At 31.8% G+C, this 128001-nt stretch overlaps 3 protein-coding genes and 1 long non-coding RNA gene across 6 annotated transcripts; 2 read left to right on the top strand and 2 right to left on the bottom strand.

Annotated features, from left to right (window-relative positions):
- Positions 1-22157: 22157 nt before the first annotated feature.
- LOC134711504 (uncharacterized) lies at positions 22158-60303 on the bottom strand. The gene is made up of 30 exons (XM_063572131.1): positions 60117-60303; positions 59426-59661; positions 59135-59210; positions 58306-58402; positions 57782-57873; positions 52832-52991; positions 51818-51917; positions 51024-51112; positions 50442-50541; positions 50032-50130; positions 47556-47659; positions 46526-46714; positions 41699-41858; positions 40841-40949; positions 40132-40271; positions 39549-39705; positions 38892-38980; positions 38148-38279; positions 37332-37489; positions 35393-35492; positions 32993-33068; positions 32586-32659; positions 32142-32264; positions 31486-31576; positions 30786-30913; positions 28427-28556; positions 27914-28020; positions 27403-27488; positions 24835-25075; positions 22158-22831 (listed from the first exon to the last, which is right to left on the bottom strand). The coding sequence occupies exons 2-30, from the start codon at positions 59624-59626 to the stop codon at positions 22808-22810; spliced, it is 3432 nt and encodes a 1143-aa protein (XP_063428201.1). The 5' UTR covers positions 59627-59661; positions 60117-60303; the 3' UTR covers positions 22158-22807.
- A 1152-nt stretch (positions 60304-61455) lies between these two features.
- LOC134710792 (collagen alpha-1(XII) chain-like) lies at positions 61456-86249 on the top strand. Its single transcript, XM_063571190.1, has 6 exons — positions 61456-61562; positions 61694-62257; positions 62675-62734; positions 81470-81568; positions 82901-83470; positions 86061-86249. Exons 1-6 carry the CDS (start codon positions 61496-61498, stop codon positions 86096-86098), a joined length of 1398 nt encoding a protein of 465 aa, XP_063427260.1. The 5' UTR covers positions 61456-61495; the 3' UTR covers positions 86099-86249.
- Positions 86250-89420: 3171 nt separating this feature from the next.
- LOC134709440 (E3 ubiquitin-protein ligase RNF13-like) lies at positions 89421-103372 on the top strand. Of its 3 annotated transcripts, XM_063569598.1 has the most exons (10): positions 89421-89511; positions 92045-92166; positions 93560-93640; positions 94831-94959; positions 96306-96399; positions 96735-96828; positions 99409-99565; positions 100280-100415; positions 100799-100879; positions 101846-103372. In XM_063569598.1, the coding sequence occupies exons 2-10, from the start codon at positions 92098-92100 to the stop codon at positions 101935-101937; spliced, it is 933 nt and encodes a 310-aa protein (XP_063425668.1). In that variant the 5' UTR covers positions 89421-89511; positions 92045-92097; the 3' UTR covers positions 101938-103372. The 3 variants fall into 3 exon arrangements, with proteins under 3 accessions (XP_063425668.1, XP_063425669.1, XP_063425670.1); XM_063569599.1 differs by lacking the exon at positions 93560-93640; XM_063569600.1 differs by lacking the exon at positions 94831-94959.
- Positions 103373-111281: 7909 nt separating this feature from the next.
- LOC134711501 (uncharacterized) lies at positions 111282-114711 on the bottom strand. Its single transcript, XR_010106192.1, has 2 exons — positions 114614-114711; positions 111282-111555 (listed from the first exon to the last, which is right to left on the bottom strand). It is a non-coding gene; the product is annotated as an uncharacterized LOC134711501 (long non-coding RNA).
- Between the last annotated feature and the right edge of the window lie 13290 nt (positions 114712-128001).

The following is a 128001-nucleotide window of genomic DNA, read 5'->3' as shown; positions in this document are numbered from 1 at the left end:
TGTGCAATTAGATATTTCTTGCTATTGTGCAATACAATGCAATTAAAAATTTCTTGCTATTGCACAATACTGTGCAATTGGAGATTTCATGCTATTGTGCAATACTGTGCAATTGAACATTTCTTGCTATTGAACAATACTGTGCAATTAAAGATTTCTTGCTATTGCAGAATACTGTGCAATTGAAAATTTCTTGCTATTGCACAATACTTGGTATAATAATTTTTGACCCCGATTGGGACCAACTTGAAAACTGGGCCCATAATAAAAAATCTAAGTACATGTTAAGACTCACCATATCAAAGAACCCCAAAAATTCAATTTTTGTTAAAATCAAACTAAGTTTAATTTTGGACCCTTTGGACCTTAATGTAGATCAATTTAAAATCAGGACAAAAAATTAAGAATCTTAACACGGTTAGATTTGGCATATCAAAGAAGCACAATAATTCTTTTTTTTGATGAAAGCAAACAAAGTTTAATTTTGGCCCCTTATTCCTTGGGACCAAAACTCCCAAAAATAATCCAAACCTTCCTTTTGTGGTCATAAACCTTTAAAGATTTCTATTAACTTATGCTAAAGGTATTGTTAAAAAAACCAAGAAAAATGCTTATTTGGGACCTGTTTTTGGTTCCTAAATCCTATACTGTTGGGACTAAAACTACCAAAATAGAGTTATAGAGCAAAAACCATGAACAATGCTAATTTGGGCCCTTATTCCTAAACTGTTGGGACCAAAAAACCCAAAATCGATCCCAGCCTTCCTTTCATGGTCATAAACCTTGTGTCTAAATTTCATATATTTCTATTGACTTTTACTTAAGTTAGAGTGCGAAAACCAATTGTCTTTGGATGAAGACGATGACGCCAACGTGATACCAATGTACAACCAAAAAGTTTTCAATTTTTGCGGTCGTATAAAAATGATCTCAAATCAAATTTCTAATGGAGTTTGCAACAATAATTATTCAACTACTCATTTTAATAAAACATAAAGTATTAAAATATAAATGTCATACAGTCATGGTGATGATGCCCCCGCTAGCATATAACGTTAAATAGGTACATAAAGTGAAGCTGCCAAAAATTGAACTTAAACTGAGTTTAGAGGTAATAAGCATTATATACATATTTCACTTAATTTAGTTGAGACAAACTTGAGAAATTTTTCCATTTGGGAAAGGGCATAACCCTAGAATGATAATCAAAGTGCTTGTAATGACTGAATGGCTATTAAAGACTGCTTAAATTTATCAGTTGGTAGTAAAGTGAATTTTGCATTGTATATTGTATATACTGTGAAAGTACTTTTATTCGTGGGGTACCAATTTTCGTGGTTTTCGTGGATGACTTTATCCACGAATTTAAGTGTCCAACGAAATAAAACAACCATTGACTAAATCAAGACATGGAAAGATCCCCATCGGTAGGTTTGACCACTGATATGATCTAGAGAATATATTGAATAACGCCAAATCTGAGAATACTTTTTAATAGCAGTCACAGAAACTACAACCGCATGCAGGATTATACCCATTTTATCTTTAATAACTTAAACTGTGAAAGTCAGATTGCCGGTAATGATATGCTAGTATGATAAAGTGTTCATTTTATATTCTCATAGTTCTCGTACATTTAGAAAACAATAATTTCATGCTGGGCTTGGTTTTTATAAGAATTATTTGACAATTCAAGATACGTTTATAGCAATTGTTTATGTTACTATTTTCAATAGGTGACATGTTTATGGCCTAATTGACACCTTTGATGGTTTTTAATCTGTTGATCACTTTATCATGGGTTAATTAGTGTTATCACTACGATTTACAGGGTCAATGTTTACTTTGCAATTTCCTTCAATCCAGACTATTTGAAACCTTCGTTTCTAAAGGCTTTAATTTTTCAATTTTTTTTTTAGAAAATTAAAATCCACGAATTTAAAAATCCACGAACATGTAAATATTGCTCAATCCACGAAAATTGATACCCACGAATTAAAGTACTTTCACAGTACATGTATAGCATTATTTTAAGTTGATGCAACTACTATTCTGGACAGAGAAATCTAAACTCCAATTTTTAAAGAAGATTTCATAAAGCATTGGTTTTAGGTAATTCAACAACTATTCTGGACAAAGAAATAACTCCAATTTTTAAAGAAGATTTCATAAAGCATTGGTTTTAGGTAATTCAACAACCATTCTGGACAAAGAAATAACTCCAATTTATTGTCTGGAATTTACAAAAATGTTTGTTTTTGGCCCTTAATTTCTAGACTGTTTGCCCCATAACCCACAAAATAGACCTCAACCTTCTACTTATGGTATTCAATATTATGGTACAATTTCAGAACAATTGAAATACTAATACACGACTTTTTGTACGGACACTAGAGTAATGCTTGTTTTGGTCACCTTTGGAACCCTTATTCCTAAACCTTAGGGACTATATATATATATAACCCCCCCCCCAAAACAATCCTAAGCTTCCTTTTATGATTATAAATATTACTGTGGATTCATAATTATTCTTTGGATACCAATTTTCGTGGCTTTCGTGGGTCGAGTCTAACCACGAAATTAAATGTTCAACGATTAACAAATTTTCTATAGGCTTGTATGCAGACTTCGGCAAAACCACAAAATTAAATATCCACGAAAATGCAAATTTTCTTTAATCCACGAAAATTGGTACCCAAAATAAATGAATCCACAGTATGTTATAATTTTAAGGCTTCCCTTTTACAGGATACCTACATGTATTTCAACTGCAATAATTTCTGTGGTTGATTAAAAATTTCAAACATGTACAATGAAATATTGTTTTAGAAATTGATAAGCCTAGATATGCCTTATAATTTTCCCCCGCATAGTTGAAGGACCATTTACACTCAGAACCTAGTCTTCAGTAGGCAGCTAGTACAGATGTATTAAAACAACCTAGCATCATATTGCTAGTAGTGGTAGTAGCATTCTCGGGTAAATTTGTTCTTTTTTTTATAATATGTTTGGTTCAAATCAAAATAGAATGCTATTATCTCCCTAATACTTACATTGTAAATAGAGGTGATACTACTTTGACAAATCCTTGTACATGAGAGTTTTCTGTCAAATCTTTATTTCACAAAGAATGATTTGCATAACAATGAACTGAGCTCAAAGCAAAGTATTCAATAATACACTTAGACAAAGAGCTAAATTCAGTGATATACTTTGTACTACAGGTCCTTCATAAACATCCATCGACCAAACCCACATCTCAAAAACATTCCATACTACATGGTTGGATTCAGAAGTCCTGAAAAAGACATGATTTTTTTTATCATATTTTAACAACATGGTTGGATTCAGAAGTCCTGAAAAAGACATGATTTTTTTTATCATATTTTAAGTATATATGCACAGGTTAAAACTTTTTTGTGGTATAATCATTCTGTATCTAGCAACTATCAATTTGCTTCATGCACATATTGATATGTGTTGAGTTTACCTCTGTTGGAAATAAGAACACACAAACCTCCACCTAATTTTAGTCAACGGACAAAACATTCAAAACTATAAAATATTATCTGAGACTTGTCAGTGTCTATTTACCATTGCCACTGAATCAGTGATATATGTACACATAATTATGTACATGCAAGACTAAAATTATAAAGTACATATATAAGACTTAAACTGACATTCAGTCTTTACGATATCTTCATTCCCAAAGTCATTTTCAAATCTGACTTCATGGTAAAATAAGATTCCATATCTACAACCAATGAAAAGGAAATATCCCTCTAATAGACTAGCATTTAAATCACAGTTTTCGAAAATGGAAGCTAGGTCACCGTGGAACCTAGAACTAAAAAAAACGAAACAATATATCTTAAATATTTCAAATGCATGTACATGAAATAATATTAATCTCTTAAATTCACCATATTGTTCCCTTTTTTATCTTCGGTTCGATATTGTATATCCAGTGGCAGATCCAGAAATTTTCTAAAGTGGGGGCCCACTGACTGACCTAAGTGGGGGCTCGCTCCAGTCACGATTCAGTGATTCCCTATATACATAAGCAACCAAATTTTTTCTCAAATAGCAGGGGCCCGCCCCCCCCTAAATCCGTCTCTGATATCAACCTCTAGATGTCTTTCAATTACATTCAGTTTATAGTGGGTTGATGTTTGATTGTTGTACATGTTACAATAAGCAAAGCCCATACCGCAGTCAGCTATAAAAGGCCCTGATAAGACAATGTAAAACAATTCAAACGAGAAAACTAACATGTCTGTTTAAGGTTACATCATCAAAATATGTAGGGTAGGTAGGTAGGTCGGTATTTTCTTTTTATTATTTTTTTGTGCCATGATTTTGAATTGTGTGGTACGTCTTGCATGGTCCGAGTTGTCCATGGGGCGAGAGTTCCCCTATTTATAATGATTGGATTATTTCTTACGACGGCAATAAAATGGCTTAGGGTGGGTTCTCAAAATAGGATTGGTCAGGTACCCGTAAACAAACATATACTTTTTTGGCCTTACCGAGAGCACCATTGAAATATATACAAATCACAGATCGGATACGCATCAACTATGTAAGACCTAATTTCAACACCCCTAAACAGTGAATATTTTTATCGCAAACAGTAGAATTTTATTACATAATCTGAAAGATGAAACCTTGAACTTCACAGGAAAAATACTCCCATTGCTGGGAAAAATCATTTAAAAAAGTATCAGTTCAATATGTAAAGCCATTATTATAACATTTTTTCAACTAAAATAGAATTTTCAGCTAAATGATAGCATCAAAGGCATACACCTTGATCTTAAAAGTAGCAAAAAGTTTTTTTTTTTAAATGTACATGTACTAAATAAAAGATATCATTTAAATCTATTTGTTTTAAGTTTTGAAAACCTACAAAATCCTAATTTGTGACTAAACCTTGCAAACTGAATTTTCTACTAAAAAAAGTGATTTAAAAATCACTTATTTCAGTAAGTCCCCTGCATGACTGAACATGGCAATTTATGAGCTGCCATTTTATCACACCAAAACAGACAGATAAACAAAAAAAATGACAATTGTAGGATACGTTTCTGTAAAATATGATAAAATCATGTTTTTAAATAAATGAATAATACCAAATAGATACACCAAAATTTAAAGCACATTGAAAGGAGGGATATACACAATCATTGCTAAACTATACATTTCATACTCTTTGCATTTCAGAGGCGGATTAAGATGGGACCAGGGCCCCCCCTTTTTGGGAAAAAAATTGGTTGCTTATATAGGGAATTACTGAAGCGTGACTGGAGCGGGCCCCCTCTTATGTCAGTCAGTGGGCCCCCACTTATGGAAATTCCTGGATCCGCCACTGCATTTATAAATAAATATTGGTTTAAAAAAAGAAATATTGATGTGTATGACAGTATGACTATCATGCTTATTCCAAATTGATGGTAAATTCCATGTCAGCATTGTATTTTGGGAATTCCCAGGTAAATGCCAAGTCTAAATACAGCTGCTTCATCTATACTATAGCTGTCTGTAAATATATTCTTCCAATCAAGGCAAACCCAGTTGAGTATGGTGTATAAAAATACACTGAATATCCTCCACCAGTATTTACATGCGTACAGTAAATCCGTTAAAGAGTAAACCCCTCCTATCCCCCCTCATTAAATGCACCAAGAATTTCAGGGCTGTAATGTAGGTCATTTAACGTGACGGTACCCAAATTGCACCTATTTTGACAGTTTTTTCACCTACGTTTTTTTATGATCAAGAAAAAAATGACCATACTGTGTTTATTTTGTAGCCCTATCCTTCTTTATTGTATAGGTACAGCAGTTTTATTTTTAATCCATATTGAGTCATGAAAAAATGGGTTTGAACCAACCTCCAAACTATCCACGATTCTGTAATGAGGAGTACCCAAATTGCATCCATGCTTAAATTCACATCGTCAAAAGTCTAATAACCGAGCTTCTGTTTAGTTTTTTCAAATATGTTGAACAATTGGATATTAGTCCATGCTTACTCTTCATATTTTACGAAATGGAAACTTAAAATATATTGTATTTGCTAATTTTAAAAAGATGACGTTTTGATGACGTCGCATGGTGACGTTTTCGTACATTTTGCTTTTTCAGTAAACAGTCCAGCTGTTGATAAATACTGTGAACGTTTTATGTATATTTAAATATGTTTACCTATGTTGAAAGACGTGCATAGTATCAAATCATAAAAAATACAAATTGTTTAGTCTCTAGGAAATCTTGTAAAATTTTCGTTGCTATCTTTTCTCAATAGGTGCAATTTGGGTACATGGTGCAATTTGGGTACCCTTACGTTATACACACCAAAATTGTACAAAAAAATTATGTCATGTTTCTGTATACCAAATTATCATGAAATTGAGCTGTTTCCTTCAACTTATACAAATATGTAGAAATTATGTACATCGTTTTCATTGAGATACCAGATACGTTTTCATTTAGATACCAGATACGACTAAACATGTAAACAACCCCTGAACTACAATGTTATATGGAATCGTCCATAATGTAAACCCCTAATATACAATGTTGTATGGAATCGTCCAGGCGAAAGACAGAATTCGCGAATACACGGTTTCCGCTGTTAATGCCAGTGTAATCATCACTGACATGACTGAAATTAGGGGATGAAATGCATATAGATGACTATAAACAGCTGATAAAGTCTATTCAATAGTAACTTTTTTGTTCGTTGAAATGTGTGGGATTGTGCAGCACGTGTCATCATGACATGTGTCCCTTCGCGGCCTTCAGTTTAGATTATAGACTAGAGAAGAGACTAAATGCGTACAAACCTGATGTCAAATGAAGATATACGGAATTTAAATAACGTTGATCCTTTAAATGTACGAAACACAAACACATATGACAATTGTTCACATAAAATAGATAGTAAAATTTTCCAAATGAACGTCCATTAAAATTAAGTCTCTGATGAATATTTCCCGCGCTAATGTCATGGATTAGACCAAAACGAATTTTCGGTGTGTGTTGTCATTAAAACATTCGGGTCAATGAACACAGTTAGATTAAATATATAAATATGTTAACTATATTTATATTGGTTTTTCAAAAAAGTGACTTTACCAGATTTTTTTTTGTGGCAAACAACGGTAAATAGCCTATATCATCTTGACATGACATATGAAAACCCCTTAAGCATAATGGTGTGTGTATGGAATAGTCCATGGAATTGTCCAAACCGATACAGGTGAAATACGTAGAATAATATTGCTGTGTCTATTGTGGACACAGCAATAAAATCAGATTTAAGATCCTTATGAGCCCGTAGTAAAGTAAAAAAAACTGTGAAAAGCCTTATTTAATAAAATTTGCTCGATTAACCTTGAAGTGAAGACTAATAAAAATTTGCGTGTATAGTGAACCCCCTAAATAAAATAATACTGTGTTCTAGACCACTTCCCCTTTCGGTGATCTACAGAAATGATTTTTTACTATATAAAAATTTTCCAAATGAACGTCCATTAAAATTAAGTCTCTGATGAATATTTCCCGCGCTAATGTCATGGATTAGACCAAAACGAATTTTCGGTGTGTGTTGTCATTAAAACATTCGGGTCAATGAACACAGTTAGATTAAATATATAAATATGTTAACTATATTTATATTGGTTTTTCAAAAAAGTGACTTTACCAGATTTTTTTTTGTGGCAAACAACGGTAAATAGCCTATATCATCTTGACATGACATATGAAAACCCCTTAAGCATAATGGTGTGTGTATGGAATAGTCCATGGAATTGTCCAAACCGATACAGGTGAAATACGTAGAATAATATTGCTGTGTCTATTGTGGACACAGCAATAAAATCAGATTTAAGATCCTTATGAGCCCGTAGTAAAGTAAAAAAAACTGTGAAAAGCCTTATTTAATAAAATTTGCTCGATTAACCTTGAAGTGAAGACTAATAAAAATTTGCGTGTATAGTGAACCCCCTAAATAAAATAATACTGTGTTCTAGACCACTTCCCCTTTCGGTGATCTACAGAAATGATTTTTTACTATATAGTATGTTAATAAGCTTAAAAGTAAATAATATATTCCGGTTTTTTTCACTATGGAACAATACCATTAAAAAGTCTATTGGAGTATATCTAGAGATATGAAAATACGAAAGAATTATTCATCTTGATTTTTGAATTAAGAATATAACTAACACTTTTCAGTATTGATTTTTCTTTTTATAAAATTCGAAAATCTGTACAAAGAAAATGTTTACGATATATTTTTATCTATTAAGTTAATATACCTTTCTCAATCTCTGGAAACACTCCTCGTAGTTGAAACGGGGTTTTGATCCCCAAAGACGCCACATTTTGCAATAAATTTTATCTATATTTTTGAACGTTTTCAAATGAGACGAATTGAATGAAAAATTCCCAACTTTATGTAGATTTCTCTTATTTCTCAACTGGCTTCAATTATAACAAACAAAACAATATATCTTCTTTTATATTTTTCAAAAGACGTCTTGGTTTTGCTTGTTTGCCAAGCTGACATGTATGAGGTTAGATCCATCACTGACTAATCACATCTAATTATTAAAGATCAAACGACCTAATCAACATGATAATTGGTATTCAATATAATCATCGGTCATGCCTGACATATTTCATAAAAATGGCGCGTGCCGATGAAAACTCAAATAACTTCTTAAATATAAAATTGATTTTATCGAAACCAAAACTATAAGATGAAGAATAAAATTATCTATCGAATGCATACCTTCACCGCCCACTAAAACATAGATTGCATGTCCTGAGTGCACTTTGTATGCCCTGAGTGCACTCAGGAGGTCCTGAGCGGTGTTTAGACGTACCGGAGTGAAATATTGAAATACTAATTCGACTTTTGCAGCTTGTATGGTTCAATTTTGTAAAAAAAAGCTAAGAAACATTGATGATGAATTATTCACTTGCAAGTGCATAATTCGACCATATTGAAACCGTATTCATGAGAACATTCATCTTTATTACCCCGTAGCTAGAGATAGACAACACCTCAATTTTGCATATTCAGTTATTCAAAGGAAAAAATGTCAACATTGAAACGTTAAAACAAAGGTAAATCATTTGATTGACTGATTCGACCCACAAAAAAAATCATACATATACAGGTAAAAACGATGATTTAAATATTAATAGACAAAGAAAAATCTAATTGCACAATTTCGCTTTCTATTACTATCTATATGTTCGTTGACTATTTACTCAGTCATTTAATATTTTTACCTTTTTGGTAGTCTGCATCGAGTGTGTTCACCCGATCCGATTTTCTTACTGCATATTCCATCATGCATTTTCAATTTTATTTTAAGAAATTAAGATCTTCTACTATCAAAATTATCAAAACAGAACATCACATTTCACATTTAGAAACCTACATTAACCAAGGAATTATTCCGAAAGGACTTATTTTAAAGGCCTCCCCACTTACAACAGGAGAAAAGTCGAACAGATTTTTTCACAGATGGAACAACATTTTATACAACAGTTCTTTTCGTCTGATGGATCTCTTACGCCAAGAAGCAATTTATCAAGTTAATTATTTTTATAAACTACGAAGAAGAACTTGAATAACAATAACATTAAAAATTTGGTGCACACGTACTGAATAACATGCATGTCGAAAATACAGAAAAAAATACCAGTATGTACAGTCATTCCGTAATGTAATTCTGAATTCTATTTTAAGCCAGATTAAATCATGAACACGGTCACATGACAAAATTATGTCTATATGAGGTGATGGACAAAACACTGTCAGCCAATCAGAAGACATATTATATTCAAAATTAAATTATAACATATTGATAAGTTTTAATAAAAATAAACTATTGCGTTTAACAAAAAGTAATTTAAGAAAAACACGGACCTTAATCGGAAAATTGAAAACGATGAGTTCCTTAATTATCAAATGAGATCAAATGACGAAATCAAAACTCTAAACAGTAAATAAAACACATGAAATGAACGAAAAACAACCGTTATACATGTTGTATATTTCTGATTTGTTGGACACATTTTCGACTGAATAATATGCATAGATTAACTTAGCTGTATTTGGCAAAACCTATAGGAATTTTGGTTCTCATTGCTCTTCAACTTCGCACTTTATTTGGCATTTTAAACCTTTTTGGATTCGAGCTCCACTGATGAGTCTTTAGTAGACGAAACGCGCGTCTGGCGTATATTTTAAATTTAGTCCTGGTATATATGTAGAGTTTATATGCAGTTACTTTCCCTTAAATCGGATCTCAATCGTATTCTTAAAATTTAATGTTAATATGATTTAACTTTATAAATTAACTATTTAACAACGTAGCAGTAATAAATGTAATCTAAGATAAATATTCATTTGAAGAAATTATTCAATTATGTTTGCATTTATTCAAATACAAATTCGATATATATACCTTTTTGTCAATTATAATTGTACCTTATATAATTCAAAGAAACTCTTTCAATCATCGGACGAACGTACGGACGGATGAGTATGACGTTAAATACACGTGATACCTCCATTTCGCATTATCTTAAAAGATAAATTTGTGTAGGCCTTAATACAAGGTTAATCAAACCCAATTAGTATATGCAATTACATCTGCTAGAATGTTCCTCATTCCAATTATATGCACTGAATTACATCTGCTAGAATGTTCCTCATTCCAATTATATGCACTGAATTACATCTGCTAGAATGTTCCTCATTCCAATTATATGCACTGAATTACATCTGCTAGAATGTTCCTCATTCCAATTATATGCACTGGATTACATCTGCTAGAATGTTCCTCATTCCAATTATATGCACTGAATTACATCTGCTAGAATGTTCCTCATTCCAATTATATGCACTGAATTACATCTGCTAGAATGTTCCTCATTCCAATTATATGCACTGAATGACATCTGCTAGAATGTTCCTCATTCCAATTATATGCACTGAATGACATCTGCTAGAATGTTCCTCATTCCAATTGTATGCACTGAATTACATCTGCTAGAATGTTCCTCATTCCAATTATATATGCACTGAATGACATCTGCTAGAATGTTCCTCATTCCAATTATATGCACTGAATGACATCTGCTAGAATGTCCCTCATTCCAATTATATGCACTGAATGACATCTGCTAGAATGTTCCTCATTCCAATTATATGCACTGAATGACATCTGCTAGAATGTTCCTCATTCCAATTATATGCACTGAATGACATCTGCTAGAATGTTCCTCATTCCAATTATATGCACTGAATGACATCTGCTAGAATGTTCCTCATTCCAATTATATGCACTGAATGACATCTGCTAGAATGTTCCTCATTCCAATTATATGCACTGAATGACATCTGCTAGAATGTTCCTCATTCCAATTATATGCACTGAATGACATCTGCTAGAATGTTCCTCATTCCAATTATATGCACTGAATGACATCTGCTAGAATGTTCCTCATTCCAATTATATGCACTGAATGACATCTGCTAGAATGTCCCTCTTTCCAATTATATGCACTGAATGACATCTGCTAGAATGTTCCTCATTCCAATTATTTGCACTGAATTACATCTGCTAGAATGTTCCTCATTCCAATTATTTGCACTGAATTACATCTGCTAGAATGTTCCTCATTCCAATTATATGCACTGAATTACATCTGCTAGAATGTTCCTCATTCCAATTATATGCACTGAATTACATCTGCTAGAATGTTCCTCATTCCAATTATATGCACTGAATTACATCTGCTAGAATGTTCCTCATTCCAATTATATGCACTGAATTACATCTGCTAGAATGTTCCTCATTCCAATTATATGCACTGAATTACATCTGCTAGAATGTTCCTCATTCCAATTATATGCACTGAATTACATCTGCTAGAATGTTCCTCATTCCATTTATATGCACTGAATTACATCTACTAGAATGTTCCTCATTCCAATTATATGCACTGAATGACATCTGCTAGAATGTTCCTCATTCCAATTATATGCACTGAATTACATCTGCTAGAATGTTCCTCATTCAAATTATATGCATTGACATCTGCTAGAATGTTCCTCATTCCAATTATATGCACTGAATTACATCTGCTAGAATGTTCCTCATTCCAATTATATGCACTGAATTACATCTGCTAGAATGTTCCTCATTCCAATTATATGCACTGAATTACATCTGCTAGAATGTTCCTCATTCCATTTATATGCACTGAATTACATCTACTAGAATGTTCCTCATTCCAATTATATGCACTGAATGACATCTGCTAGAATGTTCCTCATTCCAATTATATGCACTGAATTACATCTGCTAGAATGTTCCTCATTCCAATTATATGCATTGACATCTGCTAGAATGTTCCTCATTCCAATTATATGCACTGAATTACATCTGCTAGAATGTTCCTCATTCCAATTATATGCACTGAATGACATCTGCTAGAATGTTCCTCATTCCAATTATATGCACTGAATGACATCTGCTAGAATGTTCCTCATTCCAATTGTATGCACTGAATGACATCTGCTAGAATGTTCCTCATTCCAATTATATGCACTGAATGACATCTGCTAGAATGTTCCTCATTCCAATTATATGCACTGAATGACATCTGCTAGAATGTTCCTCATTCCAATTATATGCACTGAATGACATCTGCTAGAATGTTCCTCATTCCAATTATATGCACTGAAAGACATCTTCTAGAATGTTCCTCATTCCAATTATATGCACTGAATGACATCTGCTAGAATGTTCCTCATTCCAATTATATGCACTGAATGACATCTGCTAGAATGTTCCTCATTCCAATTATATGCACTGAATGACATCTGCTAGAATGTCCCTCTTTCCAATTATATGCACTGAATGACATCTGCTAGAATGTTCCTCATTCCAATTATTTGCACTGAATTACATCTGCTAGAATGTTCCTCATTCCAATTATTTGCACTGAATTACATCTGCTAGAATGTTCCTCATTCCAATTATATGCACTGAATTACATCTGCTAGAATGTTCCTCATTCCAATTATATGCACTGAATTACATCTGCTAGAATGTTCCTCATTCCAATTATATGCACTGAATTACATCTGCTAGAATGTTCCTCATTCCAATTATATGCACTGAATTACATCTGCTAGAATGTTCCTCATTCCAATTATATGCACTGAATTACATCTGCTAGAATGTTCCTCATTCCAATTATATGCACTGAATTACATCTGCTAGAATGTTCCTCATTCCATTTATATGCACTGAATTACATCTACTAGAATGTTCCTCATTCCAATTATATGCACTGAATGACATCTGCTAGAATGTTCCTCATTCCAATTATATGCACTGAATTACATCTGCTAGAATGTTCCTCATTCAAATTATATGCATTGACATCTGCTAGAATGTTCCTCATTCCAATTATATGCACTGAATTACATCTGCTAGAATGTTCCTCATTCCAATTATATGCACTGAATTACATCTGCTAGAATGTTCCTCATTCCAATTATATGCACTGAATTACATCTGCTAGAATGTTCCTCATTCCATTTATATGCACTGAATTACATCTACTAGAATGTTCCTCATTCCAATTATATGCACTGAATGACATCTGCTAGAATGTTCCTCATTCCAATTATATGCACTGAATTACATCTGCTAGAATGTTCCTCATTCCAATTATATGCATTGACATCTGCTAGAATGTTCCTCATTCCAATTATATGCACTGAATGACATCTGCTAGAATGTTCCTCATTCCAATTGTATGCACTGAATGACATCTGCTAGAATGTTCCTCATTCCAATTGTATGCACTGAATTACATCTGCTAGAATGTTCCTCATTCCAATTATATGCACTGAATGACATCTGCTAGAATGTTCCTCATTCCAATTATATGCACTGAATGACATCTGCTAGAATGTTCCTCATTCCAATTGTATGCACTGAATTACATCTGCTAGAATGTTCCTCATTCCAATTATATGCACTGAATGACATCTGCTAGAATGTTCCTCATTCCAATTATATGCACTGAATGACATCTGCTAGAATGTTCCTCATTCCAATTGTATGCACTGAATTACATCTGCTAGAATGTTCCTCATTCCAATTATATGCACTGAATGACATCTGCTAGAATGTTCCTCATTCCAATTATATGCACTGAATGACATCTGCTAGAATGTTCCTCATTCCAATTGTATGCACTGAATTACATCTGCTAGAATGTTCCTCATTCCAATTATATGCACTGAATGACATCTGCTAGAATGTTCCTCATTCCAATTATATGCACTGAATGACATCTGCTAGAATGTTCCTCATTCCAATTATATGCACTGAATGACATCTGCTAGAATGTTCCTCATTCCAATTGTATGCACTGAATTACATCTGCTAGAATGTTCCTCATTCCAATTATATGCACTGAATGACATCTGCTAGAATGTTCCTCATTCCAATTATATGCACTGAATGACATCTGCTAGAATGTTCCTCATTCCAATTATATGCACTGAATGACATCTGCTAGAATGTTCCTCATTCCAATTATATGCACTGAAAGACATCTTCTAGAATGTTCCTCATTCCAATTATATGCACTGAATGACATCTGCTAGAATGTTCCTCATTCCAATTATATGCATTGACATCTGCTAGAATGTTCCTCATTCCAATTATATGCACTGAATTACATCTGCTAGAATGTTCCTCATTCCAATTATATGCACTGAATGACATCTGCTAGAATGTTCCTCATTCCAATTATATGCACTGAATGACATCTGCTAGAATGTTCCTCATTCCAATTATATGCACTGAATTACATCTGCTAGAATGTTCCTCATTCCAATTATATGCAATGAATTACATCTGCTAGAATGTTCCTCATTCCAATTATATGCACTGAATGACATCTGCTAGAATGTTCCTCATTCCAATTATATGCACTGAATGACATCTGCTAGAATGTTCCTCATTCCAATTATATGCACTGAATGACATCTGCTAGAATGTTCCTCATTCCAATTATATGCACTGAATTACATCTGCTAGAATGTTCCTCATTCCAATAACATGCACTGAATTACATCTGCTAGAATGTTCCTCATTCCAATTATATGCACTGAATGACATCTGCTAGAATGTTCCTCATTCCAATTATATGCACTGAATTACATCTGCTAGAATGTTCCTCATTCCAATTATATGCACTGAATTACATCTGCTAGAATGTTCCTCATTCCAATTATATGCATTGCCATCTGCTAGAATGTTCCTTATTCCAATTATATGCACTGAATTACATCTGCTAGAATGTTCCTCATTCCAATTATATGCACTGAATTACATCTGCTAGAATGTTCCTCATTCCAATTATATGCATTGCCATCTGCTAGAATGTTCCTCATTCCAATTATATGCACTGAATTACATCTGCTAGAATGTTCCTCATTCCAATTATATGCACTGAATTACATCTGCTAGAATGTTCCTCATTCCAATTATATGCACTGAATTACATCTGCTAGAATGTTCCTCATTCCAATTATATGCACTGAATTACATCTGCTAGAATGTTCCTCATTCCATTTATATGCACTGAATTACATCTACTAGAATGTTCCTCATTCCAATTATATGCACTGAATGACATCTGCTAGAATGTTCCTCATTCCAATTATATGCACTGAATTACATCTGCTAGAATGTTCCTCATTCCAATTACATGCACTGAATTACATCTGCTAGAATGTTCCTCATTCAACACTTTTGTACTAACTTCAACTTTAAGGAGTAATGAGCCGGACAAACTCCTGGATCACTTCATTCGAATCTAAATTTTAATCTTTATGTAGTTATGTAGTATAACGAAATCAGAGATCTATATTTTAATTTTTATATAGTAACATAGTATAACGAAATCGGAGATCTATATTTTAATTAGATTGAGTTCATTCCTATCAAACAAGAAACAACATGTAGTTTTGGAAGGGCCTAGATGTTCTGTCAGGAATACCACAGAGCACAGTGCTGGGATAGGTCCTTTATTTTCCCTAACATACATCAATGACATGCCCGGTTATACCCACTCAGACGTCCGTCTCTTTGCTGATGACAGTCTAATGTACAGGGATATGAGTAATGTCAAAGATACAGACCAACTGCAGAAGGTCCTTGAAGTGTTAGAAAATTGTGAAAACACATGGTTCCAACAAAATGCAAGTCTATCAGCCGAATACAACTAAAGAACAAAGAACCTGTGCAATACCCATACAGTTAACACGAACACACACTCGAACCAGTAGATAGTTCCAAGTACTTGGGAGTTTCATTATCAAATAATCTCTCATGGAACAAACATATCCAGAACGTTACAGCAAAGGGTAACCGAACATTCGGGTTTGTTAAACGAAATATTAAAGAATGTCCAAGGAAAATAAAGACTGCCGGCTATACAACTCTCGTGCGACCTGTCATAGAGTATGTTCTTCTCATATATGTTATGATGGTATGATACTAAACCCCTAACGGGAATGATTGTGCCTGATGTTCATATGATGAAATCATAATCTTTCAGTCAGTTTAATTGAAGTCTGGAGCTGGCATGTCAGTTTACTGCTAGTACTCTGTTGTTATTTATGTATTATTGTCATTTTGTTTATTTTCTTTGGTTACATCTTCTGACATCAGATTCGGACTTCTCTTGAACTGAATTTTAAAGTGCGTATTGTTATGCGTTTACTTTTCTACATTGGTTAGAGGTATAGGGGGAGGGTTGAGATCTCACAAACAGGTTTAACCCCGCCGCATTTTTGCGCCTGTCCCAAGTCAGGAGTCTCTGGCCTTTGTTAGTCATGTATTATTTTAATTTTAGTTTCTTGTGTACAATTTTGAAATTAGTATGGCGTTCATTATCACTGAACTAGTATATATTTGTTTAGGGGCCAGCTGAAGGACGCCTCCGGTTGCGGGAATTTCTCGCTACATTGAAGACCTGTTGGTGACCTTCTGCTGTTGTTTTTTTATTTGGTCGGGTTGTTGTCTCTTTGACACATTCCCCATTTCCATTCTCAATTTTATTCTACCATATGGGACCCAACCAACCAACCAAGCATCAACACACTAGAACCCATACAGAGGAGAGCTTGATGTGTCTATGATGACTACACATCACGCACACCAGGGTGTGTCAAACAAAGAACAAAGATGTTAGAAGATCTAAAATGGGACGCATTACAAACAAGACACCGTAACAAAAGGCTATGCATGCTCTATTGTACTAATAATAAGCTAATATAAAACATCATGATCAACAAGAGTATACACATATATATATAGGGTGCTACTACAAGGCAGCTTAACTGCATAAAACCACTAACATCTCTATGTCCAGCATACCTTCCAAGAGAAACTTTTAAGGAAATTGTACAGATTAAAAAAAAGTTGTTGGAACCTTATTCACCGCGTAAGAAACCTTGGCATTGAATGATTTGTGCAGTTTAGTCAAAAGTTACTCAAGTAAAGACCAGCCATATGGCTGTGTATGATCGATGGGAGGCCATTCTAACCCCCAGTGTAGCATAAATGTTCAGCTTGCCACAAGTTTTGAAATGAAAAGAATCTTGGTAATTAGAAGTTTTACAAAATGAAAAACAAACCACCCATATAAAAAGGTATGCAGATGCCTCTTTGAGAGAAAAACTGAGTACCATATGCATTGGCTGAAGGTATAATCTGTCCCGTTTGAGAGAAAAACTGAGTACCATTGGCTGAAGGTATAGTCTGTTCCGTTTGAGAAAAAAATTGAGTACCATTGGCTGAAGGTAATCTGTCCTGTTTGAGTGGAAAACTGATAGTACCATTGGCTGAAGGTAATCTGTCCGTGTGAGAGGAAAACTGAGAGTACCATTGGCTGAAGGTAATCTGCTCCTTTGAGAGAAAAACTGAGTGCCATTGGCTGAAGGTAATCTGCCCCTTTGAGAGAAATAATGAGTGCCATTGACTGAAGGTAATTTTGCCCCTTTGAGAGACAGACTGAGTACCATTGGCTAAAGATAATCTGTCCCGTTTGAGAGGAATACTGAGGCTGAAAGTAGACATTCATGGAGAAGACTGAATAAGGAAACAAAATGTGTTTGACTTTTCCTTTTATCAACATATATGTATCTTGTGAAAGCTAGGCCAGTCGTTATAAGTACTGATGCAGATTACAAAAACGAAAACATGCATGGCCCCAGATGCAACTTTGTTTTGCAGTTTGAACAAACATTGGAATAATAGACAGTCATTTATTTTATAATTAGATAGATCAAAAGGAAGGGATCGGTGTGTAATCAACGATGTCGGGTTGTTGTCTCTTTAGTAGATGTTTTTGTGTCCTGTTAAATTGTTCCTTTTAAAATTGTTATACGATGATGACTGATGTACCCATATTTTGAATATTTTATTAATTGTGACTGTTTATTTAACGCATCATGTAAATGTAGCGGAATTTGATGAGACTGTTATTAAAGTGAGAGGGTTAGCGCTATAGAACCAGGTTTAATCCACCATTTTCTACATTTGAAAATGCCTGTACCAAGTCAGGAATATGACAGTTCTTGTCCATTCGTTTTTGATGCGTTTTGTTTTTTGATTTTGCCATGTGATTATGGACTGTCCAAATTGATTTTCCTCTGAGTTCAGTATTTTTGTGATTTTACTTTTTTTTGACACATTCCCCATTTCCATTCTCAATTTTAATGATATGACATGCATCCAAATGATTATTGACACTGAACACTTATGTGTTCAAAACAAGTCGTTTAATATGAAGAAATCAATGTCGTTTTCAGACAAATTTCTTATACTTTTAGCATCCAGGAAACAATCTTGAAATACAATTTTGAGTCATCACATCCACCAGAAAGCAAATTCATATATCTTCAAATTCAAGCAATATAGTAACAAATTACCATGGCACCGAAAGACCACGTGAAAGGAAAACACGGTCTCCTTTGAAGTGACATAATAGTCTATTACAAGAGAAATTCAAGTCCACATTGACATAATATTGAAAATTATGGAATACATTGCCCTCACGCACAGCTGTTATATTCCTTGCTCAGGTTTAGCTTATCCTTTTATCCTTTAAATGGCTTATAAGCTCCATGTTTTTAATAAGTTTTGAGATTTTCGAGTATTTCAGCCTCACTAAAGAGACACTATGTATAGTTGTCTCATTGGCACTCACACCACATCTTCCTGTATCTACATCTAGAACAGAAAATAGTACCATTAATATTATTACTACCACTGAGTTAATACCTCTACTTGTGGACTGTTAGTCCCAAAGGAATTACCCGTTTTGTGTCCATGGCAAGAAAATGGAAATATTGTGTCATTCAAATGTGCTGTTTCAAAGTTTCGGAAATTGTTTCAAACAAAGGAATATATCTCTCTTATTCAAAGCTCTGATTCCTTGTCTGGCTTTGACTATACCTTTTTGATTTTTAAGTTTTTGGATTATCAAATGTTTTCAGATCAAACATTCCAGAAGAGTGAAGAGACATTACTTTTCAATTTGAGCATTTGGCAAAGAAAAATTGGTACTCTTAATATTATTACATGCCTAACTTTTAGAGGAATTATTTATAATAGATTTAAAATTTTAACTCATGCAAATTCCTTTGTGTTCAACATTCTCTAGCATAAGAAAACAAGAGTGCACACACTGAAATGTCTCACTTTCTTTACTAATCATTGATATTATTTTGATAGTCCTAATAATAGTGCTTTATTACAACTGTCACATAAACTTAACATAAACCAAGAAAACTTAACATTGACCTTTGAACCATGAAAATGAGGTCAAGGTCAGATGAACCATGCCAGGTAGGCATGTATAGCTAACAATTCTCCCATACAACAAATAAAAATGACTTATTGCTTATAGTTTAAGAAAAACTGACCAAAACACCAAAGATTAACACTGAGCAATGAACCGTAAAAAATGAGGTTAAGGTCAAATAAAACCTGCGCGACTGATATGTAGATCATAAAATATTTCTATACACCAAATATAGTTGACCTATTGCATATATAGTATTAGAAAAAAAGGCCAAAACTAAAAAAAAACTTTGACCACTGAGCACTGAAAATGAGGTCAAGGTCATACGACACCTGCCAGGTAGACCCATACACCTTACAACCATTCCATACACAAAATGTAGAAGACATATTGCATACAGTATAAGAAAAACAGACCAAAACACAAAAACTTAACTATAACCACTGAACCATGAAAATGAGGTCAAGGTCAGATGACACCTGCCAGTTGGACATGTACACCTTACAGTGCTTCCATACACCGAATATACTAGACCTATTGCTTATAGTATCTTAGATATGGACTTGACCACCAAAACTTAACCTTGTTCACTGATCCATGAAATGCGGTCGAGGTCAAGTGAAAACTGTCTGACAGGCAAGAGGACCTTACAAGGTACGCACATAACAAATATAGTTATCCTATTACTTATAATAAGAGAGAATTTAACATTACAAATTACAAAAAATCATAACTTTTTTTTCAAGTTGGCACTGAACCATGAAAATGAGGTCAAGGACATTTGACAGGTGACTGACGGAAACTTCGTAACATGAGGCATCCATATACAAAGTATGAAGTATCCAGGTCTCCCACCTTCTAAAATATAAAGCTCTTAAGAAGTGAGCTAACACCGCCACCGCCACATCACTATCCCTATGTCGAGCTTTCTGCGACAAAAGTTGCAGGCTTGACAAAAACCTTAAGATATTTTCGGTGAATATCATTTTTAGCACAGGGAAAGTGACGGGGTCTAGTATTGCAGTTCTATTATGTAACCTCCCCTTTGAAGATGAATACTAGTAATAGTATATGTAAATATATATCGATATCATCTGCATCTGTGTGAAAGAATTCATACTTTGTAGTGGGAATTTGAGATAAAAATTCTTAACACTATCTTACGACTGCAGTAGTCAGCACTTTGATGTTGACACGAATATATTAATTATATGGTCATTTTATAAATTTTCTGTTAACAACTTTGAATTTTTTGAAAAACTAATGATTTTCTTACCCCAGGAATAGCTTGCCTTAAGCCTATTTGGCACAACTTTTCAGAATTTTGGGTCCTGCTTTTCAACCTTAAACTTGTTTAGCTTTATAACTATTTTGATCTGAGCATCACTGATGAGTCTTGTGTAGACAAACGTGTGTCTGTCGTATTAAATTATGATCCTGGTACCTTTGATAACTTTTATACTGGTTTTGCAGTTAAAAGATTCTAGCCATGAAGATTTTTGGACTCTGGCAATACATTTTTTGTACAGGGATAATAAAAACAAATCTTGATTGTACTGACACCACCTTAAATCATTTTAAGAAGAATTAAAAACTAACTCATAATTCATATTTTATTTAAAAATACATAACAAAGTATCAAATATATAAAATTTGTATTTAAATATAAATAATTCATCACAGTTTTACAAATAACATGATTATAATGGAATGATAATGCTAAAATATTTATTGTTTTAAGTCCCCTGAAGTCAAATATGAAAAGAGTCACAATATAAAACAAAATTTATGGTTAATATTCAATGAAATATAATATAATATGACATTATAAATTAATGGCACAATATGATTAATCTATAATAACATTCAAAACAATAAAATGCAACAGGTTTATTCCATGAAATACGTTAAAAATATTTTCTCCTTTAAAACTGCTACATCCCTTAGGAAGGGAATATAAATATATATGTTACATAAATTAAATGTTGAATCTCAACAAATCTCATAAGTGATCATAGATCCTGCACTTTTCTGTGACATATACAATGTCTGAACACATTGAGGCAGGGTTGGAAGAAAAATGATTCGTTATATTACATTTTACACATACAACGGGAATAACAACAATTGTGAAATATGTAAAATTCAAACTTGGTCTGTGATGAATGGTGCCTAATCACTTTTTCAATTATCATTGATTTTTATTTTTTTCATCAACCTATTTCAATCTAGTTAAATAATAGACATCATAACAATGTAGACATATTGACACATTGATAAGGGTAAAGCATAAGGCCATATTGAGTTGAAACAAAATCAATATTTGAAAAAAAATCTTTGAAATAAAATGAGACAAACATATTACTAATGGGAAGGACAGGTAATTGTTGACTTTTAAGTAGGCATCTTTTGTTACAGCACTATAACATTTAAGCCTTCCTTGAATGAAATAGCACTTGTAACAATAAAAAAAAAATAGCACTTAAATGTAATTATTAAGAATTCAAATTAAGCAAAGCAACAAGAATCTTTGGCACCTGAATCTCAGTCTCATACATTAACAGCAATGGTTTTGTATATTCTACCATCTTTAAAAATTTCCATGATTTGATCATCACTATCCTACAACAGAGTGTCAGATCTAATGTAATCTCCCACTGACAGTATTGAACACTGTCCAGCTGACCTACAAAATCACCTACTGATGTCAAGAAATATTTAAGCAAAAGATTGTGAAAATGGATGCCAGACAACTGATTTTGGCTTGGTGGTATAGATATGCGATCATTTATAGTTGTTTTTAACTCATAACACTCCACTGTTCATGTTTGATATATAGTAAACGACACACACAATTGTATCTGTATGAATCTCTACAGGAGCTTCTCATCTTCAACCTGAAAATAAATAAAAATCTATTAATACTTTTTACTTCTTAACAGACAGGAAAATAATGTATTTTAAATAATTCTTCAACTTTCATGATGTTTGATTTTGATGAAATATGTTGGGATAAATATTCAGTCAATACATTGAATAATTTCAAACATGAATAAAATGAGATGTTTAGCAGTGCCTGAAATGAGGGCCAGCCAAAGGCTGGCCCGAAAATTTTTTTTTGGGCAAGTAAAATTTCAGGATTACTGGCCCTAATGATATAGTGCCAGCCCAAATATTTTTGACAAATTTTATAGTAAAAACCAAAGAAAAAACACAAAGAAGTACTTGTTTGGTGCTTCGTGTAAATCTGTACACTAGGTACAGGTCATTGCCTCAGCAGATACCTGCAGCCAAGGTCTGCATGTCTTCCAAGGGCAAAACTCTTGAAAATGTCTTTTTCTTCTATTTTGTTCATACATGTATCTTTCAAGAAAAATGCAAAGAAATTGTAAGACTACTTACCTCTGATCAGGAAAAGAAGCCTTAGAAAATTCATTTTTTTTATATATATAATTAACTTAATTATACAAGTCTATAAGAATAACCAAGTAGTTCTGAAAGATGAGCTACATGACATATAGTATTCATGTTATTGAAGGTTACCTTACTTAAAATCATTCAAATTGTTACAAAAAAGTATTAAGAAGTGTACACCAAAGTGCTCCTTAGTAGGGAGTTTTATAAATATAACAGGTGATACAAGAGATTACCATATTATATTGATGCAACAATACATTGCATATGTTATAGAAGGTATAAGCAGTTATTTTTTTCTCCATTATGGTTAAAAAAATAAAAACATTTGATAAGTGCTCCTATGTAAGGAGGATTATTAATACAAGAAATAAAACAGGAAGTGGTGTAATCTTGTTATGATCAAATTCAAATGACTTTGGTTCTTCTTTAAATTCCATACTCATGGTTATAAAACAAAACGTTTAACTTGTTTACTAATTTAGTCAAACTATGTATGCCTTTTAAATTGTTTAAAATTTAATTTTAATATATTTTTTGTTTATTTTTATTTGAATTTGAATTTGCTATGATACGTAAACACATGCATTATCTTTTGAAAAGTAAGAGGGGGCCATTATTTTGCCATGGACGGCAGAAAGGCGGGGGTTAATGCACCAAGGGCAGGCGGGATCACTGGCTTCTACTATTCTCCTCCACTTCTTTTCAAAAACGACCAGCAGATTTTCAACTGGGTCATATTTATTTTAGTTGTGCCGTATTACGACCTCGGCTATATTTTCTAACTTCATTATCATTGGTCGAGTATATTCACTTTGACCAATCAGTACGTCCGTTACAAATACGTTTCGGTAAAGTTTTAGACAACTCGACCTTGAACAACACGGACCAGATTATAGGACGATAACTAGCCAAGTAATCATAATTTACTGTCCAGGACCGAGTTTACGATGGGCCGAGTTGTCACAAATGTCTAGTTAATCAAGAGTTGTCTTCCATTGTTTTTTTTACGGGAGAGCAGCTCAGGAAAACCTTCAATTCTTTACATGATTAAAGTAATGATTTTTGTTTTTTTAAATTACGATAATTTGAATTTTAGAGGAAGTGTAGGGCAGTCGCCCAGACGTTTTATTTTGGGCCAGTAATTACTTGTCTTTTGAGAACTTCTGATCGCCCTGACATAAAAGTGGTCGCCTGAGGCGAGTGGGCGACCGGCCATTTCAGGCACTGTTTAGTATAGGTCAATTAAACAGCAACCTAACACATCCTAGCCTCCACCAAAACAATAAACATCAACATCAAAATGTAAGCAAACAGTCATTATGGTCTGGAACATTTGACATGCTTTAGTTAACATGTATTTCTGGGTTTCTGTCTCCTTAGAAGGACCCCCACATAAGATTTCATTCATATTAATGGTAAGGATATCACCCTTGATTTGCTGCTAAAATCAAATTCTTCAACTACCGCTATCTTTAAAACATACCAGAGTCTCTAGCATTTCGTAGTTTAAAATCTTGTCATAGATTTGTAGTCCTTCTTTCATCTTTGGGCTATACTTCTTTTTAACAGAAGCCTGTAAAGCATTATCCATAGTTTCCAGTATGATTGAACGCAGCATGACAGCTGGGTGCTGTATATCGTCACTTTCATCTTCCCCGTGATGTAAGCCTTTGTGTCTATATGTGTCAACACGTAGTTCTACTGGCACTGTTCTGTGTCTTACTCTAAAAATGTAAATAAATTGATGTTGTGTAATTCCTCCAATGTTTAAATAAGACATGCATTTCTAAATTTTACATTTTTACGGACTTCATATTCACTTAAAACTGATTTGTATAATGTTGGAATTTTGATAACCTCTGTACTCGTATACAATTAATTTATGTTCTAACAAATTAGTGCCATCTATAAATTCATGTCATACTTCAAAACAGTTCTATAAAAATTAAATCGTGTAACAAAGTGGTCTTCAATATACTAAAATCTAAGCCTAACTTTCCAATTATTAAACTATGAAAATAAGTTGAAGATTATGTAACAAAAATACTGTTAAGGGAACAACATTTAGTTTACATATACAATGTATCAGAAAATAAATGCATTTCACCTTTAAAGTTTTCACCTGTCATAGCTAAAATAAACTAGAGGCTCTAAAGAGCCTGTGTCGCTCACCTTGGTCTATGTGAATATTAAACAAAGGACACAGATGGATTCATGACAAAATTGTGTTTTGGTGATAGTGATGTGTTTGTAGATCTTACTTTACTAAACATTCTTGCTGCTTACAATTATCTGTATCTATAATGAACTTGGTCCAGTTAGTTTCAGTGGAAAATGATAGTGAAAATTTACAAATTTTATGAAAATTGTTAAAATTTGACTATACAGGGCAATAACTCCTTAGGAGGTCAATTGACCATTTTGGTCATATTGACTTGTTTGTAAATCTAACTCAGCTGAATAATATTGCTGTTTACAGTTTATCTCTATCTGTAATAATATTCAAGATATTAACCAAAAACAGCAAAATTTCCTTAAAATTACCAATTCAAGGGCAGCAACCTAACAAGGGGTTGTCTGATTCATCTGAAAAATTTAAAGCAAATAGATCTTGACCTGAAAAACAATTTTTACCCCCCGTCAGATTTGCTCTAAATGCTTTGTTTTTTGAGTTATAAGCCAAAAACTGCATCTTACCCCTATGTTCTATTTTTAGCTATGGCGGCCATCTTGGATGGTTGGCCGGTTGTCGGACACATTTTTTAAACTAGATACCCCAATGATGATTGTGGCCAAGTTTGATTAAATTTGGCCCAGTAGTTTCAGAGGAGAAGATTTTTGTAAAAGTTAACGACGACAGACGACGGACGACGACAACGGACGCCAAGTGATGAGAAAAGCTCACTTGGCCCTTCGGGCCAGGTGATCTAATGACAATATTTCCAATTCTTTTTCAAAGCGATATTCAAACCAAGGCTTCCAAAATGGTCATATATTCCGGTCATTTGTATAATGTCCAGTAAAAGTCCAGCTGGGCAAAGCATGAAACGGTCATCTACTTTTTAGTTTCAAAGACTTTTTCGGTCATTTTAACATATAAATTCACGATCTTTTTGACCCAACCTTTTGCCATTAACAGCCATACATTTCCAGTCATAAAAGTGACATGATGATTAATGACTATCAAAACAACCCCTACTTCAATACTTTCTAATTTTAATCAAGGCTAATGAGTTATTGGACAGTGAAAACTACCTGTGCAGGTGACAGGTATATTTTCAGTACCGGACATCGTATAAATTAATTGTTCCATTCACAATCATTTTCGTACATTTCAGCAGTTTGTATGTTACTGATTTAAAATTTATAATAAAAACATTTATAAACATGATTTGATAAAACATTTAAAAAGGTTTTAAATGAATTGTCAGAACTACGTTGTATGAACAAGAACACGTGTGCGCATGTGCACAGGTGGGAAATTCAATTATGCATCCTACATTTCTTCAAAAATGCTAAAACTATCATTGATACCTGTATCTAACGTTCATTCCAAGTATTTTCTTGAAGAAATAACGTGGAAAGATCTTATTAGCTCAGTCGTGCTATGTAAACGTACACAGATTTTACGTAGCCGTTTATGGTCCATGTTTTACCAATGTCAAGTCAACATCCGGTTTTGAAAAATGTGACTTTAAAAAAACGAAAAATAAAGTTCTAGACAACGTCATTTTGCACAAAAAAAGAGTCTAATGCAGATATGAGCACATTGATGTGCACACTTTGAATGATGCAATGCCAATTTTAACAGTTTATGTCAGAACATCAAATTCATATCAAAGTAAAGTTTAATATCGTTTTTAATCTAATGTCAATCATTGGGATGGCAATCTGATTACCATAATTGCCTTTTGTGACTTTGTCTTAGGGATTGAAATTCTGATCAGATATAAAATGTCCAGCTGGCTCAGAAAAATTTTGGAAGCCCTGATTCAAACTGTCGTCAATTAATCGCTGTTCAGATAATGTTGCCTCCTTTTCAACTACTCACATTTTAGAGTAAGTTTCCCACATGTCTCTTCTATCTTCATCTGTATTCTCATCTTCAAACTTTACAATGTGATAAGTTGTAGTTTTCTGAAACAGAACGTTCTTTGAAATAATGCAGTTGTCCGTAAAAATTATGGATATTTCATATTCTGAGCTTTTAAAGAGTGCAACAAGCATAGATTTTGGTTGCCTATAAATAACTTTAAGTTTAGTAAAAAGACTCCAATTCTATATTTTTTTCACTTATACAATGCACTTAAGTAAATGAAAGGTGAAAGAGGTGATGGTGCAACATATTCAGTATGGATTCCAAAGAAACTAAAGGCTGACTGATATGTTACACTCTTAATTCTGGAAATAAAATTAATTATCTAAAATCTGCATGGAGTTGAGGGTCTCTAAAATTGCAGCAAGTCAAAAAGTATTACAGGAATATTTGGAACTGATGGCTTGCTATAGTTGTAACCATATGAGGTGAATATTTCTCTGACAATATGATTGAAAATACCTACATCATCATAAAAAACAGCAAACAAATGATTAGCCGTGCTGACAGCTGTAACTTCTGCATTAGTGGGTAACTCTAAGTGTTCAAAGTCTATCACACAACCCTGAAAATCTGTAAATTAAATATGAGGTGTTATCATTCAGTTTTACCAGTGAATATTTAAAATATAAACGTTAGAGACTATATTGTAATCAATCATCATTTATGTGTTATAGAAATATCAATTTTGACTTCCTTACTGTATTGAATGCCAAATAAGGGCAACTGATGTCATACTAATAAGGTTCAATAACTTAACTGGTAAACCATTTAACTATAAAAAGTTAGATACATTTGATCAACAAAATTAAATAATTTGATAAATTCAAGGGGACATAACTCTAAAATGGAAGACCTGAAATTGCAGTTATCAATCCAAAACAGTTTTAATCCATTTAAGGTCAGGAAGAATGGAATAAAGAATGTTTATTAAAAGATGGGGTTTTAAACAGCTGCCTTAATAATAAAATAAAAGTACTTGTAAATCTTCCAGTAACTTCTTCCTGTTTTACCATTTGTCTTCCAGTGGTAAGGGAGATAACTCTCAGAACACCTCTTACTAGAAGGAATAAATGCTCTGAACCTGTTGGACCAAATACTCTTGAAACCTGGAAATTAACATATGTGTGTGTAAAATACAAACACAGTTTCCTGGGATTCCAATTAAAATAAAACACTTGATTTTTTTTTTTTAAATGTTCCAAAATAAACTAGAGGCTCTAAAGAGCCTGTGTTGCTCACCTTGGTCTATGTGAATATTAAACAAAGGAAGCAGATTGAAATTTGACTACAAAGGTCAATAACTCCTACAGGGGTCAATTGACCATTTCGTTCATGTTGACTTATTTGTAGATCTTACTTTGCTGAACATTATTGCTGTTTACAGTTTACCTATATCTATAATAATATTCAATAGAAAACAGCAAAATTTCCTTAAAATTACCAATTCAGGGGCCGCAACCCAAAAACAGGTTGTCCAATTCATCTGAAAATTTCAGGGCAGATAGATCTTGACCTGATTAACAATTTTACTTCATGTCAGATTTTCTCTAAATTATTTGGTTTTTGAGTTATAAGCCAAAAACTGCATTTTACCCCTATGTTCTATTTTTAGCCGTGGCGGCCATCTTGGTTTGATGGCCAGGTCACCGGACACATTTTTTAAACAAGAAACCCCAAAGATGATTGTGGCCAAGTTTGGATCAATTTGGCACAGCAGTTTCAGAGAAGAAGATTTTAGTAAAAGATATATAAAATTTACGAAAAATGGTTAAAAATTGACTTTAAAGGGCAATAACTCCTAAAGAGGTCAACTGACCATTTTGGTCATGTTGACTTATTTGTAAATCTGACCTTGCTGAACATTATTGCTGTTTACAGTTTACCTATATCTATAATAATATTCAATATAATAACCAAAAACAGCAAAATTTCCTTAAAATTACCAATTCAGGGGCCGCAACCCAAAAACAGGTTGTCCAATTCATCTGAAAATTTCAGGGCAGATAGATCTTCACCTGATTAACAATTTTACCCAATTTCAGATTTGCTCTAAATGCTTTGGTTTTTGAGTTATAAGCCAAAAACTGCATTTTACCCCTATGTTCTATTTATAGCCATGGCGGTCATCTTGGTTAGTTGGCGGGGTCACCGGACACAATTTTTAAACTAGATACCCCAATGATGATTGTGGCCAAGTTTCAAATAATTTGGCTCAGCAGTTTCAGAGGAGAAGATTTTTCTAAAAGATTACTAAGATTTACGAAAAATGGTTAAAAATTGACTATAAAGGGCAATAACTCCTAAAGTGGTCAACTGATCATTTTGGTCATGTTGACTTATTTGTAGATCTTACTTTGCTGAACATAATTGCTTTCCACAGTTTATCTCTATCTGAAATAATATTCAAGATAATAACCAAAAACAACAAAATTTCCTTAAAATTACCAATTCAGGGGCAGCAACCTAACAACGGAATGTCAGATTCATCTGAAAATTTCAGGGCAGATAGATCTTAACCTGATTAACAATATTTCACCATGTCAGATTTGCCCTAAATGCTTTGGTTGATGAGTTATAAGCCAAAAACTGCATTTTACCCCTATGTTCTATTTATAGCCATGGCGGCCATCTTGGTTAGTTGGCGGGGTCACCGGACACAATTTTTAAACTAGATACCCCAATGATGATTGTGGCCAAGTTTGGTTAAATTTGGCCCAGTAGTTTCAGAGGAGAAGATTTTTGTAAAAGTTAACGCAGGACGACGCCGGACGCCGGACGCCAAGTGATGAGAAAAGCTCACTTGGCCCTTCGGGCCAGGTGAGCTAAAAATATGTATTAAACAATGTTGTCCACTCTGGATCAAAAATTTAATTGGCAAACATTTTAAACCTGAAAGGTAAATGAACATGTAAACTAATTTTCTATTATAGTGACCATGGCTTATGGGTAAAACCACCTCACAGTTAATCTTAATTCTTGAGAATGTGATGATTTAATTTTATCACAATTCCATGTTCAGCAAACCTCCAAATCTAGATAAAATTCCTAATACGGCATATGTTTTAAAAAATTCTCATCATAAATGCATATTTGTAAAATGTTTCAAGCTGAATTGACCACAACTCCACTGTTTATAATCATAACTAAAAACTTTAACATGACTACTAAACAAACACACTGCCACATATATAGAACACAATATGCCCCTTTCTATCCTAGGTGGATCATTCAAAAATTTGAAAGAAATGTTTTTCATTGACTAAGTATTTTCTATAAAAAGTTGTTCACAACTGTGTACCATTACAGAAGCACAGGCCCATTTGTTATATACTTACATCAAAGGACACTTTGTTATCATCTTTTAAAAGTTCTGAATATTCTCCTTCTGACAAATATACATCTCTTCTAAAATCTCTTAGCTCCATGGTGTTGTAATCAAATATAACAAGGGTTAAATGTGGCTCTACAATATTAAACATAGTGCAGTATTCTTGAAAAAAATGCAAGACAAAATTTCAAGTCTTACAATTTTTGTTTATTGTTTGTTTAACATAAAATAGTTATGAAAAGAACTCACTATATACAGTTCAGTAATACAAAGGCAATTCTCAAACATATTCAAGGTTCTGAAACCATGGCAATATACAAGATTTGTTTACCAATTAATAATTAACATAGTGAACATCCTTATTAAAGCCAAGTTGCTGTCTTGTCTATCTTTGATTAATTGGTATTAATTTCAACGTTCTGACTTTTCTATGAAACGTAGGTTAAGGAGATTTTTTTACAGAGTACTATAAAACTTTCTGTGAAATACATATTCTGGAGATTTAATAAAAATATATACTTTTTTCCTGTTTGAATGGTTTAACATTAGTCATTTTTTTAGCCCTTAGTGGCTTGCTGTTTGGTGTGAGCCAAGGCTTCATGCTAAAGACTGTACTTTGACATATAACTGTTTTCTTTCACAAATCTTGATATGGATGGAGAGTTGTCTCATTTGCACTCATACCACATCTTCTTATATATACAAACCTTTAGGAGGATAAGATTTGAACAGCATTCCTATAACCATAGCATCACCTTTGACAGTTTGCTTAGCACCAATTAATTTAGTATATTCCAACTGAAAAATGAGTATAAATAGTTTACAAAATATTTTATAACCAAAACCTTACAAAGAAATACAGAACCTTAGTCCCAAATGGAAGAGCTTAAGTCGTTGGTAGTTTGGAAAGTCTACAAACATAATGCTGTATGATTAAACTTCTGCATCTGTTTCTGAGAAGCAACGTCATGCATCTCTTACTTCAATGTAGAAGTGTAGAGGTTAGTGTACCCAAATTCTGTAGAACTGTGTTGTTGAAAGGAGTTATACTGGTTTATTGACACAAAACTAGATTGAAATCAAGGTTTTTACCCTTCTTGATGTCAAACAAAATTTTAAGATATTTCAGTTATTTACAGTATTGTTTGACAATAGACAGAACTTTCGAAAATCGGGACAGAATTGAAGTTGTTAAAAAACTATGAACAAAAAGTCACATTCCTCAATTTTGGAAACTTTAACATTTAAATTCAGTAATATCTTTATAATGGTAAGCATTATCAGCTTATCAACAAAACAACTAATAGACTACCTATTTACAATACGATTTAATAAAAAGAGTCATGACATTTACACATCTTACCTCAAGAGGTTTATATGCTCTTGTTACATAAGAAGAGAGTGTGTTATCCTCCACATGTCTCATTACAATGTGAAATATAGCACCAGATTCCTTTATTTTACCAGACGGTATATAAGTACTGGACTGAAAAAGAAGAAAAACATAAATAAGACTTTTTTATGCAGTCTTATGTTATTTTACATTTAAATCCAAGTTATATAATACATTTTATAGGGTAACCTGTATGCCTACAAGATGATCTGACTTTTAACACACAATATGCATCAATCTTAGTTTACTGAAATAAAAAATCTTCTTGTTTAAATAAATAGTTAATACTTTTACAAAAAACAACATTTATAGCTTCAACTTAAACTTTTGAAATGCTTCACAACCAAATGGTGTCATTTCAAAAAAATACTATATTTCTTTTTCTCATTTTATTGCATTATTTATTATACTTACCCTGATAGTTCTGTTTTCCAGTAATTCTATATCCCATGGGTCTCCCAACATCATATTGTCTATTGTATTTGCCACTAAAATTAGATCACAAATAAGAAAGCATTGGATAAAAGTTTTAACATAACAAAAATGGATTAGACACAAGTCAAATAGACATATGAAGTCTTTTCCATCAGATAATATGAAATGGCTACCGTAAATTGGAATGTTAAAAAATTGACAATATGCTGTTTAAAAGTAAAACAAGAAAAGAAGAAGTTTTTTTTCTGATAAATGTTGAACAGAAAGTAAATAGAAGCTTTTGGGTAAACAGAGCTGAATGTGGTTTATGCTTTTTGTGGTTTACCCTTATAACTGTATTATTTCTAACAAAATATGTTTTTAGAAAGTAACTTCATAATACCTACTCATTTCTCTTTGTTGTGCAATCTCTTGTCTGGTTCTAGGTCTTTGCCCAGGTACAGTTTTATCAGTGAATACAAGCTGAAATGTATATAGACATGTGTAAATGCAAAGCAATTCTTATTAGTTTAAACATTTTAATCAATTGCACAACATACAATTGTTTTATATAATTGTGACATGCTAGAAATTTCTTATAATGTAGTACATACAGTAACCAACATTAATTTCAGAGTCCTTAACAATATTTCAAGTAGTCATTTAGGAGAGAAGTTCTAAGTTGTATTAATGGCATGATGTTGAGCATGTTCTTTTGCCAATTGATAGTGAATTTCTTCAAAAAATCAAAAGAAAACTGAAAACAAAACTAGAACTAATTCTAGAAAGCTACTTCTACACAAGTGTTCACAACTTGCTCATTCCATTGTGTAAGTATGGCATGGAAGATGTTTTGCTACGGAAAATCCTCTTGATCACATTATAAAACTGTTTATGTGAATTATGGTGAAAAGCAGTTTCCATGGCAATAATACCACAGATACATATTTTTTTATTATATATAATGTATTTATGTACTGATTTTTTTTTATTGAAATCTACTGCAATATCTACAATAAAATGTGGACATAAGAAATAAACAGGTCAATTATCAAAAACACAATGACAACACACATTTTTGCTTCACCAATCTAGACTGAAATAACTATTTATAGATTATTACATGGCATTTTCCATATGGCCCTGGTATCAGCCCTAGACTCCCATATCAAGCCAGAGGGCTTGATATGGGTCGTGGGCTGATACCATTGACCATATGAAAAATGACATGTAATAATCTATTTATCACATATTTTTAAGCAAGAGAAAACAAATAGCTTACATCAAATTATGTTTGATATTTCTTCAAAAATCAAAAAGATGTTTACGAAAAAAATAATGAATCACTGTGAGTTAAAAAAAAGGTCGTATCACAGTAGGTAAACAACGTTTTGTGAAAAGTTTCAGAAATAATCTACAATAAAAATATAAATTCTAAGAATTGCAAATATTAAACAACTTTAAAGTGTTACATTACAAATGTTAAAAAATGCTTAAGAAGAATCCTATATCGCTACTCATTCCAGTGTGGCTTCATATATTTTCTAAATTCTTTATGACGTCAAAATTTTACTAACACTTTTGTGATTTCCCCTTTGATTTTTACTTCTACAGCAGATTCGTAACTTTCTCAATTTCTTTTCATTGTGTTCAACTTGTTTACAAATAGTCTTTGATTGACAGGTTACCGGAAGTAAAACTCTGGGGCTTGATATGGATTTCGAGGGCTGATATCGATATCGGCCCGAGGGCTGATAATTAACCTTGACTATGGCTATTATTGGCCATGCATAAACGCACATATCAGTACAAAATATGTGATAAACTATTTTTAATCTTTATATAGATATAGGAAGATGTGGTGTGAGTGCCAATGAGACAACTCTCCATCCAAATAACAATTTAAAAATTAAACCATTATAGGTTAAAGTACGGCCTTCAACACGGAGCCTTGGCTCACACCGAACAACAAGCTATAAAGGGCCCCAAAATTACTAGTGTAAAACCATTCAAACGGGAAAACCAACGGTCTAATCTATATAAACAAAACGAGAAACGAGAAACAGGTATATATTACATAAACAAACGACAACTACTGTACATCAGATTCCTGACTTAGGACAGGTGCAAACATTTGCAGCGGGATTAAACGTTTTAATGGGCCCAAACCTTCTCCCTTTTTCTGAAACAATAGCATAACATCACAACATATAAAAACATACGATAAAATATCAATTAGCAGACTTAACTCAATCAAAAAACGTATGATTACACAAAGAACGAATAAATTTGATCTGCGATATCTGAATACAAATGCACAGTTAATTAAATATTAGAGACAAACAGTCATGACCAAAAGGCTATCAAATAAATTCAAACACACTGAGAAATATTTAACCAATCAATGTACACTTTAGAAAAAAACCGGTTTTTTATAATCTTGAAGTTTATACAAATGTTGTAAGAATAAGTGAAAAATTGAAGATATTACAAATAATCAAAGCTGGTATACAGCCAAGATCCATATAAATAAAAAAAATGACAAAAAAGCATTATAAACAGTATCAACAGGTCGAATTAACAAGAAAATACGATTTGAGAGTACTCGCAGTTACTGACAGCTAGTTAAAAGCCAAAACCAATTAATAGTAAAAAATCATGCATCAGAGACTAAAATCGACTAAAACACATCACAGGGATTTAGTATTTTAACGTCATTAATAGTCAAAGAATCTTCGAAAATTTATTTGTAAAGATAAATTATCATTCTTGGCAGAAAGTTACATGACATTGCAAGGATTTCAAACCTTTGGTTGTTTATCATCAACAGGATCATACAGTAGTTTATATGGTGATAACTGATACTTTTTATATGGTATTATCCAGCCTACACCTTCTATCTGTTTTCTGAAAAACAAATATTAATGGTCTTAAAATCATCTTGAAAGTATAAAAATAAAGGATAACAAGAATATTTCCATAGTACATGGATCCAAACTCTCACTATCGTTTTCTATATATGTTCAGTGGACCATGAAATTAGGGTCAAAACTCTAATTTAGCTTTAAAATTAGAAAGATAAAATCATAGGAAACATGTGTACTCAGTTCAAGTTGATTGGACTTCAACTTCATCAAAAACTACATTGACCAAAATCTTTAATGTAAAACATGACAGACTCATTTTATATGTTCCGTGGTCTGTGAAATTGAGGTCAAAACAATTTTTTTGGCATCAAATTAGGAAGATCAAATCATAGGAAACATGTGTACACAGTTTCAAGTTGATTGGACTTTATATTTATCATAAACTACCGTGGCCAAAAACTTTAACCTGAAGTGGGACAGACTCATTTTCTATGTATGGACTGTGGGGTCAAAACTCTTTAATTTTGTATTGAAATTAGAAGTATCACATCATAGGGAACATGTGTACTGAGTTTAAAGTTGATTGGACTTCAACTTCATCAAGAACTACCTTGACAAAAAACTTTAACCTGAAGCAGAAAAGACTAATTTTATATGTTCAGTACCAGTGGACTGTGACATTGGGGTCAAACCTCTTATTTGGCATTAAAATAAGAAAGATCATATGATAGGAAACATGTGTACTCAGTTTCAAGTTGATTGGACCTAACTTCATCAAAAACTACTTTGACCAAAATCTTTAAAACTGAAGTGGAATAGATGGACAAAGGGATGGATGAAAGAATGAATAAATGCACAGAACGAAAACATTATGCCTAGATGGGGCATCACAAATTTTGTAAAGTCATTATGATCACAATTTTTTTTTGCAATTCTTAGTTGGATCATTTTATGTTAAACTTCTCAAAATAATCACAGGCCACATGTATTGACTCTTTCATAAAAAAATCTAAATAAAATACTGCACAGAAGATAATCATATAGTATCAAAGATGTTCTCAAAATTACTTCAACTTTTGTTTAACTCAATTTAATAATTCATTCTCAATTCAGTACCAGTCACATACATTGAGATCCAAATGTCTTTTGTTTTTTTGTGTGCCTTTAAGGTTGCTGTCTCTTAAGTGTATACCCCACATGTTCTTTTATACAAATATGCTGTATATCTCTTTTAAAAAATCTTCAAAGAATACAATGTAACCTTTCACTTTCTACTCAGCCATTCAAATTTTATTCAGTCTCTAAAACACATTAAAATAAACTGATAATAAACACGTGAAACTGCGAGCTAATGCTCACTGATGATACCCCCGCCGCAAGTGGATAATATTAATAGTGTAAAAATATGCAAGTGTTCGGTAAACCGGAAGTTGACGAGTGATGAATCTGAAAACGCATCACACAGTATAGCTGACTTATATAAATCCTGAAACCAAATTTCAGAAATCCTTGTATTGTAGTTCCTGAGAAAAATGTGACGAAAATTTTCAACTTGGCTATCATGTGTAAAATCATACAAGTGTTCGGGTAACAGGAAGTCGATGAATGATGAATCTGAAAACGCATCACACGGTATGGCTGACATATATAAATGTTGATACCAAATTACAGAAAGGGTGGATGTGTAGTTCCTGAGAAAAATGTGACGAAAGTTTCATGGGATAGACGGACGGACTGACGGACGGACTGACGGACAGACGGACGGACTGACGGACAGATGGACTGACTGACGGACTGACAGACAGAGGTAAAACAGTATACCCCCCTTTTTTGAAAGCGGGGGTATAAATATCTCCTCTAACAACTTAAGTTGACTTACACATCATATTTCCATATAGCAATATATCCCTTATCATCCATTGTAATTAAATCATTAATATTGTTAGAAAATCCAAGAAATATGACTTTGGTTTGATGGTATCGTAACAATTCAGCATCAAGTCCATTTCCTATCCTATTCCCTTTTGTGTTGCTATCCTGTAAATTAAAACTTTGTTGAATAACTGATGCGATAACTATAGATATTCAACAACACAATAATATTATAAAGTAGAAGATTGTTCTTTTAGATTGGCTGGTTTTGAATCTAAATGTGTTCAACAGTAGCATAGAATTTTAATATCTGAGGAAATATGATGGAAACATACATACATGATGATAAGGGGCTCATTTCCATTAATAATGTGCTTAAATGCATGTTTTTTTATTAGTTGTTATTGGCTTTGAACTAGCTGTCAATCTTAACCTGTGAGAACTCTCAGACCTGTACCTCAGTACCTGGCCATGTCTGATGTCAACTGCTAACATGGTGAACCCTGCCACATTCTGTATGTATGTGTCTGTACCAAGTCAATAACCTGTTATTCAGTGGTTGTCGTTTGTTGCTGTGTTACTTATTTTTTATTCATTGTTTTGTACATTATTAGGCCTTTAGTTTTCTCATTTGAATTGGTTTACATATGTGATGTTAAGGCCTTTTATAGCTGACTATGTGGTATGGACTTTTGCTCATTGTTGAATGTTATACTATGGCCTATAGCTGTTAATTTCTGTGTCATTTGGTCTCTTGTAGAGAGTTGTCTTGTTTGCAACTAATTCTCTAAATCTGATATCTAAATATAAAAAAAAATCTCACCTTTATAATAGGATTAAGTATGACAGGTGCTGGTTCGTATTCGTAATCTGCTTTATCAGGTGGAGCATTGAGAGGAACATCAAAGTCACTCTTTAATATATCTCCATTACCTATTGCAATACAAGTCTGACTCTACAAAGATAAGAAAATATCACGAATAAAATCAAGAATCATGTTATATAGTTGTAAGTAAAAGTGTTTTTGTAAGGATTTTTTAAACAAGTTCAATTGAACTGGAAATTATTAATAAATGAACATGCTTCATTTAAATCATACAAGTACTGAAGTTCTGGTTAATGTGTGGCTGGTAACATCAAAGACTTTTAAAATTAGTCAATCAGGAGCGATACCCATAAAGTTGAAGTACAAAAAATAATGTTCCTGATTTCTGTGTTCCTGAAATAACCTTATATATATTCATTTTATAATCAAAGAACTGAAACTTCATAGCTTTTATTCAAAGGATAACAAAATTACAATAAACCTCTATCTATCAAGTTACAGGAACAATTTGTAAATCCTTAAAATAATTGAATGTTTAGTCTGAAAATAATAATAAAGGGGTTGGAAGTGACCAGTTTTCATTTAATTTTATTTAGAAATTTATTGTGTGATAATGATATTTGGCCTGCATACCATCCATTACAATAACTCTGGAAAAGCTGTTACATTTATTTGTTTTTAAGGGGTTTCTAACATTATTATTCAAAGTGAGATTTTGCTGTTAAATATGTTTTCACTTACTTGATCTCCAAAAAATGTAAAGGTAGGAAAAAAGGTTGCCATGGCAGGACCATAGTTACCATCTATTGTCTGTTGTTTAGCATGAGGACCTGTATAAAGGATAATAAATGCTCATTCAATTCTTGCTGCATTCCATCTTAAATCACATGTAACAAGTTAGCACAGGCTTTCAAGGCATTCATAAAGATTGGGTCAGAACATATAAAGTTCTCAATTTTTTTCATTGTTTGCAATTGGTCCATTATCTAAAACTCTACAATATTGTTGGCAGCTGAAATCAGAACTTATCATGTGAAATGACTTGATTCAGGAAACACTACTTTAAGTTTACTTAGAGTCACATGTTAATATTTACGATTTCAGCATCTATCCCTGTTAGAAAAAAACCAAGAATGTCTTCACAGTACAGGGATGCCCCACTCGCACTGTCATTTTTTATGTGCAGTGGACAGTGAAATTGGGATAAAAAGTCTAATTTGCCATTAAAATTAGAAAGATGATATTGTAGGGAACATGTGTACTACGTTTCAAGTTGTTTGGACTTCAACTTCATCAAAAACTACCTTGACCAAAAACTTTTATCTGAAGCGGGACAGATGGATGGACAAAGGAACGGTAGAATGAACGAACGCCAAAAAATTAATAACTATTACATACCTTGTTGAAATACAAAGTCACCATGTCCCATATCCATGCCTATGAGAATATCTAGATGTGGAGGGGCTACATTATTTTCATCTGATGATATCCCTATTTTTTTAGCATCTGATTGCACAGTGTCTGCACCAGAGTATGCCCAAACTTGAAGCGAACCCTAAAATATATCATACAAGATTATAACTATACAAATAGATTCTGGTTCATTCATTTTTGTTATTTCATATTTAAACCTGGCTGGCTGATTAACAATTGAAGTCAGAAAAAAATACTCAATGAACAAAAAGCTACTGCTAACAATGTATAAGAAATCAAAAATTGAAATAAATTTGTAATGGTTTTCTTAAGATGGGTTTATCATTACAAAATTGCAGTCTGTACAAAAGACGATTCTTAATATCACAACTAAATAACTTTCATAAAAGGTATTTAGGAGAAAAGATTTACCCCCTACAGACTTCTAAATGAATTTGAATTTAATTGAAGATGTCACTTTCAAAAAACAAATTATCACATTAAAATGGTGAATCAAAACCAAAAACAAAATTGAACAAATTCACTTAGAAATCAAGTAATAACTTACAGATCTATTGATTGTGATGAGACGTGAACTATCTAATGACCATGATATATTGACTATTGGATCGTCTTTTGAAGAATCGTTGACAATAACCCTGACAGGTCGCCAAGGATTAGACTGAGTGAAAAATATTATACAATCACCTGTCAAAACAAAATACATTTCATATTATATTCCAAAATATGTGCAAAAATTATATTATCAATCGAAACAAATAATGAGCCCTCAGCTCTACTGACATTTTTAATATGTGGCATGTTCAATTTTAGGGTCCCATGTTTTACAATTTCCTAAAAGAAATATCCCAATACATAATGATTGCATTTTTCTTTTCATTTCAATAGAAAGAAGCACTACTGTACAACAGATTGTATAAACAAGAATGTGTCCCCAGTACACAAATGATCCATCCGCACTATCATTTTATTTGTTCAGTGGACCGTGAAAATTGGGTAAAATCTCTAATTTGGCATTTAAATTAGAAAAATCATATCACAGGGCACATGTGCACTTAGTTTCGTTGATTGGATTTCAACTACATCAAAAACTACATCGACCAAAAACTTTAACCTGAAAACTTTATCCTGAAGCGAGACAGTCCGATGAGTGAACGCTTCGACAGACATACAGACACACAGACAAGGAAACATAATGTTCATAAATGGGGCATAAAAAACAATAATCTTTTTATTTTAATGAAAAATGCACTTACCATGGACTGTACCAAAAACAATGAACTTTCCATTAGGTGAGGCTGAACAACAAGAGATACCTTTACAACGTTTTGCTAAACTCTTTTCTGAAATAACTGGAATCATTTTCTGAAATAAGTAGAAAGTCAGTTTTGAATAATTTAACATAATGCAATAATAACAACCACTATAACTATAACTGTGACCTATAGTTGTTAATTTCTGTGTGATATGGTCTCTTGTGGAGAGTTGTCTCATTGGCAATCATACCACATCTTTAATTATTAAGGATTCTGATTTACAAAAAGATTACTCAAAAACAATTTAAACTCATACCTCATTTCAATATTTTATATAAATTAGTTTGCACAGGTGAGTTTCAAATGCAGTTTGCAGTACACATATTTAATAACTTATTTGAGAAAAAAGTTGTATCATTTTTACAGTTAAACAATGATTTAAAAAAAAACACTTTGCTTTACAGTGTGTTGCTCATACAAGTTATGAAGCATACATGAAACAACATATCTTTTGCTTAGATGTTCAGTCATAAAATATAATTTTAAATTTTTTCAATATAAATTGTACTTTTCCAGATGGCTAGCCTTGTAACCTCAAATTCATTTACACTAGTTGTGTCCATCAACAACCAAGAAATCATCTAAAAATCCAAGTTAGCTCTTATAACATTTTAACATGCCAAAAGGAAATATATTTTACTTTGAAGTCATTTTCACATCACAGTGGTGTAGCTGCTTCTCCAAATTTCTTATGATTAAAATTGATAGTAAACTATATTGAAATATTCAAGACTAGAAGAACCTTTATCTTTTTTCCAGTAAAAAATGTTGCTGATCTGACATAACATTTTATCTTACCTGCCAGTATGTCATCTCTCTCTTCATATATTTTATATATTTAGTTTTTTCATATTTGACTTCAGGAACATCCGTTCTAAGGACATGATAATTTCTAATATCTACAGGGGTGATGTGATGATAATGTAATATTGGTGTGGTCGGATCTGCAGGCAGCGAACTGAAAAAAAATATCACTTTGCTGTTTAAAGTCATATATTCTCTTTTGCATTGATATATAGTGAACATTGACAAAAAGATATGTTGATGTGAATACTCAATAATAAAATTGACGAAAAAGAATTAAAAAATATAAAAAATCTTTTGCTAGTTTTGATTTTTTAGGTGTCAATACTTAGATCATTAGACAATACAAATAGGAGTACACCAAATGATTGTGAAAATATGTTTGATCGTGTATAGTTATTTGGCTTATGCAGACATAACACTACTAGCCTTGATTTTTTTTGTCTAATGCAAGTGTTTGGATCTATTTTCTTTACAATCCATAAAAACAAAATTCATGATGGCTTCTGCAGAACCCATTGTTTTGCCTAGGATTGCTGCAAACATTTGTAAAATTACCTGCCAAACACTAAAGCAAACACCATTTATCAGACAGTAAAACATGGTATTTTTATAATGAAAAAGCTGTTTTAAAAGTTTTGATTTACAGTCTCTCATAGTTCTTTTAAGAATGAATTTTATATTGTGCATTAAATGTCATATTGTGTCTATATACTTGTTTGTATGTGGTGAGACTCTAATAAACTATTGACCTTGAACTTACACAGAAATTTGAATTTAAGATCTACTGTGCCTTGGAAGCAGGCGAGACATAATTAAAAACATGATAGAGTAAAACTAATAACAAAATTTTTTTCAAAGTAAAGTAATAAATCTGATCCATTGTGAATAAAATATAAAGTGTGTATATGGTGTGCCTTCACATTTCTGTGGGTAATTCTAGCGTGTACTGCTATCACAATAAAACTAATATATAGATTTCAAGCTTAACAAACTCACTCGAAATAAAAAGCTTATTTCACATAACTATATAAAAATAATGAAGCCACCAAAATGTATACATTTGATATCTCTAAATTGAGTTCATGTGAATGCCTATGAGCTCTTCAAAATGAAACCAACTCTTGGTAATTAAATGAACAATTAGGTACCTAAAGGATCAAGGAATTTGTCTTAAAGCAAGAGTAAGAAGATGAATGGTACATGATTTGTTTTTCAGAAAACTGTTGTAATTATGTTTAGTCACAGTTTTAAACTGTTTCATGATGTCTAGTATATTAATATAGAATGTTTGTACAAAATGTATGCCTATTTGAAAAGTACATGTATTAAAAAAAAGAAGAATTCGTCTTAGGACATGAATGCCCTCGACCAAGCTTGCTTATAAAGTGTGAAAATACTTTTGGGATGAACGGAAGGAAGGACAGTTAAGGGTAACACTGAATTATCCTTTTATCAAGCGGAAGAACTGAAAAAAAAGACACTAAAGAGAAGCAAGTAAAAATAACATAAGGTGATTTGACATTCCCAAGTGCAGGAAACAACAATATTCCAGTAATTCTTAATGATAATTTTCATTGATTTGGACTTCTTCTCGAATTAATTCATGGTTATTATAGAAAATTGAGTCAGGGAAAAGCTGTTTGAAGTAAATCTGTACATTCCTCTAACTCTTTCGTTACACTTACTATCTTTTTCAAGCAATAAAATATATCATTTTACAAATTTGAGTTGATTAGTGATTCTATTTTATAATAATTCTACTCTTTTATTTTCATGGAAAAGAAAATTATAGAGAATTTGGTTAAAAAGGAAATAATATATGTATATGCATTTTTTTTAAATGTAGGACATGCATAAAAACAATTCCAAAATGGGAAAATGACATTAAGAAAATAATTATACTACAGAAATATTTAGTCCTTGTTAATAAAGGTGGACATTTTGTAAGATTTTTGCTTGTCTGTATACCTGCAATGAATGTGATTATTTTCCTAAAACTGAAACAAAGCCTTTACTTGTTGTTTGTTTTTGTTAATCAGTGGTTCATGATCATGAGAATGCCAAAAAGTAAATGCAGTTTTTTCATTTATAAAAAATAATAAAACATGTAAGATATCTAAATTTAATCTAAAATCTTCAACAATAGATAAGTTTCTATTTTATTCAAAGTTGCTGTTTATTGTTTCAGAAAAAAAAAAGATTTTGAGAATCTATGAACCAAAAAATGATTGACAAAAATATTTACAACAAATAAAATGCTTTGAGAGAATAAAATAGACCTATAGATATTGCCATTTTACTACATTGGACTGAAGGCAGAAAGTCTAGTACTGTATTTGCTCTTTGATTTGAAATCAAAATGACTTTGAGTGACAGAGACTGAGAGAGAGAGAAAAATATTCAAATACTGGCCTAGCCTTTCTACCACCAGTGCTGACAACATTGTACAATATAAGCAGTATAAAGTGTATTTTTCTATGCATATTACAGCTTAATAAAGTGTTGGTAGCTACAACCAATATTCTTACCTTTATGCTACCTACGGCTGCACCAAAAATATAAACAGTCAGATTTATAATACTAGGAAAAATTTGGTCATATTAAAATGCTTAAAGACAGAATAGAACAGCACACATCACTGTAAACATGGAAATTTCGGCTTGGATTATTCTTGCTTATATCTCCGTCAATTATTGCACCAAAATATTCCCAGTATGAATAGTTTGTGGAAATTAATTTTATTGATGTGAAGGGTAAACTTGTTGTTGATGCTTAAATTTAACCTTCCATTGAAAAAAAATGCATTAAAAAGCGAAAATAGCCATGTTTACAGCATTAAGTTTCAAGTAATATAAACAAAGACAGAAATTTATATATATCATAAATCAATTGAAAATACTGTAAAAGAATTTTTCGATATATATATTAACAAATCTCTTTTAAATTATTTTGAATATATAAAATGAAAAGATATAATTCAGGCCACCTAGTTGGATTTAGTCATAACATGTACAGTAAAACCTGTATAAACCGGCCGGCTACGGGACTACTAAAAAGGGCCGGTTTGGGCAGTGAGCCGGTTTATTCAGGTTTCCGTATCGACCGGAAGTTAATGACTTGTGACGTCCGATAGTTTGCATATAAAAGTTCGCTTTAATAGTAAAGAATATTTACCGACCGTGCAAGGGCTGTATAGCCAGTCAAGGTCGTTAAAAACTTCCATTTGTTGTAAGAATATCTGATCAATTAAAATACTTTCACTTCGTTTTCCATTGTTTACATTTGCATCCTAATGCTCGCGTTGTTTGGATTGTGAGACGAGAGTTTTGATTTACTTCCATGATCATTTATTTGAAATGTTGGAATGGCCGATCAAAAAGCCAGAATATTATCAAACGTAAATTCATCACTATTGAAACGTTGTCGTACAGTGTACTATACCCATTGATTGTTGTCATCCAGGTGGTTTTCATTATCAAGGTCATTTGTTTAGGGGTTCACAGCAGGGAACCCAGGGTTTCGACACCACGTTGTAAATTTCTTATGCTGCGATTTAAATTTGTTTATCCAAGTTACAAAACGTAAGTTTAATCCGAGATATATTCGGTGTGTCTTGTCGTTTAATTGACACGTTTATAATGTTTAAATAAATAAAACAGCTCACTACTGTACGATTGTCAGTTCACTTCACAGTTTGACACCTGACTAATTGATTATCCTGTAAAGTTATATTGTATAAACAATTATGTTTTGATTGCATATCAATCAGTGAAATTAATTAGACAAACCGGTTTTGACAGGTAATAATTAATGTAATTAAGGGTATTGGGACTTCATAATTAGACCGGAATTCAGAAAACACAGGGTCTGGTTTACAAAGGGTATTTTAACAAAGACTTTGAAGGGAAAAAAACGGGACTTTCATTTTCGGCCGGAATGTACAGGAAGCCGGTTTATTCAGGGTCCGGTTTAATCAGGTTTGACTGTAATAGAGATAAATGTTTATCAGTAACTGTTTTTTTTTATATAATCTGAAGATTTTTTCAAAGTCATCAGTTTCAAATACAGTTTTTAACTTTCTGATTTTTCAGTATTATTCAGGTAAAAACTACATCATTATTACAAAATTTCTTGAAGATACATTATAATGTCTGAATATCATACAGGTACATGTACAAGTTAATGAATAAAAGAAATATTAATAAAAGCAAAGTCTTAGATATTTGTTCTGCCTGAAGTAAAACTCGTTATCTCCCTTTATTACACAAATCACCTAATTTTAGTATCTTCTCTGGCTTTCTCCAGCAAACTTTTATCTATAATTTCTCAAAATTTAAGATAGAATGAATGAAAATAGCTTTAATGAAAGTCTCTCATCAATTAGTAGTCTTTTTCAACTTGTTTTATTAGTATTAGTTTTTGGAATTTTTATGTGTGATGTACCTTTAGAAAATATTGTGATTTATGATAAAACAAACTTAAATGCTAGATTAGTAAAGATGATTAAGGAAAAACCTAATAAAAAGGAAGCAAAACCAGCTACATTTTTCCTTTAAAACATTTTTAAAATGACGTTATCATGGGTATCACACCTTTTTTTTTTAAAGACCATCAAAGTTTATCTAATAGAATAAAAAAATTAAACAGTAATTGGATTAAATTAAATTGTATCGTAATTGTTTCCTGTCTCCATTACAAGAGCTAATAAAATATAATAAATCATGCATTCCTGATATTGTAATAATTATATCGTCACATATGATATTTTTACGGTTTTGATAATGAATGCATTTATTTACTTGAATAAGTTTGACCAACCTGACTGCAGTTCCTGGAACAGTTTGGCGAGTGGGAGGTTTACTTCTTTCACGACTCTTCGGAGGAAGTGATGGAGTCTTCTGTTTTGATTTTTTATCTTTTCCTTTGGGAGGAGGAGGTTTCACTTTTCTTGGTGTAGAAGGCTTTTCAGCTAAACCTAACATCTGAGTATGACCCCAAATATCTGGTCTGAAATAAATAAGAAATATAATAAAATCCTGTATTTCTGGATAATGTGTTTTTTTAATTCTATTAAAGTTAAACTTCCTTTCAAATAAAATTTGTAAAGCATTCCTCAAAACCCTGTCTTGTGTCAATTGGTGCTGTCAATGTTATATTTATTGTTAATACTATTTCCATTTATCAGTTTACTGTAAATTTAGAAATTATTGCATTCATTTATTATTGAGATTTTTAAAGAATGGACAAAAATAAGAGTCTATTTATTTTGATTTCTGGAAAATATGCATATTTATGTAGGCATTTGATATCTGAGCACATGTTCTTAATATTGTGATACGTATAGGTTATCGTTTTCTACACATTGATATCGTAAAATATCAGCCGCGAGCCACAATCTGAACCTTTTTGGCGAGTGAGCGTAGCGAACGAGCTAAAAAGTTTCACATTGTGTCGAGCGGCTGATATTTTACGATATCTATACGTAGAAAACACGATTATCTGTTTATCGTTCTATTAATGGTCGTTTTTTCTCTCCCTAAGACAGTTTTACGCTTGACGAAAGCAAGCTTGATAACTTCTCCTCTCGCATTGTGACGTCGCTGATAACTTCTCCTCTCACATTGTGACGTCGCTGATAATGCCTGGTCTCGTTTTGAAGTCTTGGTACGTGAATTACTGAGCGACAGAGCAGGGTGATATAGGCGTAGGGAAGGACGATAAACATTTTTAATTGATGGTAACTGTTTTTGGTCACTTATCTTCTATATAATATTATAAACTGGAAGTTAATCCTCAAACTATCAAGCAATTTTTCATTGCAGAAACAGTAAAATTGTGTGAAACTTACCTTGTTTCATCCCTTCTGTGTTTAACACTGAAGAACAATTTAGTGACAGAATTATAAGCTGGGTCTGACTCTGTCCTACCTTCTTCATTGTCTAATGCTCCAGACTATAATAAAAGGAAATGAAGTAAAACAAACTTTAACATTCTATCATACATGCAAATATGCAAGTATGCACAGAAACTCTGCCAAAGTCAGATCTTCTGGTCATATAGCAAACCCACTGAATATAAAAATGAGAAACATGAAAAACCATATTTAAGAATTGAATGCTTCTTTTTGTAAATTTATTGGGGTGTAAAAGCGTTGACCGAAGTACATTTTGTATGAAGCGCTTCATTCTAAAAAATGTACGCACGGTCAACGCTTTTACAACCCTAGAAAGTTACAAAAAGAAGCATTCAATACTTATAATTACATTTTTTAGCTAGGATTATAAAAACACGATTTTCATGAAGTTTTAATTTTCAAATTCACCTGTGCACTTTATTGTGGGACCTCGTGTCATCATGAATGAAATGTTATTGTCTCATGCAATTGCTTACGGAATAACATGTGATGTGCAATAAGCCTATCATAATCAGAATAACGTATTATAATGAAACATACATCTAATGTAATTATTATCATTTAAGAAAATCATATTCTGTTGAGTTTCAGAATTCAAATATTAGCTTTAATCTATCGCTTATGATTTTGATGATGTCTTCTGGCCTAACATGAGATATTTAAAAAGTCACTGTTGTTTGTTGCATCTACTGACATGGTTAAATTAACCTCTGAAACAAGAGTAACATGACAGATGTCATTGTTAGAATATGAATAAATTGTCCTTCTTTATAAGAGACTGAGTTCATCCAGGGATCTCCATGGATGAATATTGAACGATGGAGGAACTTTCACCATCATAAACCCTATCTACGCCGTACAGTGTAGCGCGATCGAAAGTATTTCATCCCTCCACATAAGGATAGGTGAACATATGCATACTAATTCATTGCTTATTTCATTTACATTTATTTGAATTTTCATTATAAATACTATATAAAAGTATATATTTTTTCAATAACTGCCGTTTGTAACCCTTCAAAGGCCAAGCCCTCATGCCCCCTCCCTTTCCCTTAGTTAAGAATGACCAAAAGCTATCACAAAGGTCCCAATGTAGTTTTCTTGCTATTTTTGGTAATTGTTATGGGGGGATAAAAATCATGTGGAGCTTATTTTTCACGGACACTGTTAAATTCAGAAGTCATGAACCCATTACCGTATGGCTGGTTTGCAGCAACGACAGAACAAGTAGTACGGGTAATGTAAAAGGTTAAAAAGATTTGTAAAGCAAACGTTGTCAAATGAAAAGGTTTTTAATGACTTTATCTAGCAAATAGATGCTATGCAACATGCATCTTTCCAGTCTGAATAGAAACCGGAAACGCTGATGTATTAATTTGATTGTAAACTACGAAATGAATTCAGATTTACGATACGATATTTCTTTTCAGGAAATATTAAAAGTTTTTACTTTTTAACTTTTAAAGTAATTCTATATTATCGTTACAATACAGCAGTACAAGAGTTATTTCAATGAAATAATAATTACTGTTTTACGTCTTATTTTGTACTTCTTAAAAAGGGGATGCTGAGTGCGTAAGTCAAAATAAAAGCATGTGTTCGACTTGTTAAACTTTGTAACTGGATTATTAATTTATTTATTTAATCTGAATTAGCAAAAGCATTTGCGGAAACTTAGTTCAATAATTCGATAAATAAATCGTCTATCGTCAGATAATATTCTGTCTGGTTTGTTTATCTACCTTTACAAATGTACAAGCTCAGGTACAAGTGATTAGCGATCTTTATCCAGAATAACACTCGGGCGTTAGAATTGTGGTGGATTATACTATAAAAAAGCCTGAGGGTTATGCTATTGCATGCATTTGATTATAATTGATAAAAAAATAGCGTCAGGCTATAAAAACGATCATAGTTTTGAATGATGGTGGAAGACAATTGAACGATGGCGCAAGTCATTTGATGATGGCGCAAGACATTTAAATGATGGCGCAAGACATTTGAACGATGGCGGGGCACCATCGTTAAACAGGCCATGGAGATCCCTGGTTCATCCTTGGATTTGGTGGTGCTTGCTAAATATTTGTTTTGTGTAGTGCTTTGTGGACTTGTCTTTTTGTTGTATACTTTTGAGAAGGTGTTTTCTTATTTTTCTTCTTTACCTCTTGTTTTTATTTTGCTTCTTTAACTCCTATACTTTTTGAAAGAAAAATAATTATGCTGTAAAGTTCCATTTTCTCTATTAAATTAAGTTTGCAACATAATGGTACCATTACCAAACTTTTTTTAAACTGAATAAGTCTTTATAAAGCTTAAATTCTACTATAACCTAGCATAACAAATATACAAAGAAAAAAAAAAGATGTTCCCTTTCTTTCCTGTTATAATAGTTGTAATAATTTTTTTTAACCTCAGCTCTGTTCATAGCCATTTCATCTGCCCAGTTTCTAACAGTTCCTTTGGTATGAACATGTTCCTGTACAATTTCCTCCAGTATGTCACCTGTCTCCTGAAAATGTAAGATGGTTGTAAGAATATTTCATAGGAAACTAGAGATATATCTATGTAACCTAATGAAAGGATATACCCAAGGTTTATCATAAGTTTTTCTCTGTAAGTATAAAGAAATGATTCCTCACTACAGTGCAAAATTTTTCATTCAACTGAATCTTACAATATATAAGGTGTAACAAATTTAAAGTTTTACAACAAGACTGAAAAAGAACATTCATCTCTCACAATTAAAATTCAAAAAAAATTATCAATATACATGATAAATATCTAGAGCCATTTATATTTTTTGAAAACCATAAAACTTACATCAAGAATAATTTCTTCCATAATCAGCTGAATAGCTTTCTTTTCAGATAAAGTTTCAGCCATAATCTCTGTTTCATGGATCTTCTGTCTTCTAGAGGCACTGAAAGTTTCACAAAAAGATAACATATATAAAGAACTATTATAAACTCTATGCTTTAGAAACAGCCTGATAAAGGTTATAAATTTTAGAACGATGTTGTGCCCATACAGTTTGGTCTTTTTTGAATGATTTTCTGGTGAAATACTATAATCCAGGTATAATCACGATTAAAATATAACTTTTTTCTTTAAGGTTTACAACAAGCACAATATTAAGCCTGCAAGAATTGAAAAAATTAATATACTTCTTTTATTTTTCTTGTGTCCTTTAAAAGAGAGAGGTTTAAAAGGAATCAATCAATCATAAACTGTTGACACAGATAAATTCGTGCCTGTCAAAACAAAAATAAAAAATAGACAATTTGAGGGACAGCAACATTGCTTATCAATTCAAAATCATTTGACAATGAACTAGGGGACAGGGCCTCCAAATGATTGCCCAACTGAAATGTACCAATAGACAAGATCGAAATATTGACTTACTAGTAAGTTTCTTGTTCTACCATTGGTTGTGATGGGGCAACATGTCTATCCAGAAAGTCATTAACAACATCATCTACTATACTTCTCACCTGTAAAATATACAACATATTATCTATTTAAAAAACTAGTTTTATAATAATCAAATGCTTGCTGTGATTAATGTTGATAAGAATTTTAAATCACTGTATTAAGCATAATGAAAAATCAAACATGTTCTTAGTGAGGAACCTGTTGTTCAGTTTGTTGATGTGGTTCATAAGTGTTTCTCGTTTTTTCATATAGATTAGACTGTTGTTTTGCACTACGGTAGTCCTTAATTGGGCCCTTTATAGTTTGCTTTTTCAGTGTGAGCCAAGGCTCTGTGTTGAAGGATGTACTTTGAGTTATGATGGTTTACTTTTATACTAATTAAGGCTTGGATGGAGAATTGTCTCATTGGCATTCAAACCACATATTCTTATATCTAATTCCTTATAATTCTGAGAAAAAGTTATGATCTCCCTTACAAGGATGTGTTTTCTCGCTTAAAAAGGATGTATTTGTCAACAATACTTTGAAATAAAAGTTATAGGACTGTCACAAGACATCAACATTTCATGACTACCCTAGCTGTACTACCAGTTTCTGGGGTATTCTCAAACCCTCGAAAAACTCTAAGATGTAGGTTTTTGAAATTTTCTTTAGTAGTTCTTCCTATTCTTTTCACACATCTTTGTATCTTTTGAAAAATATATTTTTTCTCTTTATATAAACATGCAATAAAAGCTCCTTTTTTTTAAACGTTTTAAACATACAGCAAAATATCCTTGCATCTGAAAAGGTTGGTAAGTATGTATTCCCATTTCTCCTTTGTATGGCTTTTTATACTTGTTATAATGTTTCTGTACATCTTCTCTGTAAATATATTGTAATTAAAGTGACTATTATAATCTCATTCATACAATATATTTGAATCAATGTAACATTATAAATCAAGAACAAACTCCTTTTAAAAGTAATCAGTCTTGCATCAATAATGAATCATAGGTCAAGGTCAGAGGCTCTTTTACCAAAAAAAACTTACAATTTACATTGATCACATGTTAACTAAAATGTGTATGACTTGTACTTTTACTCTTAAGACTTTTTTATGAAAAGAGCTGCTGGTTCCTATAGTCAAGCCCACATGTACATTCACCTTCCAATTATTCTAAAATTCAATCATAGGTAACAATAACGTATTGTAAATGAGAAGTTGGACTTATAACTTATGTTTATAAGCATTCCATAAAAATTCTTCCAAGATGAGGACACATGCCAGACAGACACGTACACCTTACAATTCTGTAGACTATTTTTATTTGAGCTTTTGCTCAAAGGATCACCAAACCATGAGAATAAGGTCAAGATAAGGTGACCTCTGTCCTACATTATACATATAACGATTCTCTGCAATAAATTTATTTCTTGTAATATAATTATGAAACTGATCGCAGTCTGAAAATTTATAAAGGCAAATAATGTGGCCCCTATCTGATGTATATGTATATCTTTCATTTCATTGAATATTAAAGCTAGTTCACTCATCTTAGTGATGTCACAAAGTGAATGTAAGTATGAGCTCTTTATAGCATTTCTTCAGTGTGACACAAAGCTCTGTGTTGAACACCCTACTTTGACCTATAATGTTTTTTTTACAACCTGTGACTTGGATAGAGACCGAGTTGTCTCATTGGCACTCATACCACATCTTCTCATATGAGAAAAACATGTTTATATCCTCTTCTGTTTGGTTATGATTTGTAATAGAAATATTTGTTATCCTTTACCTCAACCTAGTTATCCTGTCCATCGTCTGAGGTAGAGTATTTACAGTATTTTTAATATATGTATCAATGTTAAATGTAGGTGTATGTAGACTTAGCCTAGATGTATCTTGGACCTCTGGTTCAGTTCTATGCATGTTGTCAGGCTCGCTCATCACACTAACTGGAATACAGATTATTATATATTAATTTATGAGTATGAGACTAATACAACTATAATGTTGCCCATCAGACAATTAATAATCATATTTTGAAACTAGTTCTTTTCTTAAGACTGTTTGTGGCCCCAATAACGTATGCTTCACAAATAAGATACATGACAACTCTTAATATGTGAAGGTATATAATTACTTTTGAGTGGATAATATATATACTGCAAGCATTATTTACAAGATCAATTAGTGACTATAGAAGGAAGTAAATGCATGGCATACAGCAATTAAATTACATTTAAAATAGAATTAAATCAAAATATACTGATTCTAAAACAAAGTTTAAAAAAAATAATTATTAACTTGATCTTTAATGGAAATGTCAGTCTTAAAGAGTAAGGGCTTACTGTATGGAAAATGTTTTAAGGCATGGACATCCCATTTAATTAGTTGAATATCTTTATCACCTACATGTATTACTTTGATGAAGTTAAATAAATGATAAAACATTCTCTGCTTTACTGTAATTAAAATAAAAATACAGGCCAAAAAATTGCTCACTCTAAAATTCAGTCTTTTTAACTTGATTTTATAGAACACATAAATCAATGAAGACAGTTTATGCTATGTAGAAGTATTTGTTGGTTGGCCTCAAAATGACAGCAATGAAACAACTCAAAACAAAATTACACAACGATACTGATTTCAAAATAAATTAAAACATTTAGAAAGAGCAATGAATTAGCGATGAAATTACTGAAAGCCGCATTGAAATAAACCTTTCTATAGTTTATCATTACAGTTAATATTGTGTAAAAACCTACAAGTTATGATCATGACTTAACGTCATTGAACATAATACTTTTGATGAGTAAGTCTTTGGCAAGGTTACAAATAATTTCAATATAAAATAGAAATCATAAATCTTTTCAGTTACTGAAATATCATTAGTTGAGTTCCATAACCTGTTCATTTTTTTCATAATGTAATGGAAATGAAACTGACAAATGGATAGTCAAAGTATGCCTTTGTTTGTAGGGTCTAAAGTTTAATATAAATGATAGTCATATTTTGATATACTAAAGGAAAATGTAGACCAAATAATCTCAATTCTCTATGAGAACAGTTCAAATATTTGGAAAAAAAATATGAGTTATGACTTAACATATTAGTCTTGTTGAGTAAATATTTGGCAAGGTTACAAATATTTTCAATATAAAATAGAAATCATTTTTTTTGGAATTACTGAATGATCATTAGTTGAGTTCCATAACCTGTTCGATTTTTTTCCATAATAAAACTGACAAATGAATAATGGAATATGCCTGTTTGTAGATCTATACTAAAGTATAACATAAATGATAGTCAAAATTTAATAAATACTAAAGTACAAAGTAGGACAAATAATCTTCCAATTACACACTATAATAAATCATGGACTAACTTTTATGTATTGATTAATATCATAAAGGTATTAGATATGTAAAGCCTTTTATCAACTTTCAAAACATGTCATTTAATTCATCTCTTTCAATAAACTGATCTACAGTAAACATCTTAACAATTTAAAAACATCAACAAATTTCATTTCATGCATGATTGGAAATGACATATTATTTTTATTGATTTCTAATGTTACCTTAAATGATATGCTCAAAAGACGATCAATTTTATATTCAAAACTTAATACATCCTTTGAAAAGAGTGGTTATTAAATACAGTCAATGAATGTTTTAAGAGTATTATATCATTTTAGTACTTTATGAGAATGACATCTATATTTAATGTTGATAATTATGCCCCTTCCTCTAGACCCTCAAAGTAGTGTCCCCATGAGACTAATTTTACATGTAAAAGATTAAAATATGTACAAAACTAAGATATTTTTTGTTCATTGGAATTTTATCATATCAAAATTCCCAAACATTGCATGATTTCTTAATGACCTTGAATAACCATACCCTTTATTTTTTTTTATCCTGTTCAAATTTAAACTCTGTGGTAAAAAAAAATATTGACGATTTTGTTATGTGAATTTCTATTTCAATCATTATTGGGATAACAAGAGTGAATCATGTAATACTTCAAAATATATCAAAAGGGGCTCATAAAAAAGAATTAATTTCAACAAATTTGACAACCAAATATTTTAAGAAGATTCAAAGAGACACAGACTCACCATTTTAATATAACTAATGAATCATAGTACACATATAATGTAATTCCTTTTGTAATTTTGTTACAATATCAATGTTCTGCTCAACCCACCTAACAGTTTTCGCAGGATATTTTTCTGTTCTTAGCTTTGGCGCATTCTATTTAATGTGCATTTAACATGCTTAAGACTTATTTATATTGTAATTTTTTGTTAGCCAATTTAAAATTTATCTGAAAATAACATATTTCTGTTGAAGGTGCAATGTTTGTAGCTTCAATATTAAACTGTAATTAATAAAAAATTTCAGAACTAAATTACACAACTCATGCTTTGTCCTAAACCAACAGTTAATTATAATCAGTAAAATACTGCTGTACAATGTATAATATATTAGTGAAAAAGAGATGATTGACAAGATTTCCATCTTTTTGGATTAAAGTTTTCTTTTTTCCTCTTTTCTAAATTGACAATTGTTTTCTCTGATTTCAAATTTCAAATTCTTGAATTTGGACCCAGACTGTACAAATGCAAGCTTTATGCTATGAAAATTACTACTATTATTCAATTAGTTAGACTTTATTCCTATATATATTAAAACATAAGCAAAGACATTCACTATTTGAAAGAGTGAACAAAGAAAAAAGTTTAATGCAACAGTTTATTTCAAATTAACAATGTAACAAGCAAATAACAATAAGTTAACATTTTGTAAACTTTTTTTTATATTATTCTTTCATACCTTAAATGCATAGGTAAATAAATAAACTAACATATAATAAATAAACTAACATGTTATTATCAAACATTGAATTTATAATTGGCCATAACTTAAGAGTTTGTTTGCAGTACAATGCCCAACTCATAAATATATCAGATATATGCATAACCTTTATAATAATTTTTTTATAAAGATATCTTCTTTCCACATCATGAGAAATTTTCAGCAGATAATTAGGTCTGTTCCATAAAATCATACATGGAACTCAGCTGGAAAGGCACATAAAATCACATCTAGAGGTGGATGTTTTTGAGCAGTTATTGTGTAGCTTTAAAGACAGCTACACAATTTTCATTGTGCATTCCCTGGGTTCCATGTATGTTTTAATGAAGCAGACAGAGTAAGATGCTTATGTTTCAATAATGATAATATTTAACTTTTATTTCGAGTCTAATATATGTGCTTGATATATTGATCTTACAAATGTCTTAAATATTTGTATGATTCACAGGCATCAGTATTCTCTCTCAACAAATCAATCAGTTTTTCCTAATTCACATTTATATTGAGAAAGTAGTCACAATACTGCAAACAAACATTCTTCCAAAGGTTTCTGGCCTTACCAAACACACCACTTACTTTCAAGATGAACATCGTCAAAAATAAAAGCTTTGCAAATAAACATACAAAATATGATTATCCTTGTGAAGGAAAGTATAAGCTTGCTTAAATTTGTCAATAATATTGCTAAATAAGAGTGATCAGGCATTCCACAAAATATATTGTGATAACATCAGTATTGCACTGCTAAAAAAAGGTTTGTGTTATGAATACACTTTAAATATTTATCCATTTCGATACAAAATGCTAAGATCTATTGATTCCGAGCATTTCACTTAAAATCTGCATACCGTGTTCATCCCCATCAATCTGAGTCATACTAAATTTAATCCAATAATGCTTGATAAAAATATGACTACTAGCACAATAAACATGATAAAGCTGTGCATTTGGAAATATGGTTACCTATTTTGGAATTAAAAAAAGCATTAATTCATTCTTTTTTTGTAGCTGCCTGTTCCTATATGTAATGGATTACTTCAGTTGACTTGTTTGATATCTTTTACATTTATCATTTCTGGGCCTTTTAGGGCTAAATAATATGAGTAATGAGTTTTCCTCATTTTTAAAGCTGTACAAAACCTATTGTTGTTTATTTCTACAATCTCTTTCATAATGCCCAGAGAACTGGGAAATCTGAGTTAATATCATACATGGTAAATTTAAAAGATCACACAAGAATGACCACTTGGACTTAGTCCAATGAATATGTGCATGATGTGAACAAAACTCCATGGAAAGTTATCATGACCAAAATCTTTAACCTTAAAATGAATAAATTTCACACTATCTCATTTCTGTTTGATGAACTGTTAGTTTATAGTTTTGCTTAATAATTTCATTTATGCTTTCTTGTCTTAGCATAATTAATAGTAACTCTAAATGAACTTAATCAATCAGCAGTCATGATAAAGAAAACAGCAGATTGTGGAATTACAAAACCTTATTAGTATGTACCATGCAAAGAAATGATGCAAGTTATGTTAGTATTACCAAACTTCCCTATTCAGCAAGTAAGATTCCATATAAAAGTTAAGTTAGGTGAAAATCTAATCACAGGCATGTTAAATAAAATCAACAGTGTTATTTTTGATACAAAACATGACAGATATATGAAGTTGTGTACATCTGAAAAAGCCATCACCCAATCCAATTAGCGTATGGAAGATACATAGGACAATAATAGATTTTCCGTTTTGTTTTCCTCCTCGGAGGAGTAGGTGTCCTTGACTTCACAGGATGATAAAGTCCAAGACCCTTCAGAAAGGAAAGAACATCAAAGTCATGACGATGTTTTTTCTTACCAGATGGAGAACTTGACTTAGCAAGAAATCTTCTCTGTTCATGAACTCTTTCTCTGGCCTCTTGAAGACGTTGCCTTTCTTTGACTAGGTATCTGAAATTATTATTTGTGTTGATAATTTCCTTATTTCATAAGTGCATTTTTTTTAAAAAACCTGATATAAAGTAAAAGGACATACCAGGTGTAGTGCTATATATGCCGCTAGACAGAAATAACATTCACTGTTATAGGAAGTGTCTATTAGGTATAGCATTTAACTCGTATGATAATCCTGTCATAAAAAAAATCAGATGCAACAACACTTTTTATAGATGAAAAATGCCTTTGTACATATTGTAATACAAAAATATGTTTGTTAGACAGGGGAGACAATTCAATATATTGCTATCATTAAAAAATAATTTTATTTCAATATCCTTTTGAATTGTGTAACTTATAGATAAGTGCCATGTTACTATATTTATAAAATTAACTTAAAATATTTCTTTTCAATAAAAACAATAACAATGAGATTTCAAAACTTACTTAGCTTCCATTTCCATTTCCTGTTGTCGAACTGCATATTCTTTTGTTCGCTGTGACACAACATTATTCACTAGTTTTGGTTCAACTGACATTCTCCCTTAAAAAGTACATAATTATTTTAAATATTTATTCGTATACATTACCCTGACAGGGATTTATCAATCATTACATCAATAGGAGTGCAGTATCTGATGAATTTCTTTCCATTTGAATGTTGTAATGTTCAAGCTGTATTTTTTTTCCCATACTTGCATAATGTACTTTCATTCATGATTTATAATTATCTATCCTTACAAAAAGCTCAAATGTTTTCAGTGAAATGTCATTATTATACAGAAATTATGGAGTTTTATTGGAGACCATTGGTTCATGTTTTTATGAATACGTGACATGTTTTGCTAAGAACAAAACCATGAAAATATATATGCATTTATACCTTTATTCTATCATCATTAAAAAATGACAACATATTAATTAAAAATTTGAAACTCTTTAGTTGAATAGTTACCTAGATTGTAAGATAATGCAGGAAAACCAATGTGAAATGACATTTCCCAATCAATAAAGAATCATAACTCCAGACAACAAATGTGTAAACACTTTTAGACAATATTATTTGTCATCTGACAGTTACAACATATCAAATTTTGAAAAGGATTAGAGATTTTTTCGAGTAATAGAATGAAAACAGTTGAGAGTTTCCATCGAACCTTTGTATATTTTGAACATCATTGCACATTTATACACCAAAATAATAACTGGTTTTTTTTGGTGCAAAACCGTTTAGGAATACATGTAGCACATTTAGTAAGTGTGAGAATTTCAATACCTATTTTTGAAGCAGTTTCTTTGCCATAAACTCTCATCATTTCATCTGACAACAAATTCTTCTTGTTATACTTCACCTAAAAATAAATATGTAGCTTTACATTAAGCATGTTTAGTGTCAACACAATATAATAATCAGTTTTATGCTTCCTTTGAATGCAATTTACATTTTTTTTTAATGTTTGGAGGAATGCATGAATAAATGTTTTCATTAGCATACTAATAAACATATCAGACTTAAACGAATATTTAAGTAAATTAAAGCAAGTTTCAGAATTTATTTTTCATTTACCAAAAGTCTATCTTGCTGATTTTGTTTCTTGGTTTCAGCCATTTTTGAAAGTTCTTCTATAAGATGTTGTCTTTGTCTCTGATCTTGTTCCATCTTCTCTATCTCCCTCTGTAATTTCTCCCTCCTCTGAGTCCCAATTCTCTCATGGTCAATGGGGAAAGGTAGGTAGATATCGGGAGATCTACCATATCTGTCTACCATGATGACTGTTTATTATTGTCAATTGAAGAGCTCTCCTAATGTAAAATAAAAGGACTTTAACTTCAAATAAATGAACATGGTCTGCATGATGGTGGAAACAGGATCTATATAGGATGAATCTCCACAGGGTTATCATTGAGACAAAGGTCTACTTTAAAATTTTGATTGTATGAGGGCAAGAAACCATAGAAATATTAAAAAAAAAAAAAAAAAAAAGATATAAAAGAATTTTCACTTACAAACATTCGGGAGTGATTGGTAAATTTACCGATATCGGTAATTTTAGCGTGATCTGTAATTTTACAGAGGCTGGATCCGTTCTTTTAACGATGTCAGGATCACCCCTCTTCTCTTTTTCCAATAACAGAGTTGATACGTCAAAAAGTAAAACAAAAATATTTATAGGAAAAGGGGGTCCGGTCCCTTCCACAATCGCCTGTGCGCTAAAGAGAAATTAGTTGGACGGTATCGTATCTGAATGTTATTTTACCTTTAAACTCAATCATCGTTGACACTATTAAAATCCAGGTATTTATCCCATTTTTGTTAACATCAATTAGTGACATCTTCAAATATCTTGGCCGCCATTTATAAACAATTTTCGTGTCCAAGAATTTTTCCTGTCGAAGAATTTCATTGGTCTATAATTTTCTTAAAGGGACCTAACCCAAATTTCGCGGAAAAACTGTATTGATTTATTAATAAAAAATATTTTTTTTAAACTATAAAACATAAAATTATTTACATTTCTTATAACTTATATCACTTTTAAAATTTTGAAAAAGACTATTTATTTCTTACTTCATTTTTGTATTTTATTTCTATTTATTAAAAAGTTACACATTCAAATTAAAAAAAAATATACTTTTTGTGTCGCCTGGAACAGCACTTGCAAGTCGAGAAATAGCGATCCCTTTTCATATATATAGTAATAGTTGTATAATTAAAAACTGTAGCCTATGGTTTTATAAATTATAATATCTCTTCTCATTCAGAGGCGGACCCAGGGGGTGCAAAAATAGGGCACCTTGAACATTTTGAAAAATAAATTCTTTGATTATATAAAGTTGTCTATCGTATCACTATCTTCGTTAATTACTTGGTCGATATCTTTGATGTTAAGGTGTATAAATTAAGAGACAGTCCCCAATCTTATCTGATTTTCAATTTGTAGATTTTTTTTATCTGGTCAAAATACAGGGGGGATCAAGTTTTTTTGTTTCTGTATGTGGAAAAGGGGGGCTCAAAAATTCAAAGTGGGGGATCAATATTTTCTATACATTGAAATGAGTATTTCACACACTCCAAGAGACAAAATATCAAGAAGAACATTACAACAGTCAAATCAAAATATATGTTTAACACCATTCATATACAACGAAGTAAGACATCGCAAGACTGGTGATGTAGGAAGCTGCATAGGTGCTTCATAATCGAAATAAGTCAGTCGTTATACATGTATTTCACTTACTTTGATCACTAAATTAACAAGCAAAAAGAGGATAGATATTTTTTTTAATGTTTTTACTGGGGGGGGGGGGGGGGGGGGGGGGGGGGGTGTCAAATAAAAATAGTGAAATATAATATTATGGGGAGATCAATAAATTTTGTATGTTTGATTTCAAAATGACCAGCCCCACCCCTCCCAGGTAAAAATGATAAGTCCCTAAGTCGAGTACGTGGCATGAAACAAGTAATCAATTATATTATCAGAGGATATGTAATATATAAATGCATAACAAGAGATATGATCAGATATGCATGCAGTTTCTAAAATTATTTGAAAATTTAAAGTCACGATTTCTTTGGACATTGATTATATAATAGATAAGACTTTTATGTATATGTATATATTTATGACAAACAAATATGGATTTATTTATTTCTGTTGTGTTAGTTTGGTCAATTCTAAGTTGCTTACATGTATGCGTTGAAGGTGAGTTAATAAATAAAATAAACAATCTGATATATATTCTACGGTTTGTTTGTCGATCGGTTGCAAATAAGACTATGTTAAAAGTTCCTTTTACGCATGAAAAACAAATAATGTTGTCATCTGTCTTGCAGGTTGTGTCGAAAAAGCCGATATCGTTTTTCTCATAGATGCGTCGGGTAGTGTTCGGCCCGCTAATTTCAAAAAGGAACTCGAATTTGCATCGGAAATGGTTGGAAACCTGACGATAGGCTCTGATTATGTCCATATAGGGGTAGTAACTTTCGATTCCCAGGCTTATCTACGCCTAAAGATAGGACAATATAACGAGACGGCAACAATTCAGGATGCTATTATGAAAATTCCATATACAAGTCAAGGAACTAGTACAGATGTAGCACTGCAATTTGTTTTTACCAAAGTTTTTGTCCCACAAGCTGGTGACCGACCTAATGCTAAAGATGTCCTTGTTGTCTTGACGGATGGAGTTTCCAGAAATCCAGCAAATACTGCAAAACAGGCCTATTTCTTTAAAGAGAAACATATCCAAGTTATTAGTGTGGGTATTGGAGGAAATACAAACAAAGATGAGTTAACAGACATGGCTTCTATTCCTGAATACGTTTTTAATGTCCACGATTTCTCAAAACTTGCGACACTACAAGCAACTATTAAGGCTTTAGCATGCAATACTGATGGTAATATTAATTTTATTTTCATTTATTCTGAAACTGTTGTATCATTTTTGAAAATAATAGACATTTAACCTATAGCTCACTATGCAATCGTCAAATAACAAAATAAAATTAGTAGACGAAGCATGCACACTATGCAAGGCGTCAGCAATACACAATCAGAGTCTTGACTACTTTTTAATTAATTTACCAGGTCTACTTTCAAAACCAAATAACTAATGTAAAACGCATTGACATATACATAAAGGTTCCTAACTCTATATCGTAACGGTTTCTGTAAGAGCTAGATTTTGGTATAAATCACATAGGCAGTTGCTATTTGTCCGGCTAGCCGGACGAATAGTACCAGGACTATTTGTCCGGCCAATACAATGCGCATGTCACTATAATATTTGTGTGTTCGTGTAATATTATCTTCAGCATCACCAGGGGGTAGCACATGTTTGATACCTTTAGTGTTAGGGCCTAATCTTGCTACTGGTAATTGAAATTGTTGTTTTCTTCATACTAGTATATAGTCCAATGTGGATAACGAATAATTAGAATAAAATCATATATATCCCATATTTTTTATATAAAAAGAGAAAAGAATTTACTAGCTTGGTTAGTGTTTGACTCGTAAATTTTAAGTTATCGTAAAGGATTTTGTCACAAAATTATTGCCCCCCCCCCCCCCCACACACACACGCACAAAGAGTAAAAACACTGTTTTTTATATTTTATTTACGCGATGGGATCGGGTGTCACAGTGTGCTCCTTTTCCTAAAATTTCTCTTTTCTTTTCTTGTCTTGCAAGACTCATTTTTGGATTATAACTAAGCTAAATTTCATTCAGTTAGACCTGCAATTGTAAAGGCCCTTTTTCAACTACACTTGCTTTGAACAACTTTTCCACCTGTACACAATTGTAGCGAATCGAATAATTTTGTAAAACTAATTCTCCGATCAATTATATATAATTATCTTTTATTTCCCATTTTCCTTGTGATTTCAATGTTTTAGAGTCCCTTTCATAAGATTATATCATTCTTGGAAGTTCATAATATCGTGTTCCATTCCGAAAACTGCATAATTTATCACAAATATTTCAGCCATGATCTTAAAATTTAAAATCAGTGATCAGATTACACGCGCCCCTTGGTGCTACTGAAGATAATGTTACACGCACTTCCGAACGTACATTATATGACATGCGCATTTCAATGACCGGACGAATAGCCCTGGCACTATTCGTCCGGCTAGCCGGACAATAATTATCTTTTATTTCCCATTTTCCTTGTGATTTCAATGTTTTAGAGTCCCTTTCATAAGATTATATCATTCTTGGAAGTTCATAATATCGTGTTCCATTCCGAAAACTGCATAATTTATCACAAATATTTCAGCCATGATCTTAAAATTTAAAATCAGTGATCAGATTACACGCGCCCCTTGGTGCTACTGAAGATATAGTCTCGATAACCCAGACGCATATTTAAATATAGCGTCTGGGGTGATTAACCGGACTGGTCAGATATTTATAGGGGGCGTAACAAATAGTTAAATATAGAACATATCTATAAATAGCACTTCCGGTATCACCATTCTATTTAAAAAAAAAAACAATGATTACAAACAGTAAACAGTGTAACGTTACATGTATAAAAGTTATGTGATTATCAAAACTGACATTTTGTAGTTAACCCTATTTTTTCCCAACTTGCAGAATTTTTTTTCGTGGGAACAATTTGGTTGATTATATTAAGAAACAATGTAGCATGACTGTAGAGTTCCCTCATTATAACAAGGTCTGGATCAGCCACTGTTTGTGTATAGGGGGAATCACGCTCCGCTATGCGCTAAGAGAGCCCAGGGATCCGTTTAGGTGGACCGTGGTACATAAAGCCATACAATATATCCTAATTTTCTGGCGAGTTATAGTTTCTCCGACATGTATCCCGAACGGCCTATAATCTAGGACCTCATCTTTATATTTATTGTCATATTTTCAGTCCTGAACATTTGATACCAATATTTACCACAAGACGATAACCAAGCAACCCAAAATCAATCTTTTTTGTATATTATAATACACCACGTTTAATATTCTCTTATCTTCATACTATAAAATGTCATTTTTCTATATTTTTGTATTATAGCATACACTAGATGTTCTATGAAATATTTTCCACTTGACGTTATAAGCAACCAACAATCGGTATATTAATCTATATTGTATCCACATTAGTCCGTATTCTTTATTTTCCCCCTTTTTTCTTAGTTTTGTCTCGTTATTCTTATTTCTGTAAATCCTTGTTATAATTTATGCTTTTCTTTTTATATAATCTTTCAGATATCTGACGCACTTACCTAACTGGAAAAGCACACATCAAGTTACGTTTATGGAAAGAAAAAAACAACTCATACAAATACTAAGATTTCAATGTAAAAAATCCTCCATTACAACTTATTACTGGCAGATCAGTGAGATCATACAATGAGCCAACTTTTTATTTACAAGTTAACTGATCTTAAAATTGCAAACGACAGAATAGTCTGAATGTTTCACAATAATCTATATCGGCTTATCCTTTTGGGAAGAAAACATTTAGGGACCAATCTTCACACAATACCACTTTGTCAGTCTCCGTGTCCATGAAGAAATACATAAGTTAACCAGTCATTCATGAAACCCAATTTAATACTCTTTGAATGCATGTTTGAATCAATCACATGGAAAAGATGGAATGGGATTTGTCCCATACTGCATAACTTGTAAAAAACAACAACTGAAAAGTGTATTCTCCTACTACAAACTATTATGCTGAGTTCACACGTAATACGAATTTGATTCCAATATCCATCATGTATTGAAGGGCAGCTTCACAAAAATTCTCCTGTACATGTGAACCTTTATATAAAATAAGTAGATTGGTATGATTGCTGATGAGGCAACAACCTAGCAAAGTTCAAATGACATGGATGTTCGCAAATATAATCACTGCTGGGCCTTCAATATTAAGAAAACTCCATACCATATAAATAACTGAGAAGGGCCAGACATGTAAATGAGATACAATTCAAACGTGAAAACTGTAAAATTTCTTATATGATTTTTGATTTGTTTAATTTTTCCGACATATCTGACAACAATGTGCTTCTTGATTTTTGTTTTATTTACTTAATGAATGTCTGTGTGCCTTTTTTCGCTTTATGGTTGCTGTCAGAATAATGTTTATACTGTGATTATAATGATTGCTGGCAGCTTCAGTAATTCAAAACAAATCTTTGAATCTTTTTTTCTTATAAAATTGGAGCTGTTTATGATACAATGAAAATTCAAGTATTATACATTTTTTTTTAATTCTTCACATTTTACACATAATATCTGTGTCCAGAAATCTTCATTGGTTTTTCTACAAAAGAAAGTAAATGTTAAAATCATATTAAGTTTTGGTCACCAGTATAGCATATATGAAAAACAAAATGTTTGGAAAAACATCATTATATAAATATACATTTTAAAATGTCTTGGTGCAAGCTGAATCCTGCTACGACATGCAAGATTATCTCGCTGTGTTGATGACACAACCCATTGGTGGCATTGGGTTGTTTCCTGTTCTTTTGTCGGGTTGATGTCTCTTTGACACATTCCCTGTCTGTATTCACTATCAAAATCATGCATGAACTTTTATTATTGTTGAAGGCCATACCGTTGCCTATAAGTGCTCACATCCACCTTGTTTGAACTTGGGGTGGATAACTGTTTCATTGGTATTCATACCACATCTTCTTATTTGTATAATGTTGACCTTTTGGTACTTTTATTCTCAACTTTTGTTTAAGTCAACAGTATGTCTTCTTAACTATGTTGATCTCTACTTTTGGTAAGAGATCAGTCACCGGGTGTTGCCTCATTGAGACCTCCTTTCATTGATGCTGGGTCTATTGTTTTGCATTAAATCAAATTTTCAGTGTTTTCCTCATGCCATGGTTTTATTTTAAGGTTTAGAAATCCAATTGGTATATATTCACCGACAACATTGCATGTATTCTTTTATGATTTTTTTTAGTGTGGAAAAAATGCCTTTTAAAAGTACAAAAAAAGTATTGTCCAGTTGACCAGTCCAGACTTTGTTTACTAACAGTATATTTAAATTACTTTTTATAACAACGTGTCCCACTTCTTAGCCCCCTTCTTAAATGTTTGTATAAGCTAAATGCATTTGTTTAAAAAAAATCGAGCACAAATCATTTACACCGTTTGGTGTATGTTCAAATTGGCATCTTCTAGATATACTTTGTTTGGTTTTCTTCTGCTAATGGTTTTGGATTGCGTTCCGTCTTTTAAATGTGTACAACATTGCGCATCATTCCTCCCCCCCCTTTTTTTTTTTTACACATATCAAAATGCGAACTCCATCATACAAGGCAGACAGATACCACAAACTTATCCTGGACGAAGTTCATATTTCATAGCACTTTCAATAAAGTATTTATAAAGTTAAAGATAATACAAATCAACCACAAAATGTATTTATAGCGTACACACGACTGTTCGAGTGGTCCCAGTCAATACAAAAATTGCCATTTATTATTATATTATTAACTTGCTTGCGTAGCACGGACATACATGAAAGAATATAACTACTCGGTGTTTCAGGTTGTATTAAAAAAAAAATTACCATTTTTTGTTGTTGTATCATGATTATATCTTACCAAAGTTTGATGTGCTGTTATTTTCCTTTGCGGTGATGGAAGCCATGCTGTCTGGTGTTTTCCACGACTTGTATGTCGTCACAGAAAAATATAAATAGCTTTAAACAACAATCGGTACACTCGGGCTTTTCAATAGTATTATCGTAATATAATTTCTTCCGAAGTCAATAACCAACTTCTTGGTTATTCGTCTTGGACATAATCTTTAAATGCAAGCTAAAAAATCCGATACTATTCCGAATGTCATAAATTACCATTTTTATATCACTTGTCATCCAGACGCTCTACTTTAAAAAATAAAGCGGCTGGATGATCGAGACTACTGAAGATAATGTTACACGCACTTCCGAACGTACATTATATGACATGCGCATTTCAATGACCGGACAAATAGCCCTGGCACTATTCGTCCGGCTAGCCGGACAAATAGCCACTCCGAATCACATATCCATGATCGACTGTTAAATCTATCAACAAATGTTGTATACCTTTTACGATAGAGTATGACATAAATTCTAGGAATGCTTGTCTGTTGGGAGACAGTTTGGCACGTAAAACTGAAAAAGTATCGAGTTGTGATCTTTAAAAGTTCTTTCCCTACAACAAGTGCATATAGTTTTTGCATACAGTACTTGAAACATTTACGTTTCAATGATGATAAATAATGACCAAACCGAATTTATATTTAAAGATACCACAAAACTTGGAAAAAAGCGTAAAATCTTGTCATTGGAAGGTGACGTTTTTTTAAAAGTTTTTCTCTACCAAGAAGCCAACAGTTGGGTTTATACATAGAATAAATTGCAGTCAGATATCCTATTAATATTCAACACCAATACAAGGGAAATTTACTTATCAAATTGATGATTTTACAAGACTACATTAAGAAAGTTTTTCTCCGAATTTATGTCGAGTTTTCTATACAATTGTACAGCTATTTTGAAAGAATTCATTCAAGGATATTTCAGAAAACAAGAGATTAATAATGTATACGTACGTTTTTCTAATTTTCAATTCAAGTTTATCATACCGCAGCTGTATGCAAACTCTTCTCAAAACCCTTTACTCTAAGTTAACGCAAATAAGTTCACATTTTTCATTTTCTTTATTTCAGCAATTACGACGCCTTCTCTTCAATGGTTTATTGGATAGCTAAACAATGAAGTATACAGAACAAAATTAGTGAATGGATGAATGAATGGTCAAATGAATAAATAAATAGACTTGATTTAGAAAATGTCGTAAAATGTTCACGTTTTTGCTGAATAGTAGCTTTATAATAATTCAAAATTAGGTGATAATTTTTAAAATTCTATCCCATCGAACTTGTCTCATATTGTGACTTACGTCCAAAAATTCACAATGAAGGTTTGTTGAGAACAAAAGTTTACGACACATGAGATGATTTCAGCTTCTCAATTGTGAACTTCCCATTTCTATTGTGTAATATTCAAATTGATACGATATTCCAGGGGTTGCACCTACTATCATGTTTTCTCTGATAGGGGTTGCTACTTACAAGGCAGCTATAAAACCTTGAGATTCACGAAATAAAGTTGAAATAATCTCTTCGAAAATTTTACGGACGCCAAAACGAGTTGGTTGACCGGAATTGAATAACTGTTTCATAGATGACGACATATATGTTCCAGTTGTCGTAGCCACAATTTCGTCCTCTTTTCCTTGAATGCGACTGAATTAGAATTATTATCGGGTTTGCACTATCCTGATAAACACGACGGGTGCAACATGTTGAGCAGGATCTGGGTACCCTTCTAGATGACCTGTGATCCCCCACAGTATTTATATTGGGTTCTTGCTTATCAGTCTAAGTTTTCATGTTATATTTACTTTAAACATATTTTATTTCAAAAAATCATGTACATGTCATACATATTTAAATTCAGCGGTACAATAATACTAAGGGATTCGGAAACAAGGTTTCCCTCATATTAACCCGTCTCCCTCATATATGTTATATTTAATGGACTTTTAGTGCTGTTTGTCTTTTCATCGTTTGTTGTTTTTAACCGTGGTATTGTCAGTTTGTTTTCGATTCGTGAGTTTTAATTTCTCCTTTGATGTATTTCTCGTCTCTTATAGTATTGGAGCTTATGGCTGAACATTTTTGTATTTTAGTGTCTATCTAATCTCCCCTTATTGAGAATTCAGGTTCCTCAATGTATTTCTATGACATTTTTTCACTCATCTATGGGCACATATGGATATAGAAGAGTCTTTTTTATGCACGTTTAGACATGAAGTATATAATTGAATGCAGTTGTAGATATTATAAAAATTATCAGACATATATAAATACTACCAAGTGTTTTTATTGTATAGTTTGTTTCTGCGTGTGTTCCATTGTCGTTTATTTTTTGTTCACTTCCGTTTCCTTTTATTTCGTTGTCGAAAGGTACTATACTGTATTGTTTATTTGTCCTGAATGTTCTTGTATTTGTACTGTATCTAATGGTGTCGTTTTAGTGTTATATTTAACATTACCATAAAAGTGCAAGGTTTGGCTAGCCACAAAACCAGGTTCAACCAACCATTTTTTGGAAATGGTCATTGTTTTATTATTGTTCGTTTCTGCGTATGTTACATTTTAGTGACATGTTTCTGTTGTAGTTATAAAATTGAGAATGTAAATGGGGAATGTATCAAAGACACAACAACCCGACCATAGAAAAAACAACAGCGGAAGGTCACCAACAGGTCTTCAATGTAACGAGAAATATCGACTACTATTATAGTAATCATTATTATTTGCTACATCTTACCATGTTCTACAGCTTGTAAACAGGAAAATAAAGGGTGAACATTTAATTGGTAAACTCCCAGGGATGGTTAGTATATGATATGCACTGAAATATTATGTGACTTCTGTAGTATTTGACGGGGAAAGCTTTACCCAAGCCAAGTATTTTTTATTTGGAACAAAGACAAAGTTACATATTGTTTTAAAAGTGCCTATATAACAAAGGCTAAAAGTGGAAAAGCGATGGTGTATTAATCTTTCATCCGTCAGTATATACTCAGCAATTCAAACATTGAGAACTGTCAGTAACTGACCCATCGGAACTGTTTTCTTGTATGATTCAAACGATCAAACATATCTACTGTGTGATGCCTGTCCAGTAAATATTATCGAGAGATTTCTACGTTCAAAGTTTTCCGACAGTTGCTTTATGTTCCATCATACTGGCTAAAAAATCAATTAGAACTATAACAGGTGTAGACCATGTTGTTGACTGGCCTTGTAGTCTGGAGTTGATCCCACACTAGTTAACATACTATATAGTAAAAAATCATTTCTGTAGATCACCGAAAGGGGAAGTGGTCTAGAACACAGTATTATTTTATTTAGGGGGTTCACTATACACGCAAATTTTTATTAGTCTTCACTTCAAGGTTAATCGAGCAAATTTTATTAAATAAGGCTTTTTACAGTTTTTTTACTTTACTACGGGCTCATAAGGATCTTAAATCTGATTTAATTGCTGTGTCCACAATAGACACAGCAATATTATTCTACGTATTTCACCTGTATCGGTTTGGACAATTCCATGGACTATTCCATACACACACCATTATGCTTAAGGGGTTTTCATATGTCATGTCAAGATGATATAGGCTATTTACCGTTGTTTGCCACAAAAAAAATATGGTAAAGTCACTTTTCTGAAAAACCAATATAAATATAGTCAACATATTTATATATTTAATATAACTGTGTTCATTGACCCGAATGTTTTAATGACAACACACACCGAAAATTCGTTTTGGTCTATTCCATGACATTTGCGCGGGAATTATTCATCAGAGACTTAATTTTAATGGACGTTCATTTGGAAAATTTTACTATCTATTTTATGTGAACAATTGTCATACGTGTCTGTGTTTCGTACATTTAAAGGATCAACGTTATTTAAATTCCGTATATCTTCATTTGACATCAGGTTTGTACGCATTTAGTCTCTTTTCTAGTCTATAATCTAAACTGAAGGCCGCGAAGGGACACATGTCATGATGACACGTGCTGCACAATCCCACACATTTCAACGAACAAAAAAGTTACTATTGAATAGACTTTATCAGCTGTTTATTATATAGTCATCTTTATGCATTTCATCCCCTAATGTCAGTCATGATAACACTGGCATTAACAGCGGAAACCGTGTATTCGCGAATTCTGTCTTTCGCCTGGACGATTCCATACAACATTGTATATTAGGGGTTTACATTATGGACGATTCCATATAACATTGTAGTTCAGGGGTTGTTTACATGTTTAGTCATATCTGGTATCTTAATGAAAACGATGTACATAATTTCTACATATTTGTATATGTTGAAGGAAACAGCTCAATTTCATGATAATTTGGTATACTGAAACATGACTTAAGTTTTTTGTACAATTTTGGTGTGTATAAATGACTACATTACAGCCCTGAAATTCTTGATGCATTTAATGAGGGGGGATAGGAGGGGTTTACTCTTTAACGGATTTACTATACGCATGTAAATACTGGTGGAGGATATTCAGTGTATTTTTATACACCGTACTCAGCTGAGTTTGCCTTGATTGGAAGAATATATTTACAGACAGCTATAGTATAGATGAAGCAGCTGTATTAATTTAGACTTGGCCTTTACCTGGGAATTCCCAAAATACAATGCTGACATGGAATTTACCATCAATTTGGAATAAGCATGATAGTCATACTGCCATACACATCAATATTTCTTTTTTTAAACCAATATTTATTTATAAATGCAGTGGTGGATCCAGGAATTTCCATAAGTGGGGGCCCACTGACTGACATAAGAGGGGGCTTGCTCCAGTCACGCTTCAGTGATTCCCTATATAAGCAACCAACCCTGGCCCCCCCTGCCCTGGCCCGGGCCCTTAATCCGCCTCTGAAATGCATAGAGTATGAAATGTATAGTTTAGCAATGATTGTGTATATCCCTCCTGTAAATGTGCTTTAAATTTTGGTGTATCTATTTGGTATTATTCATTTATTTAAAAACATGATTTTATCATATTTTACAGAAACTTATCCTACAATTGTCATTTTTTTTGTTTATCTGTCTGTTTTGGTGTGATAAAATGGCAGCTCATAAATTGCCATGTTCAGTCATGCAGGGGACTTACTGAAATAAGTGATTTTTAAATCACTTTTTTTTAGTAGAAAATTCAGTTTGCAAGGTTTAGTCACAAATTGGGATTTTGTAGTTTTTCAAAACTTAAAACAAATAGATTTAAATGATATCTTTTATTTAGTACATGTACATTTAAAAAAAAAAAAAACACACTTTTTGCTACTTTTAAGTAGCAAGGTGTATGCCTTTGATGCTATCATTTAGCTGAAAATTCTATTTTAGTTGAAAAAATGCTATAATAATGGCTTTACATATTGAACTGATACTTTTTTAAATGATTTTTCCCAGCAATGGGAGTATTTTTCCTGTGAAGTTCAAGGTTTCATCTTTCAGATTATGTAATAAAATTCTACTGTTTGCGATAAAAATATTCACTGTTTAGGGGTGTTGAAATTAGGTCTTACATAGTTGATGCGTATCCGATCTGCGATTTGTATATATTTCAATGGTGCTCTTGGTAAGGCCAAAAAAATATGTTTGTTTACGGGTACCTGACCGATCCTATTTTGAGATTCCACCCTAAGCCATTTTATTGCCGTCGTAAGAAATAATCCAATTATTATAAATAGGGGAACTCCTGCCCATGGACAACTCGGACCATGCAAGACGGACCACACAATTCAAAATCATGGCGCAAAAAATAATAAAAAGAAAATACAGACCTACCTACCTACCCTACATATTTTGATGATGTAACCTTAAACAGACATGTTAGTTTTCTCGTTTGAATTGTTTTACATTGTCTTATCAGGGCCTTTTATAGCTGACTGAGGTATGGGCTTTGCTCATTGTAACATGTACAACAATCAAACATCAACCCACACTAAACTGAATGTAATTGAAAGACATCTAGAGGTTGATATCAGAGACGGATTTATCATTTAGGGGGGGCGGGCCCCTGCTATTTGAGAAAAAAATTGGTTGCTTATATAGGGAATCACTGAATCGTGACTGGAGCGAGCCCCCTCTTAGGTCAGTCAGTGGGCCCCCACTTTAGAAAATTTCTGAATCCGCCACTGGATATACAGTATCGAACAGAAGATAAAAAAGGGAACAATATGGTGAATTTTAAAGATTAATATTATTTCATGTACATGCATTTGAAATAATTAAGATATATATTGTTTCGATTTTTTTAGTTCTTTTAGTCTTGCATGTACATAATTATGTGTACATATATCACTGATTCAGTAGCAATGGTAAATAGACACTGACAAGTCTTAGATAATATTTTATAGTTTTTAATGTTTTGTCCGTTGACTAAAATTAGGTGGAGGTTTGTGTGTTCTTATTTCCAACAGAGGTAAACTCAACACATATCAATGTGTGCATGAAGCAAATTGATAGTTGCTAGATACGGAATGATTGTACCACAAGAAAGTTTTAACCTGTGTATATATACTTAAAATATGATAAAAAAAATCATGTCTTTTTCAGGACTTCTGAATCCAACCATGTAGCTAAAATATGACAAAAAAAATCATGTCTTTTTCAGGACTTCTGAATCCAACCATGTAGTATGGAATGTTTTTGAGATGTGGTTTTGGTCGATGGATGTTAATGAAGGACCTGTAGTACAAAGTATATCACTGAATTTAGCTCTTTGTCTAAGTGTATTATTGAATACTTTGCTTTGAGCTCAGTTCATTGTTATGCAAATCATTCTTTGTGAAATAAAGATTTGACAGAAAACTCTCATGTACAAGGATTTGTCAAAGTAGTATCATCTCTATTTACAATGTAAGTATTAGGGAGATAAAAGCATTCTATTTTGATTTGAACCAAACATATTATAAAAAAAAGAACAAATTTACCCGAGAATGCTACTACCACTTCTAGCAATATGATGCTAGGTTGTTTTAATACATCTGTACTAGCTGCCTACTGATGACTCGGTTCTGAGTGTAAATGGTCCTTCAACTATGCTGGGAAAAATTATAAGGCATATCTAGGCTTATCAATTTCTAAAACAATATTTCATTGTACATGTTTGAAATTTTTAAACAACCACAGAAATTTTTGCAGTTGAAATAAATGTAGGTATCCTGTCGTCGTCTTCCCAAGACGGATGGTTTCCAGATAATAACTTCAGTATAAGTAAAAAGGAAGCTTTAAAATTATAACATACTGTGGATTCATTTATTTTCGTGGGTACCAATTTTCGTGGATGAAAGAAAATTTGCATTTTTGTGGATATTTAATTTCGTGGTTTTGCCGAAATCTGCATACAAGCCTATAGAAAATTTGTTAATCGTTGAACATTTAATTTTGTGGTTAGACTCTACCCACGACAGCCACGAAAATTGGTATCCAAAGAATAATTGTGAATCCACAGTAATATTTATAATCATAAAAAGAAGCTTGGGATTGTTTTGGGGGGGTTATATATATAGTCCCTAAGGTTTAGGAATAAGGGTTCCAAAGGTGACCAAAACAAGCATTAATCTAGTGTCCGTACAAAAAGTTGTGTATAAGTATTTCAATTGTTCTGAAATTGTACCATAATATTGAATACCATAAGTAGAAGGTTGAGGTCTATTTTGTGGGTTATGGGGCAAACAGTCTAGGAATTAAGGGCCAAAAACAAACATTTTTGTAAATTCCAGACAATAAATTGGTGTTATTTCTTTGTCCAGAATGGTTTTTGAATTACCTTAAACCAATGCTTTATGAAATCTTCTTTAAAAATTGGAGTTTAGATTTCTCTGTCCAGAATAGTAGTTGAATCAACTTAAAATAATGCTATACATGTATATACAATATACAATGCAAAATTCACTTTACTACCAACTGATAAATTTAAGCAGTCTTTAATAGCCATTCAGTGATTACAAGTACTTTGATTATCATTCTAGGGTTATGCCCTTTCACAAATGGAAAAATTTCTCAAGTTTGTCTCAACTAAATTTAGTGAAATATGTATATAATGCTTATTCCCTCTAAACTCAGTTTAAGTTAAATTTTTGGCAGCTTCACTTTATGTACCTTTTTAACGTTATATGCTAGCGGGGGCATTATCACCATGACTGTATGACATTTATATTTTAATACTTTATGTTTTATTAAAATGAGTAGTTGAATAATTTTTGTTGCAAACTCCATTAGAAATTTGATTTGAGATCATTTTTATACGACCGCAAAAATTGAAAACTTTTTGGTTGTACATTGGTATCACGTTGGCGTCATCATCTTCATCCAAAGACATTTGGTTTTCGCACTCTAACTTAAGTAAAAGTCAATAGAAATATATGAAATTTAGACACAAGGTTTATGACCATGAAAGGAAGGCTGTGATTGATTTTGGTTATTTTGGTCTCAACAGTTTAGGAATAAAAGCCCAAATTAGCATTGTTCATGGTTTTTGCTCTATAACTCAAGTATTAGTAAACAGAAATCTTTGATATTTTAACATAAGGTCTATGGCCACACAAGGAGGGTTGGAATAGATTTTGGTAGTTTTAGTCCCAACAGTATAGGATTTAGGAACCAAAAACAGGTCCCAAATAAGCATTTTTCTTGGTTTTTTTAACAATACCTTTACCATAAGTTAATAGAAATCTTTAAAGGTTTATGACCACAAAAGGAAGGTTTGGATTATTTTTGGAAGTTTTGGTCCCAAGGAATAAGGGGCCAAAATTAAACTTTGTTTGCTTTCATCAAAAAAATGAATTATTGTGCTTCTTTGATATGCCAAATCTAACCGTGTTAAGATTCTTAATTTTTTGTCCTGTTTTTAAATTGATCTACATTAAGGTCCAATGGGTCCAAAATTAAACTTAGTTTGATTTTAACAAAAATTGAATTTTTGGGGTTCTTTGATATGGTGAGTCTTAACATGTACTGAGATTTTTGATTATGGGCCCAGTTTTCAAGTTGGTCCCAATCGGGGTCAAAAATTATTATACCAAGTATTGTGCAATAGCAAGAAATTTTCAATTGCACAGTATTCTGCAATAGCAAGAAATCTTTAATTGCACAGTATTGTTCAATAGCAAGAAATGTTCAATTGCACAGTATTGCACAATAGCATGAAATCTCCAATTGCACAGTATTGTGCAATAGCAAGAAATTTTTAATTGCATTGTATTGCACAATAGCAAGAAATATCTAATTGCACAATATTGCGCAATAGCAAGAAATTTTCAATTGCACAGTATTGCCAATAGCCAGGAATATTCAATTGCACAGTATTGTCCCGTTTTCAAATTGGTCTACATTAAGATCCAAAGGGACAAAAATTGAACTTGGTTTCATTTCAACAAAAATTGAATACATGGGGTTCTTCAATATGCCGAATCTAAACTGTGTATTTAGATTTTTAATATTTGCCTAATTTGGGCCCCGGTTATCAAATTGGTCCACATGGAGGTCTAAAGGGTCTAAAATTAAACATTATTTGATTTCATCAAAAATTGAATTCTTCGGGTTCTATGATATTCTGTTTTTAACCATGTATTTAGATTTTGGATATTGGACCAAAATAGGTAAATGTCCAATTTAAAAAAAAATTAAGTTGAAGTTCTTAGGCCTTAAATAAAATATTGTTTGTTTCCCCAATCCTGACCGACCCTTCAAAATTGGTGCTACTCTTAAAATTTTATTGTCAAAACTAAGTGAAATATTATTTTATTCATTTTGGATTTTCAGGCTTGCCGGATCGTCCGATCATATTCAAGCTTTTTGGAAAAATAAAATTATTTCCCTACCTACCTATCCACACCTGGCTTGGCAGGGTCGGGATTGGGGAAACAAAAAATATTTAATTTAGGCCTTAAACCACATTGAATCTGTGTCAGAAACCTATGTTGTGTCAACTATTTAACCACAATCCAAATTCAGAGCTTTTATCCAGCTTGAATGTTGTGTCCATACTAGCCCCAACCGTTCAGGTTTCCACTTCTGCAGTCGTATAAAGCTGTGGAGTATCTGTCCCATTCATTTGTTATTTCTTGATTTGTGTGAATTAACATGGTTACAGTAAATGTTAATTACTACACTTGCATACCACAACAAATACTGTATTGGTACATGTATCACTTATATTTGTATCCATATAACAAAACAAAAAATGAAAAGGAATAATTTTGCAATACCTTTTGAGTACTAAATAGCTTTTTAGGTATTTAGACATATTAAGACTTATTAAGTAGATGTTGATGATATCTGCTTGACATGCTTCAAATTCGATCAGATTACTTTTGGAGCAGTTATGAGTCTTTGAAGCATGCTCACAAAGGTTCTTTTGGTGAAATCATTTTTATATTGGTCAAAATTTGTCTTTGCTTCGACCAGCTTTGGAGGAGATATAAAGAATTGATATAAATCAGCACAGAGGTTTACTTCCTATCTTATTTAGCCCCAATAATCAAGTCAGACATAAGCCATTGTCATTACTTAAAACCAATAAATGTATTCTAATCTGAGGAAGAAATTCAACATTTTAACAAAAAAATTTACTAATGATACTGACGATCCACCACAAAGTAATGTAAATAGAACCATACCAATAGTAAGCAAATACATATAAAAAAAGATGAGGTATGATTGCCAATGAGACAATTCTCCACAAGAGACCAAATCGACACAGAAATTAACAATTGCTCTCCAAGCTACAAAATGTATCCAAAACCAAAGATGTAGAACATGTTCTATCATAATCATTTGGTAACTAATGTAATTACTGTCTCCCCATGTCTGTATTGAACATAAAAAAATATCAAATAAATAACACTCCTAATGCTCAGATCGGTTGTCACCGTGCAACACAGTTATTAACACCATATAGGAAAAACATAGAACTTTATTGTCATTAGACACTGTCAAACATCCAAACATACTATCCACACTCATCTGTGTCCACACTTGTTCCCAATAACAAGAAATCAAGACACAGACATATCTATAATACTAAAAAGACGAGGTCCAAATTGTCAACGTCATCACGTAAAATCGACGAATCAAAGAATTCAACTTTATATACAACTAATATAGTACAAAAGTGTAGATTAAAAATTACATCACTCCAGGTCCTTTTGTTTTCCACGTAATTAATATTGCCAATAATTAAGAAGTTCCGGGTCGAGTCCGATACCGATACCAATAGTATAGTCACCTGTTACCTATTACCGTATCTGTACGCTCCGCATCTGACAGGCGCACCACCAAACGGTGTATTCAGGATTGATATGCTATATACACGGGTCATAATCACAGGGTTGATACTACTAAATTGTCAAATTGTTACCTATTGTAGTATTTTAATCAGTAAGACTTTCTAAGAGGTTAACTATACGAATACTAAAAATCTGGACTAAGTTTTCAATTTGTCAGCGGGTATGACGTTAAACAGCGAATCAAAGAATTATTCAACTTTATTTATAACTAATATAGGACAAGTCTGTTGATTAAAAAATACCCCATTGTAATAATAATCATCTATATAATACTTAAATTACGAAGTCCAATTTTTCAGCCGTCATCACGTAAAAACGACGAATCAAAGAATTCAACTTTATATATCACTAAAATAATAGTACAAAGGTGTAGATTGAAAATTACACCACTCCAGGCCCTTTTGTTTTCCACGTAATTAATATTGCCAATAATTAAGAAGTTCCGGGTCGAGTCCGATATCGATACCAATAGTATATTCACCTGTTACCTATTACCTAATCTGTACGTTCCGCATCTGACAGGCGCACCACCAAACGGTGTATTCAGGGTTAATATGCTATATACACGGGTCATAATCACAGGGTTGACACTACTAAATTGTCAAATAGCTACCTATTGTAGTATTTTAATCAGTAAGACTTTCTTAGATAACAAGACAAAAAAATGAGGAACAGTTTTCAATTTGTTAGTGGGCATACATGACGTAAAACAGCGAATCAAAGCATTCATCTTTATTTATAACTAATATAGGACAATGTTGTTGATTAAAAAAAACTCAATTCCATGACCTTTTGTTTTCCAAATAATTAATGTTACCAATAATTGATAAGTTCCAGTTCGACGGGTTCAAACAGAAAGATTTGAAAGCAGAGAAAAACTGTGTATCTTATAATCGGCATGACTTTATCAGATGACAATACTAATACTAAAATAAGGCTTGCGCATAGTTATATACCTTAATTCAGTCACGGACCCGCGATATCACGGGTGTGTTCTAGTATACATAAACACAGAGCTGTCGGAGATTCACCAGAGGTGTTCAAGGACGAAAAATCTTTAGATGTAGAATTGGAACTGAGAGATGTTAAATAAAGAAAAGATCATTAATATGTTGATTGATATAAAGACAAACATACCCAACTGCTCAATCTTGGAGAAAACAAGTGTCATTCCAAATTAACAGTACCCTTATGATAGTCAAACAAAATTGCATTAAAAAGAGAGATGTGATTAATTCATTGCCAATGAGACCACTATCTATTTAAGACGAAAATGAAAAAAATGTAAACAACTACTGACAATGTTAACTGTTTAACCATCAATTGTGATAAAAAAAACCAATACCATATAGATAAAACAAGAATGAAAAAACAAAATGCGACACAATTCAAAGAGTAAATAACGAACATCTATTGTGGAAATTCAGAAAATTGAACCTTGTGTCCCAAGACAATGAATCGTGAAACACATGATGATGCAGCTTAATTACAACTCAAAGATGTTTCGAAAAAAAGAGTGTTGACTCATGACATTGATTACAAGTCCCAATGACTGTTAAAACGATTCGTGAAAATGGCAATTGGTATGTTCATGTCTGGAGCTCCCTTTAAGAGATATGTTACAGGTACAGGGAAGGTATTAACGTTGCTAACGTAAAATGTTATTTTCGCGACGTCAAACTGTGACATATCTGAGGAAAAGATTTTCGAATGATTTTCCCCATTCAAACTGATTTACCTTTACGAGTTCATGGACCCCTATTTTTAAAAATGACATTCGGTTTGCTTACGTATGAAGATAATTTGTTTCAAATTTCATGAAAAAGTCAATGTTGCATTTTTTTTTAATTTGATAAATATGCAGCAAAACATGACGTTTTTTTTTTATACATTTATGAACATTTGATAAATTTAAGTACTTTCTAAACAAAATGTTTCAAATAATTATAGAATACTAATTTAAAGGAGAACTTATAAATAATTTAACAAAAAAACAGTTTGTGGTTATTTTTTAAAACTAAAAAGTTATGCATTTCTGTCACAGTGGGAGGTAAAGTACGTCCACAAATTCGAATTTTAAGCAAATATCTGAAATTTCGACCTCATTTTACTAAAGAAAAGTGGCACACGAAGGTATGTTTCTTAAAGGGAAAAATTCTCATCGTCATAAATAAACTGTTGGAAATGCCCTTAACCGAATAAATCAGAAATGTTTTGGCAAATAAGAAAGGTAACCAATTATGGATTTCTAAATGGTTCTAATGCTCGGTATGCTGACCTTCAGCAGCTGATTAATGGATAGGTTGGTTTTTAAACAAACAAAACATTAAGATAAGAGGATTTTCATTGCTTGATCTGATGAAAGGTTATTACATTACACCTTCTTTCAATGAAAAAGGATTTTTGAATATCATTTGCAATAACAAACCAGATCAGATGTTTCTAAACAGTATCTTTTGGCTTTTAAAAACTTTAAACCACAACTTTTACGGGTATGTAAACTGTATGCGAACACTATTCTAGTAATTATATTCAATGTATAATTATTTCTATTAAAACAATACAATTCTAAGTATTGTATTTACTGAACGAAACTATTAGTACTTTTTAACAAAATCATTCTGTTCGAGTTTTATAAATGTCTTCAAAAACAAACTTGAAAAACAGTCAAAATGTATTTTAACAATTTTAACGATTTATTTGTTTTTATTGGTTAATTGAATTATTCTAGTAACTAAAATACATTTTAAAATACAACTTTTCAATGATTTTAAGAAACAAAATATTCTTTTGAAAACAACATGAAATTACAGGTATAGTTCTCTACTGTCGCCTTAATTTAATGTATTATATTTTTTCGTGCTGGCTTGAAACTCCGAAAGCGGTCTCCATTTCGTTCGACGAAATAGTTTTTTATGATGTTTTAGCCTCTTAAAACTAACATCAACATTATTTTACATGAAATATATTTAATTTTTCATGCTAATATGTATTTCTTTGTTTGATAGTTTTAATAGAAAGTAAATTATGACTTGTTTAAGTGTTTTCCTCCTTGATAAGGCATGTGAGGATTGTCACCATATTCAGTTTGCATAATCTAATTCTTAAATTGTTTTCTAGTATTTGCAGATTGACCCATTGACACAAAGGTTAAATTCCAGGTCGCATAGATAAGATCATAATTTGGTCAGATCAATTGTCATAACAATAACAATGAAGTTACTCATTGTTGCTTTCCTTTTTTTCGTAGTTAAAACGCTACTTGTAGTTCAAGGTGAGTAGATTTATTCCATTTTTAAATTTTGAAAAATACATTTTTTTTTGCTGTAGAGATTGATTAATGGATGCAAACACAAAAAGTAACATCCCACAGGGAAGCATATTAGAATTCTGACTTTTAACTAGTGCGTGTGTGACTGAGAACCAGAAACTACAAAGATAAAGTTAGTGCGATAAGAGTGTTTATTTGTAAGCATGTTATTAGAAGATTTTTAATTTTTGTTTTTATTTATCTTATCACGTTTGACATGTTTGGTTTAGAATCGAGACGATTAAAAGATTGTCTTCTCGTGTCTAAACACGTCTGCTATTAAAGACTGACCCCCCCCCCCCTTTTACGGTGGTACCTAACACTACAGGGAGATAAGTCTGTAAACTCAGCTTAACGTTTTAATTACGTTGTGTTGTTAAGGGAATATCAAGCTTCACAATGACCACAATCAGTGTTTGTCAAACTGCTTTATAACCAGTATAATTTTTCTTATAAAATGGTTTGTTAATTCTTTTGATATTTTTACATTTTGTCAAAGGGTCAAAGTAAATTCTTTGTAAAATTTTATGAAAATTAAACGAGCCAAATTTATTTAAGTGAAAGTTTTGGGTACCATCTTAAGATGTTTTCAGTTTATTTATTTTGTTGCATTTTTGTCTCATCGTCGTATACAAAATATCTTCTCTTAATCGACTGTAACAGTTTTAATATCACGATTTCAAATGTAACTGCTAAAAAGATACAAACACTATCAAAGAGATATTAGAACCTCAAAAATCAAAGAAAAACAGAACACCATGGCAAACACAAAACAAAACAAAACACGAGAAAACGAACAAATAAGCAGTTAACTACTAAGAAAACCTCAAGATTTAACATAACGAATGTATTACAAAGCGGTCGTAAGCTCGGGCTTTCAAGAAGGATTATTAATTCTTAGCACCAAGTACAAATCATGTTAAATGTCATATTTTACAATTGGTAAACATGTACGATGCAATTTTTTTTTAACGCAACGTACTATACTTGGGAAATGAAATAGTGATATATGATGCCAATATGATTTGTTTCTCCCAGTCGAACAACATGATATTATGGAAAGTTTTTTTTTCGGATAAAGAATTACCAAACAAGATAACACGTTTGTAAATTTTTGCTCGATTGCATTTTGATTCTGACACCCATACATCTTTAGATAACCAGAACTACCATCTGGTATTTTTGAATTTTGATTTTGATTTCATTGTTATTTTTACGATTACTTCTTCTTCAATATGCCAAAACCCATACTATTCCATATAATCGACAAAATTCAAACTAAAAGAATTCTTGTAGCTATAGGATGTGTAGAAAAAGCAGACATTGTTTTTCTCGTTGATGCATCTGGTAGCGTGGGCGCAACAAACTTCAAGAAAGAACTAGAGTTCGTTTCAACGATATTGTCCAACTTTACCATAGATCCAGACCACGTACAAGTAGGCGTTGTAACGTTCGACAGCACAACGTATCTACGAATAAAACTAAACCAGTATAATAATACACAATCTATACGAAACGCCGTGAAAGGAATACCATACACTGGTCAGCTGACAAATACTGATATAGCCCTTCAGTTCATACTCAGTAAAGTTTTTGTTCCAAGTGCCGGAGATCGATCAGATGCGAAAGATGTATTGGTTATTTTGACAGATGGTGTGTCAGGAAATCCATTAAATACCGCAAAACAGGCATACATTTATAAAGAAAAACATATTCAAGTTATAAGCGTTGGCATTGGGAGAGGCGCTAACAAAGAGGAACTCACAAACATGGCATCCGTTCCAGGATATGTTTTTCAAGTCACAGATTTTAGCAAACTTCTAGGCATACAAAAAACCATCCATGCATTGTCCTGCAATAATGACGGTAAATTATAACGTATTATAAACGAGACGGTTATAAGTCATGTGTATGTAAAACACATAATTTGTTGATATTCTGTTTGCTCTTGACCATGTTTCACTGGCGTCAACGTGATGATCGTAACTGCAGTCATCCCAATATGGCGGACATAAATATAGGAAAATTTTATAAGGCTGATTTCTTCACTTTAGCAGCTTGTTTTCAGATTTGTATTATGTCAATGAAAATCTTTATAAGTACTGCCATTGAAATATTTTTTCGGACAGGAGGGAAAAGGAACAAGAAGAATGAAAATCGACATACAAAAAATCACGATGATGATCGTAACTTTTATTGATTTTTATCAACGATGATCGTAACTTATACTTAAGATGATCGTAACTGTCTGTTCCAAAGAAGCATTTTCTTATAGATAAGGACAAATAAAGCTGTCTAGTATGCGAACAAATGTACGTTATCAGCAGATATTGTGAGGAACGATCACAGAGTTATCTAGTTCAATATTAAAATGTTTTATATTGATTTCAAATGTTTATTTGAATAAGGTTTTGCACAGTTCATATTAATGACCAGTTTGTTTTTATTGGATGTTTTTTATTCCATTTTTTCCCCTTACACTTTATAGGGACAATAGAACCTTTCGACGATCTGGTATCTTTTTGGAATTCTGACTTTATAGTTCCTTTCATTAACATATTTACGATTTTAAAAGGAAAGAATGAAAAAATAAAGCATTAAGAAGTGTAATTATATATGTTCAATGACCAAAAAACCAATGAAACCGTTAATAAAGGGAGCTACTATTTGATTTTAATTTGAGGTGGGACTAGGATGAATAATTTTGTCCGGCATTTTTTATGTTGAAATCTCTATCCTGCTTTTTTTATTTTTATTCTATTCAGTCCTGATTTTTTCATCCTGATTTTATTTTACATTAATTGTCATACTGCCTTTTTGTTTGGTCAAGATGTTCATCCGGCCTTTTTTTTTTTTTTACTGAAATCGCATGTCCTGCCTTTTTCCAAATTTCATCACCCCATTTAAAAATCAAATGGTAGATCCCTGTTTGGCTTAAAACAACTTCCCGACTAACTTCAATAATACATGTCATATACCGTATAAATGTAAGAATTTAAAGCTTGAAAAATTTAATATGAACGTGTATAAATGTACCATCTATTTCAACTTTTCCTTCTTTACATAAATAGCCCACCCATGGCAAATATATGCAAAAGTAGTCCAGTGGTGTATCCAGAGATTTTCATAAAACGATGGGGGACTGGCTGCCTAAGAGAAGACCCGCTACAGTCATGCTTTATTGATTCCCTTTACAATCAACCAAATTTCCCCCACAAAAAGGTGACGCGACCACCATGACCCTCCCTCTAAGTCCACCTCTGTAGTCTACCAATGTTTAATAGTCATAATTTGATCTGGGAACAGTATTACTATATATGTTCCTGGTTTGATTAAGAAAAAACAAGACCATGCAGGCAACAATTTAAAACCGATAGAAAGTCATCAAAAATAGTGTAACTTCATGCCTTCCTTTACTTTATTCCGTGAAAGTTTTGGTCTGAATTCTTAAACTGTATCATGAGAATGATATTAATATAAACTTCATATCAACGTTAATATATGTTGAATGTTAACTAAATTACTCATAAGAAAAAAATATTGAGGACATTTGCATATAAGTCTGCTAATCCCCCTTGTGTCATTTCTTTTTAGAATAGCGGTTTTCATTTATTCTTTGTTTAATTTTAAAATCATAACATTTATTTTATTGTGACTGCTAAGTAGGGTGTTCATTTAGTGAAAAGAAAAACATTCGTAAAGTTTAAGTTACGATCATCTTTTCATAAAAACAAGTCCAAGTTACGATCATCATCGTTATTTTTTTAATCTCGATTTTCGTTCTTCTGGTTGTTTTTCTATAATTTATGAAAAGCACATACAATGGCAATGCATATAAAGATTTTTCTTGCTATAAAAAAAAGATGAAAATAATCTGTTAAAGTGGAGAAATCAGCCTTCTGAAATACCTCTATATTTGTGTCCGCCATATTGGGATGATCGTAATTGCAGTTACGATCATCACGTTGACGACAGTGATGTTTTAAATCGTCTTAAAAGTTAAATTTAATATATCAGGTCACTATACCTTACGTCGTTTCGTAGCCAGCGATAAAGGTAAATTATCTATCATTTTATTTTAGGATTGTGTAAATCAAAAAGGTTATACGAGTAAAACAATCACGTGCTACATTCTAATACATTACATTCCCTAAAAAGTGAAAATCCAAGAAGTGAGCCGAATTAAATATTATTCTGTTACGTGTTCATTGTCAATGTCATTAAGTACAAACTGATATTATTTTAAGGAGAAAAAAAATTGAGAATGAGGTTAATGATGTTAATAATTGATACATGTGATTACATTTGACACTATATTAAAATATAGATTTTGAAGGTTTTACCTAGCAAACTTTGAACAAAGTCAATGTGATGTGTTGATAATACCAAGAACTAGAGAAAAAAATACAGTTCTGCTATTTTATACTAAAATAATGTATAAAAATCTGCATTGTAGTTATCACAACACCTTCACTGCAGTGGATGTTTGGATGAATAAATCATTAAGACGGCAGCAGTAAATGGTAAAGACTACTGTAACGTTTTTAATGATTTAAATTAAATAGAAAAAAAACTTAAAGTGTTGTTATAAAACCTGATCAAAAGAATTGAGCAATACCTTTGCTGCATGTATTCAGACAAAATAGTGCACACACATAATTTTAAACTTGTATTAGTACCATGCCGGGAGTTACAAGTTAGGCAGGAACCTGTTAACTATTTTGGAGCTATAAGTTTACCCCCAGTTTTGGTTGGATATTTTTTTTTTATGACAGGCATACTTGACTTTTGTAATTATTGTAGAGGAGTAAAGAAAGAGAACTCTTTAATTGTAAATAAATAGTTTACTTATTATGACTGACTTTTGACACTATCATTGTCATCGACCCAGCGAATATAAAACATCCCCAAAAATGCAAAGCTTATAATTTGCTCAACCAGTTGAAAACGTTTCGTCTACTTGAGACGTATGAGTGACGCTTGAATCAAAACAGTTAGAAAGGTAATAAAATGTAATAAAGGAAAAACAAAAATATCCGAAAAGTTGTGCAAAATCCACGGCTAAGGACCTCTATGTTAGGCGTAAAGAAACCCCTTAGAGTTTTGAATAATTAAAGCAGAAAAACTTCTGAAAATAACAATCGTGTTGATATTTTAGACTATCTACTTTGATAATGGTACTTTCTAAACCAGAAGTTGCATCGACCCAGTGATTGTAATCAAACTTCATCATAGAAAATCACGCTTACAGTTTGTTACTCTAACAACAGACACATGTTTCGTTTAAATAAGACACACTAGTTGTTCTCGAATCAAACAGTGAGAAAGACATTGCAAATCGATTAAAACCATTGAAGGACACACATGATTGTAGAAAAATGTGTTCCGAATAATTAACAAATATATCATATGAACAGAAAATGAACTGAAAATGACCATATCATTAATAACAGGGCTGATATATTCTGACAATATGAAGTCGGATCTGAAATATATAATAAAATGAAGAATTAGAATATTTGATATGATGACAAATACACTTTACGTTTCTGTGGGTAATATTTGTCTATAATTCTGACTTGATCCCAGACTGAGCAAGATATCTGTTTTACTCTGGACAGACACATGCTGTCAGGGTTTGAAAAGAAAGATACATGATATCAGAGCGCAGTTTACAACTAATTGATATCACTGCAAACACTTATACGCAAAGTTTGCATTGATTTGAAGAAAAACAAGTAGAAACTAAGTTCGATTGAAAAAGAAGGAGGAATGCTGCAAATCAATTAATAAGTCACTGAAGTTTACTGAAAAAAGTAAACTTATCTAATCCTTTCAAAACTATGTTAAATGTATTGATAAACGAACTAGCTGATTATATGTGGAAACTCTAGTGCAGAAAAGTACTTTATGATGTCACTATGACGTCTTAAACATAATGAAATATACGTATCTGACCTAAAATGACTATTTCGTGCATAGTTAAAAAAAGATAAAAATACATAAGAACAAGTGATGTATCCAATCTCTTTTTTCCTTAAATCTTTGTAAAATACTTTTTGTAGACTTTGTGACTAGCTTGATAATCAATGTACATAAATGACACCCTTATAGTGAAAGACATATTTGACCCTCAAAAGTGACAGCATTTACAACCAATGGGAAAGCGTTCAATCCCATTGAATTGAGAAGTGCTCTTCAGCAGGATACACAATGAGGCATCGAATATAATTTGATAGCAAGTCTCAAGCTATTGTTATATAGGACAGAGTGTATTGTTATGTATTTATGAACCGTTTTTTTCTGCATAATTATTGTTTCGATGTATTTTCCCAACGCTTTAGACTACTAGTTATTAGTTCGATAATATACGAAATTAATTTAGATTAACCCGTATTTATACTGAGTCCTATGGAACTACAGTAAATAGAGAACAACAAACAGATGATTGTGTCGGAATTCTCGTAAATAAAATGATTCGAGTACTCTGTACATGGACATGAACATAGGTACACGCGACAGCGGATTTATGGCGTCAGATTCAAAACACACTACTTGGCATTATAATGAAGATCAAATTTAAATAAAGGTGAAAACGTCATATCTGATCAAATAAGAAAACTTTTTTTCGTTGAAATAGTTTTAATTAATCGATATATTTTGGTTTCTTTTAGATTATGATGATTTGCAAACAACTAAATGTGAACTGATGTATAACTTTTGTTATAAAGATTAAACTATCATTATGATTTGAATTATATTAAGTAACAAGGAGACGTTATCGAACTTTTTTTTTTTTTTATAAAAAGAGGAATTAATAGAAATCGAGATGACAAAAAACTAACCAGACAAATCTAAGCAAGGAGAAAAGGCGCGTACGACTAGTCAAAACATTATGATAAAGATGTGTAACCTGTGTTACGACAAGGTGAGGCTCTCTGGCTTTTGATAAGGATTCATTATCGTTAACTTTATTGTTATTGATTAAGAATCGCATAAACAATTTGTGTCCTTTCCTTTCTGAATTTTCAAGAACATTTTTATCTGGTGTATTTTTTAGACAAGATTTTGGTTAACATATGTTATTTTTTTTCTATGAGTTTTGGTACGAATGATTTACTTAACCCGATCACCCACAAGATAGAGTCTTAATCATGAAAAGACATTGACCACCTGTGATGTTCTTATACCCATAAATTCTGTTTTGGGACAACATTGACTAGGAAATGTATAGTTATTTTCAAACGAAAATGAATGTCATACAAATGGGAAGCAGATTTTGCTGTAAATGTTCAGATCAACTTTGATTCATTAGTATTATATGTCGTCAGTCCTATTACAGATAATGTCCAGACATTACCATAGACTCATACGACAATTTTATTAACCAACCACGAACCCTTGTCGAGCAATATGCACAAATTTAATTATACACTAAGTATTATAAAACATGCGAGAATAATAGTTTTCAGTAAAAATACACAAACCACAAAGAAAAAAATAGGAGCAATATAGGATATAACAATCACCTGTCAAGATGGCTTTAAAAGCTTAACTTAACCCCGTTACGGTAAATATATTTTTGTTTGTAGTTTTGATTAAAATGAAAACAATATTTTAGCGTCTTACATCAGTTTTGGTAAATGTAAAATATATTTTATAATTCATTTTAATATAAAAATAAATGGACCGTGTAAAATATCTTATTTAGCAATTCAACAAATAATTTCAAATAAAGTACAATTACATATAATTTAAAAAAGGTCATGAGATATAGGTTGATGATCAGGAAGTAACGACAAACACTTACGCATAAAAGCAATAGAGCATATGATACATATACAGAAAACATAAAGGGTGTGTATTCATAAGTACTAAGCGTTTGTCTAGAAGATATACTACACCAGGTAAGTTGCCGTTAATTTTATATTTTTCTTAAAAATATTCTGTACGAAGTCAGGAATAAGGCAGTTGTTATCAAATGTTCAGAGTTTTTGTTGTTCCGTTGTTTTCCTCTTACAGTTGATGTGTTTCTCTCGGTTTTGGTTGTGACCCTGATTTGTTTTCGCTGAATCGAATTATGTCTATTGAACAGCAGTTTACTACTGTTGCCTTAGTCATTTAACAAACAAACAAAAATTCATGAACTGATTTTGCAATTATTAAATTTGACTGAATGCAAGGTCTGAACCTGCTAACTGTACGTTACTTGCATAACATTATACCCTTAAGTTTAAGATAATTATTTTTGTTCTGCCAACTATATAATCGGCTTGATCAATAACTATTTGTGCAAGGTTTTTTTTCTCCTTCATCCTTTATTCAGTTGACCTTCGGATATATCGTATATTTTATAATTCCCTAAAATGCTAAAACCCGTTAAAACATGTTATTACACTTTTTATAGAAAAAAATATTTACACGCTATATATAAATAACACATAGTTGAGAGGGTGATAGAATATATTGTTACCGAGAGAAAACATTGTCAACCGCGGTGAAACCAAGGTTGACAAGGCTTTTTCTAGGAGTATCAATTCATTTATTCATTCAATTTGAAATACTGAATATCCTATCATTATTATCTTTGACAGATACATTTTATTTTAAAAGTATTTTCTTGCCGTCACGTACATAACAACGTCACGGGTATTAGATAAAACAACAAAAGTTAGGCAAGATGTTTGTTTTTTATTTTGACTGTCAAATAATAAAATCTATGCCAAAACTTAGAAATTATTTCAAATAAGCATGTTAATTTTAAAATTAATTTCATGTAAGCTATTTAGGATTATTTACCCTTGCGTTGATTCAATGCTAAACATATGGAAATGTCATAGAAAATCCACAGCTTTTATCCTTGTACTCTCATATTTGGCAATTTGATGATTGATTTATATATATATAGGATAATTGCATGCATTGCATGCATTGCCTTTCTAAGAACAAGTTTATGAATGTAGTTATTGGTGAAAACAAATACAAATATGGACCAAATCAAGTAATGAAACAGTAAATAATAATGCTTTGCATCAAGTTTTCCCTTGGTATATGTACAAAATGGCATATCTCTATTATTCAGTATATCTGTAGTTTTGATACAATTGAAGTTTGAAAAGTTCGTACAAATGGGTTACAGAAGAGTTCAAAACCTTAAAACCAAGAGTACCAAGTGGTGAAGTTGATATCATCCCTTCGTTAGATTTAACTACAATACGTATAAGCCAATCAAAATATGAAATTTTGATGTGAAGTATGATAATACTATACAATTACTGTCTTTTGGTGAGGTAAATATGCGGTTTTATTGACTTTTGAAAAATGATATTCACTGTGGGCGAAGGCCGCAGAGAATATCAGTTTTTTAGATGTCAATTCAACCCCATATTTACCGAAACAAAAGACAGTAATTGTTTTATTCCATATTCCGAGAGAAGAACATGCATTTAATGCATAACATATACCAAAACAAATTTTACATGAAACGTTTAACCATTTAGCGCGGTGAATATTACTTTCTCAGGTGAATATGCTTTTTTATTTAAAATCCAATTCATATAGAGAAACTTACTAATATAATACTAATATGGAATAAACATTAGTATACTCTACCTCTAAATAGAAAAATGTTAATACTGAAGACGATAAAAAAATAATTCTATCAGCAACTAAATCAAATATCGAAAACATAATTTAGAATATGATGCCTTTTTTGACACAAAAAAAAACCTCGGTAAACCAGTAAACCTTGTAAGATAAAATTTATTGAGTTTATTCAAACCTTGTTGAATTCCATCTTTTTCCTCATTAGTCTTCGGTCTTAATACATTTCAATATGATAAAAACTGTCAAGTGTTACGAAACCCAGAGATTTTTTTAACGTTTTGCAGTTGACCAGTTTCATTCGTTCGGTACTCTTGAAACTAAATCTATACAATATCATACTTACGTCCTTTTACACATTAAAATTACAAAAAAATATGAAGATACTAAAATGCAAACTGAAGTCAAAGAAGAGACGAAATGAGAGATAACATAGAAACTAAACCCTAAATCACCTATATTTACTACTAGCTCATGTTAAACAAGCTGCTATTTATAACACAACGTTGACTGCTGTACAGGTATTTTTGATTACCTAATATGTCTGTTTGTTGATCACACATCGTTGTCAATATAATGAAAGTTTATACAACTGTCACACAAGTGAGAGGTTTAACTAGTTATAAAACCAGATTTAATCTATTATCTTATACATAAGAAAAGACCTATACCAAGTCAAGAATATGGCAGTTGTTGTCCGTTTCTTTTGATGAGATTGAAGTTTTTGCCATTTGATTAGGTACTTTCCGTTTTTTTCTCGGAGTTCTGTATTTTTGTTATTTTCATTTTAACTGAACTGTGTATTCTGTATAATCAATTAAATTTTCGTTTACATAGTTTAATGTTCATCAAAACCTGTATAGTAAGAACACACCATGCCCGCATGAAATATGGTAACAGTACGTCATACCATAATATTCATTGAACTGATAATCAGTGTAATTGCCGACGTAGATGTAGTGAGTATTATTATTTTAAAATATATTGCATAATTTGGTACTGAACATTAAAATGGTTTTTTTTATAGCTAGATGCATATATGTACTTTTGTCAATAGAAATACAACATCCTGTTCGAATTTACGCTTAGATATTCATTAAGCTATAGATATTAAAACGATTGTATATGTAATTATGAACAAGTCATGTGCATCCAGCTGAGTACTGTCTACCTTGTCTAGTGTAGCATTAGAATTTTAACTAAGCGTATATATCTTGATTATTTATCCTGTTTTATTTTGGTAGTTTCTAAATATCCACAGATTTTTTATCAAATTTGTATACAAGATTTATGTGAGCAATGCCTCGAAAAGTAAAAAAGATAGTGCCTATCTTTATTTTTTTTTTTTTAAAGTTATGTCCCTTGTATATACCAACTATATGAAATATGGCATTATAAACGTTCTCATGTGTACCTTCTTCGCCTAATTTTTCTCGAATTTATTTCAAAGGTTTATTTTAGCAATTTGTCCGGCTGCTTTAAAAATTTAATGCAGATCAACTATTCTCGAAAGAGAAATATCAATTGGAAATATTGTTCATATCGAATAACGCATTGTACCTTTTAACATGTTCAATTTTTGCCAGATCAAAGTTTTATATCAACAATGTCTCCGACAATACCAATCATCAATCCCAATCAACCTCTTTTAAAAGAAATACCTCCTTTGGAATATTTTTTTATATGGTAAATGGCATCGTAAAGGATCTCATGCTTTCATGATATATCTTATGAAAAATCTTTTCGTTATTTGGATAGAATATGTGCAACGCGGGGGGATACTGGAATATTATTAAGATTTAGTCATGTGACATTTTACCTCTTGTATACGAAATATACTGATATTGTAATTTGTTAGTCAACATCAGCATTTCAGCCTTTAAACGGTAAATGAAGGTTACTATAAAGATCGTTTTTGTTTGTTTACCTCTAGTTGATAAATCTATATTGAATATTATAATCCTATCATTTTTGATTTTATATAAGTATATACTTACTATTCTCATTTCATCATTTTTTAATATCTAGTCAGCAACCCCGGGATTTGAAAAAAATGTTAATGAAGTTTTTAGTCTTTGGGGGATATTTACTAAACAGACAAGTTAGACTAAATGAAACCTAAACGTTAAAAAGTAGCTCTCAAAGGGGCTGTCCAAATGTGTAAATCGAAGGCACATGTAAAATAAAAATAGCACTTGATAAATGTTAAGCGTCCAGCGGATTTTCTAGATTTACCTTCATCCCGAACGCTCAAAGCGAAATATATAAAAGCCAAGGTTATAAAAGTATTATATAGAAAGCAGAATTTCAACAGACCATGCAAATGCATGTAGATGGTGTCTAATATTTCAGATTAATGGTGAAATAGTTGTTTATTCATTTAAAGACAAAAAGGCAGGATTTGGACCCACTATACCAAAAAGTGGAATCAAGGTATTCGATTATGCTTTGTAGAAGTCATAGCTAAATTAAAAAAATATGTTCTTAATGTTGTATATTTCTTTGCAATTCTTAAGGGTGTATTCTTCTGACGTTTCAGTCTCGTTGAAATCTCGTTCTGGAATTATGTCCAAAACATGTGATATAAGTTGAAAATATCAATTAATATTAAAAATGTTATTATCAAACATGACTTTGTGACAAAATTGTGTATTTACAATGAATAGTTTTTGAGTAATCAAGGTTTCAATTTTTACGACCAATCAATTATAGTTATCAAAGGTACCAGGATTATAATTTAGTACACCAGACGCGCGTTTCGTCTACATAAGACTCCTCACTGGCACTTAAGTCAGGTCAAGTCAGTCTTTTAAGCCAAAATTTTGAGAAAATGAGTGAAAGTAAAAACATCCTTTTACAGGAATCATGTGCATCCCATATCATTTTTGTGTTTTCCATTTTCCAAGATATGTATGTTTTCAATCATTTAAAACAAAAAAGTCGAAATAATATGCATTTTGTTCTTATAATTGAGAAAAATCACAAATTGACAATATTGACAGCATGGTAAATTTGACACAAAAAACATCTAAATATGATAAAAGTTTCTTATAATAAACACCTACCTATAGTTTTTTAAAATTGAATTTATTCAGATTGGTCCACTTCATAGTTATTGAAAGTATGAACAAAAGTTTAATTGTGGAAATGTGATTTTTTTTTTAATAATAGCCCACAAAAAGGTAAAAAATGATGAAAAGTGGGAAAATCATCAAAATTTGGTATTTTCAAAGGGCCATAGCAAAAAAAGACGTGCACCACCATATGACTTTTTCTTCACCTATTTTTTTTTTTACAGTCTTATAAACTAAATAATGAGGCTAAGCAAAAAAGTTTAAATCTGAATTTTTTTGGGCTCCTCAGACGTGTACATCCTACATAAAGATAATAAGCACAACATGATTATGAACAATTACATATTAGTTAAGTGAAATTAACGGATATTATAATTACATTAAATTTAAAATGTCAAGTTGAAATAACAATTGATTAAATTTGATTAAAATTAATTTAATGAAATCATTTGCGTAATCATGATGAAAAAAATATGAAGGAACACAAATAGAAAGTTATTTTCTTGGTTTAAGTAATATTTTACATCACAACATTTTTTTTTATTATAGGGGAATCTTGTTTATTTAAAGACAAACAAAACTTGCCATGACTATGTTCCAAACCGTCCGACAGAGAAGGAAAACGAGACTTTAATTGCTTTGATGGAAATTAATAGTGATTGTACATTTCTTTACATGGTAATCAGCATTACACTCTATACAAACAAATCATTTTTCGTCTGTGTAATATAAGCAAATTAATAAATTAGCTACAGCAAACAGAATAGAAAAAGAAGTTAAAAATTCATAACAAAAAAAAATAAAAAAAATCACGATTTTTTAAAGGAGTTCGAAACAGCATTTATATCGTCAGTAGCGGAACTTATGTTTCAATTGATATGCAGTAAGTAGATATAAGAAGCTGTGGTATGAGTACCAATGAGACAACTCTAACAATTTGGTAAGGTGCAGATTCAATAGAGTATGTGTAGTAAATATCTGAATCTGTACTATTTGTAAAGACACTAAATTTGATATGAAAAAAAGCACTCTATTGTGTTTCATGACATTATGTTTTCTGTTTCTCTGTCCGTCCTGTTTCGGTTAAAAACGTTAGTCTAATGCTGTTAACGTTGTAGTCAAATTAAATTAACTTAAGCTTGCTGTTTATCTAGCAATAAAGGTAACAGAAGTATACCGATTTTAAACAACGTCATAAATCAATTTAATGGAAACAAATCCAGGTAACAAATGAAAACAACACAACAAACGCCAACATGCATAGTAACGGACTATTTGATAACAACTGCCGTATTCCTTACTTGGTACCAAAAAAATGTGTGTTTTATTACTGTTAAAACCTCTTGCTCATATGGCATTGAAAAACCTCGTTAACATAACAACACTTAGTAAACACTTACTTCATTCTAATGTGATACTTCAAAATAAAATTGAGAATGGAAACGGGGAATGTGTCAAAGAGACAACAACTCGATCGTAGAACAGACAACAGCAGAAGGTTACTAACAGGTCTTCAATGCAGCGAGAAATTCCCACACCCAGAGGCGTTCTTCAGCTGGCCCATAAACAAATATATATACTATCTCAGTGATAATGTACGCCATACTAAACGCCAAATTGTTCACAAGAAACTTTAATTAAAAATAATGCAAGTCAACAAAGTCCAGAGGTTTTTGACTTGAGATAGGCGCAAAAATGCGGCGAGGTTTAACATATTTTTTGGATCTCAAACCCCCCTATACCTTTAGCCAATGTTCAAGAGAAGTCCGAGTCTGATGTCAGAAGATGTAACCAAAGAAAAAAAACCAAAATGACAATAATGCAAAAATAGCAACAGACTACTAGCAAGTTAAGATTTTTTCCCCAAACTCGCTTTTCAACGATGATACAAATGTGATAGTGTAAACAAGGAATGGTGTCCGATGGAAATATTTTTCTTAAATTCACATACGTAATACAAGTCTGTTTCAAATACATTTGTCCTATAATAACACATTTTTGGTATCAAAACGCATTCATTTCAGGTACTTGCTGCACAACGTATGGAATTTGATGCAGTTATCGTGCATAATGATTTTCAATCTGGAGAGGATTTGGGAAGAATGATTAGCACCTCGGGTAAAATTTGTTAATATATCATACTATGTTGAGTCAATTATAATGATATAAATAATGCTGACAGTAAAAATAATGTTGTATACATTTAAATCTAATTTTTAATGTCAATCACATTTTCACGACGAAAAGTAAAGGCTGAATAAATATTTTACAAAAACTATATTTCATTACCAATTATCAATGTTTGTAATCATAATGATAAATCTAAGTTAATCTCTTTAGAACAGAATGATGCTCACTGTAAATAGAATCAAACGAACGAGATTGTCTTCATGTAGAAACTTTTTAATATTTCCTGTTGGTTTTGGTTATACTTTTAACCTTTTCAATTACAGATTCAAAGATGGAAGATGTTATGATCCCATCTGTATTGGTAGGATATCGTGCTGGTAAAGTTTTAAGAAACTATGATGTCGAACACGAAGCAGCGTACGTATACTAAGTAACCATATCAATCATTAAAAAAATATCGCTTTACGTATTCGTAAATTCCATGCCTTATTGGTCATTGCTATCTAAAAAAAGTATTGTATATTCTTTCTTTCTTCTTTCATTTTGTTGTGACCTTTTGACATACTTACTTTCCTGTTTTTTTTTATAAATAACACCTAATGTTTGTTTTTTTTTGTTTTTTTTTTTATCTCGGATTCGAAATCATTGAGGTGTCTACGTGCCATTACATTAATGTTATCATCTTATTTTCACTTGTATGAAGTCTAAATGTAGAACAGAAAAATTTCAAACCGCATGTCGGGCCAACAGTAAATCGATTCTTTACATTTTGATTTGCATCTCTTTATCAAACTTACGACTTCCCTCACTTCAGGAAAGGTCTTGGTACAAACACACGTCTATTAAAATGACAATTTTACAAATATTTTTAAAAATACTTTTTAACCTGTTACTTTTAAATGGCTTTTAAATGGCTTTTATTCGTTTGTTTCTCTTTCCTATATTTTCTCCAATTTATCTGTTTATTTTTGTAACCCTGTCGTGTGATGTTGTCATTTTAATGTTATATTTAACAATATCATTAAGGTGGGAGATCTTGCATGCTACAAAACAAGGTTTAACCCACCATTTTTTTCTCAGAAAATACCCAGAAAAATTGCCATTGTTACAATATAGTTTCTGTGTGTGTTACTTTTCGCTGTTGTACCATAGTTCTTTTATATTGGATACGTTTCCATCAGTTTTAGTTTGTGACGCGGATTTGTTTTTTTCTCTATCGATTTATGGATTTTGAACAGCAGTATACTACTGTTGCCTTTAAAAAGTACAAGTACTCTATACAATTCTCAGTACCAGATCAAAGTACAAAACTCATTACAGAAAAAATACTTTCCGAAACGCAAAAAAATAGGGTTTAATCGACAAAAGATAATCAATCTTTCTCTAACACGTTTGTATTACGGAATTTCAAGTTACAATTATATAAAATAAAAGGCGAAGAAAATTAATAAAATGCAATACATTTGCGCAAGTATCATCAGGAAACATCTTGTACAGAAATAAAATTTATTGTCTCATTGCATTTAAATTTACTGCTTCCAAAACGTCATCATGATTTGTTTTAACAGTTATGGGATATTTGTGGCGCATTTATGTTTTTATAGTCGTAAATATAATCCCGCCCTCTTTTCCTCGAATATAAATATCATTGAATCAAACTTATCAAATTTATCTAATTAAAATTCTTCATACTTTATATAAGCTTTGGATTCCAAATATTTTGGCCACGAGCATCACTGAAGAGACATATATGGTCGAAATGCGCATCTGGTGCAAGAAAATTTGTACCGTTATTTTTTTTTTTATTATCAAATGATTTGTACTGACAAGAAAATGTGAGAACGGGTGTAACATATTGACCATGATCTTCTGATAGCACCTTAGATTATCCCGTTTTAGGGTGGGGTTCGTACTGCTCAGCAATAATTCTATTATATAATGTTTTGTAGCCTTTTATTGAATTGAATGTTTTGGTTATGATACCGTTTGTTGTTCACAGAAATGCTTAACAAATCATGTTGAATCACTTAAATTAAGTGCACACTGAGGGTTTGCTTGAAAAGGTCCATAATTGTATTTAAATATGTCCTTTAATGATAAGTTCATCAAAAGGACCAATGACTTTATATAGATCGTATTATAAATGTCTATGCAATATGTAGTTTTAAATACATGTATAGCCAAAACATGTTTGTGTCTATGATATAATTTATAGAATACGTTTTAGTTGCCCTTCAGTGGTACATTTATTCCTCGTTCTCCTCTTATATTTGACGTGTTTCTCTCAGCTTTAGTTTGTACACGAGAGTCGTTTTCTTTCAATCGATTAATGAATTTTGAACATTTGTAAACTACTATTGCCTTTATTTACAGTAATTTATGGTAACGAAATCCCTGGTTTTATAATTTACCAGGTATACATAGATTACATTCATTGAATTACCTACTATATGATTGAAACAACAAGTGGTTCTCTACTTAATATATTATTGAAACAACAACTGGTTCTCTACTAAATATAAAAAGTAAATCACATAAGTACTGAACTAAGAGAAAAATCAATTCGGAAAGTCCATAAGCACATGGCAAAATCAAATAACAAAACGTATCAAAAACGAATGGACAAGAACTGTCATATTCCTGACTTGGTACAGGCATTTTGAAATGTAGAAAATGGTGGATTAAACCTGGTTCTATAGAGCTAACCCTCTCACTTTAATGACAGTCTCGTCAAATTCCGTTATATTATATTGATGCGTTAAATAAACAGACACAATAAATAAAATAGTCAAAATATGGGTACATCAGTCATCAACGTATAACAATTTTAAAAGAAACAATTTGACAGAACACAAAAACATCTACTATCTACGAATACATTCATTGATTTGAGTGTCTGACGTCAGAAAATTGTATTAATGAAACAACAACTTTTTTTCTTCTAAATATATCATTGAAGCAACACGTGGTTCTCTACTTAATAAGCTTACATTACAGTAACAAGGACAACCATTGGTTCATTACCATAGGCGATGATGCTAAAGAACCGACACAATATGAAACAACATCCAAGATCTTGTTTAGAACTGCTTTGTGTATAACAATGTTATTCGTATGTCCTCTAATAATTGGAGTTTGCTGTTGTATAAAACATGTAAGTACAATATTTTTATTTACTAAAACCAGCATGTAAACCGTACATACTTTGCCTAAAAATTCTTCTGAAATACTAGAATCTAAACACAAATATACAATTTATAAGCAAATATGTTTGTACAGAAATTGCCGAAAAAAAGAAATATCCAGTAAAGAACAGTATTGAAATGTTCGCTTTTGTTCCTATAGTAAACTGCAACTGATAACCTTGAACGCAAAAACTCAAAACAAATATTGTAGATAATGTATGAACAATATAAATTATGGGGTATACGTAATTGAAACCTCTAAGGTATGTGTCGTGACGTCGTATGTTGCCGTCATTGCTGCAAATATAAAAAAGAAGATGTGGTATGATTGCCAATCAGACACATCTCCACAAGAGACCGAAATGACACGGATTTCAACAACCATAGGTCATCGTACGGCCTTCAACAATGAACATAACCAATACCGCATAGTCCCTATAAAATTCCTTGAAATTACAATGTAAAAAAATTCAAACGGGAAAAACGAACGGCCTTTTTTATGTCCAAAAAAAAAAAGCCATTGTCTCACCTTGATTTCTTGGCGCTAGTTGCTGTTTAAACCATCTTGTGCGTCTTCTACTCTCTCTTCAAAAAAGTAGGTAGCATATAAACAAACGACAACCATGTTTCATACTAGTTTTCTGAACCAACTGTAAAATTTGTATATTTTCACATGGTTTCAGTCTAGAAACAAAACGTCAGTCAACAGATACCTTGAGAGGGCAAGGACAAGAAGGCGGCCTTCACCATTTCATTTGTCTGATATACAGGTGTTGAAAAGTTGTACTCCTCAAATTCATGCTGCAAAGTTTAAGAAAGGTAAATTGATAGCAATAAAGTATTGTAACAAGTATTTATTCCAAATAAAAACTTTTATTTTGAATTTCATTTTTCATCCAGTTCTTGGATAAATATCCATAAGCAAAAACTATTAAAACGTATAGTACTGCTCATCATTCAAGCTGTTATACATACAAACATAAAATCTCTAAGTATTAACAGTAAGCACCGATACTTTTATTAAATCAAATATTGTTACACAACTTCAACTAGCACATGCAATAATTATTTTACTCTGCTACCACAATCTTCAATAGTCTTTACCTTCTTAATTTAGAGGTATGTAAAATCGATCACAATAACAATTCAAAGTAAAGGTCTATAGCCTTCTTTCTGAATATGTCTCTTGACATTTTTTGCAGGTCATCGATACGACACGTGCCCCATATGTCTAGAGGAGTTTGTTGAAAATGAACAGTTATGGATTTTACCATGTAAACATGGTATGTTTTTGTAAACCTGTCTCTTTTAAGATTATAATTATAAGTACAAATAATTGGTCAATATGTTTATACATAGGAAAGAACCAGTGGCGTCATTGTATGTAGCCATGCCTTAGTCATTTTTTCATTAAAGAAGTGCGGGTATTTTAATCATTAAAGAAGTTCTGATGACTTCTGGTAGTCAATGTTCATTCTAAGATTTAATCTCTCTCCCTTCAGCAAAATAGCGGAAATTACATATATCCTCGAGTAATATAACACAAATACTAAAATTTCAAATTGAAAGTCTGTAATCAAAAGAAAAACATAAAAGCAAACAAATCACACGGATGGGTAACATTTGTCATATTTCTGACTTTGTACACGCATGTTATCATGTAGAAAGTGATGGATAAAACCTGGTTTTATAACTAGCTGAACCTTTTACTTATACGATGTATGAACAAAACAAACAATTATAGAAGGTAAAAATGTAAATAAAAGTGGGGTACAATACATGAATAAATATCATCAAAGATATTAGGCCTATGATTTTGTACGCGAGACGAGCTTGAAATTGGTTAAAACCTCATGAATATTCAGGCAACGGATATCGACGTTTGATTTTATCATTTAGTCCTTTAGCATTGTACCAACAATATGTATAATCAACAACACAAAACTGACACAAAACTTCTTTTTTATGGAGAGTGTATTTCGATAGCTTTTGAAATATTGTAGATATTAAATAAGTAGATATAGGAAGATGTGGTGTGAGTGCCAATGAGACAAACCTCTATCCATATAACAATTTAAAAAAGTAAACCATTATAGGTCAATGTTCGGCCGTCAACATGTTTTAGAAAAAATGCAGTTCTGGTAATGAGATGCATGTTATACACAACAATTAGAAATTATATTAGGATAGTCTACTGGAATGCTTTAAATCTAGATTAACTTATATGATATATTTCGTTTGCCTTTCAGGGTTTCACATTAGTTGTATTAAGTCATGGTTGGAAGTAAGCAAACACACTTGTCCTATGTGCAAAGGAATGGTTATTACTCTTCCTGATTGAACATTTGTATAGCCTTCATGTTTAACAAACATGTTTAACCCCGCCGCATTTTTGCGCCTGTCCCAAGTCAGGAGCCTCTGACCTTTGTTAGTCTTGTATTATTTTAATTTTAGTTTCTTTTGTACAATTTGGAAATTAGTATGGCGTTCATTATCACTGGACTTGTATGTTTTTGTTTAGGGGCCAACTGAAGGACGCCTCCGGGTGCGGGAATTTCTCGCTATATTGAAGACCTGTTGGTGACCTTCTGCTGTTGTTTTTTATTTGGTCGGGTTGTTGTCTCTTTGACACATTCCCCATTTCCATTATCAATTTTATTCCCTAAAATTCAAATAAATGTATTTACACTATATATCAGCTTTTAATATTCTTGTTGTATTGATATATTTTGGAGTACACGTTTTACTTGATTTGATTTAAATGAAATCATATTACCAACCATTGTTTTTTTTCACAGTTAGCTTAATGGTTAAACTTTTAAATTCATGTTCTACTGTAGGAAATTGCGAATGGGATAATTGAGTTGAAAAAACTCAAAACGAAAGAAATGTACCATTTAGAAATAACAAAATATGTCTACTCTTTAAATCTCTCTTGCATTAATATAACTATTTGAAAGATTACCGGTAAGTTCTGTTTAAAAATGTGTTTGAATAAAAAAAAATACATATATAGTTTTCGAATCAAATCTACTCTAACATCATAAGTTGATTTTCTAGGCACTTTATATATATATGTCCCCTACCTAGATATTACGTGGTTAGAAAAAAATATCACTTCACAATTATTATGTTTACGATAACTTACAACTGGAATTGTTGTCTCAGAGGGAAATAATTAAGAAAGATGTATATGCTTAGTGATACAAGACTACAAATGACGGCAAGAAGTATCTGACACTGAAATCCTCAAATAGTTCTGAAATGTTATTTTCTAAATATCTACTAGACTCCAGACGAATGTTGTGTTCCATTTGAAACAACTGTTATGTATATTTTGTGTTTTCTCAAACATCACAATGTTTACAATGTTTAAATGATGTTGTGTCAACATCGTATACATTGTTTGAACCCTTATATATTGTTTACATCGTGGACATTGTTTACATCACAACATCTACAATTTTAACATGATGTTGTGCCCACACTGTTAACATTGCTTGGACCTTTTAAAAATATTCTTTACATCGTTGACATCGTTTTCATTGCGATGTATACAATGTTGAAAAGATTTCGTGTTTACATTATTAACCTCTCGATGTTCCCATTGTTAACACGATTTTATAGCAACATTGTTTACATCGCGATGTTCATAATTTTAAATCGAGGCTTACATTGTTTAAACTCTTACATCATGTACATAGTGTTTACATTGTTTACATAGAGATATTTACAATGTTAAAAATATTTTGTGTTAACATTGTTAACCTTACCATATAAACAATATACGTCCCCGAGGGTATCACCAGCCCAGTAGTCAGCACTTCGGTGTTGACATGAATATCAATTATATGGTCATTTTTATAAATTTTCTGTTTACAAAACTTTGAACTTTTCGAAAAACTAAGGATTTTCTTACCCCAGGAGTAGATTACCTTAGCCGTATTTGGCACAACTTTTTGGAATTTTTGGTCCTCAATGCTATTCAACTTTGTATATGTTTTGGCTTTTTCACTATTTTGATCTGAGCGTCACTGATGAGTCTTATGTAGACGAAACGCGCGTCTGGCGTATGAAATTATAATCCTGGTACTTTTGATAACTATTTACACCACTGGGTCGATGCCACTGCTGGTGGACGTTACGTCCCCGAGGGTATCACCAGCCCAGTAGTCAGCACTTCGGTGTTGACATGAATATCAATTATATGGTCATTTTTATAAATTTTCTGTTTACAAAACTTTGAACTTTTCGAAAAACTAAGGATTTTCTTACCCCAGGAGTAGATTACCTTAGCCGTATTTGGCACAACTTTTTGGAATTTTTGGTCCTCAATGCTCTTCAACTTTGTATATGTTTTGGCTTTTTCACTATTTTGATCTGAGCGTCACTGATGAGTCTTATGTAGACGAAACGCGCGTCTGGCGTATGAAATTATAATCCTGGTACTTTTGATAACTATTAACACTTGTTTTATGTCAAGTTAGAGTAATAACACCATTTTTTTTAAAGATGTGTTGTTTAAAAAAACCCCATAAAATTGCAAACTGTTTACATGTCATTTACAGACTTTATTGATTTATATTAATAAACAAAAATGAAAGGGTCAACACAGTTTACATTGTTTGATGTGAACGATGTAAATACAAAGTTATAGATTTGGTACACAATATTTATACGATGTTGGCAATGTAAACGAGATATAAACGATATTGTCAACATCACGATGTGAACGATGTTAACTATGTAAACAGAAAGTTACAGAGTTGATATACAACATAAACACGATGTTGACACGGTATTGTATACATTGTGATGTATAAAATGTGATCGATGTAAACAGAAAGTTATGGACTCTGTATACAATATACACACGATGTGACACGATATTGTCAACATCACGATGTATACGATGTGAACGATGTAAATACAAAGCTAAAGACTTGGTTCACAACATCTATAAGATGTTGACGATGTAGAAACGATATTATCACGATGTATACATTGTTAACGATGGTTACAGAAAGGAATGGACTCTGTTTATAATATAAACACGATGTTGACACGATATTTTCAACATCACGAATATACGATGTGACGGATGTAACCACAAATCTACAGAACATATAGAAAGGATAGAATATAAATACAGTAACAACACTATAAATTTGATATTGCGATGATGACAATATCGACAAAACATCGTACACTGGACATACTTCACTTTTTTGGAGAAGAAACTATGTTAAGCGTATTGACATGCATGTAGATATGGTAGACTATACTTTAGTATAAGAAGTTGTAATTCATTTTAATTTCTAGTGCTCATTCATGTTATGTCTTTGTAGATATTTTTCATTGTCATCAGTAAGATTAAGGAATAAAATATGTCCATATCTATTTATTGTCATCAAAGTTATTAAACCTGCAAATATAACCCTTTCAGATCAATTGTATGCTGTGCAATTAGTAATTACTGACAATTAACAAATACAAGTTTTGAACTAATACGCAGGTTCTTATATGATGTGGAATAGACTGTCTCCTGTTGTCCAGTGTAAGAAGAAACTTCAAATGAATAAAATTGTTACTGCAAAGGAAAAAAATGAAAAAAAATAATGATTTACCTTTCAGTCTTTTTCTAGGTCAAAATGACTGTTATAGATCACACTGGTTTGCTATGGGAGTATTTGCTTTTGCAAGATCTTTATTTATTTGTGTATTTCCTTGTCCTCAATGTTTTTGCATTTATTTGTACAGTAGTCCTTTCATGTAATGTTGTCTTTATAATGTTATATTAAACATTGCCATAAAAGCGCGAAATTTGGCTAGCCCAAAAAACAATTTCAACCCACCATTTTTTTCTTAAAATGTCTTGTGCCAAGTCAGGGAAATGGCCATTGTTATATTTTAGTTGTTTCTGTGAGTGTTTAGTGTTGTGTTTCTCTTTTGTCGTAGTTCTAATCTCATTTATTTGATGTGTTTCCCTCAGTTTTAGTTTGAATTCCCGATTTTTTTTTCTAAATCGATACAAGAATTTCGAACAGCTGGTTACCACTTTTGCCTTTATTGTACACCTCTGAGATTTAAGGAAAAAAATCAAACCAAACCGAGCATTTAAAAGAATAGAATTTCGAACCCTCGTAAGACTTCTTCCATTTTTTCTATTGAAACCCTCTACAAATAAAATTAAGTTATGAAATTAGTCTGAAATAATGATTAACTGTTCAGCCTTCTTTTTTATAAAGTCATAATGAACGTACATTGATTAGCTAGTGGAAGTATTTAGTTATTAAAGGTACCAGGATTATAATTTAATACGCCAGACGCGCGTTTCGTCTACATAAGACTCATCAGTGACGCTAAAATCAAAATATTTATTAAGCCAAACAAGTACAAAGTTGAAGAAAATTGGGGATCCAAAATTCCAAAAAGTTGTGCCAAATACGGTTAGGGTTATCTATGCCTGGGATAAGAAAATCCTTAGTTTAAAAAAAAAAAAAATCAGATTTGTATACAGGAAATCTATAAAAATGACCACATTATTGATATTCATGTCAACACCGAAGTGTTGACTACTGGGCTGGTGATACCCTCGGGGACCAAACGTCCACCAGCAGTAGCATTGACCCAGTGGTGTAAATAGTTATCATTTACTTGTGGAAGAAGATTGTTACATATTTTGCCTTTTATACGGAAATTATAGTAAATTAGAGAATTAAGTGGTTTAAATTTTACAGAATTAATATAAAATAGACCGAGCCTTGAAAGATACAGATGATCGAACACTGGAAAGACTCTTTCAATTCTCTGTTGATCAAAAACCTCTGACGCTCAGACGTTGTTTTTTTCCCCATTTACATTCTTATTTCGATTAAAATGTGCATATTTGAACGTTTAACATATTATTTAGTAAAACTTAATTCATCTCAATATATACATAAGGCGAAATATGTAGACACCAGTTATCTACATTGGGTGGCAGAGACATCGACACTCGCCAAGATAAATGGGCACGAAAGTCTAATTGTTTTTTACTAATTTATGTTTCGGTATGCTATACATCTGTTTACCTGTACTAGTAAATAATGCGCTAGTAAATAATACATTGGGCACTTATGACGATTTTGATATTACAGTGGATTTTTCACATCACTTAGTTCGTTATAAGAAAAAAAAACTACGCAATTTAAATATTCAAAACATCCAGCTAACTTACGGTGTCACATGACTTAAAAATTAGGAACTTATAAGAAAATTGTGTTGTTAAAATACTGAACTCCGAAGAAAATTCGGAAATAAAAGACCCAAATTTAAATTGCCAAACCAAAAGTTTAAACACATCAAAGGAATTGATAACAACTGTAATATTTCTACCTTGGTACAGGCATTCTTTCTATGTACAAGGAGGATTCTTCAAAAATAAATTATGCAATTAAATTATTTTTTATTCCGTTGTATCAGCTATTTCCTGTTTAACTGTCCGTATTTCCCGAAGTCCAGAAATTTTGTAGTATCAAAATAAGAAGATGTGGTATGAATGCCAATGAAACAACTTTACACAAGACACCAAATGATACCGAAATTAACTACTTAAGGTCACCGTACGGCCAAATGTTAACAAACAATTTTTATTAACACGGAAATTTTGCCGCAACTTTAAAAAAAAAAAAAATGATTTTTATTTAATCTCTTGATAAATATATGTCAACAGTTTCAGAAAAGGTAATACTTTAAAGGATTTAAATTCTATCTTTAACCAAATTGTGGGAAAATATCTGACATCTGTATCCCCAATTTTGCTATATGTTTTCGGAAATACATGCAGGCTGTTGATATACATACACCAAAAACAAAATTATCTTTAACCTTTCAACTTCTGATGACAAATATATGGCAGATATGGATTACATATATATGCACATATATGACACAAACATCAAGCTTAAGTTATGAGAAAACAAGGAGAAGGGGATGGTAAATTTTATGTATATTGCTATGTTACATAAGTACCAATGCTTGGAAATGTTTTATTTGGTGGTGTCATTTTCAAAAAACAGCGGTCAAAACTCCCATAACAAATAAGCGTTCTCTCCGAGGAAGGTTTTACAACTATTTGGGTACTCTTTGTTGAGATCCTTCAAATCACTCATTCTGACTATAAAGTTGTAGCCGTTTCAGCCATTGTCTCATCTAGAGTTCTCGGCGCAAGTTGCTGTTTGAGCCATCTTGTTCGTCTTCTACACTCTCTGCAAGCTTTGTCACAGTTAAAAACCTGTCTCTCTATAGATCTGCCACCTTGTCCACACATCCAACTGCTTTATTATTTGCCATACAGATATTTTAGGTGAATGAATTTAGTCAGAACTTCTGTGGACTGCAGAATCCAAACAAATAATAATGTAAAATGTGTCTATAGGAAACATTTAATGTCGTCGCTTGCAAATAAGGTTATAAAGGGTCATTATTCAAAAACGGTAAAGTATACGCCTTCCAAACTCAAAATCGATCTTTGTTTTTTTTTGGTAAATTTTGGTTGATGTAAAATAAAGTTAACGGAAACGTATTGTTGACACATACGAACAAAACAATGGTAACACTTAATTAACCCTCCGCTACGGGGGGGTATACAAAACCGTACATACCTGACCAATTCCCGACTATTCCTACGACTCCTATGCGATCAAGTCGATCTGGTCTGGTTGATTTCGGTATGAGATCGAGTTTAGTTGATTTGGTCTAGCTAGTCGAGGAAATATCGAGTAGAAATCGTAAATTGGTCGGAATTATTGAATACGTTTTCAGTTAGGTGACGGATTGGAGTGGTGATGAAGTCGTGAATGGTCGAATTAAAGTCTTGTATATACGTACATCGGTCTGGTAAAAATCGTGAAGAGGCCCGATTAGAAATTTGGTTTCGCTTGGTCGTGGAAATTTGGACAATCGGGATCGTCGAGTTGATCTGATCGGCAGTGTGAACCTAACTGTAGCCATTTCCACCCTTGATCGCTTATCAAATACATATAAAACACCATGAAATTGTACATATATTTTGAATAAAAACTGGTTGAGTTAAGTCTTTTCTGTAGTTTTAATACAATTTGCCCTAAAAGGAATACACTACAAGATAACAATTTTATTGAAAAACTAAACATGGAACTAATTGACATCTATTGTAGATTTAAAAATATTTTATTCTTTAAGATACGGAAAAGATTGAACAACAGGCATAGCTAATAAAAGCTGCCACCATAATACATGTTCATGATATAAATTAAAAAAAATAACAAATGTTTTCGAAATAATATTATATGATCCAAGACCTCAGTTTGCGTACTTTACGAATATATAGTCCCTAATGTGGTCAATGTGTTATTTGCAATTGTTTTAATACCCTTTTCACATTTATTTTTCTATATTTTATGCTCCACATGGCAACTATAAACAAATTTGGGTCATTAATTTCAAAGTAAAGTTACAGTAGTGATTTGGTTAAGTTGATAAAAATTTAGCACTCCAAAAGCTGTCAAATAAGATCTGATGACGTTTTCAAACATTTTGATATAATTTGAATCAAAAGTATTACAACAAACTGTAAAAAAAATATTATTGAAAAAACGCAAGTGGGATCTTTTTATTTTCATTTGTTTTCTAAAAGAAATTCACTACAAAATAACGGTGGTCTTGGACCATATAGTGGAAAAGCATGCTTTTAATGAGCACACACAAACAACGATATATTAACAGTGTTAATCAATAAAATTTAATGTATATAGATATAGAAAGATGGGGTATGAGTGCCAAGTAACAATTCATAAAAGTAAACCATTATAGATCAAGGTAAGGCCTTCACCACGGGGCCTTGGCTCACACCGAACAGCAAGCTATGAAAGTCCCCGAAAAAAATATTAGAGTTAAACCATTCAACATGAAAACCAACAGTAAAATCTATATAAAAAACAAGAAACGAGAAACACTTATGAACTGCATAAACAAACGACAACTACTGTACATCAGATTCCTAACATAGGACAGGTGCAAACATTTGCAGCGGGATTAAACGTTTTAATGGTACCAAATTTAAAGCGTCTCCCCTTTCTGAAACAATAGTTTAGCATCACAACATAGAAAGAAACTATAAAAAGAGTAACTGAAAGGCAATACTCAATACAAAAACGCAAACTAACACACAATGAATGAATAAATTTGATCTGTGATACCTGAATGCAAATACATGGTTAATAAATTTATAAGGATTAAACAATTAAGCTCAAAGTATATAAACAGATGTAAACAAAGTTAAAGTATGATACTACTGTGAAATGTTAAACAATTGTTTGAAAATCATCACTTTTGAAAAAAACCTGCGTCATAATATATACATGTATATGGAAATAATTTTAATGTTAAAAATACATTTCTTATACTGTGTGTATAAAATCTTCTGCTTAGGAATACCAAGAAATTTCTTAAATACCAATAAAACTAATCTAACAATTGGTACATCGTATATTAAAGAATACAGGAAATTAATTACTATTTATTCAAGTACCTCGACAAATGTGAATATCCTTTATAAAGCACTAAAAGCATTTCTACAAGGTTTAGAAGAGACACTAAGCTTACTTAGTGGAATAATTTAATGTTGAAGGCAATTAGGAAATAAATTAAAAAAAAACTCAAAAATAAACACTAAATAAAAATAAACACTAAATAAAACAGATATTAATAAAACAAAACTGGTCAACATTATCACGAATTGAGAGAATGGAACTAACATGATTTAGTAAGATCTTTTTTAAAATTATGTTGTACTAAGAGAAAATCCATAAAACGGTAAAGAAGGTTATCTTCACTAAGGTCATTATAGTGTCCACGAAAATTTTAATTGATCAGAATTTATTAAACATATGAGATTTTAGGTGGCTAGCATTATTTCTGAGTTTCTTCATCCAATAATCGAAAGGTTTAAATATAGCATCAATCTATTTATAAAAAAATATTCTGGAAAGATATGACTTGACTGACTCATATAAGTATGCAGGTGTAATCCCATTTGATATTAAAAAAAGTATAGACTGATGTTTTTTCCGTAAAGTTTTAAAAGTTTTTTGTCCTAATTCAACTTAAAGTTTTAGTCTAGTAAAAATTAGCTGCTTCTAATTGAATATTTTCAGGAGGTTCTGAATTGTTCTAAGAGCAATTACCGCAAACAACATCTCCATACTCTTATATATGGAGCAGCACCTGTTCACTCTTTTAGAGCATTTGCGATCACAACATGTTTTTTTTATGGTTTTCGTGAAACGCAGTCATTAGCTATGTTATGGATAATATATACTGTTGTTTCTTTTGGATCTTTTTTCCATTTTTGCAATGCCAGTTTGTTTTCGACTTATGATTTTGAATATCATCGTAAAAATGAAATGAAGAATGAATATATACAATGTGTCAAAAAGACAACAACCAGACAAAGAAGAATAACACAGCCAATAGCCACCAATAGGTATTTAACAGTGAGATCGAATAATTTCATACCGAAGAAGGGGGTCAAACTTGTCCCGAGACACGCATGCGTACAAGTTCAATAAAAAGAACGTCACACTTAAGTGAGAAGCATACAAATGAACTAAAAAAAAATAGAAAAATACATGTAACCTCTCGATAAAAAATTTAAAGAACGAATGAGTTATGGAATTAATCTTTTTCATGTTTTTATAAATCCCTTTTTATGCCATTCTGGTTAAATAAATCATAGACAGGCTGATATTAGACATGCATTCAATTTAGATTTTCAGTGTATTATTTCCTTCATCAGACATTGACAGAAATAGCGTTGGGAAAAATATAAGCGTCACTTCACTCCTTGATAGGGTGTCAATTGGTTTGGCGTCTGTTGCATATTTCCATATGCATCTCTGCTCCATAAACGTTCATGAGTTGGCAGACACGGGAGTGGCTAAAATATAATAAGAGTTTTGAGAGTAATATTTTTGTTTAGACTCTAATGTTAGCATATTACATATCCATAACTGAGTTTCAATCCCGTAGAAAACAAATATAATAAATGCAGTACAGTCTCCCTCATTTGAGGTAAAGTTTTCTTGCTGAAGAAGTCTTGTAAGATAGTTTTAAACAACACGTCAATTTAATGTGGATTATAAAAATCACTTTGAGATGTACGAGTTTGTCTGAAATGGGTCATATGCATTGAAGTCACGAAAATGGTTAATTTATTAAAATAATGTGTTATTCATTTTCAGTATAATGTACTCTTGTCACATAACGCTGTAATTTTAGCGGTATTGGGAGGTTTGACTAGCCATAAAACAGGTTCAACCCACCATTTTTAATGTCCTATACCAAAACAGAAATATGGCAACTTTTTTCAAATAACATTTCCCCCCTAAAACTATATTGATTCTTGGTTGAAGCAATGACAAAATAAAATTGTTTTCTCCTTCCGAATTTTTTTTTCTACCTGTTGTTTAAAGCATGCATTTTGTTTACTTTTATCTATTTTTACTGTTTATTTAACGCATCATGTAAATGTAGCGGAATTTGATGAGACTGTTATTAAAGTGAGAGGGTTAGCGCTATAGAACCAGGTTTAATTCTCCATTTTCTACATTTGAAAATGCCTGTACCAAGTCAGGAATATGACAGTTCTTGTCAATTGGTTTTTGATGCGTTTTTTTTTTTGATTTTGCCATGTGATTATGGACTTTCCAAATTGATTTTCCTCTGGGTTCAGTATTTTTGTGATTTTACTTTTTACCGTTATTTGTGTGCGAGATTGATGGTCACCATTGACAACTGTAAATTGAACAGCAATGCGACCGTATATTCTTTTTAAGAAATATATAAAAACAATAAATATTTTTTATTTCAAAAAAAGGTTTGATAGTAAAATAAGAATCAAGAATTTTATTAATATACTGCGGACATTTAACCAAAGGAACCATTTTTAAACAAACCAAATACAAACGGTTATAAATGTCCGTATATATGAAGATATTTTAGTTTTAAGATTCTGTTATACGGGCATGTTCAATTGCCAACTTTTAATATATACAAAAAACCCAGAGTTGTTAAGATAATAATCAACATTTCATTAGAACTAGAATAATTTTTTACACATTTTTTTCTAAAATCCTGTGGGGAAAACTGACCCGTAGAAATTATTAAGAGACTAAGTTTCAAACTCTAAGTGAACTTGACAGCTAGTTTTCTGTTAAAGCCCCTTATGATCATCTCTGGTTTTCTACTTTACGTTTGATCTATTATAATAAAGGTAAACCAAGGACACGAGTATGACGTACATACCTTATTAAATTTCTACAACTTGTGGTAAATTGTAAGTCTTGGTTTTCATAAAAATCTTGTTTTATTTTTTTAATTTTAGGTTTGAGCGTATCCGAAAGAGATACATCAATAAACTAGATGCACACCAGACCTACGATATTCACAAAGTATCATTTTCACTATGTAACATTTTCCAGTATAATTACTTGTCCTGTAAATATAAGTTGTAGGTTCCAAATGAAAATGTAAAATTAAAGACAAATTAAACAACCAACCAGTCCAGCCTTCCTAAATGTTGTTCCAGTTTTACATACACGAATCGATTAACAGTTATGGACATTATTGCCATACAGTTTTTGTGTGAATATTGAGAAAAGAGGATTACTATTACATGTTTTAGCTGTGATGAATTATGTCTGATCTAACATATGTATAAAATTATCAGAATTGCGAGATGGATGAGTACCGAGCGATTCCAGAAGTGTATTACCGAAATTGCTGAAAACAGTAAAGATTTAAAATATACATAAAAACAAATAAAAGAAGCAATATGACGAGTTATTTTAAAGATGATAAACACATCGTCAGTTCCTCCTAGATTCTATCGTCCTGAATATTCATGAAACATTGCCACTGTACGTTAAGCAACCAACAATCAATCAATCAATCCCAGATTCTATACTTCAAGACCATCATGTTCTATTTGTGAGTTTGATACCTAATATCTATCGACAAGTTCTTTGTAACTACCGAAAAAGACTTTAAAAAAGGACGAAACGTGTTTTGCCATAATCCTTTTTGCTCAGACAGTGGTGGCGTTTATGCATTGTGAGTTGCAGCCTATATCTCTTGAATACGTCGTTCCGATATGCTGGTGAAGTTAATTAATTGCTGCTAAGGCGGGAGGAATCAATAATTTGATATTGATATCTACTCGTTTGTCATACATTCTGGTACTGAGATAACCGATCATGTTAAATTCGAGGTTAGTCTTACAATTAGGCCGAATATAGATCAAAGGTACCAGGATTGTAATTTTGTACGCCAGACGCGCTTTTCGTCTACATAAGACTCATCAGTGACGCTCATATCAAAATATCTATAAAGCCAAACAGTTACAAAATCGATATGCTTTGAGGATTCAAAATTCCAAAAAGTTGTGCCAAATACGGCTCTGGTAATCTATGTCTGGAATAAGAAAATCCTTAGTCTATCGAAAATTTAAAAGTTTTGTAAACAGGAAATTTATAAAAATCGTGTTTGTTGTGTTAATTAACTTCTACATCTGGAAAAGATAATGATGGAACCAAATGTTGTATCTTTTTGTTCACTATCAAGTTAACATTATGAATTGTGGTAAAGAGGCTTGAAAATTCCAAATATTTGAGGATTAGTCGAACAGTTACGTTGTTTGGACGGCATGTTGTGAAATTAAGTTATTCAATACAACAAGATAAGTCCTCATATATTCATTTCGGCAATCAGATAAACAAAATTGCTAAAAAGGTTATGCTGTTTTGTGATGAAGTCTGATTGAAAATAAGAATAAATCGCATTCCTCTCAAACGCATAGACAAAAAAGATGTGACAGCGTGATTCACAAATGCAAAATACTAAAAAACTGAGTTAAAAGATTTGCAATCTACTTGTTGTATTGATTTTCTACTTCAAGGAACATGTTGTCCTCTATGATAAATTAATATATTGCTTACCTTGGGTGGCATATGTTCTGGAAAGCTTTGAGAAAAACCGCCATAAAATGGTGCTGGATTCATTCGTCCATAAGGATTTACTAAATTAAAATCACTCTGAAAAAAGATTGTAAAGATGACGTATGATCTGCCTTAAGAGCTACCAAAGGTAATTGTTTATAAATATTTTAATTTTTGTGTTAATCAGATATACAGATTTATGGCAAATTTATGCTTAGACTAGACAAATTCTGAAACTAAAAAAAAAATTTGAAATATGAGCCAAGATGCATTTGGCTATTCTCTTTATCCATTCGGACATAAAACCCATAATTTATATTGGTTAATATTAATCCATGGCATTAAACTTAATAGATATAGGAAGATGTGGTGTGAGTGCCAATGAGACAACTCTCCATCCAAATAACAATTTAAAAATTAAACCATTATAGGTTAAAGTACGGCCTTCAACACGGAGCCTTGGCTCACACCGAACAACAAGCTATAAAGGGCCCCAAAATTACTAGTGTAAAACCATTCAAACGGGAAAACCAACGGTCTAATCTTAAACTTAAGCATTCATTAAGAAAGTATATATACCAATTAAAAACCCTTCAAACAGACGAAATTTTAAAGTATTATTAACCTTTTGAGCGGGATGGACTATTTTTTAAAAACTAACAGTTATGCATTTTTTATTCCATGTAATCGAAATAACTGCAAAAATAACAGCTTAATATATAAAAATCAGTCTACTTTGCAGAATCAAATCTATATGTTGCAGATAGGGAAAAAAATATAGAAAGATTTTCCTTTTAAATTTTGTATTGCATGTCAACATCATAGTTTTCGGTAATCAAATATACAAAGTTGTGGAAAATTGAATGCTCATTTGTAGGGTTATTAGATATAACATTTAAATAAATTATATTCCTTTTAATAATGTTGATCAAAATGAAACCGGAACCGGTTTCTGCGCAAATGCAAAATGCTGCAAACTTCGTTTTTGAAAATTTTTACTTATAGTCCATCAGCTGGTAGGGCAACAATTCAGTTCTGTGTTACACCCCAGGGTACCACAATTGTTTGGTATAAATTTAAAGAGTAATATCTGAAGAATATTTTAAGAGGTGTTAGACTTTTGAAAAAGTGTTCAAAAGGGGTTAAAAGGGGACTTATTTAAGGGTATATCAAAATTTTTGTTTTGCACATATTTACAGAAAAATGTAAAAATAACCAAGTATACAGTACTATACTTTATATTAAATGGAACACATCATATCTTATTAATTCGAAGGCTAATTTATAATTAATTTTTAAATCGTAGAGGTCCAAGAAAAAAAGGGGGAGGGTAATTTCCAAAAGTCATGATTTTGAATGAAAAGAAGCATACGTACTAATTTTCTTGATAAACCGGTATATTTTTTCACATTGAAACATAGAGCAAAAAGTACAATGTATATAAAGGCTGTTGAAAAAAAAATTAAAGGTAAAAAACAAAAACATAGAATCAACGACAAACACAAACATAAGCAACCAGAAATGCACGATTCTGTCAAAAATTTATACATCAGATTCATGAATTACTCGCATATTAAAACACACAAAACTGTCAGGGTTTCTAGATTTCTAGTATTGCCAAATCCCACAACTGACTATTTGACGTTCGTTCAAAGCGATGTTTGTCGATTGAATGACTTAACAATCTTAAGTCAATCACTACATAGCTAAACACAAAATGTTTTCAAGCACACCTTTATTGAGTTCGAAAGAGTGCACCTTTTCTGAACGCAAAAAAATCACCTGAATTTGATTTTTTTTCATAAATATTTCGTTACACATTCACTTTATAAAATATTTTTCCTCACAAAAACATCATAAATCGACAATTTAATGTTTGTTTTCAGTTGCAAATTGATAATGCTTATGTGTGAATACATTGTACATGTTGTATACTGAATCAAAGACGGTAATTTGATGATTCCCGGTATTTCACGAGTATTTGCACGTACATATACTTTATTGAATAATTCATGTTTTAGACGATAATATACATACTGCAAATGATTTAAACATTGCACTTTGATTAATTCTCAAATTTAATTAACTGAAACGGGTAATTGAACCACGATTTTCCTTATGAAAGGAGAAAATATGCCTTAATCTAAACCCAAAAAAAACGGATTGTTTGTAATGTAAAAAAAACCTTTTTTTTTTAAAGAAAAAATCTTCCGAGTTACATTTAATATGATCATTTTGTATCTGTTTTAGTTGTTTAAACCTATACTTTATTTTTTTTAAATCGCTTTATATCAAATTACTTGGTCGTGATTGCTAAATGAGGGGACCATTGGAAGGGACGTTTTTAATCCTCTTTTGGACACTTTTTTTTAGTCTAACACCTTGTATTTTATCAATAAGATAATGAAATTGAATTCTATCAAAAAAAATCGCGGTACCCTGGGGTGTAACACAAACTCCTTAACTAGCTCGCTTTTGAGAACGCTTTTTGTAATAAAGGTAAACTAAGGACACGAGTATGACGTACATACCTTATTAAATTTCTACCACTTGTGGTAAATTGTTAGTCTTGGTTTTCATAAAAATCTTGTTTTATTTTTTTAATTTTAGGTTAGAGCGTACCCGAAAGAGAAACATCAATAATTAGATGCACACCAGACCTACGATATTCACAAAGTATCATTTCCACTATGTAACATTTTCCAGTATAATTACTTGTCCTATAAATATAAGTTGTAGGTTCCAAATGAAAATGTAAAATTAAAGACAAATTAAACAACCAACCAGTCCAGCCTTCCTAAATGTTGTTCCAGTTTTACATACACGAATCGATTAACAGTTATGGACATTATTGCCATACAGTTTTTGTGTGAATATTGAGAAAAGAGGATTACTATTACATGTTTTAGCTGTGATGAATTATGTCTGATCTAACATATGTATAAAATTATCAGAATTGCGAGATGGATGAGTACCGAGCGATTCCAGAAGTGTATTACCGAAATTGCTGAAAACAGTAAAGATTTAAAATATACATAAAAACAAATAAAAGAAGCAATATGACGAGTTATTTTAAAGATGATAAACACATTGTCATCAATCCCAGATTCTATACTTCAAGACCATCATGTTCTATTTGTGAGTTTGATACCTAATATCTATCGACAAGTTCTTTGTAACTACCGAAAAAGACTTTAAAAAAGGACGAAACGTGTTTTGCCATAATCCTTTTTGCTCAGATAGTGGTGGCGTTTATGCATTGTGAGTTGCAGCCTATATCTCTTGAATACGTCGTTCCGATATGCTGGTGAAGTTAATTAATTGCTGCTAAGGCGGAAGGAATCAATAATTTGATATTGATATCTACTCGTTTGTCATACATTCTGGTACTGAGATAACCGCTCATGTTAAATTCGAGGTTAGTCATACAATTAGGCCGAATATAGATCAAAGGTACCAGGATTGTAATTTTGTACGCCAGACGCGCTTTTTGTCTACATAAGACTCATCAGTGACGCTCATATCAAAATATCTATAAAGCCACACAGTTACAAAATCGATATGCTTTGAGGATTCAAAATTCCAAAAAGTTGTGCCAAATACGGCTCTGGTAATCTATGTCTGGAATAAGAAAATCCTTAGTCTATCGAAAATTTCAAAGTTTTGTAAACAGGAAATTTATAAAAATCGTGTTTGTTGTGTTAATTAACTTCTACATCTGGAAAAGATAATGATGGAACCAAATGTTGTATCTTTTTGTTCACTATCAAGTCAACATTATGAATTGTGGTAAAGAGGCTTGAAAATTCCAAATATTTGAGGATTAGTCGAACAGTTACGTTGTTTGGACGGCATGTTGTGAAATTAAGTTATTCAATACAACAAGATAAGTCCTCATATATTCATTTCGGCAATCAGATAAACAAAATTGCTAGAAAGGTTATGCTGTTTTGTGATGAAGTCTGATTGAAAATAAGAATAAATCGCATTCCTCTCAAACGCATAGACAAAAAAGATGTGACAGCGTGATTCACAAATGCAAAATACTAAAAAACTGAGTTAAAAGATTTGCAATCTACTTGTTGTATTGATTTTCTACTTCAAGGAACATGTTGTCCTCTATGATAAATTAATATATTGCTTACCTTGGGTGGCATATGTTCTGGAAAGCTTTGAGAAAAACCGCCATAAAATGGTGCTGGATTCATTCGTCCATAAGGATTTACTAAATTAAAATCACTCTGAAAAAAGATTGTAAAGATGACGTATGATCTGCCTTAAGAGCTACCAAAGGTAATTGTTTATAAATATTTTAATTTTTGTGTTAATCAGATATACAGATTTATGGCAAATTTATGCTTAGACGAGACAAATTCTGAAACTAAAAGAAAAATTTGAAATATGAGCCAAGATGCATTTGGCTATTCTCTTTATCCATTCGGACATAAAACCCATAATTTATATTGGTTAATATTAATCCATGGCATTAAACTTAATAGATATAGGAAGATGTGGTGTGAGTGCCAATGAGACAACTCTCCATCCAAATAACAATTTAAAAATTAAACCATTATAGGTTAAAGTACGGCCTTCAACACGGAGCCTTGGCTCACACCGAACAACAAGCTATAAAGGGCCCCAAAATTACTAGTGTAAAACCATTCAAACGGGAAAACCAACGGTCTAATCTTAAACTTAAGCATTCATTAAGAAAGTATATATACCAACTAAAAACCCTTCAAACAGACGAAATTTTAAAGTATTATTAACCTTTTGAGCGGGATGGACAATTTTTTTAAAACTAACAGTTATGCATTTTTTATTCCATGTAATCGAAATAACTGCAAAAATAACAGCTTAATATATAAAAATCAGTCTACTTTGCAGAATCAAATCTATATGTTGCAGATAGGGAAAAAAATATAGAAAGATTTTCCTTTTAAATTTTGTATTGCATGTCAACATCATAGTTTTCGGTAATCAAATATACAAAGTTGTGGAAAATTGAATGCTCATTTGTAGGGTTATTAGATATAACATTTAAATAAATTATATTCCTTTTAAAAATGTTGATCAAAATGAAACCGGAACCGGTTTCTGCGCAAATGCAAAATGCTGCAAACTTCGTTTTTGAAAATTTTACTTATAGTCCATCAGCTGGTAGGGCAACAATTCAGTTCTGTGTTACACCCCAGGGTACCGCAATTTTTTGGTATAAATTTAAAGAGTAATATCTGAAGAACATTTTAAGAGGTGTTAGACTTTTGAAAAAGTGTTCAAAAGGGGTTAAAAGGGGACTTATTTAAGGGTATATCAAAATTTTTGTTTTGCACATATTTACAGAAAAATGTAAAAATAACCAAGTATACAGTACTATACTTTTTATTAAATGGAACACATCATATCTTATTAATTCGAAGGCTAATTTATAATTAATTTTTAAATCGTAGAGGTCCAAGAAAAAAAGGGGGAGGGTAATTTCCAAAAGTCATGATTTTGAAGGAAAAGAAGCATACGTACTAATTTTCTTGATAAACCGGTATATTTTTTCACATTGAAACATAGAGCAAAAAGTACAATGTATATAAAGGCTGTTGAAAAAAAAATTAAAGGTAAAAAACAAAAACATAGAATCAACGACAAACACAAACATAAGCAACCAGAAATGCACGATTCTGTCAAAAATTTATACATCAGATTCATGAATTACTCGCATATTAAAACACACAAAACTGTCAGGGTTTCTAGATTTCTAGTATTGCCAAATCCCACAACTGACTATTTGACGTTCGTTCAAAGCGATGTTTGTCGATTGAATGACTTAACAATCTTAAGTCAATCACTACATAGCTAAACACAAAATGTTTTCAAGCACACCTTTATTGAGTTCGAAAGAGTGCACCTTTTCTGAACGCAAAAAAATCACCTGAATTTGATTTTTTTTCATAAATATTTCGTTACACATTCACTTTATAAAATATTTTTCCTCACAAAAACATCATAAATCGACAATTTAATGTTTGTTTTCAGTTGCAAATTGATAATGCTTATGTGTGAATACATTGTACATGTTGTATACTGAATCAAAGACGGTAATTTGATGATTCCCGGTATTTCACGAGTATTTGCACGTACATATACTTTATTGAATAATTCATATTTTAGACGATAATATACATACTGCAAATGATTTAAACATTGCACTTTGATTAATTCTCAAATTTAATTAACTGAAACGGGTAATTGAACCACGATTTTCCTTATGAAAGGAGAAAATATGCCTTAATCTAAACCCAAAAAAACCGGATTGTTTGTAATGTAAAAAAAAACTTTTTTTTTAAAGAAAAAATCTTCCGAGTTACATTTAATATGATCATTTTGTATCTGTTTTAGTTGTTTAAACCTATACTTTATTTTTTTTAAATCGCTTTATATCAAAAGTTTTAATTAAAAATTACTTGGTCGTGATTGCTAAATGAGGGGACCATTGGAAGGGACGTTTTTAATCCTCTTTTGGACACTTTTTTTTTAGTCTAACACCTTGTATTTTATCAATAAGATAATGAAATTGAATTCTATCAAAAAAAATCGCGGTACCCTGGGGTGTAACACAAACTCCTTAACTAGCGCGCTTTTGAGAACGCTTTTTGTAATAAAGGTAAACTAAGGACACGAGTATGACGTACATACCTTATTAAATTTCTACCACTTGTGGTAAATTGTTAGTCTTGGTTTTCATAAAAATCTTGTTTTATTTTTTTAATTTTAGGTTAGAGCGTACCCGAAAGAGAAACATCAATAATTAGATGCACACCAGACCTACGATATTCACAAAGTATCATTTCCACTATGTAACATTTTCCAGTATAATTACTTGTCCTATAAATATAAGTTGTAGGTTCCAAATGAAAATGTAAAATTAAAGACTAATTAAACAACCAACCAGTCCAGCCTTCCTAAATGTTGTTCCAGTTTTACATACACGAATCGATTAACAGTTATGGACATTATTGCCATACAGTTTTTGTGTGAATATTGAGAAAAGAGGATTACTATTACATGTTTTAGCTGTGATGAATTATGTCTGATCTAACATATGTATAAAATTATCAGAATTGCGAGATGGATGAGTACCGAGCGATTCCAGAAGTGTATTACCGAAATTGCTGAAAACAGTAAAGATTTAAAATATACATAAAAACAAATAAAAGAAGCAATATGACGAGTTTTAAAGATGATAAACACATTGTCATCAATCCCAGATTCTATACTTCAAGACCATCATGTTCTATTTGTGAGTTTGATACCTAATATCTATCGACAAGTTCTTTGTAACTACCGAAAAAGACTTTAAAAAAGGACGAAACGTGTTTTGCCATATCCTTTTTGCTCAGACAGTGGTGGCGTTTATGCATTGTGAGTTGCAGCCTATATCTCTTGAATACGTCGTTCCGATATGCTGGTGAAGTTAATTAATTGCTGCTAAGGCGGAAGGAATCAATAATTTGATATTGATATCTACTCGTTTGTCATACATTCTGGCACTGAGATAACCGCTCATGTTAAATTCGAGGTTAGTCTTACAATTAGGCCGAATATAGATCAAAGGTACCAGGATTGTAATTTTGTACGCCAGACGCGCTTTTCGTCTACATAAGACTCATCAGTGACGCTCATATCAAAATATCTATAAAGCCACACAGTTACAAAATCGATATGCTTTGAGGATTCAAAATTCCAAAAAGTTGTGCCAAATACGGCTCTGGTAATCTATGTCTGGAATAAGAAAATCCTTAGTCTATCGAAAATTTCAAAGTTTTGTAAACAGGAAATTTATAAAAATCGTGTTTGTTGTGTTAATTAACTTCTACATCTGGAAAAGATAATGATGGAACCAAATGTTGTATCTTTTTGTTCACTATCAAGTTAACATTATGAATTGTGGTAAAGAGGCTTGAAAATTCCAAATATTTGAGGATTAGTCGAACAGTTACGTTGTTTGGACGGCATGTTGTGAAATTAAGTTATTCAATACAACAAGATAAGTCCTCATATATTCATTTCGGCAATCAGATAAACAAAATTGCTAGAAAGGTTATGCTGTTTTGTGATGAAGTCTGATTGAAAATAAGAATAAATCGCATTCCTCTCAAACGCATAGACAAAAAAGATGTGACAGCGTGATTCACAAATGCAAAATACTAAAAAACTGAGTTAAAAGATTTGCAATCTACTTGTTGTATTGATTTTCTACTTCAAGGAACATGTTGTCCTCTATGATAAATTAATATATTGCTTACCTTGGGTGGCATATGTTCTGGAAAGCTTTGAGAAAAACCGCCATAAAATGGTGCTGGATTCATTCGTCCATAAGGATTTACTAAATTAAAATCACTCTGAAAAAAGATTGTAAAGATGACGTATGATCTGCCTTAAGAGCTACCAAAGGTAATTGTTTATAAATATTTTAACTTTTGTGTTAATCAGATATACAGATTTATGGCAAATTTATGCTTAGACGAGACAAATTCTGAAACTAAAAGAAAAATTTGAAATATGAGCCAAGATGCATTTGGCTATTCTCTTTATCCATTCGGACATAAAACCCATAATTTATATTGGTTAATATTAATCCATGGCATTAAACTTAATAGATATAGGAAGATGTGGTGTGAGTGCCAATGAGACAACTCTCCATCCAAATAACAATTTAAAAATTAAACCATTATAGGTTAAAGTACGGCCTTCAACACGGAGCCTTGGCTCACACCGAACAACAAGCTATAAAGGGCTCCAAAATTACTAGTGTAAAACCATTCAAACGGGAAAACCAACGGTCTAATCTTAAACTTAAGCATTCATTAAGAAAGTATATATACCAATTAAAAACCCTTCAAACAGACGAAATTTTAAAGTATTATTAACCTTTTGAGCGGGATGGACTATTTTTTAAAAACTAACAGTTATGCATTTTTTATTCCATGTAATCGAAATAACTGCAAAAATAACAGCTTAATATATAAAAATCAGTCTACTTTGCAGAATCAAATCTATATGTTGCAGATAGGGAAAAAAATATAGAAAGATTTTCCTTTTAAATTTTGTATTGCATGTCAACATCATAGTTTTCGGTAATCAAATATACAAAGTTGTGGAAAATTGAATGCTCATTTGTAGGGTTATTAGATATAACATTTAAATAAATTATATTCCTTTTAATAATGTTGATCAAAATGAAACCGGAACCGGTTTCTGCGCAAATGCAAAATGCTGCAAACTTCGTTTTTGAAAATTTTACTTATAGTCCATCAGCTGGTAGGGCAACAATTCAGTTCTGTGTTACACCCCAGGGTACAGCAATTTTTTGGTATAAATTTAAAGAGTAATATCTAAAGAATATTTTAAGAGGTGTTAGACTTTTGAAAAAGGGTTCAAAAGGGGTTAAAAGGGGACTTATTTAAGGGTATATCAAAATTTTTGTTTTGCACATATTTACAGAAAAATGTAAAAATAACCAAGTACACAGTACTATACTTTTTATTAAATGGAACACATCATATCTTATTACATCTTCGCTAGCCAAGGGTTACGATCCACTCCCGCTCTCTTCACCCTTGGCGGATTGAGATAAAATTTCGGAGACACAAGGTAAGGATTTTTATTGGTTGCAGTCAAAACTCGCTGCATCCAATCAAAATGCGCCTGTAACATGATTACGTGTAAATGTAGAAAGTGTTTGTAAACAATTGCCACGTGTTTTTTGTGCAACAAGCCTTTACATCCCTAAACATACGACTATATTTAGTGAAAACTTGAATGTTTTTAATCAACAAATGGAAGTTCCTGTGTATGTTTCATGCACAAATGCATGAATGTTGACGTATGCTTTCATTTCCGGCTTTACCAAGTGTGTAGCATCTAGACGCTACCGTGTTTTTACCTCCAAGCTGAAGAGTTCAAGTGCTACTATTGGTCAAGACTAATGTATTCGGAATTGGCGTGGTTTTTATCTTCCGATAGATGGCGCAACATTGTTATCACAAATGTTGGCTCAATCCGCCAAGGGTGAAGAGAGCGGGAGTGGATCGTAACCCTTGGCTAGCGAAGATGATCTTATTAATTCGAAGGCTAATTTATAATTAATTTTTAAATCGTAGAGGTCCAAGAAAAAAAGGGGGAGGGTAATTTCCAAAAGTCATGATTTTGAATGAAAAGAAGCATACGTACTAATTTTCTTGATAAACCGGTATATTTTTTCACATTGAAACATAGAGCAAAAAGTACAATGTATATAAAGGCTGTTGAAAAACAAATTAAAGGTAAAAAACAAAAACATAGAATCAACGACAAACACAAACATAAGCAACCAGAAATGCACGATTCTGTCACAAATTTATACATCAGATTCATGAATTACTCGCATATTAAAACACACAAAACTGCCAGGGTTTCTAGATTTCTATTTTTTTTAAATTTAACAACCGAATCACCACATTTTAAGGTCACGCAGAAGGTCAATCCATAGAATCATCGTCAGTTTGGTCATCTGCATCTACCGAATTATCATGATCATGATTTCCATCATCTTTGTCGTCATCGATAGCAATATCAACGATTTGATAATGCTTATATCTACAAGTTTTCGAGCATTAACATACAGCTATCTGTTCTGCATGGATAAACCTTGTTGAACACATGATCATCTTTTTTGGTACAAGCTTTACATGAACAGCATATCAAAATTATCAAAGCATCTAACGCTGGTGGTTGGTCTAGCAAATTAATACTGATCAAAGCGTTCTAAACAATCCAACCATAGTTGTTTGGGAACAGAGCAGTGTTGTGTTTAAGAGCAGATTTACAAATCTTCGTCTGAAAGTTGGCTTGTTTAATGTGCTTTAACATTGCATCTTTTGCATTTCAAAACGTTCTGATCTTTACTCATCGATATTTGTTTATTGCGTAGCCATATATAGAACACGAAAACCTCTCAAGTGTTTTGACAACTCTTAGCCAACCTCTTCAAAGGTTTCACCAAGATGGAATAGACCTTCTGAAAAATCCACATAAAGTGTCAAAAAGCCGAATGCTTTGCTTTTTTTCTTTACCAGACAAAACACTTACTGAATCACAACCTTTATTTGCGTGAAATTCTGGCAGTTTTCTACAAACATTCTCACCAATTTTTGCACACATTGATTGCACATTTAACAATCTGCATTTGGAAGATGTATCTGTCAGACTTACAATGTTTCTTCCATTCCTAAGAACACGATTGTGATGGTTTAGAACTTATCGTAATGATTTGCCCTCCCAATGACCTGCCGTTCTAATTTTCTATGAATATTGTGGGATACTAATCAGTGACAAAATCAATGCGGGACAACTTTTCGAAACTAAAAGGATGGTTTTTAAGAAAATAATTGCCAAATCGAAACTAGTGCTTGGTATCCTAGTAATGGTTTGAATAACTACCATGTCATCAAATATCCACATGCTTTCCTAAGGAATGAGTCTTTTCTGAGTTCTTTTTGGGCGGATGTTTCAGGGTTAACCATTCCTACCAAATCTCGACATTTTAAGGATATTGAAGCTCTTTTATGTGCATGTAGCAACCAACGTTTATCAGAATCTTTATTTAAAGTTAAAACTGAAACCAACAAACTTTAAGCCATTTTTTTTGTATCTCTAAGAAACCTAAGAAAGTAAAAAGTATTGCCAAATCCCACAACTGACTATTTGACGTTCGTTCAAAGCGATGTTTGTCGATTGAATGACTTAACAATCTTAAGTCAATCACTACATAGCTAAACACAAAATGTTTTCAAGCACACCTTTATTGAGTTCGAAAGAGTGCACCTTTTCTGAACGCAAAAAAATCACCTGAATTTGATTTTTTTTCATAAATATTTCGTTACACATTCACTTTATAAAATATTTTTCCTCACAAAAACATCATAAATCGACAATTTAATGTTTGTTTTCAGTTGCAAGTTGATAATGCTTATGTGTGAATACATTGTACATGTTGTATACTGAATCAAAGACGGTAATTTGATGATTCCCGGTATTTCACGAGTATTTGCACGTACATATACTTTATTGAATAATTCATATTTTAGACGATAATATACATACTGCAAATGATTTAAACATTGCACTTTGATTAATTCTCAAATTTAATTAACTGAAACGGGTAATTGAACCACGATTTTCCTTATGAAAGGAGAAAATATGCCTTAATCTAAACCCAAAAAACCGGATTGTTTGTAATGTAAAAAAAACCTTTTTTTTTAAAGAAAAAATCTTCCGAGTTACATTTAATATGATCATTTTGTATCTGTTTTAGTTGTTTAAACCTATACTTTATTTTTTTTAAATCGCTTTATATCAAAAATTTTAATTAAAAATTACTTGGTCGTGATTGCTAAATGAGGGGACCATTGGAAGGGACGTTTTTAATCCTCTTTTGGACACTTTTTTTTTAGTCTAACACCTTGTATTTTATCAATAAGATAATGAAATTGAATTCTATCAAAAAAAAATCGCGGTACCCTGGGGTGTAACACAAACTCCTTAACTAGCGCGCTTTTGAGAACTAGCTGATGGACTATTACTTGTGAAATTGATTTTTAATTAAATCGATTTTATACTGTTAAGAGGACTTGTCCGTTCGTTATAAGTAGTAGGATTCAACCTAGAAACAAGTAGGAATGTAGAAGGAATCAACCTAGTTTGGTAAGTTCTGTATAGAAAGTAGATGGATAGGGAAAATGAAAAAAAAGACCGATTTTTATGTTTTCTCACCAGCAAAATTCTACCAGCGATCAGGAATTTTAAAAGTCTGTATGGATTTTTTTCTGTTTGAAAATCGCAATTGGAAATTTGGACAGGAAATATTATTAGTGTATTAATTCCCTGCTGCAAGATTCCTACCAGAATTAAGTTATTCCTATTATAAAATATTCCTACATGGAATCATTTTAATTATCTTAAACTGGATTCATGTTTGCTAATAACAAAAAGTTTGCTTTATTAAACATTGTTGAATGCAACCAAGTTCCAGTTCATTAACTCAAAATTTGGGGGGTCAAAGAATGAAAAATTGTGTTGGAACACAATGCTGCGAAGGTAAAACAACTACAATATTGAAATATAAGAAAATGCGGCTTATGGAGATTGAAGGTACTTTTCATGCTTTGAAGATGAAATTGACTTTTTAAATTTTTCTTTGATTTTAGCTTCACTGCTGAGTCTTTTGTAGACGAAACGCGCCTGGCGTATATGAAAAAATCAATCCTGATATTTATGATGAGTTTATTTATAGTAATCACTTAATTAAACACTATTGCATAATTTTACACATTATTTGTTTATTTCTCTTTGAT

This window comes from Mytilus trossulus, chromosome 3 (genome assembly GCF_036588685.1).
Source record: "Mytilus trossulus isolate FHL-02 chromosome 3, PNRI_Mtr1.1.1.hap1, whole genome shotgun sequence".
NCBI classification, from domain to species: Eukaryota; Metazoa; Mollusca; class Bivalvia; order Mytilida; family Mytilidae; genus Mytilus; species Mytilus trossulus.
Note: the sequence above shows the minus strand (reverse complement) of the source record. Positions and strands in the feature narration are given on the sequence as shown.

Excerpts from the sequence above, each read along its gene's own strand:
- LOC134711504 (XM_063572131.1), bottom strand. The coding sequence starts at position 59,626 with ATGGTAGACAGATATGGTAGATCTCCCGATATCTACCTACCTTTCCCC. Across the intron at positions 57,874-58,305 it reads GAAATGGAAATGGAAGCTAA|ATACCTAGTCAAAGAAAGGC; the intron begins GTAAGTTTTGAA and ends TAATAATTTCAG. Across the intron at positions 32,265-32,585 it reads TGGAAAACAGAACTATCAGG|TCCAGTACTTATATACCGTC; the intron begins GTAAGTATAATA and ends CTTCTTTTTCAG.
- LOC134710792 (XM_063571190.1), top strand. The coding sequence starts at position 61,496 with ATGGATTTATTTATTTCTGTTGTGTTAGTTTGGTCAATTCTAAGTTGC. Across the intron at positions 81,569-82,900 it reads AACGCTACTTGTAGTTCAAG|CTATAGGATGTGTAGAAAAA; the intron begins GTGAGTAGATTT and ends GAATTCTTGTAG. Across the intron at positions 83,471-86,060 it reads ATTGTCCTGCAATAATGACG|TTATCACAACACCTTCACTG; the intron begins GTAAATTATAAC and ends TCTGCATTGTAG.
- LOC134709440 (XM_063569598.1), top strand. The coding sequence starts at position 92,098 with ATGGTAACAGTACGTCATACCATAATATTCATTGAACTGATAATCAGT. Across the intron at positions 99,566-100,279 it reads TTTGCTGTTGTATAAAACAT|TCTAGAAACAAAACGTCAGT; the intron begins GTAAGTACAATA and ends ACATGGTTTCAG. Across the intron at positions 100,880-101,845 it reads GATTTTACCATGTAAACATG|GGTTTCACATTAGTTGTATT; the intron begins GTATGTTTTTGT and ends TTTGCCTTTCAG.